At 37.8% G+C, this 144,179-nt stretch overlaps 1 protein-coding gene across 2 annotated transcripts; it reads right to left on the bottom strand.

Moving 5' to 3' along the window:
- Positions 1 to 45,778: 45,778 nt before the first annotated feature.
- LOC128863210 (ATP-binding cassette sub-family C member Sur) lies at positions 45,779 to 136,438 on the bottom strand. 2 transcript variants are annotated; one of them, XM_054102248.1, is made up of 23 exons: positions 135,946 to 136,438; positions 133,666 to 133,885; positions 107,113 to 107,381; positions 106,753 to 106,928; positions 106,440 to 106,658; positions 102,814 to 103,894; positions 97,973 to 98,076; positions 89,466 to 89,603; positions 86,044 to 86,206; positions 84,961 to 85,927; positions 68,259 to 68,520; positions 62,393 to 62,530; positions 58,591 to 58,724; positions 57,791 to 58,184; positions 52,572 to 53,466; positions 51,170 to 51,978; positions 50,890 to 51,047; positions 50,637 to 50,832; positions 48,796 to 49,240; positions 47,296 to 47,423; positions 46,946 to 47,237; positions 46,682 to 46,878; positions 45,779 to 46,570 (listed from the first exon to the last, which is right to left on the bottom strand). In XM_054102248.1, the coding sequence occupies exons 2-23, from the start codon at positions 133,821 to 133,823 to the stop codon at positions 46,364 to 46,366; spliced, it is 7,530 nt and encodes a 2,509-aa protein (XP_053958223.1). In that variant the 5' UTR covers positions 133,824 to 133,885; positions 135,946 to 136,438; the 3' UTR covers positions 45,779 to 46,363. The 2 variants fall into 2 exon arrangements, with proteins under 2 accessions (XP_053958223.1, XP_053958224.1); XM_054102249.1 differs by having other exon boundaries at positions 136,274 to 136,438.
- Positions 136,439 to 144,179: the final 7,741 nt, after the last annotated feature.

Here is a 144,179-nt window from a genome sequence, read left to right as displayed (position 1 = left end):
TTAAAAACTTGATAATTTTTCTTTCAAGTGTCAAATGTTAAATGGAACAGCTTTGGATATTCAAGTAAAACTTTTAAAGAATTCCATTCCCTCCACGAAACTGCATTAAACTCCTTTGACTATGCAACAAAAATAATTACGCGCCTGCCACTTGCATTTACTGAGTTTTCGTTCGCTTTCATTGTGAATTAATTGCACAAATTCAGAAAAATAAGGCGAAATTTCATTTAAATATTTGAATGCCGAATGGCGAATGGTGAATGGCGCGAGAAAAGTTTTAAAGTTTTCGTCGTAGAGGAGGCTCCGAGGTACTTAAGGCAGAGTTACGTAAAGCAGAGGCATGCAAAGCAGATGGTTTGGTTATTCTCAATAATAAAAAGCATCCAAACTGAAAAATGAGCGGAAATATGAATTTTAAGTAAAGCAAAAGTGTGTTTGAAACTCAACCAATGTTTCTTAAATTGCCTGTGATATTTTTCTTCTATAAGGTAGATTTTAAGTACATGAAAAACTGCATTTTTCTGAGCCGTCAAGGCGAATCTATTAAAGATGGTATCGGTAAATCAGCTGATTTGTGTTTTTTTTTTCTCGCCGTGTCCATGTGGCTGTCAGCGGAGAATGAATCAAGGCGAATTCATTTTTTGTTTTCTACTTTTCCAATACTTTGCCGTGACAATCAAACGTACAAAACATTGTTGTTGGTCTATTGCCACCACCTTTAATGAATGAGCCTTGCTGAGCCGTAAATATTTTTTGACATTTTCCGGCATACTTATATGGTTATTAGTATACAAAAGGAACCGAAAATATTGATATTTTAATATTTTCAATGAAAAAAATTATGCAGAATTTAAAAATCGGTTTAATACTAAATTATTTACATGCAGTGTCTTTTAAAAAATATTCTGAAATATTTTCTAAAATAAAATCCTAGATATTTCGTGGGAAAATAATAAAAAAAAAATTTTTTCTGAGAAATATTCCCAAATGGCCTTTGGACTGAACCAGTAGACTTTCGGTGAAAACAAATTTTTTTGTTGTTTTTTTTTAGGATGTTTATCCTAACTAAAGTTATACACATCAGTACGTGATACTTATTTCACATTAAGAGAATGTTAGTTGTTGTTGCTGTAAAAGTGGCTTGGAATTTCTACTGAAATAATCCAAATTAGCGCCTAGCGGCGTTTTGCTACCGCTGTTCTCTTGTGATGTATTGTTCTTGTTGTTGTTTTTTTCATTAATTTGTTGTGGGAAAGGCTTACCGTAAGAACGAAATCTTGTTCTAGCAGAACCTGGATATTCTCATAAATAGTGGAAATTACTATCTTTCACTCCTTCCGCCTGACTGCTTCGGCATATGGGGTTGAAAGGAAGTTTGAGTCTGGATGCATGATCGCCTCGCTTCCAGTCACCTGTAAGGGTTGCAGTGATACGTGAGAAGCTTGGGCGAGAGCATCCTAACAGGTACTTCGCCCTCGGGTTTTTATACGACAGCCATGACTTTCTTGTTGTAGTGAATGTAGTTAATTGATTCCACTTACGGCCAGCTCTGTTTTTTTTGTTTTTTGTTGGTTTGAAATTGAGTTTTTTTTTAATATTGTCGTATATTTGCTTATAAATTAAATTCACCATTTTCGGTGAAAACCTGAAAAACTTCAAAAATATAAAAACAAAATGTTTAGAGCTCTGCTAACAAACTGTTAGCTCTGTTAGAGCTTTACTAACAAAATATAAGTTATAACTGAAGTTATTAACATCCAAATGTTCGCTTATTTCATATGGAGTATGGCTATGTTCCACTACTAATACATCGACTTGAGAAATGTTCCATAATTTCCTTACATGTTTTTTTTTACACCATTTTTTTCGAATATATGACGACCGCCATAGCCGAATGGGATGGTGCGTGATTACCATTCGGAATTCACAGAGAGGTCGTTGGTTCGAATCTCGGTGAAAGCAAAATTAATAAAAACATTTTTCTAATAGCGGTCGCCCCTCGGCAGGCAATGGCAAACCTCCGAGTGTATTTCTGCCATGAAAAAGCTTCTCATAAAAATATCTGCCGTTCGGAGTCGACTTGAAACTGTAGGTCCCTCCATTTGTGGAACAACATCAACACGCACACCACAAATAGGAGGAGGAGCTCGGCCAAACACCTAACAGAAGTGTACGCGCCAATTATTTATTTTATATGACGGCTTATTTTCTCAATAAAAATCCTAAAGCATTTATGTGAAAATTATAAAATTATATTTTATTATTTGAAAAAGTCGAGAGAAGAAGCACCAAGAGATGTGATAACTCCTAAAACACTCAGGCTAAAAAGCCCATTGTATTCAAAGCTCTGGAAAATAGAACAGGTCATAAGATAGTCAAGGAAGAAAGGAAAGAAGTTACAGAAAGAAAAAGATACGATAGAATAAAGACATAGAGGTAGCTAGACCCGTGAAAATTGTCCAGATTCTTTGGTAAATCTAAAAAATATCCCCCAGTTTGAGAAAACGAATTTTACTTATTCTCATGACATCCGAGCACAAAATTCGTAGCCTTGCTCTAGCAAATGTGGGACACTCACAGAGAAAATGCCCATTGCTATCTGCCTCCTCTAAGGAAGACAGGCAAATCAGGTGTTCAAAGACACCAATGGTGGTCATATACTGACCCCGTGGATTGTGTCCTGTAATAATAATGACTTTTGCACTTTTCCTGCAGAACTGATACCGATTATTGACTCTGGTTCCTGTGAAGTAACCGCTGATCCACAGACCGCCAGTGCATCGGCAATTTCATTCCCTTGAACATCGCAGTGTCCAAGCACAAGCTTTTTCCGCCTTGAAACAGATTTAATCTTTTTCTTACATTCTTGAACAATCTTTAAGGTTTAATTTGCCTTCTGCAGAGCTTTTGGTACAGTCTAATTATCACTCAAGACTTCAATCTGTTTCCCGCTCCATGTCCTCTCAAAAATTTCCGGTTGCAAAACAGTTGACATTCCTTACTTATTACTATCGTTCAAGTTTTGTTTCCCTTGCTCACTCCTCTCAGGAGCATAGGGCCTCGACAAGACTCAGTCTTCCGTTGGTTTCGTTAATCTGTTTTGCTTTCTGGCAGGGTAGGTGAATAGCCCGCCGCAACCAGTCCTAAGTAGTGGAAATGCCCACCTGTCGTTGCTTCGGAACAACGCCTTCTACCTGTTTAGCGCGCCATCTGTGTTTCGCATTTTTCTATCAGAAAGATCACACAGATGATAGAGGACTTCGCTAAATTGTGGTGTGTCTGCGCTATTGCCCGCTTCCTCTTGCTGGCACCACTGATGCAATGTGTAACTGTGTCTTTTTCTTTGTTTTTTTGCTGGGACTAAAATTGGCCTCATGTGAAATAGTGCGTTTTGGGTGTTTCTTTAAAAGCGTGTAAAACGGAAACGAAAAAAGATGTTTTATTTTTGCTTCATTTAGTTTATTTCTTGATTTAATGTTAAAAAATAATAATTTTTTTTAGCCTTACGAAGTGCGTTCAAAGAGTTGTCAGCCTTCAAAAAGGGTCTTCACTGGACAATAGACCCACATATAGCCGGTTCTATTAAACCGATTTTGATAAAATAAAATTTAAATGACGTAGAATAGATGTCGTTATCGTGTGAACTACGATGATTTGGAAAAAAAATGTTTAGTGTTTTTTTCGGACCTTTAAAGTCAAAAAAAGGGGTTTTTCATTGAGCGTCTGCCATTTTGTCAATGTTTTTTTACAGATTGGCATTTACACGATAACGACATTTATACTGGACAAGAACTTTTTTGTCTTTTTGATTTCAGGCTCCTGTGAGTCCCGGAATCCGTGTCGCCAACAACATTTTTTTGTGGAAGACCATTTTTTAAGGCTGACAACTTTTTGAACGAATCTCGTATGGCCAAAAACGTGCGTGTAGCGTAGTACACATAACAGAAGTGAGACTTTCAAGGCAGGCAAAGAAAGAGGGAGAGACCCGAGAGAGAATGAGAGAGAGAGAGAAAGAATATAGATCTAAATAAATTCCTAACATTTGCAGAGAATACAAATAGACAAAATTTACAAAAAACAGAGAAGGGTCGACCGGTGTAGGTAAATGCCGAACACAAACCGTGGCAACAACGCGCACTACTCCGAGCGTTTCTCACCCGCACAAACACAGCGATTTTCAAAAACTGTCGCACTGTTACATATCAACGTTTTTCAACCTCGACATTACTAGGCCAACAATTTAAAAGCAGGTAAATTCATTGTCTTATTAAGGAGTCAGCTCGGCTATCGACACTCGTCGCCACTTAATTTCGGCAATCAAATGAAGACAGATTCCCTTTTGAGCCAAATTGACTACTATAGCATTTGCACGTGTTAATGCGTCGAAAAAGTATATTTCATTTTTTTTTTCTCGACTATTCGCTTGTTCAACAATTTCGTTCTCCACTTTCACTGAACGAATACGCTGCCGCACAGACACACGCTCACATTTATCTTAAAATGAAATGACAAAAATACACGCGAACTGCTTGTTGACATTTCGTCCAGACGTGCCCCGCAGCGGAAGAAGCTGCACAACCAGACGCGAGGTGCACCAAAGGAAGCTGCAAAGAGCGAAATAACTGAGAAGTAGAAGAGGCAACCAGCGGTGGGTAGAAGTTGAACGGTAGAAAGCAGTAGATAAAAAAAGTTAAAAAATCGCGAGGGGTACTATGCCAAACACACATACGTATATGTACATATATTCACAGCAATATGGAGCGTTGGGAGAAATAAATAAAACGAATAACAACAATAACTGTAAGCGCACAAAAGTACAAATATGAGTATAAATAAATAAACCCGCTCATACTCACATTTTTATAGTCGCTGTTACGTTGTCGTTTCGCTTTTGAGACGAAAACTTTGTTGCTTCCGCTTTTCACAAGTTGGTTAGTAGGTCCTTGACAGTAACATATGTGTTTCGCGCGCGTACACACACACACACACACACACTCCCTCATACATAAAAGCACATCAATGCACACGCGCTTGCCAGCGAGCAAATTCACTTTTTCTCATTTTACGCCGCAAAACTTACACCGACGACAACGCCAACGACGACGGCGACGACGACGACCGAAGCCACGATTTACTTTGCTCACTCGACACGTTAATGAAACTTTTCCGTTTTCGCGACGAATGATACCTTGTCAACTGTTAGGCCTGCTAAATGAAACAAAGCAAATAGCAAACATGGAAAACGCAAACAGGCAAACAATTTGCCAGCTGGTTTAGATGTGGTTGTGGGCGTATTTGCGGGCCTATTTCAACGAATTCATTTAAACTTTACCAATTTGCGATGCACACATTCACTCATTCACATGAGTATGCTAGTTTAATTTTTTTTCTTCTTTTCTTTTTGTTGTTTCCCTTTTTTTGTTTTACTCAAATGTTACTTGCGCTTTGCGTTTGTGTTAGTGTCACATTTACTTTGCACTTTCCACTTTTGAGCAACTTTTCACAGCATGCTCGGCTTTTTAGCTAGTGTTTGCCGTGGTATGCCCCACACACGCACACAATTCACACCCACAGACGCCCAAGTATGTAATTTATTGTGCCTACGTTTTGATCCTATTCAGCAACGCACTTAAATTGCTGTTTGTCTTGCTTACTTTTTGACGTTGCTCTGTTTTGGTTCTTTTTGTTGTTTGCTGTTTCTTCTTTACACTTGAATTGTGTTTTAATAATCTCTTATTTTAACAGGCACCACAATAATTTTGTTATTAATGTGCCAAACTTTTTAACACTCGCCCCAACGCATACACTTTGCCCACTTAACTTTTACTTTTGCAGCCCTAATTTGTTTAACAGCACATGTTTTTGCATATTGCTGGGCGCGTGCATTATAATTATGGACTTGGAAAATCACACAAACACCGGTCATTTGTTGCCCATTTAATTACAGTGCCACTTTATGTTGGTTTGCTTTTTGATTTTAAACATTTAACTGGTAACGCGGAAATGCTTGCTTAATGTGGGGCGGCCACAATTTAATTTATGCGGAAAGTTCGGCCACTTTACATTGAATTTAATGCAGTTTTTACACTCGATATTAGCACTTTTTTTTATTGTATTTAGAACTGTTGCACAATTTTTGTTTAAACGTTTTTTAAGTTCGCCTGCTTAAGCCTGTTGATATGCAATAAATGTTGGCGCTCGGCGCTGTAAAGAGAAGTAGAAGAGTCTAATTAATTTGATATGAAATAACTTAGCTGCAAAGTATTTGAACACATACATACATACTACATACATATATACAAAATATAAAATTTCTTTTAAAGCGCATTTTTTTAACACTTTTACTTTGCTTGAAAGTTTATTCCTTGGAGCTGGTTTGAGCGTAAAGCTGTTTGATCCAGTGTGCTCAAACTAACTTGGCAATAAACAAAAAATAAATTATAAAAAAATGGAAGTCAAGACACAGATTTACAAGAAACTCATAATGAAAAAAAAAACAATTTTTATAGCGTTGCCACCTAATTTTTATTTTAAAGACAAGATTTTCAAAGTATTAAGACGTAGATATCAAAACAAAAGTGCTCAAGAAAGGTTTTATAAAACAAATTTTTGCTTGGCGTTGCCACCTAATTTGTATTGCACAGATTCTGTTGAATAAATCAATAAAATGTATGTAGTTATACACTGAAAGGTTTTATAAAGAAAAATTAAAGCACTTAAGAAAGCTTTCATTAAACAGATTTTTGCTTGGCGTTGCCACCTAATTTGTATTGCACAGATTCTGTTGAATAAAACAATAAGATGTTCATATGTAGTTATAAAACGAAAAGTTTAATAAAGAAAAATTAATAAAAACATATTATTATTTTTATATAACGTTGCCACCTAATTTTGATTGCAAAAAAAGAAATAAATGAGAAAAGTTGTTTACGTATTATGATGTGTGTAAATATGTAGGTATCCAGCCCAATCAAGAAAATTTCAATTCCAAAATATTTTGGAACGGTGTTGCCACCTATTTATTAAAAAATGGAAAAGTATTAATATATATGTGCGTACATAGATTTCAAAACAAAAGTGCTTAAGAAAACTTTAATAAACAAGATATTTGCTTGGCGTTGCCACCTAATTTTTATTTTAAAGATAAGATTTTCAAAGTATTAAGACGTTGATGTCAAAACAAAAATGCTTAAGAAAGGTTTTCTAAATCAGACTTTTGCTTGGCGTTGCCACCTAATTTATAATGCACAGATTCTGTTGAATAAATCAATAAAATATATGTAGTTATACACAGAAAGGTTTTATAAAGAAAAATTAAAGCACTTAAGAAAGCTTTCATAAGCAGATTTTTGCTTGGCGTTGCCACCTAAATTGAATTGAATAAATTCTGTTAAATAATTCCATCAAATGTATGTAGTTATACACTAAAAGGTTTTATAAAGAAAAGTTAATAAAAAATTATTCTTGTTATTATATGACGATGCCACCTAATTTTGATTGCAAAAAAAGAAATTAAAGAGAAAACTTTTTTACGTATTATGATGTGTGTAAATATATGGGTATCAAGATAAGGCTCTTTAAGAAAACTTCAATTCAAAACTATTTTTGAATAGCGTTACTAAAAAAGGAAAAGTACTATGATATATGTACGCACATAGATTTTAAAACAAAAGTGCTTCAGAAAGCTTTAATAAACAAGATATTTGCTTGGCGTTGCCACCTAATTTTTATTATAAAAACAGAGTTGAATTAAATAATAAAATGTATACATGAAGGTATCAACCGAAAGGTGTTTAAAAAAAATTAATATAATACAAACATATTTTTAAGTGACGTTGCCACAACATTTTTATTGCAAAAATAGAAATTAATGACAAAACCTATTTAATTATTATAAATATATCGCTATAAAAACAAAGCCCTTTAAGAAAACTTGAATTCCAAAATATTTTTGAACGGCGTTGCCACTTATTTCATACAAAACGGTGAAGTATTATTATGTACATACGTACGTACATTTGTTGATATCAAAACCAATGTGGCTTTGATAAAAAAGATGTTTGCTTAGCGTTGCCATCTAGTTTTTATTGCGAACACATATATGAATAAAATAAATATTAAGATATACATAGCATATACATATGAGCCAAAAGGTGTTTAAAAATTTTGAATGAAAACAAGTTTTTGAATAATTTTCTTACAATAATTTAAGTTTTTAAGATATTCACAAAATAAATGTGTACTGATATACAAAACAGCTGAAGGGCCGGAAATATACATAGTCCTAATTTGTACAGCATATCAAAATAAATAAGAAGAAATGAAAGGAAATGAAATGAAAATGAAAATATTATTGAATCAGCTTGCCAGCTAATTTTTATTGGACAAATGGCAAAACTAATGGCAAAATTGAATTATGTATTAGCACTTCGCATAGTGCATAGGCAATGGCAAACCTCCGAGTGTATATCTGCCATGAAAAAGCTCCTCATAAAAATATCTGCCGTTCGGAGTCGTCTTGAAACTGTAGGTCCACCACAAATAGGAAGAGGAGCTCGGCCAAACACCCAAAAAGGGTGTACACGCCAATTATACATACTTCGCATAGGTATCAAAACAAAGTTCCTTAAAAAAATTCAATTACAAAATATTTTTCAATAACGTTGTCACCTTATTTTGAATGGAAAACAGGAATAACACAATTATTAATATAAAAATGGATAAAGTATTAGAATATATGTGGATGGGTGTCAAAGAAGAAGGTGCTTGAAAAATGAAAAATATTTTTAAACGTCTTTAGCACCTTGGTGTATTTAAGATATGTTATATAGGTGTAGCATATTTTCCCTTAGTTCCTAGGTGGCACTCTTTGAACTCAAACTCTCCGTAATTTGATCAGTTCAGCATTATAAATGCGAAGATGAGACAATGTGAAACTTGAACTCAACTTGAGCACAATTTCAGTTGTTCAGTTGCCAACAAAACATCCTTTAAACCTTTGTTGACGAAGCCGTCGCTGAGGACGAGAGGTATTGGAGTGCGCAGTAAAGAAAATAAATACGTTGAACGTTATAAAAACTAAGGCTTTATTTAACACAAGACAAATTTTTCATAAAATCAAAAAATACTACATGGTCCAATAAGTTCATAAGGTGAGGCATAGATGGCGGCGTCAATATCAAGAGCATATGGTATTTAGTGAGAACCGCCCTTTAGGAGCTACTTGTCAAATTTTCATGCCATTTTGCCGATTAGTTTGTGAGTTACAGTCGTTTAAGTGAAGCTACTTTTGGTTTTGCGAAAAAAATGGATTCAAAAGAATTTCGTGTATTGATAAAACACTGTTTTTTAATTAAAAAAAAACACTGTGGAAACACACGAATGGCTACGGAAGTATTATTCGGACTCCGCTCCGTCAATCGGAACCGTTGAACGATAGTTTCGTGAATTTAGATGCGGTCGTACGGGCACTGAGGACGCAGCGCGTTTAGGACGTCCAAATGAAGCAGTTGTTCCAGAAAACATCAAAAAAATCTATCGTATCATTCTGAATGATCGTAAAGTGAAAGTGCGCGAGTTAGCAGAGGCCGTAAGCATATCGAAAGGGTCAGTAGAAATGATTTTGCATGAACATTTGGGTGTGAAAAAACTAGTCGGAAGATAGGTGCCGCGTTTTCTCACAATCAACCAAAAATAACAACGAATAACGGATTCTGAGCATTGTTTGGAGCTGTTTTGCGCAATCCAAGCGAGTTTTTGCATCGATTCATAACAATGGACGAAACATGGATCCACCACTACACGCCACAGTCGAATAAACAGTCGGTAGAGTAGTTGGAAGCCGGCTAAAGCCGACCAAAACATCCAAAGACGCAACAATCGGCTGGAAAGGTCTTGACCAGCATTTTTTGGGATGCTTGCGGTGTAATCTTCATCGACTATCTTGAAAAGAGTAAAGCGGTCACCGGTGAGTATTATGCCAGCTTGTTGGACCGTTTCAATGACGAAACCAAGAAAAAGCAGCCTCATTTAGCAAAGAAATAAGGGTTGTTCCACCAAGGCAATGCACCGGCTCACAAATCAGCGATTGTCATGGCAAAATTGCACGAATTGCACTACGAATTGCTTCCCCATCCACCGTATTCTCCAGATTTGGCCCCCAGCGACTATTGGCTGTTTCCAAACATGAAAAGATGGCTTCAGGGAAAGAGATTTCGATCAAATGAAGAAGTTGAATGCGAAACAGACGTGCATTTTGAAGGACTTTCTATCGATCATTTTTCGAAAGGCATCAAAATGTTAGAAGACCGTTGGGAAAAGTGTATCGCCCTAGAAGGGACGTGGGTTGAAGAATAAAATGAATTTTGGTTGAAAAAATTGTTTTACCCTCGCACCTTATGAACTTATTGGACCATGTAGTAATTATAACCAAACTGCTAGCACTGCCAATGTTGCAACGCCTGAGTGTATTCCTTATTGCACGGATTTAACTTCCATTTGACGAAGTAATGCCGTCTTCTTCCGTCTTATCAGATTCAAAGTAATATTCGTCAGAATTGTCATTATCTAACGCATCCGCTCTAGATCGCTTAGTCACCGTGGGTAGGATAATGAAATATAAAATATATAAAAACCCCTGCTGGTTTCTCTGCCAGTGACACTGAGAGGCTGAATCGAAGAACTGAAATTCGTTCTGACTTTACCGTCGCCTCACATCGTAAGTTTACATTATAAATAATATAAGACTTCATCGCTAATGGTCCCTTATGTCTCCTATTCGTATTTTATCGCTCACAACGACAGACGTCGCTAGCCTTGCAACTACGAACTAATTTGGGTGGCTATATGACGACACTCGTCCCCAAGGGGTTAACTTTTATTTCAGCCTAGCAGCTGCTGAATTAGCATTTGCAAAGACATCGAGTAAATCCAGAATAAACTTACACGTTGACAGTCAAGCAGCGATGAAGGCAATGAGCTCACACGAATGATCATCTTAAAAGTTCTAAAAAGCAAGGAAGCCCTAGCATTAAGAGCTTTTGCGAGCGCAGCATAAGCAACTTGTAGAAAGCTATACTAATTTCGTGTTCTTTGAAGAATTAAAGTTTGTAGGAAACACAAAACTGACTATTGTCTTCATATCCTTATGGCAGCTACGCATTAGCTCCTAAGTATTGATAGCCGCTGTGTGATAGCAATCGCAACGCTATCGCCAATGTTGTTTGTTAAACCAGAAATGGGTTGAGCGTTCAACGCTTAGACAGGCACACAATTGCTTTCACGCACACTAACACATGCGCATATTTATTTAAAAGAGTATACAACGATTCAGTTACCAGTCGAGCCAACCAACCGAGCATTCATCCATTCAGCCATTCAACCATTCAACTATACAACCAGCCAATTTCCCGTCCAACCAACCTTCCAACTGATCAACCACTATAACCAACATCAACAATGCCGGCTGTCATACTCAATCAAGCGACATAAAAGTCGGTCAGGCAACTATGCCACCAACAACAGCAACAACAAATATGCATTAATGTGCAATCAACAGTAGGAATATTCTTATCCCTGCTGCCGCTGCTGCTGCTGGTGCCAAGTGCAGTTGCACACTAACAATTGACGTTGGTATTATACGCCTTTTTGGCTTCGTGGTCACCGGTAGGAGGAGGTAAGCATGCATACACACATACATGTACGAGTAGTGAGTAGGTAAGTACTATCAGTTCAGCATTTGTTGTTGTGGTTATGATTGCATTCCAGCGTTATCGGTTAGTGCGTGAAGCGATCAGGAAAATATAAAAACAAATAAAAATGTATATGGGGAATAATTGGGCCAGTCAAGGCGGCAGGCAACCGAAATGGGGTGTTTATTAAAGTTGCAAATAGTATGTCGCATATGGGTATGCATGACCAGCTATCAGCGGTCAGCTTAAAAACCCACTGCATTCCAAATGGAGAGAAATCAAATGGAAAGAAGGGAGATTCGAATCGAAAGCATAAAACAAACATCGGCGGCGCGCACAGATGAAAGTCAGAACCGCATGCGAGCGCACAAAGAAAATAGGCTTAAAGTCAAACGTTAAAGGATAAAGGGTTAAAATGAACAGATGAACAAATGAACGTACAAACGAACAACCGACCAAACGAGTGCACGGATGAAACAATGAGCCAGAGTGGGCGTCCAAATGAATGAAAGCGAAACCGTTCATGTGTAAACAATAAAGTTCAAGGATGCGCGCTCATACTATTTACGGCTTTGTGTGTGCGTGTATGCTGATGTGCTAATGCCTTCAAAAGCAAGATATATAGGCATATTTGCAGTGCACATACTACATACATTTGTAGGTGTGTGTTGGTGAGTATGAATACATTTGTGCGTGCGTGTCTAGCAGCGCAACAGCTGGCTTCCGTCTGTGTTTCCATGGCCAACAGACCGGCTGGCAGGATTTAGCAGTGAATGCTACACGCAATTCTAGTCGTACTCGCTATAGCTTTGGCAGCAACAACAAAATCCTCTTATAAACAACAAATGTAAATACATGCCAGCTAAAGCAAAGCAAGCAACCAAGTAGCAGCAGACATTTAAGTAGCGCAAATGGCATGAAAGACAAAGCTCCCCTTCAAAATGACTTAGGTCCTCGGTGTATTCTCAGCAGTGAAACAAAAGAATGTTTCACACTTAAGTGAATTGCGTTGCATTCTCTGCGCTTAAACGCACAAATAGTGACCTCACACAAATACGCGACACACACACACACACACATACATATAAGTATTTAGGTACTAAGTACGTCCTCTAAATTCCTTCCTCTTTTGGCTTTGCACATTCTAGACTTTCTTGCCTTTTCTTTCGCTTATGCTTTGTCATGCATTTTCATTAAAGTCTACCAAATGTGCAGAGTAGTAGCACTGCGCAAAGCCTTAAAGTATGCTATTATGAAAGACGAAAGGGGGGGAAAAAACCCAAAGGAAGTTTTGTAGTAGTCGACTGGCATTTTTTTGCATTTGCTTATGTGTGTGAATGGGTGAGGGTGTGTGTGTGTGTGTGCTTAAAGCATACTTTTGGCAGGTGTCTCATCGCCAGAGGCCATGCTAACTACGTTTTCATGTTTTAATTAAGCTAATGTGAAATTGTTGCATGCCAGCACACCTAAAAGTATGCAACAATCTGATGCTCACGCTGAGCTGTGTGTGTTTTTCTACACAAATTCATGAGCTGCACATGCTGACATACATGTGTGCGTAAGGTTTGCATATTTTTTATTTGCTTATTTTTTATTTATACTTTTTTATTTATTTATTTTTTTTATTTCTTTTTTATATATTTTTTATTTGCTTACTTTTTTATTAATATTTTTTTATTTTTTATTTATTTTTTTTAATATTTCTTTCATTTTTGTTTTTTCATGTTTTTTTATGTTTTTCATTTTATGTTTTGGTGAATTATTCGCGATCTTCGGTGCACCAAAAGCAAAATGTTAGCTGCGCTTTTTGCTTTCGCTTTTTCACCTACGCTATCCTATTAAGGCGCTAAGACCTTCAATTTCTACTTTTGCGCGCCTGGTATATTAACAAAATACACCCTTTTCTAGGGTTATGTTCATTAAGGGGGACCAAAAACAATGTATTTTTTTACAGAATAATATTATTTATTTATTAATAATTTATGAAAATATTTGCTACCCGATAGCCAGAAAAATAATATATGTACCTACTTTTTATTTTTATTTATTTTTTTAACATTTATCAAAGCTTTGAAAATTATTCCACCCTCGAAGTCATATGGGATGGTTTTTACCGTAAATTTTATATAAAATACGCTTAATAAAAAAAATGTATTAAATTAAAAAGAAAAAATTATATCATAGGATCCCTTTTTTTAATTTTTGGAGATTTTCACAACTGAATAAATATAATTTTAAAATTGGATGTCTCATTTTATGACGATTGACCAAATTTAGAGACTAACATCAAAACAAAAAAGTCCATCAAATGTATTAAATTAAAAAAAAAATTATATCATAGGATCCCTTTTTTTAAATTTTTGGAGATTTTCACAACTGAATAAATATAATTTTAAAATTGGATGTCTCATTTTATGTCGATTGACCAAATTTAGAGACTAACATCAAAACAAAAAAAGTCCATCCGGCATTACAATTTTAGAGGCTGGCATCGACACAATTTTTTTTAATTTTTTTTTTTTGCCACCCTAATGCAAGCATTACAATTTTAGAGGCTAACATCCAAGCAAAAAAAAAATTTTTTTTTGCCACCCTAATGCGTGCCTATACTTGTATCACAATGTAAACGGAAGCGCCGGCCATCACCGTTATGGGTCAAGTTTACTCACCATATAGTGGCATATGCTATTCATTTGCGCAAATATTTACTGCAGCAAAACATGTAATGGCCTAAAAAATCTATCGGGTATTTTGTTTATTTTGAGTTGTGCACACGAAGGTTGTAAGTTTGTTGTTTTTGAATTTTTCATTTTAATTTTTTGCTGCAAAATGAGCACAAAGCGCACACAAACATACACATCAACATGTGTTGGCCATGAATAATTTATTTGCTTATAAAATTCCCAATGCCATAATAAATTTTAAAACTTGCAGCTTTTTTTTGGTTTTACTTCAAAATAAAACAGGAAAATTTCTACAAAAAAGATTGACTTGGAAATAAATTTATTTCTTACACTTAAAAGCTCATGAATTATTTCAAAGAAAACATCAAATATCTATATTGATATTAGACTGAAGTAATCTATTCGCCAGCTCAGTGTAAAATATTAAACAAATTGCTAGATTAATTGCTTTGATGTCGAAACAAACAGATGTTGCTTTTCCTTTGCTCGTGGTGAGCAGTCGGCTGGATTAAAATTGATTTAAAATAATTTCTGAGTTCATTTCATTTAATTTTAAGTAAAATGTTGTGCTTAGTCTCAGTGCGCATCTTCACAACTTCTTACATTTATTTTTGCATGAGCCGAAAAATATGCAAATGCATTAACAAATAACTGTAAGCAATTACAAGCAAACAAATCACTCTGTATTATTTGGCATCTCTGTGGCATCTTTTAGGCTTACTTTTACTTAAATAATTGATTTTCGAGAACAACGAAGGTTAGAAATAGTGAAATTCTGAATTTCAAAAGAGAATAAGTTTGAATAATTTGAGTTTTAAATTATTATGGCAATGTATGTATATATGCAAGTAGACACACATGCCAACCTCTCGTTGTGTTTAATTGAATCCTGCATTTAAGAATTTACATTTGAATTAGTTTGTATTTATTCTGGAAGGAAATGCTCTCTTATATCAAGAGAGAGAAAACCTTCTACAGGCCCAACATCTAACAGAAGTGTACGCGCAAATTTTTTTTTTTTTTTTCAACTGAGAAAATTGTTTTCTTTAATCTAAGGGTGCTAAACATGAACGAACTCCTGGGTAAACATGAGCGCTGGAATAACAAAAAAAAAAGAAATATTAATTCGGTTCTTTCAATTGAAAGCTCTGAAACTAAGTATCGCAGTTACAGAATTTCCAAATGAGCAATCCACGCTTCGTTCAATTTAGAGTTGTATACAGAGGCAGGAGGGATTACCTGCGATGTCCCTGGCATCTCATCATGCCAGTAAGGCTTCAGAAGACTAAAACCTTGGTGGTTCTCGTTCTTCATAAGATCTTTTTGGTGTGTATCTCTCTAAACCACGTTCCTGCAAGCTGGAAGAAAACCAAGGTGGTCTTGATTCCTAAAGTGGGAAGGAGGAGCCACGTCTTGGTCAAGGAATTCAGACCCATAAGTCTTGCCTCCTTTATTCTCAAGGTATTCGAAAGAGAACACTTGGAAACCAGACTTTCTCCAGCCCAACACACTTACCTGAAAGGGAAATCTACCGAGAGAGCCTTACATGAGGTAGTAGGGACTGTAGAGAAATCTCTGGAGGGAAAACAATTCACTTTGGCGGCCTTTATAGACATAGAGGGCGCCTTTAATAATATTACGGCGGAATCAATTGTCACGGTCCTAAATAGGCTAGGGGTGGAAAGACCTATCTACCTCTGGATCTCTTCCCTGCTTGGTGGTAGGGAAATAAACCCTGTGGCAGGAGGGGCTAGAATCACTAGATTCGTACATAGGGGTACACCGCAGGGCGGCTGTCGCCTCTTCTTTGGCTAGTAGCTATGGATAAAACTTTAGCTCGCTTAAACAGGGGTGGGGTAAAGGTGGTAGTATATGTCGATGACTTGGTCCTAATGGTCTCAGGTCGCTTCCCATCAGTAACTACTGAAATTTTGGAAGTTGCACTGGCTACACTCAGTATATGGGCTGCCAGTTGCGGTCTCAAAGTCAACTCTGACAAATCGGAGTTTTAAGCTTCCAAGACTTAACAACCAGTGTCTTACTCTTTCATCGGAAGTCAAGTATCTTGGTGTAATGCTTGACCCCAAACTCCACTGGAAGCTGCATATAGGAAATCGAGTTAAGAAGGCCAGTATAGCCTTTTGCGCCTGTAAATCTGTGTTCGGCAAAAAATGGGGTCTCAAGCCACGTGTCGTACTTTGGATGTAGAACTTAGTAGTTCTGCCAATTTTGACTTCGGTTACCTAAACAATTTCCAAACTCATTGCGGTGTTCACTGGTCATTGGGTGATTGGTACTCATGCGGAGAAGCGAAGCTCGGAATTCCGTACAACCCCTATTGCAGAAGCTGTGAGGATCCTGCAGAGAAAGACACTGTGGAACACTTTCTATGCAAATGTCCGGCTCTGGCGGCTAGGCGCATGAGATTCCTTAGCGTGCCCTTTGGGGATGGCTTGAAGAAATTCTCCAGTCTAGATCCCTTTTCTCTCCTCCACTACATCAACAACACTGGATGGCTGTAGACGGGTTTTCTCTTCCCTAAATCTTTCTTGGACGATGACAACATCCGATGAAACGACGCGATGAGCTGTATGAGTCTTATGACGACATAGACATAGCGCAGCCAATAAAGATCCAGCGGCTACGTTGGCTGGCTCATGCTGTCCGAATGAATACAACAAACACTCCGGCTTTGAAAGTATTCGATGCGGTACCAGCTAGTGGTAGCAGAGGAAGAGGAAGGCCTCCTCTGCGTTTGGAAGATCAGGTAGAGATGGGCTTGGCTTCACTTGGCGCCGAGAAAGAAACGACTGGCGCCCTTTGTTAAACTCGGCGTAAGCGGTTATCGCGCCAATTAAGAAGAGAAGAAGTAATCTTTTCACAGGGGGTGGTCCACATTATGGTATCAAAACGGCACGTAAGTGCTACTTGTAGTGTACCTGGGGTACTCTTGCCATCTTACCTACCTACCTACCTACTAATAATATTTTTCCACACACAAAGAGTCCGAAAATACCGAAGAATTCTTGAAAATTATATTTATTTTTATAGAGCTTATCAAAAAATGGTCAATCAATTAAAAAAAAACGTATAAAAAAATTAAATATAACTTAGCTACAATGTTTTTGATTTGCATTTAAGCAAATATACAATATGGATAAATTTTAAAATCATTGAAAAAAATTCATACAAATACAAAGTGAAAGATTTTTTTTAACTCCAGTTAGTGCAAAATTAATCACCCTATCAGAAGATTTATAATTTTTGCAAATAGCTTCGTACGTCAATTAGATTTGACACTTGTGAACTAAACAACCATTCCTTACAAACAGACAAGGAGTGGTGCGTATAAAGGTCAAAATATGGATTTCCTACACTCAAAATAATTTTTTTTAATTATTTAGTAGTAAATTTATTCAAAAACGAAATTGCATGATTAATTTTGATCCGCCTTGTATTTTGTTAAACACTTTTAAGTTAATACAAGACTTAATCACTTTTTCAGTCATGACTGAAAATTCAAAAATGAATTGGCAATTTGTATTCACATTACCGAGTAAAGAGTTTTGTCGAGGCCCTATGCTGCCGAGCGGAGATAACAAGGAAAAAAGAAATTCCCATTGCTTATAATTTTTCTTACACAAAAAATAGTGATAAAATCAGCAGTCGTGTTGAAATGGAAAATAGCAAAGAATTTTGTAAAATTATGTTTATATTATCAATTAACCTCCAATAAATTCACAGATTCAAATTTTAGTAACAGCTGTAGACGTAATTCACTCCTGGACGATTAAATCAAATTAATTTTCTAATAAATCAACCCGGACTATTCTACAGTACCTGGGCATTGAATTATGACCGATGGGATTTTTTCTGAAAACTTCAAATATCAGGTAAAATTTTCAATCTGATTTGGGCTTTTCCAAATAAAAAAGGGTATTAAGGGGTTTTTAACCTGTTCTTAGATGTTTTTAAGAATTTCCTGTCAATTGGCCTGCGACGATTAGAAAATTATCAGTTTTTTTGCTTATAAGTGAAAAGTTAAGTGTGCAAGTGTCAGTGCGAATTAATTCGATCTTGTGTGAGGAACATAAAAAAAATAATTGAGTTCGTCTGAAAAGTGAAAGAACTGAATAGTGAATATTCATATATCTAAAATATAACAGCAGTAAGTACAAAATATAGGTACATATCTTTTGAATTTGTCACGTGGATTATCCTTTTTTTAGTTTAACCAGTTTTTTTTAGAAAATGAGCCGAAAGTCGGATTTGACATCGGGACAAAAGCAACAAATTACAGTTCTTTTGAAAGCCAAGAACCTGAACTAAGCAGACATAGCAAGAACCGTTAGAATATCCAAGGCGTCTGTGGTAAATGTTGCCAAAAAGTAGAAAAATACCAACAACGTTTTAGCGGTAACTTCAAACAATCGCCAAAATAGTCGCCGAGAATGCATCACCTCAACCAGGCAGGATCGCACAATCGTCCAAACAGTTCTCTGGAACAGAAATGCTTCAAGTCGGAGGATTTTAAGAGAGGTTCAGGAATCTAGAGTAAATATTTCGAAAAGAACGTTACGACGACGTTTACACGAAAATGGACTTTTTTGCAGACGACCAGGCAAAAAGCCAAAACTGGCACCGTGTATGAGAAATCGGCGGAAACTTTGGGCACAACTTCACAGAGAATTCGACGCGGAATATTGGATGAAAGTAAGTTAAAAAAAAACATTTTTTCCTTTGTCAAATAGCAGTAAGAAGATGTGAATATTCACACTTTTTGTGGTTTTGTTTTTCTTCTTACAGATCATCTTCAGCGATGAATGCCGATTGGAAGCGGTCACAAAAACAGCAAATTAATTTTCTAATAAATCGACCAGAGCTTTTCTGTGGTCAATGGTCTGAAATTTGTGGTGCTAATCATAGTTTTATACCTATTGCTATTGAAGAAAGTATTCCTGTTAACCTTTTCATTATTGTAAATGATTTACAAATATAGTAAATTCATCATTAGATGACTGAAGGCAAGAATGGGTTTCTTAAACCACCTAATAGTAAATGAGAGCTTCTAATAATACACAAATTGTTATATCTTAGTTTGCCAAACTTTTTTCGGCTCATATTTTTGGGTTCATATTTCGCTGTCTAAAAATCTGTCGACATTTTAATATCTAAAATTATTTTCATTAATTAATTATTTTTTCCAAAAGAATTTCCTAAAATTGCTTTTTAGAATAATTACCTAAAAAGTGGATTAAAAAATTATTTTTTTCAGTTATTTTATTTAAATTAAGTTTATTTAGTATATTTAATTATTTTATCCCTTCTATTATTATTAAGTAGAGTATTGTAAAATATTTTTTTATTTATTGAAAAGAGTAATAATTATAAACAATTATTCCACTTAAAGGTAAGAAAAAAAAGGAACAAGCACTGGCAGCTAAGGCCTTCGGCTATATTGTAAAATAATAAGTCCTTTAAAATTGAATAAAAGGTCGGTGGTGAATAATTCCTAGAAGGTTTATCAAGTAGACAGATGCACAATTTGACACGCTAGAACAACGCATTAAAATTATTGAAACTTATTAAAATGATCATAGAAAATGATTTACCTAAGAGCAACGTATCGCAAATTTCATGAATTTTTTGGTGCAAATAATCATCCGAACGAGTCGACAATTCAAAGGTTGGTGAAAAATTTTCAAGAAACTGGTTACATCGAGAATAGAAAAAAGATTTTCAGATAAGAAATTGGATGTTCTGTTCAGTATATTGCTGCTGTAGCGCAAAGTGTTGCTGAACAACCTTCAACTTCGATATTTCGATGTGCTCAGCAATTAAGCATTCCTGAATCGACGGTTTGGCGGTTTTCAGCTGTAGCCCATGGTGGACATTTTCACCTTTAATTATTTATTTATTTTAGTTGTGTATTTGTCTTTGAATGGATACATTCTTACAGACTATGTTAAGCTAATGTACAATAATTTAGTAGTTACTAAGAAAAGAACAATTTAAGATGGTTGACTAAGATGCCATACGGCCAATCAGCACCAGAAGAATTGAAAAACATATTTAAATCTGCATATGCCCTAGGAATTGGAGCATTTACCCTGTAGTTGGTTCTTGAGAAGCCTATTTTAAAGGTTTCATACTGTCGGAGCCTCGTATTGGGTATATTAAACTGAATTTTACTTAATAGGACTATGAATAAGTTCGTGCGGTTTTTTTTCGAAATTTGAAACTTTATTGACGTAAAATGGTTACAAATTTAATATTCAAAATATTGTCCATCGCTTACTACTACTTTTTCCCATCTTTCTGGCAATTCACGGATTCCCTTTGTGAAAAATTCGGTCGGTTTTGCCGCAATCCACGAATCGATCCATTTTTTGACTTCATCGTAATTACGGAAGTGCTGGTCAGCCAGGCCATGTTGCATCGATCGGAAGAGATAGTAATCGGATGGCGCAAGGTCTGGACTATACGGCGGGTGGGGTAGGACATCCCATTTGAGCGTTTCTAAGTATGTTTTGACCACTTGTGCAACATGTGGCCGAGCATTGTCATGTTGCAAAATAACTTTGTCGTGTCTATCGGCGTATTGCGGCCGTTTTTCTCGCAGTGCTCGGCTCAAACGCATCAATTGTCGTCGGTAGACATCCCCCGTAATCGTTTCATTCGGTTTCAGTAGCTCATAATACACAACACCCAGCTGGTCCCACCAGATACACAGCATAACCTTCAGGCCATGAATATTCTGCGCCGACGTCGATGTTGAAGCATGGCCAGGGTATCCATACGTTGCCCGACGTTTTGGATTGTCGTAATGGACCCACTTTTCATCGCCAGTCACAATTCGATGCAAAAACCCCTTTCTTTTGTGCCGTTGAAGCAGTTGTTCGCATGCCATAAAACGGTGTTCAACGTCTCTTGGCTTCAATTCATACGGCACCCAATGGCCTACCTTTCGGATCATTCCCATGGCTTTTAAACGTTTGGAAATGGTTGATTGATCAACTCCCAAAGTTTTTGCAACCTCTTCTTGCGTTTGAGCCGGATCTTGATCGAGCAATTCCTCCAATTCGGTATCCATGAACTTTGGCGGCGCACCCTCGCGTTCTTCGTCTTCCAAGCCAAAATCACCACTTTTAAAGCGTGCAAACCACTTCTGGCACGTTCGCTCAGATAGAGCATGCTCACCATAAACTTCCACCAAGATACGATGACTTTCGGCTGCTTTTTTCTTCATATTAAAATAATGAAGAAGAATTCCCCGCAAAAACACATTATTTGGCACGAAATTCGACATTTTCAAGTGTGGTAAAAATATTGTTGTTTACGCTTCAAATAAAAAACTTATACTGACGTTTGTGCCTTACGACAGTAGCTCTCCAATGAATGTTTGGAAATGTGGATCGATGGAATAATAATCAAGTTACGCCATCTGTTGTAAAACCGCAACGAACTTATTCATAGTCCTATTAAAAGGGAAGGACAATCAATAGATCCAGAAATGATACGAATAATAATAAATGAGCACGATAGAATAGATCGTCTGCTATCAAGTGGTTTTAAGTCAATCAATAAACATCGAGAGCGGTCCGATGGTACAGGTTCAGAAAAGTTTAAAGATCGGAGGGCAAAACGAAGAAAAACTTTCTAAACACTCTCAATCCGATTAGACAGACCTATGGTCTCCAAATAACAGCGGCATGCTCTAATCTTGATCTAACAAAAGCACAATACAATGTTCTGAGAGTGTGTGGGTTAGTAAATGCAGAAAAATTTCGGCGTACGGATGCTAGCATCGCATAGAGTCAGCTTAGAGTCGAAAATAACGCCTAAGTAAACCAGCACTACTATACGAAATATGCAAAGTATTATTTGATTTAGCATATTTTACGTGAAAGCATTTGCTTATATTTAGTGACAAACGGTTTAAATAGCACCAGTTCCAGATATTGTGCAAGTCGGTTTGCAACTTTTCAGAGTCACTAACACTGTTAATCACCGCAAATATTTTAAGATCATCAGCAAACAACAAGTGTTCAGCAAAAGAAAAGCATGAACCAATGCTAATAAAGATAATAAAGATAAGGGGTCCTAGAATACTTCCCTGGGGAACACCAGAGGCAGCAATAAATGCACGGGATGTCGTATTATCAACGGCTACAACGCAGTGCCTGTTGAACAAATATGATTTGATCCACGACAAAAACGTGGAGTGTATGCATACCCAATGACGCAAGCTTCGACAAGAGTATTCGGTGCGATACTTTGTCAAACGCTTTAGAGAAGTCTGTATAAATTGTATCAACTTGAGATCTGTTCTAGACAAATTAGTGACAGTGGAGCGACGCGCAACGAAACCATGCTGGTTGGTAAATATTAGACCTTTGACAGTAAAATATAACTTATCATTCACAGTTATCTCAAAAAGTTTTGAGACAGGCGAAAGCTTCGAAATCGGTCTGTAATTGCTAACATCGTTTTTATTTCCACTCTTAAATATAGGCGTCACGGAAGTAAATTTCCAGTTGTCAACAAAGATACCGGAGGACAACGATTTATTAAATATAATTGTAAGAGGCTCAGGGAGACACAAGCAGTTTTTCATCAAGTCAGTTTTCGATGTAGGCTTGAGCTTCATAATACCCTTGACGCCATCAGTAACAGATGCGCACAATGTCCCAAAATTAAGAGGTGAAAAACTATTAGAGGGCAAACTAGAATCGAAGTCTAAGTCGGATTCAAAATTAGAGCAAAAAAAGTCGGCAAATAAATTGGCAGATTCTATGGCAGAATTTGCATATTTACCATTTTAAAAAACATGTTTGGCACCGTTGAGCAAGACCTTTTTTGATTTGATGAATTGCCAAAAGGCCTTCGAATCCGAAATAATATTGTTTTCGAAATTCATAATGTAATTTCTATACAAGAACTTGTTCACACAATTAAATTCCTTTAAATGGCACTGAAATTTTGAGTAATGCATTGGGAATCCAGACCTTTTATACAGTTTGTAAAATTTGTGTTTTAGATTCTTTAGGTGCCTAAGCCGTTTGGTATGCCAAGATGTCTTATATATTTTCTTATGATAAATAGGAATGTGCTTCAAACACAGCTCAGAAACCTTAGTCTTAAAAAAATGAAAACAAGAGGTAACATCACTGTCATGGAAGGATTATCCCAGTCAATACTTAATAAAATTTCGTTAAAAATTGGGAATTCGCATTTACTTGTTAAGAGCCGTATTTTGAATGAAAATAATAAAAGCTGAAAGAATCTACATTTTTACATGTTTTAATTTAAAACAAAATCTAGGCGCCAAAAAAAAAAAAAATTTTCGGAATTTTCAAAAAAAATTGTTTCTGAAAATTTCTAAAAAAATCTTTTTTTTTTTTAAATTTTCCATAAAACAAATATTTTCTAAATTAAAAACAAAAAATTTTCTGAATTTTTTTTAGCTAGTTATTTGTCGTAACCAAAGTGCATCAAGCAGAGTTGGAATATCCTTTTTGACAAGAGATAAATAAACACTTTATTTATTTGTATAAATTAACCCGTTTGGGTTTTGTTTTCTTTGTGCCAGCGGCTTCAAAAGTCACTTGCTGTACATATGTAAATGTATTAGTGCTGTGAAATAGAGGCAAGCAATGCATTCACCCTCAGCTTTATAATTATTTCAACAAGTGTTTGTCATTATTTTTACTTTAACTTTTTTCAAGTCATTACTTTTTTCGTTTTAAAATTGAATTACTTTTCAATTTCAAGATGGAATTGTTTGTTTGAAAGAAACAAATATGTAATAAGAAAAATATCAAGTACATTTTTTTATTTTTTTTATATTTTTCTTTTTATTTTATTTTTTTCTATATATATAAAAGGATACTAATAAGCACTTTTTATTTGATAATTTGTTAATGTCAACAAACATACCAAATAAGCATACAGAACAATTAAATGTCGCACACATATTTCAATTTGTTTAATACACTTTGGTCGTAAAAAGCTCTAGATTTTCGGATATACCAACTACACCCTGTAGCAAAAAACAAATACTGCAGGCACTTTTTAAGAGGTCAAGCACAAGTAGTAAGTCTTAAAATCCACATGACTTTTTTATTTTGTTTTTTAATTAATTTCCCCCCAAAAAAATTTCACTTTACGCGGTTTTGGATTCACTTTCAAATCATTATTTTGAAAAAAAAAAAATCTTCTAGACCGAGTATTGAGTAACTTTATAAAATTTCTTGTATTTTTATTTAAGTGAAAAAACACAATAAGTAGAAATATTAGTGGGTAAAATTTTGATGGGCAAAATTGTAATGGGTATCAAACTCTTTTAAAATCGACCCACTTACTAACTGAGTACCAACTAACTGATTACAACCTAACTGTCTTCTAACTAACTGAATACCAACGAACTGACTAACTAACTAACTAAGTAACTAACTATTTACTCATTTCATAGAGAAACTACGACAAAGAAATTTTATTTCCTTACATAATACCGCTCCATTTTACTGCTTTATCACGAACTCTCTTATATTTTTCATGCGAATAGTGACGGATTCTATCAATGAAAGTAAAGAGATAACAAAGATTTCACTAAAATATAAAATTTTTATAAAAAGATTTAAGGGTTAAAAAATAAAATAAATAATTGGCGCGTACAGTTTGGCCGAGCTCTTTCCCCTATTTGTGGCGTGCGTCTCAGCGTTGTTCCGCAATTGAATTAAAGCGTTAGTAAGAATAAATTGACTAAAAAAAATTAATTTTTTAAAAAGATTTAGAATAAAAGTTAAACTAAAATAAATATAAATATACAAATAAGTATAAAAATTATTATACAAAAAACCAAAATCCTTGAATTTTTCATTGTTTTTTTTTTTTTTTGATTTCATGTTAACTTTCTCAAAAAAATATTTAATAACTTAATTTGCGATTGATATATAAAAATTTTAAATTTTATTGTCTCCAAGCACTCTTCTTGTTATCAGCCTATTTTGACGTAAAATAATGAAAATTTCAAACAATATATAGCATAGTACTAGGCTCCTGAACCACTATTCGATTTTCAGAAAAAGTCTCAAATGGAAAATTATTAACTTTCCTAATTAAGCTTGCAAACGAACTGTTTTATGCCACTACTCAATGTTCATAAAAAAATCTAAAATGGAAAATGATTAATTTTCTCATAAATCAAGCTTAAATTGAGTGAGCTAAATAAATCGAATACAAACTGCTGTACTCAATTTTTGCTTATATGAACTTTGTAGAAATTAATATTCCTCCAGAATTTGTATGTATGCAAACATATTTGTTTCCTCACTTTTTGAATTTTTTTTTTTAGATTTTTAAAAATTTATTATCACTTCTCCATCGAACATACATACAAATGTATCCCTCTGGAATAACTGATTTATGGTACTTAAAAACAAATATTCAACAAAACTTCACTGCGGCAAAAGTGTTGTATGGCACTTTCATATTTATATTTGGCACAGGCTGAGGAGAAACTATTTTCTGCTTGTTCTTATTTCTATAAATGCTTGTTTCTATATATTTACAGCTTTAGAATTTCAAATTAGTGTATAGTAGACACAATTAAATATTTGCGAACTACATTAAACATTTGTGCATTTGGCATTCGTTCAAAAAACTTTTAGCATACTTTCGTGCGCCTATGTAGGCCAAACGGAATCCTAACATACGTGTGCACGCATACGAGTACACAGAACATGCACAAACACGTCTCCATTAAGCACAACAGAGCTGCTATGATATCTTAACACTGACACCCAAAAAATATATTATTGCATACTTTTCAACGTTGATGGTGACTGCTTCGGGGTCATCAGCTTATTTACGCAAGCTGCTAAACACACACATTTTTATTTTTATTTTATTTTTGTCAATTAATGTTGCACGCATTTATTCACTTTTAGTACCACGCACCGAAATGAGTTTCACACTACACACACCCACGCCCTTCAAATGCCGCATATCACGCGCACATACTTCTTCTGTTTGTAATCTCACTTAAGCACCCAATGCAAGGCAATGTTTTAATTGCTACATAAATGTGCACACATCACACGCAACACTCACAGGCTAACAAGTAAGTAAATAGTGTAAAAATTCACGACAACTAGTCCACTGACTTGGGCTCACTTCATGCGTACGCTGTCGTTTTGTCGTGACAATACTTGAATTTCGCCCGAAAGCAGAAAACGCACACTCTGGAAGAGGCTTACGCGTGCAGGCGCGATGCTTTCGCACACTGGTAAAACGGGACGTTTTGCAACCGTACGTCAACGCAGACACGATAGAACTAAACGCAATGCGTGCTAGCAATAGCACCTAAAAGTCGGCAACAAGATTCTTCTGCTGTAATCAAAATCATACGAAACCTATGGACAACGAAAACGGCATTGGTGACGACAACGAAACGAAGAAGTTAAGCTGAGCTGTGTGGCACTAACAGTGGACAGCATCCAACAGGCTACTGTAAAGTAACATGCATGTAGTTCAACAGAGGAGTAGGAGCTGAACAGCAAGTGAGTGGTAGAAACTCGTATGTTTGTTAATAACAGCAACAGTGTGCATAACAGTAGGCTGGAACAGAAGCTGTTAACTTATCTGTTGGGTTGTTAATGGAATATTAACTTTGCAGAAATATTTGATGGTAATGTAGAATAATTTTCGAAAATACAATTTTAAGGTAAAAATCTATAAAATAAATATATATTAAGAAAAAAAAAATTCCCCTCAAAACTTAATGTATGCCTACTCAAAATACTACACCTTTTTCAGCAGTAGTTAAGAGGGGTTTATATATACTTAAGAGTAGTAAATTGTAATTCAGAAAGAGTTAAATATACTTTTAGATAGTAACTTGTAATTCAGAAAGTGTAAAATATGATTCAGAATAGTAAATTATAATACAGAAAGAGTTAAATATACTTCAGAATAGCAAATCATAGTTCAGGAAATGTTAAATATACTTGAGATCAGTAATTTGTACTTTCAAAAACACTAAATATACTTTTACATTACTTTTACATTTTCTGAAGCCCAACTGAATATTCTACAAACGTTTCTTTCCTTTCTGAAGCACATTTATGGAGCTGCAAAGTAGTAAAGTATTGAAGACGATAGATACATTTAAAATTTAATGCACTTCTAAGGAAAAGCTTTAAAAACTTTTATTTGTGTGTGTGATAATGGAAATAACTGCCATAATGGAGAAAGAAACCCATTAACATATCAACACTTACATAAATTTTTGAAAAATATAAGATTTTATACAAATAACCCATAATTGATCGATAGTAGGCTATCGAAAAGAGTAGCAGAGGAACTTGAAAAATTCTGGAAAAGATAACAAGTGTCCAATTTTAGAAGTGTTAACTTTTCCACAATTCCATGTTTTTAATAATTTAGGTTTTTCATCACGCTATAACTGGAATTTGTCGAAAGCTTCTGCTACCTCGACTACACTATCATGGCACACGGTAAGGCTGATGAGATGTCAACTAGGCAGATGAGATGTCAGGCTAACCAAAGCAAAAGCGGCGTTCGGGCGAATGCATAAAATATGGGCGAGTTCGCAAATATCCAGACGCCATAAACTGCGAATCTTCATCTCATGTGCGACGTCGGTATCGTTGCACGGAAGTGAAACAAGGCTGGTCTCTAACATCATCACACAGAGGAAGGAACGAATGAGGAACCCATCCCATGGCAAATCAAACGCAGAAAGTGGGCATGGATAGGGCACATGCTTAGAAAACCACCAGATAGTATCAAGAGCTTGGCAATGGACTGGAACCCGCAAGATAGTGGCCTCTGTCGAAGAATACCTGGAGAAGGTGGATGTTGCGCGGGCTGGCAGATGCCAATATCGCCTGAGGCGGCGCAAAAACAACAGCCCAGAACCGAGTACGATGGAAGAGTCATGTCGAGGTCATCTGCTTCTGAGTGGAGTAAACGAGGAAAACAAATATTTTATTTCCCACACTACCTCTTGAACTTTTCCGAAAAATAAAGTTATCGGCAACTCCTGAGAGGAAATGTTCTTTACTCAATAAGCAAAATGTTTCTAATACTTAATTTTTTTCAAATATTTTATATAAATATTTCAAATATTTCATATTTTTCAAATATTTCATGTTTTTTTGAATATTTCATATTTTTCTAATATTTCATATTTTTCAAGTATTTCATAGTTTTTCAATATTTCATAATTTTTAAATATTTCATTTTTTTCTAATATTGCATATTTTTCAAATATTTCATGATTTCCAAATATTTCATATTTTTTAAGTATTTCATAGTTTTCCAAATATTTCATATTTTTCCAAACCTATATATATAAAAAGAAGTTACATTTCCTTGGTAATCTTATAACTCAAGAACCGCCAAACCGATTGACACAAAAATTTTAGAGTTCTATCTTTGAGGAGGTGGTTTGTGTGAAGTTTGAAAAAAAAAAAAAAAAAAAATCGGTGCAGCCGTTCCTGAGTTATGACATTTTATGTGAGTAATGGTTTCCTCTCATACGAAATGCCTGTATGGGAAAAATAACAACAAATACACAGCCGCTTATGAGCGTTTCTGTTGAACTGTTGTGGTTGTAAGTGTATTATGTTAATATTAATTTTGGACGAAAATATAATAAAAACTGGATCATTCAAGGAACTGGAAAACCATTTTTAACTTTATTTATATATTTTAGCATAATTTATTTAGCGTAAAAAATTGAAATGGAAATTAAAGAATCAAAGTTTAAGTACAAGTTTTTATCGGCTCCTTCACCTTACCTGTATATAGGTAACCACCACAATCAAATTTTAAAAAAAGTACAGAAAAGGCTATTGTGACATCTTTAGAAAGTATGTTGAATGAAAATAATCAACTAATTCAACTGTTTAAACATTTTACGAGTTCTATAAAGAAAACTTAATACGAAAAATTTCTTGCGATATAAAAAAAACATTTTATGTATGGTGGTGCGAAGCCCACTGGGAAATGCTAGTATTTCATATTTTTCCAAATATTTCATATTTTTTTAATATTTCATATTTTTTTAAATAATTCATATTTTTCAATTTTCTATATTTTTCTAATATTTAATATCTTTACAATATTTCATATTTTTCTAATATAATATTTCATATTTTTCAAGTATTTCATATTTTTCTTATTTTATATATTTCAAATAATTCATATTTTTCAATTTTTCATATTTTTCTAATATTTAATATTATTCAATATTTCACATTTTTCAAATATTTCCTATTTTCCCAATATTTCATATTTTTCTAATATATATTTCATATTTTTCCAATATTTCATATTTTTCTAATATTTAAAATTTTTCTATATTTCATATTTCTTTAGTATTTCATATTATTCTAATATTCAGTTACAAGTATAAAAAAAAATAATTTAAACATTCAGAAGAACTCAATGTTAACAAAAACCTTATTCCAGCATTACAGTCCTGTTATTTAACATTTCTCTGCAGCTCAATGCATCAATGAATTGTGGAGCGTAATTTACAGCTCACTTTTGGGCGCTCATTGATGCTTTGCAACTCATCTCTGCTCACAGTATACTACGCTCTCATCTCACACACCCTTTATAAGAGGCATACAGATTCAGCATTGACTGCTGCCACTACTGAGCGCCTTAAAGCATGCCACAAGTTACTGGCTACTTTCCGCATCAATAACTAACACACATTTGTTAATTTCACCAGCTTTTCTTGCTCTGTTTGTAACTTTCCCACGCATAAATACGTGTGCATGTGGGAGATCGTAACGCAAGCTCGATGTCTGTATGTAATTATGTATGCCGCTGTATACTAAATGTTAACCATTGATTTGGTATACTCCACTTATCTACTATCCGCTACTGTAATGATTGTTTTTGCTTTTGCACAAATATTTTGTCTTTGCTGTTGTTGACATGCAGTGTACACTGTGTGACTGGGTCAAATTAAACGTTTGATTTGGCATTTGCCCAGCGCCATACAGCAACGTAAGCGCTACGATAAAGATTAGCAACAATCTATTGGGGTCAATGGCTCGGAGCATGAACACAGCAACTTGGAACACATTTTATGGAAAGTGGCAATACGCACACAAACGAAAGGAGTTCAGATGTTAGCTTCAAGCAATGGGTTAAGCCAACTTTGTCAATAAAAGGTGATTTTTGTATTGAATGCAATAGTACCGGCAGCAAAATAGCTCCAAGCTGAACTTAGAGGGGGAGAAGATGAAATTTGCTAATTAAATTTTATTTCTTAAACTTCTCACTTCAAGAAAACACAAAACAATTTGGGAACTCTAAGAGTAAATGATTTCGAGTGAACTTTTAACATTTACAAAATTTTGCTTCTTCAACTTCTTCACATATCCCTCAAATCGGTCCTTGCAAATACAAAAATCGACAGCATATCAGCATACAAATAAGAAATAATATCTCACTCCCAAATGAGTCGTACTTAGGCGTGATTTTCGCCAAGTAAAGACACACAAACAATCAATTTGCACGTAGCAAGCAAACTTCAGCAAGACGAATGGCAACAGCAAAGATACAAACAAATAATTCGTGTCCAAGTTGAATGTAAATAAACAACCTTCTTTACTCCACATCCTTTGCTTACTGCATTCAAGTGGACTGAAATTCGTCACGCACATGTGCACAACAACAATTAACTTCAATGTATCAAACCAGAGAAATGGGCAATAAAAGATGAATAAAATACAAGCGATAGCAATTCGTTGCGCCAATAAGTGAATAGCCTAAATGAATGAGAAAAGTTAGTGGGAAGCAAGCACGAAAGATTAAGTGAGTGTTTGCCCAAATAAAAGCGAAATGCTTCAAGCAATAATTAGTTGCTCGAGGTGTGCTTGCCATTTTTACATGCGAAATGTACTAAAAGTTGGGAGCAACAAAAACAACAATCAATACAAATTACATAATTGCATTGGCTTAGACGCCTACTTTAGCAATAATTTGGAAAAACATCAATTTAACCAAGCAGTGCAAAACAGTTAAGAGTGAAGTGAGATTTGTTTGTTTACAACGGAAGTACGCAAATGTAATTTATGCAGCTGATTTATAGACGTGGGGTATAAATACCGTGTTTTTTGTTTTTGTATAATACCTTCATGTAATTTTTGGAGTTCAATTGAATGTTCATAGATTTTTATATTCATCAAAATAAACTTTTTTGGGACTATAAAATACGAGGGGGGTTCAATAAGTATCCGTGTTAGAAATGAAGACAGCATTTTTTGAAAACAATTTTATTATTATTTTTCAACATAGTCCCCTTTTTGCATATAAGGGACCAATTTTTACTCTACCAAATATTAACGGGCAAACCCTCTCACTTTCAACCAGTGCAATTCTAGACTCCAAACTAAGCTGGAAATTAAACATTAAAGAATGGGTAAAGAAAGCAGAAATCGCTTTATATGTCTGTAAACGTATGTGAGGAAGAAGAGGGGGTCTTCAAACTAAGCATACTTTACGGCTGTATAAGGCGGTTATACGACCAATTTTATCGAATAGGTCGGTGGCTTGGTGAAAAGCTCTAGAAGAGAGAGAATACAACATGAAATTACTTGGCAAATACAAAGATCAGTCTGTGCAATAACAGTCGGTGCAATCAGACCATGTCCTACGGAGACTCTCAACGCACTGATACAGGTTATCTACATATCAAGAAGATGGCAACCATGAGTGCATTTAGGTTAAATGAAACGGGTCGCTGGAAGTGAAAAACTCATGGCCATGCCATTCTATTACTGCGACAAACCCAGTATACCTCTAAGAGGATTGATTACATCGTCGCGACGGTAACATTCAATAGGAATTTTGCCACTCTCTTTTCATCTAAGGAGGAATGGAATAAGGGATTCTCACTAAACAAGTTCAACACTACAGTCTATACAGATGGTTCTAAAATGGATTGCGGTATTAGATCTGATATATATTCTCATAAACTTAAAATTTAAAAATCTGTGCGTCTCCCTAATGATTGCAGTGCCTTCCAGGCGAGAGTACTGGCAATTGGGGAAGCTTGTAGGCTACTAATCGCAGATTTCTCTTTTAAGGGCAATATTCCTATTCTTTTGGATAGCCAAGTTGCAATCCAGGCACTGGATTCGGCTACAACAACTTCTTAAGTGGTGGAACAAAGTAGATATAACCTTACCACCTTGAGCGAAAACCATAAAGTTACCTTAATCTGAGTCCAGGGGCATCGGAGCATTGAAAGTAATGAAAAATCAAATGAACTGGCAAGAGGAGGATCTGCCATGAATAACGTTCTTGCAGAATCGGTATTCACACCATTAGGTCTAGTCAAGAATACAATTTCCCTAAAATACCTCCGGATCGCGGATTGTAGATGAAGAGACCAGACGAAATGCAAAATTAACAGAACGTTATTGTCCACCTACAACCTTAAGCAATCGTCAACATTGATAAACATGAAACGACGGGACGCCTGGAGACTAACGGCAGTCATAACTGTCTTTTGGTCTGTGGGGGAACAAGCAGCCAAAATGGGCAGCCCTCACAACACACACTGTCACAGTTGTAAACAACCGGAGAAAAAAGAGACAATCTTCCATTTCCTCTGCGAAGGCCCTGCCCTATGGAAGGACAGAATGTTAACCCTGAGCAAACCGCTGTTCGAGAGTCTCGAAGAAATGTCTGGCTTAGATGTCAACAACCTGATAAGGTTCCTGAGCCGCACAAACTGGATATAGTCCGGATGTGGCAACAAAATGGTGCGGTGGGTGCGGCAGCAATTCATAACGCAACTCACTCAGCTTAGCGCCAAAAAATCCGGATGAATGTGCTGGTGCGTTATCGGGGTGAAACAGCATCTTCTTTTTCGCCAAATGCCGCCGTGTCCCCTTCAATTTTTTGTCAAAGCGGTCCAATAACTCACTGTAGTATTACCCAGTGTTAGTTCTTCCTTTTTCTAAAAAATCCATGATGATGACGCCGTTCTCTTCCCAAAAAATCGTCGCCATGTCCTTTCCATCTTATGGGACTGTCTTTTCCTTCTTTGGAGCAGATTCACCTGGAGAAGTTCATTGTTTTGATTGCTGCTTAGTTGCTTGTGTATAATGATGTATCCAGGCTTCCTCAACGGCAACAACTCGATGCAAAAATTCCTTCTGTTCTCGCTTAAATTGCTCCAAACACTGCTTCGAAGTTAAGAGCCGCATCCGCTTGTTGTCTACCGTGAGCCATCGCGGCATCTATTCTATTATTTAAAATATTAATTGCCGTTCCTCTGCTACTTCGCGCACTGTCGTTCGCCGATCAGCGTGAATCATGTCGTGGAATCTTTGAATGATTTCCTCGGTAACCACGTCTGCCTGGCGTTCTGGTCGCTCCTCATCAAAAACGGATGTTCGACCACGTTTAAATTCGTTAAACTAATATTTAAATGTAGTCATACCCTATGATCAAAAAGAACCGGGAAGGTGATGTTGACTGTTTTCTTCGATTGCCAAGGCGTAGTGCACCATGAGTACCTTCCATCGGGCCAAACAATCAATAAAGAATATTATTTAACCGTTTTGAAGTGTTTGAGAGATGCTGTACGTCGCAAACGGCCGGAAATGTGGGCGAACAATTCTTGGATTTTGCATGATGATAACGCGCCATCGCACCGAGCCCAAATTGTGCTAGATTATTTGACCAAACACCAAGTAAATACCATCGTGCAAGCACCGTATTCACCTGATATGGCCCCGTGCGACTTCTTCTTGTTTCCCAAGTTGAGGTTACCACTTCGTGAAAGAAGACTTTAGCGGATAGAGTGGATCAAAGAGAATGCGACGAAGGAGCTGAAGGCCATCCCTTTGTCGGCCTACCAGGAGTGCATGGAGGGCTGGATTAAACGTTGGCACATGTGTGTTGCCGCAGACGGGCCATATTTTGAAGGAGATAAAAAAAATTTGCCTAAAATTTAACTCTGTTTTAGTTTATTTAAACATTCCCGTTACTTTCTGATCATAGGTAGATGGCGAAGCGTCCCCATAGAAAGCATAGAACTTTGTTTTTATCTCCTCTCATTTTTTCTCATCCAAAAACAAATAGCGAATTCTCGAACGATACTGCTCTTTTCCCATCTTAGCGCAAATCACGAAACACGTCTTACTCGAATAGCTGCCAAATCCAAACTAACTTATCAATGAGTCTGAAATTCGTTTTGCCGTCGTTTGATAGATGGCAGCACACGAAGCTAACACTAGCAATAGTTTTGTTTGTAATGAAGTAAATTAAATGTCTGTGACCAGTGTCGACATGCTTTGGTTACATACAAAAATTTAAAATGCAACTTTCGCAAATGTAAATCAAATCAAAAAATTTGATTGGAAAATATTATTCAAAACGTGCGCTGCCATATGCGCTTTTGGTTGCCATGTACAGTTTTATTGGCGAATTAATATTAAAAAAAAAAAGACTTTTTCCACATTTTTTAGAATTCTACTAATTGATAGCTTTTCATTTTTTTCGAGTTTCTATGATCAAATTTTCGAAATGCTTAAGCTTAGATAGAGTGGGCGATCGATAGAAATGCTTTTATGAGAGTTTCTTTAAGAATTTATGTATGCTTTTGGAATGCAATGACTTAGGGAAATTGCATTCTTGACCGCACCTATTGGAGTGAGTACTGGTACTGCAAGAGCGCTATTCATGGCAGATCCCCCTCTTGCCAGTTCATCAGCTTTTTCGTTACCCTCTATGTTCCGGTGTCCCGGGACCCAAATTAAGGTTACTCTATGGTTTTCACTCAAGTTGGTGAGGCTATTCCTACTTTGCTCCACCACTTTAGAGGTTGTTATAGTCGCATCCAGCGCCTGGATTGCAGCTTGGCTATCCGAAAGAATTCAGAGCAGTAATCAAGTATTACTTTGCTGCATCGGAGTGTTATAAGAATGTATCTACATACAGGGTTGGCCATATTAAACTGACCCATTGAGTTGGAAGCGTTGGAAGCGTCAGTCGAAGGAGATTTATACCATGAAACAGTACACCCCAATAGAACGCGCTGAAATTGTTCAGCTGTACATTCAAAATTCCTTCTCGATTGTAAAAACGCAACGTCATCAAATCATTATGAGTGATGAGGCCCATTTCTCCTTGAACGGAACCGTAAATAAGCAAAATTGCCGTTTCTACGCCACTGAAAACCCTCAAATTATTGAAGAGGTACCTCTCCACGACCAAAAAGTTACAGTCTGGTGTGGCATTTGCGCTGATATGGTCATTGGGCCGTTCTTCTTTGAAAATGGTCAACACCAACCATTGACCGTCAATCAAGAGCGTTATCGGGCCATGATAACCGATTTTGTGATGCCGATTGTTCGTGAAAATGGTATGGAGCACTTCTGGTTTCAGCAAGATGGCGCACCACCACACACAGCACGAGCCACCGTCAACTTATTGAAGACTTTGTTCCCTGGCCGTTTGATATCAAAAAGCGGCGATTTTGACTGGCCACCACTATCACCGGATTTGACGCCACCGGACTTTTTTCTTTGGGGCTATTTGAAATCTAAGGTTTACGTCAACAAGCCAAAGACACTAGGCGCACTTAAGGCCAATATCCGACGGGAAATAGCCGCCATATCGGCCGAGACGCTGGCCAAAACTATGGAAAACGCCGAAAAACGGGCACATTACGCTATACGAGCTAAGGGCGACCACTTGCGCGATATCATATTCAAAAAGTGATGTAAACGAATCTCCTTGAACTAAATTAAATGTTTTTCACAATGAAACACAAAAAAATGTTTCTTTTACCATATTTTTTTAATAATCACATGGGTCAGTTTAATATGGCCAACCCTGTATTTAGTGGGATACACGGACGATATAGTGGCGGTCATACCTGCTCGGGACACTGAGGACGCTAGAAGAAAGCTGAACCAAGCCATGATAATGATGCAAATATGGCTTGAGAACCACGGCCTGGAACTCGCCAAACAGAAAACCGAAGTCATCCTTATGACACGAGGTCACATGCCACTCTAGGTCAGCATGCAAATAGGCGACACGTCCTTAGTGACCCAAAAAGTAGTAAAATACTTAGGTATTCAACTTGACTGCAGGTTTACTTTCTGGGCAAACAACACGGCATGCGACTACCAAAGTAGCAAAGGTCACGGGTATGCTAAGTATATCATCAGTGGGCCAACATCGGTGGACCAACACAGAGCAAAAGAAAGCTAATTATGGCGGCCACAAGCTCAATTCTCCTGTACGAAGTACAGCGAAGTATAAGGAATTGGACTAAACTGCAAAGACAAGCGCAAAGCACTGGAGGCTGTGCAACGACCAGCGGTACTCAGAGCTCCCTCAACCTACCGCACTGTCTCAGGCGCTGCAATTTTCGTGATCAACGGTCAAATACCCATAGACCTCACGGTCCGGGAACGAATGGATGCGTGGGACTCCAAGAAGAAACACGTCTTCACTAGTTTCCCAGAACGGAGACGCCAAACCGGTGGCAAAGCCGTTGGAACACTGAACCGAGTGGTAGATAGACGGCGAAACTTATCCAATCAATTGACAAATGGGTACAAAGGAACTTCGGAGAAGTGAATTACTTCTTAACTCAGTTTCTCTCGGGCCACGGATACTTCCGGAGTTACCTATACCGCATGGGCAGGGTAACCGATTCCAAGTGCACATACTGCGATGCGGCGAGCGATGACGCTGAACACACGGTTTTTAGTTGTGCCAGATGGCTCGCGGAAAGAAATGCTCTGAGGGAGCAGATTAGCGACATCGCACCGAGCAACATAATCAAGGAAATGCTCTATCGCGAGGACAGCTGGAACGCGGTAAAGAAATACATCGAGAACGTACTACGGGAAAAAAGATAGACCTCGAACAAAGCGAAGCCGCACAGATAGAGGCACAAGAAGACGAGCCTATAGCATGAAAGGATAGAACTGGTCCTTTATGGATGCCGTTCTGGGCCCTGCCGAAGTAATATAAAGGGTGGTTAAGTTTCAAGGGCCGGTATTGATTTTGAATTAAATACAATTTTTTTAGGAAATTATTGTCATTTCTCTTTATTACGCTCAATTACGTATGGAATAAAATATTGGCCAAATACCCGCCGCCGTTAATGTGCCGAATTATCTCATCCTTTAGCTCTTGAATTGTTGCTGGCTTATCGACGTACACCCTTTCTTTCAAATAACCCCAAAGAAAGAAGTCCAACGGTGTCGTTGACGTTTAGGTGTGGTTCACATTCAACATCAGCCCTTGAAATTTAACCACCCTTTAGAAAGCAGTTCCGGGAAGGGTGTCTCACCAGAAGAAGATGAGGGATCGTTTTAATGGCCACACCACACGCTGCAGTAGACGACGGTCGCTGTAAGGCGAAGGCATTTTGAACCCTACCTCACCCACCGAAAAACAAGCAAAAAAACCTAAGAATGTTCATAATATTGCTCTCTAAAATCTGTTAAGAAACCTGTTTATGCAGAGATTTTAAGATGTGGGACTAAGTCCCGGACTCAACTTAAAAAAACTAGAATATTCTAAAATACTTTTTATGCTTAATAAATTCAGCAGTTTCTTGAATTGGTAAAATAAAATACTTTTAATATATATTTCATTTAATATTTATTATTCTAATTTTTCTTTAAGAATACTCGGTGTGCTCAGGATCTGATGCCTTCATGAAAAAAAAGAATATTGAGGATCCTTTCAAGTTTCGGGTTTTCGGGATCAGTCCCGACTTTCGGCAATAATTCCGGGATACAATTTTTTAAGAGAGTTAGAAAGACTCTACTGATCCGGGAAATCTTTCCTTAATGGCATGTTGCTGCCAGACTGGCGTCACCGACTTTTATGACGACTTGTGAATGCCGCCGCTGTGACGGTATCTACCGCAAAAAGTTAAAAGGTAAAAAATGAGTTACCTCGCATTCGCTTAACCCTGGACTTTCAGCCGGGAGTTTCAGAAAAATGTTATAAATTCTAGAGGAGTTAAAGGTTACGTATAAAATTTACTGACTTATAAACAATATTATTTTATTTTGCATATTGAGTTCTTGTTATGCTGGTCAAAGTTATTCAATTTAGTTCTGTACAATTATGAAATCATTGTCTTTGTTACATTTAAGTTTGCAAAGTGAAATTTCCCAATTCCTATAAATCGCTACAATTCTCCGCTGATACAAATCTTTGAACGATTTCCCATTGAATTTCCATTTGATCAAATATTTATAAGTCACATTCACTTTTAAATATGCATTTGTAACATTGCACAGCCACGTAAAGTGTGGGTGGCGTAGGCACATAAAAGTCTACCTGGCATCTGTGTTTACTTGACTTTCGTGCACGTCAGCGGCAGCAGCGCTGCTAGTAAATCGCGCACTCATAAAGTGGCTCAGTTTGGTTCGTTGTTTGTGTGCATAGTGAGCGGCGATAGTGGGTTGTTAGTGTGCTTTTCTTTGTGTGCTAAGTGAGTGTTTGTGCATTTTATTCAGATTTTCGTACCTTTTGGGAGAGTTTCAACTAATGATCGAACTGCAAGTGTAAAAAGCCAATTTTATTGTATACGAGTAAATATGCATTGCTGTAGCAATTCTCTATACTGCGCACATAAATTTTGAAAGCGAGTATGCCTTGGGTACTCCAATCGACAATTAGCTGTAATTGGAATCTCACTGGCACTCAATTCCGTTACCTTTGTTGAGAAATATTTGTTGAGTATTTGCATTGTACTTTCATTTGACTGTGCAGTAGCAGGACTGTGTGCATGTTTGTTTGCAGTTGTTGCAATTGGAGTATTTAGGGAAAAGTGTTTCTGAGTGTTTTGTGGGGCGAGGGTCGTAAGTGGTTGCCCAATTTCAGCAATGAGGTTCGTTTTGATGGCATTAGGTAACTAGAGTTGCAAGAAATTATTATGATTCGCATAAATATGGAAATATGCAATGGAAAATATGGCAAAAGCAAAGTAAACAAAGTAATATTTGAGGTAAGTTTTTGAGCGCCATAGGCATTAAATTTTTAAAGAAAGGGAATGAATTCAATAAGTTGGTAAATGAATATTTATAAGAAGCAGGTTAAGTAGGGGTTAGTTTGTAATATGCACAAATACATACATACATACACACATACACACAGAACGGATTTAATAAGTTTTACTGATTGCCGGCTTAGATTTAATTGTTTTTATTTGAAAATTGACTGACTGCACCAAAAAGCAACAAGTGCGGACGTAATTAAGTACGAAAGTACATTTCTGTGCGTACTCTGCTAGATGATTAAACAGCTATTTAGCGTTTCATTGAACAATTGCCGGTACTTTTTTGACAGAATGTATATAAATTTTAATTAGCAACGAAAAACTCTTACAATGTACATCCTTCTTACTTTCCATATCTTCCTCCCCTTTACAACTATAAAGCAATTGTTTTAAAAATCCCTGCAAATATGTGTAAAAACTTACGTTCATTGGTCCATTTTTAAGCACAGCGCTTCACAAGATGTTATCTTTATTCGACACTTTCTCTGCTTGTGATTACCATTTTATTATATCCACAAGTATAAGTAAACGCATGAGCTTTCTTGAAAAACTTTGCTTTTATTCATTTATTTTAGTTTCCTTTATAAACACTTTCCCATGAAAAATGTACCAAAATTATGTTATATATCTCATAATTGATGCTCGTCGCATCAAAAACCAAAAAAAATAACAAAAAGCTCTTTTGACTATCAGCAAGCGGGAAATGTGTTTGAGAAGCGAAAAGTTTCCGAAGTTTTTCTTCGCTTAAGCGCTTTTTGCAACTAGTAGAAAATTGCTAAACAAAAAAAACAGACTTGAGGCACTTTATTTACTTTTCACGCATATACTTGGCCGTCGTTTTGCCTCATTCGCGCCAATTTTGGTTTTATGAGCTTTTTGTAGTTATTTTTCCCATTTTAGCATTGAGAGCTTAATAAAGAAAAAACGTCAATTTCTAGTATCGAGACACATACCGATAGAATGCCTTATCTTTGAGGCGTAAATTGTTTGTTTAAAAAAAATTTGAATATGAGCTCGAAAGTAGGGGTGGGATCATCAAAAAGGGTAACAGTATCTGCCCAACGAATTGCGACCGAAAGAATAACACTCTGCAACAACACGGCCTGCAATGGAAGCCCTTGTTTCGCTCCGTGTGTTTCGCTGTTGGAAGAGCTATTGTATTTCAGCGAGCTCTAGAAAATAGTTGGTACGAAAAGTAATTAGGCGACTTACAGAAGCTTACCATTATCGAGACAAGCACGAGGTATTTGAGAGACCACAAGCATACCTTTCTAGTAAAATAAATAGAAGCAAACCAACCTGACCGTAAAAGTTTTGAAAAGTAGGCCTACAAGAACAGCGCACGAAAATTCCCAGGAAGTTCAACAGCTTACGGAAGTTTTCGCGATCGGAGCGAATTCATGTGGCAATAAGAACGACGAACTGAATACTAACTTCCTGAGCCAACTTAAATTATCCAGAGTGTACTTATCCGGAGATAATCACTAAGACTCTGGATAAACTGGGAGTCGGAGCCCCAAACTTATCAGGCTTATCCACAGACTTCTTGGCGATAGAACGGTCATAAAGGTAAGGGGAGGGCACTCCGCAAGGCAGTGTTCTCTCACAATTTCTCTGGGATGTCGTTGTTAATAACTTGATGTAGGAGCTGGTAAGAAGATGCTGCCGGGTTATTGCTTACGCGTATGACGAGGCACTTATTGTAGGAAGGAAGATTGTAGATTACCCTAGCAGAGATATCTAAACACAGTTGTTAGTTGGACGACGAATTGCGGCCTATCGAAATATAACGAGGAAATATATAAAGCACGCAGAGCTCAACTCCCCTCAATAGGGGGTGCTTTCTGACAAGGTGAAATACCTAGATTTAGAAGACTAACATGGAAGGCCAACATTGAAGATGAATGAATAATGAAGGTCAGTCCCCTTATATTGATGCAAGGGCGCATTGACAAAGGATGGAGCTTTTCACCGGAAGTTGTAGTTTGGCTCTATCATACCAATATAACGCAAATTCTGTTGTATGGAGTCGTTGTCTGGTAGAACACACTGCAGAGGATGTTCCGAAAGAACAGGTAACTTCCTTTGAATTTGGCTTGGAACATCCTTACTGTCTCGATTGTGGTTTTCCTTCAGCCTCATATGCATAGCCCCAAAATTCGTCACTTGTTACGATTTCATAGACGTGCTTTGAAGCACCGAGGCTGAATTTCTTCAACATTTCTTTACATCAATCGACACGAGTCCTTTTTTGGCCAATTTTCAAACAAAGCGGTATCCAAAGTGAGCAAATCCTTTTGCTGCCCAAATATTCATGCAATATTGAATGTATGCTGGTCGCACTAATGCCCAAGGATGCCATTATCTCGCGATATGTCACATGACGGTCTTGCGTTATTCGTATCAATTCACGCACAGCGCCGATTGTTTCTGGCCCATTTCTGGACGACCTTCACGAAATTTATCCATACAGGAAATTCTTCCATCAATAGTCGCATTGGAATTCATTGCATCAGCGTTTCACAGTCCCAAAGTGTGGTGCTTGGACGCCAAACGTTGAAGTACAAAGTTTTTAAATGCACTCCAGTCTCGATAATCCACGTTGAAAATGGTAATGAATTCTTCTTCGTCTTGATTGGCGCGATAACCGCTTACGCGATTTTGGCCGAGTTTAACAAAGCGCGCCAGTCGTTTCTTTCTCGTACTAACCGGCGCCAGTTGGACACACCAAGTGAAGTCAAGTCCTTCTCCACCTAATCTTTCCAACGCAGAGGAGGCCTTCCTCTTCCTCTGCTACCACCAGCTGGTGCCGAATCGAGTACTCTCAGAGCCGGAGCGTTTGTCTCCATTCAGACGACATGACCCAGGCAACGTAGCCGCTGGATCTTTATTCCCTGCGCTATATCTATGTCGTCGTAAAGCTCATACAGCTCATTATTCCATCGCCTGCGATATTCGCCGTTGCCAACGTGCAAAGCTCCAAAAATCTTACGCAGAATCTTTCTCTCGAACACTCCAAGCGTCGCTTCATCGAATGTTGTCATCGTCCACGCTTCTGCGCCATATGTTAGGAGGGGCATGATGATAACCTTGTAAAGTGTTAGTTTTGTTCGTCGAGAGAGGACTTTACTGCTCAGTTGCCTACTTAGTCCAAAGTAGCACTTGTTGGCAAGAAAGATTCTGCGTTGGATTTCACGGCTGAATTACCTCATGCAAATTTCCACGAATCAATTCCATCTTTCGTGCGAGATGAATTTTTGAGCTTAAGTTTTTTTTTTTCAAATTTAAAAATACCAAACTTTATTTAATATTTAATATTTAATTACAGCTCATCACACGTAGTGTTGCAAAGGCGCAAAAAAGAAAAGGCAACCCATCTAATGGAGAATACAAACTGATTTGTGGAAAGAGGACAAGTGGGAGGACCACAAGTTCCACATAACGGTACTTTTTAAAAATACAAAATTAAATATTTAATCAATTATTGAAAGAAGTTTACCCAAATTTTGGCAGCATCAAAGGAAGAAATTATTTTTTCTCATTGTTCCAGAAAAAATATTGAATTGCGAAAATTTAAGTCCCTGAAAACTATAAAGAAGTACGAGTATGCAAGAGCTTATCTCAATATGGCCTATTAATAAAATCATAAAAATTTGTTTCTTTTATACTTCCAACAACTTCCCTTCAATGTCAACACCTTCGCACACAAACTAAGCCTTTAAGCAGAAAAATTCTCGCTGCACTCGCTTCAAAACCTACTTGAGCCACTCACTGTAAATGCAGTAGAATACTTCAGTGCAAATGGTGTGTCACATAGCAATTGCAGAGGATTTGCAATCACTAACACGAACCCATACAACAACGTTAACTAATACATCTACGTACAAACACACAAATACAAATAACCTCACATACTTCCAAACACAGGAATTTACCATCAAATGGTCATATATACTTGTGTGCATGCGGCTCCTACGCGTATGTAAGTATGTACACACATATGTCCATTCATGTTGAATGCAGCGCGCATATTGCAAGTGGATGAAACGTGCCATGCGTTGCAGCAGCTGCTACTATTTTACACTGTTGTTTCACAGCTATTCTCCAAACATTATTGTTGTTACTCTTCTTCCGGTACTTGGTGTGGATTTTATATTTTGTGATGATGTTGTTGTAGTTGTTGTTGCTAGTTATTGCTTATGGCTTTCGTTGCCACATGCATGTCAAATACTAAGCCACAAGCTCGCCTACACATGGACGTGTACGTACATACAAATATCCATACATACACATGTGTATATGAGAGCTACCTTGAGCACGCGATTGTTGTAAAAAATTTCCAAAGAAAAAATAAAGATGCTAGAACATTATATCGATTGGCTTTTGGATAGAACAAAAAATACGAAAGGTACTCCTCTACTTTCCAGTCTGATTGGCTTGTAGCTAACTTTCTGCCGCCTCTTTAAAATCAACGACAATTCTGATAGTTCGGATTCCTTTCATTTCATTATATTTAATTTAGCAGGCCACTCACCACCTATAAAGATCGTGGTTTTCTCTCATACACGTGGCTATTAGATAACGCTGTTGATGCTTCTATTAAGCAAGTGCGCATGCGCCAGAGGCCAGCGAGTGTCAGTTGTTTAGGGCAATGGACTATTCTTTCGAGTGCAGTTCTTCTCGCTTCAGTAAAGAAGGCGTTGGTTTCGCCGGAATATGTCAAAATAAAGAGAATAGAAGATCCAAAAACAATTATTGTAAGCTTTCAAACTTTATAAACTGTACGCAGGAAGCTATAATTAAAGGTGCTGTAAGATGTCTAATTTTCACTCTGTATCAGCCACCTGGAACTTCTTACCAAATCCTTGATGTTCTCCTCCTTGATATCCTCTTGAAAAAGCTACTTTTTATTTCAGAGCAAATTCTAAAAAAAAAATACTCAAAAACTAGAAAGTCAAAGTTTTGCTTAAAAGTAAGCAGACAATAGTTTTTTGTGGGCAAAAGTGGGTGTTAAGTTTGTTCATGTTCCAAAAGCCAAAATGATAAGAAAAGATTGGGTAAAATCGTGCGGTACTTCACTGGAACCAGGGTAATAAGTTTGCATACAGGGTTTGATTGAAAAGTAATGAGCCTTATTTTTTTTAAGCAGTTTTATTAAACCTTTTTACTTATACAACTAATATTCTTCAAAATAGGACCCTTGAGCGTCAATACACCGCTGGTAGCGGTCCTTCCACTGCAGAAAACATTTTTTAAACTCATCCGCCGGAATCGCGTTCAATTCGGCTGTCACAGTTTTTTGGATCGCCTCGATGGAGTCGAAAAGCCTCCCCTTCAGTTTTATTTTCAGGCGCGGGAACAAGAAGAAGTCCGAAGGGGACAGGTCTGAGCTGTGAGAGGGTGGGGAAACACCGGAACCCCCATCTTGGCCAATGCTGAGGTGCAGAGGAAGGCGGTATGCGCCGGCGCATTGGCGTGATGAAGGGTCCAATTGTCCTCCCGGCCTTCCTTGAACGACTTGTGCCACCGTTTTACCTAGGCACTGGACAGAGATTGGTCCCCGTAAGCCTCCTTGAGTATCCCAATGGTTTCGGTACTCGTTTTGTTTAGCTTTACGCAAAAATTGATCAAGTATCGTTGCTCCAACGATAGCTGCATTTTCGCCACTGCAAAATCCTAACACATTTTTAAAACAGCTTTCACGCGTGGAGCGATGTTGACTGCACCGCTGTTGCCAGCGAACTGGGACCGGTTTCTAGTGGACGGGAAGGTCCAACGATCATTTTCCCACACCAGCCGATTCGGTTGATCGCTTGGCAGACGCTCCGCGCGGGAAGGCTCATTACTTTTCAATCAAACCCTGTAAAATCACCGTCTTTGAAGCGCCGGAATCAATCTCGGCACGTTGTTTCACTTAAGCAGCATCTCCATAAACTTTTTGTAGCTCTCGATGTCTCAATGCGCTTCAGCCGCCGTTTTTTTTTTTTTGAATGAAAGAGGCAAATCAACACTTCCCGCAAATTACTATTATTCGGCACAAAATCAGACATTTTCACAAAACCAAAAGTATATGATACCAAAACAAAATCACTAATGTGTCGAAGAAGTTCGTTTACCATATGTTTGAGCTTGGTTTATGACGTTTACATTACATTAACACTGCTGGCGGCATCTATTAACAAACAGCGGGAACTTAGTTGCGCACCTAATAAAAAAATTACTGCACCAAAACTTTTTGACTGACTCTATTTCTATTTCTACTATTTCTCTATTTAAAGAAAAGCTTGTACTTTCCCCGCAAATAGTGCACAAGACTTTTATTAAAGCCCAACAAATACTTATTCATTTATATACATTTTTTTCACTTCATCAAAATTAGTTGTAAAATATTGGAGAAAATATTCATGTACGTATAGCAGATATTTACACAAAAGTAAGTACAATAAAAAGGCTTACTTATATAATATATGTATGTAAATTAATAAAAAAGACTAGAAATTAAACATATTCGAACTCTTCATATCGGTTGAAGTAAAATGATTTTAGCCCAAAAAGATGCCTTACTAAATTGGTTCATTCTGTACAGCCACAACCAACGAAGTGCAGCAACAAAATTTACATCTAACATAGGATATTTTTAGGAAGCAAACTTCATATGGCAATTAGAGAAAAAATGTGAGTGAATGTAAAAAAATTCAATATGAAAATAAGTAATTTATAAATTACAATAAAAAATACTGCACAATTTAGCACAATGAGTCGACTCAATATAAATATTTCAAATGCATTTACATATAAAACAGGTCAAGTATATATACATAAGCACCTATACATAGAAATGCTGGCCGATGTGTGTATGTATATGTATAAGTAGTAGACTAAACACTTTAATCTGTCCTTTCCAGCTGTGTTTGATTATTTCCTGCTCTCACTGGCTCAGCAGCAGAGCCATCCAATGGCCGTCCAGAGTGCAGGAGGCTATAGAAAATGCCATCTTTACGTCGCTGCAGCTCAGCTGGCGTATCATCCTCAACAATGCGACCCTGTTCCAAAACAATAATGCGATCGTAGTCGAGAATTGTTGAAAGGCGATGCTGTAAATAGACAAATAACAAAAATAAAAAATTATAAAAATAAAAATAAAAGAAAACATTTAAAAGAAACCCATAATAGCAAGAATAAAAAATCATAAATTTTCCACTCACTGCAATTGTTATTATTGTACGCCCACGAAATGAGCTGTGCACAGCTGAGAGTAGCACCTGTTCAGCGGCGCTGTCCAATGAGCTGGTTGCTTCGTCGAGTATCAAGCAAACAGAGCCACGTAAAATGATGCGCGCCAAGCAGAGTAGCTGACGTTGGCCGGCGCTCAACTGCACGCCTCCATCGCCGACAATGGTATCTATGGATGCATATTAATATAAGACGAGTAAATATTCATCTTTTGAAATACCACTACCACTACTCACCAATGCCTTCCGGCAGCTGATTAACGAAATTCATTAGCCCCACCTTATCCAACGCATCCCACAGCTCGGAAATGGCATAATAATTGGTTGGATTGAGATTTTCCCGTATGCTGAAATTGAAGATATGCACATCTTGCGGTATCATCGATACGCGCATGCGCACCTCATCTGGATGAATTTTTGTTATATCCACATCGTCGATGCAGATGCGCCCCGATGTTGTTTGTAGCACACCCAGCAGGGACATCGCTAAGGAGGATTTGCCACTACCTGTGCGTCCGCAAATACCGATCTAGAGAGCGAAGAAAATTTGTGATCGCCAATTAAGTTTTCTGCTGTGGATCACTCACCCTTTGCCCGTAAGGAATCCTTAGTGTTAAGTTCTTGATTACTTCTTCTTTTTGTCCTTCATAAGATAAGCTTACATTTTCGAAGCTAATGTCACCTTGTCGAGGCCAGGAAATTGGTACGGATTCGTCTGCAAGAAGAATAAAAGCAAATGAAAGAAATTACAAAAAAAAACGTTAAAAGGAGCAAAAAAGTTTGCATATTTCAAAAATAAAGGGTGGTTCAATTGCAAGCAAATTTTTTAAATTCAGTAAAATTAAAAATTAATTTTTTTTGCTATTATGCCTTTTAATGACTCTGGGACGTAGGGGTTCTATCTACAAAAATGAATCATAGCTAAAATTAAGCAGGTTGTGTTACTTTCTACCTAACCGATGCCATGTCCGCTGATTCAATATCTTGAACATTATCATCAATTATTCTACAAATACGCCTGCTGAGCCCAAACACCGTACAGCCCTATGCTTCAAAGGGGTTGGCACAAAGGGTTGGCGAAAATTAGGATTCTGCGCTCGCAGCAGTAAATTCAAGCAAAAGCTTGGCCACCAACCTTAAATTCCCCACCAAATAGTCACTCTCAGTGAATAGAATGGCTACTCGCTCATTTCCTTTAACACAGTCGCCAAGATTAGAAGGGCAATTCGATAAACTCAAGCTGAGAAGCAAAAACGAAGCAGGTAGTCCGCTTGCTTTCACTTGTTGAGTGACTTTGGTTTTGTAAGCAAATGAGATGCTGCCTTGGGCAAAGTCCTTATCGGGCAGGTACGTGAAATGCTTCGTTATTTAAGAAGATGGCAAGTTGCTCCTGAATTGAATGTGATACACTAGTAAGCTGTTGCACAATTTTGGCTTCTCTTTGGAAAAAAATTATTTTTTAAAAATTCGCTTTGCAGAATTTGATTGTGATAGGAAAAGGTAGGAAAAAAGCTGTTAATGTCAAATCAATGAAAATTATATTTGAACCTCCCTGTAGTTTAACTTGACTTACATGCCGCGGCAATGTTTATGTGCGAGTATGTGGCGGAAAAAATATTAGTTTTCCAACACTCTACAGTTTTAGTGGATTTTGATTTATGAGGCGCGCAAGTGTCAAGCTCAAATAAAAAAATTATAATTATATGCGCACAGGCACCTATGCGTATATGCGAGGCCCCAAATGAAAAAGAAACCAACTGTCACTTGATTTATGTTATTTGAATTGGCCTGCTTGTTAAAATGTTAGCATGGGAATAATAAATGTAAATATCAACATAAAAATTATTGTTTTGTAAAGCGATGCTATTTATGTAAATATTAATTACAAATTTTACGCATCGATTATCTATAAATATCATTAAGTTGCTAGAGAAGAAAGGATATTGAAATTATTAATTTATTGATAAGTTAAAAAATAATATCAAAAAAAACTACGCAAACATTTAACTACACATTTAAAACTGGTAAAATTGGAAAAAAATGCTTTATCAAAGTAATAAAATATTTCCAATCCATAACATACTTACAATTACTCATCACTAATGGCACCGATAAGCTCCGTGGTTTGCAAAACTCGACACGCGCCACTTCAAAATTTACACACGAATCTTTGACTGATTTTCCCGCTGATTTTGCTTTTCCTTTCTCATTTGCAGATGTATTGCCATTAGTTATGTCCAACGGTGTTTCTACGTTTTGATCGATTTCTGCATAGTATGCAATGCGTTCCACAGAGCCTACATACATTTCCATATCGGCTAGGAGCTTAACAACCCAATTCAAGTAGATTGGCATCAGCAGTGTATAGTTGATGGCCAGGCCAACGAGCGAGGGTGATGGCGTTAGTGTGTCGGGATTTTGAAAGTTCGTTGCATTGCTGCTGAGTTTTCTACTATAGCGCGCACAACTTATAGAAGCTGCTACCAGAGCGGTTATGATTGCAATGAATACAATAAAGCCGCCAAGAAAGTCCTGCGGGTAGAGTACATGGAGACGAAAGCATTATTTTAGGTAGGTGGAAAATTTTTAGTGCGAGTATCAGACATCAGAGTGTCAGTATCCATAGTAGTATTAGTATAAGTATGAGTATGCAGGATGCCGTAGGTGAATGAATTGGTGCATTAGAGTGAGTTCGGAACCTCGGGCACGAAACACTAAATGAAAGAAAATATTTTTTTCGCAAAATGCAGTAGCAGGCAAGCAATGGTAAAGATTCGAGTATTTCTGCCATAAAAAACCATCTGCCGTGCGTATGAGTATAAGTATAAGTATAAGTATAAGTATAAGTATAAGTATAAGTATAAGTATAAGTATAAGTATAAGTATAAGTATAAGTATAAGTATAAGTATAAGTATAAGTATAAGTATAAGTATAAGTATAAGTATAAGTATAAGTATAAGTATAAGTATAAGTATAAGTATAAGTATAAGTATAAGTATAAGTATAAGTATAAGTATAAGTATAAGTATAAGTATAAGTATAAGTATAAGTATAAGTATAAGTATAAGTATAAGTATAAGTATAAGTATAAGTATAAGTATAAGTATAAGTATAAGTATAAGTATAAGTATAAGTATAAGTATAAGTATAAGTATAAGTATAAGTATAAGTATAAGTATAAGTATAAGTATAAGTATAAGTATAAGTATAAGTATAAGTATAAGTATAAGTATAAGTATAAGTATAAGTATAAGTATAAGTATAAGTATAAGTATAAGTATAAGTATAAGTATAAGTATAAGTATAAGTATAAGTATAAGTATAAGTATAAGTATAAGTATAAGTATAAGTATAAGTATAAGTATAAGTATAAGTATAAGTATAAGTATAAGTATAAGTATAAGTATAAGTATAAGTATAAGTATAAGTATAAGTATAAGTATAAGTATAAGTATAAGTATAAGTATAAGTATAAGTATAAGTATAAGTATAAGTATAAGTATAAGTATAAGTATAAGTATAAGTATAAGTATAAGTATAAGTATAAGTATAAGTATAAGTATAAGTATAACTATAAGTATAAGTATAAGTATAAGTATAAGTATAAGTATAAGTATAAGTATAAGTATAAGTATAAGTATAAGTATAAGTATAAGTATGAGTATAAGTATGAGCAGATATATGAGTGGAGTATTAGTACCAGTACCTGTATCAGTATCGCTATGAGTATGAGTGTGAGAATGGGTATAAATATTACTGTGAGTTATGGATATGAAAATTAGTATGGGTAGAAGTGTGAGTATGATTAAAGTTTGAGTATAAACATGAGTATGAATATGAGTGTGAGCATAAAAATAAGTGTGAGCACGAGCTTAAGTATGGACAACAGCAGCAGCATCAATATAAGCATCAGTAATTAACAATTACCAGCGATATGCCCAGCCAACGATTGCTTGTATTCAATATCGTAAAAGCAATCGTGTTCGCCTCCAAGCGTTTGAAGAGTATTTCGGTAAATCTTGCCTCCTGATTGTAAGCTCTTATCGTCGTAACACCTTGAATGGTCTCCGAGAGATGTGAGATCACCGGCGAACTGGTTGAGTTTTCGATGCGCTGCAATTCTCTATAAGAAAATATTTCTCATTATAATTTCTCTGTTCATTCCAACATACCAACATACCTGGCCGAACATCTATAGAATTTCTGAATGACGTAATAGACAATGCAAATCGGTGCTGTCAACAGCATAAACCAAGGCGTAATACTGACATTAATTAGCACAGCACATAAGCAAAGCAGCGAAAATTGTAGCAGGCGTTGACTGGTGGCGGCAATTTTCTGTGAAAAATAATAAAAATTCGTTTTCATTTTGACCTCGCTTATTAGCTTCCTTCCTGCTTTCGTGCATTTTCCTTAAAGCTTTTACACTGCAATTTTCATTTTCGCTTCTTTTATTTTACCTTATCGATGATGGCCATATCATTGCCGAACCGATTCATGAGCCGTCCAAGTGGAGTCACCTGAAAAAAGTGCAACGGTTTTCGCATAATCGCCAACAGCAATTGGTCGTGTAGATTGCCGCGCGCATTGCAACCGGCCAATTGACCGGCTGGTGTCGATATCACTGCCATTACAATGCAAACGCACGAAATCGCCGAATAAATGTGAAAATAATACGTGACATCCGCGGCGTGACCATTGTCAGTGGCATTATTGTTGTAGATGCTATTGTTGTCACTGGTGTTGTTGTTGTAAACCATGCTGATGGCAGCCAAAGACATTACTGTCACTGATCCTGTTCCTCTTGCTACTGCGGCCCCGGCAGCATCCATTATCGTTGTGTTGGAGCTATGCATTGTCACTGGCAACACAGCCATCGTACTTCTATCAGCTCGTGTCCAGTCTCTGTGAGTGCCGCTACTGTTAATGTTGGCATTACCTGCGCTGCCACCGGTCCAATGCTGCAACCACACATCTGTGTAAACTCGCATGCCTTGCCAAATCAAAGCCGTCAAAAAGAATATCGTCACCATTTGCCAACCGGATGCACGCAGATACAGCAAATAGATATGTGTTGGTATTTTCCCATACTTTCGTTCCGCATCGTAGCCCAGAGACGCGCTGGCAGCAGTCGCACCACGACCCGCTGTTCTTTTAATGCTGCTCCTGTTGCTCTTTATTGTGTGTTTTCGTTTTAGTGGCATGACATCATTACGGTTCATTGCTGTACTTGTCATGTTTTTCAAAGTTTTATAGTCGATGTTGGCATCTGCAGGGGGTGAGAAGTTAAATTTCTTAATATTTATGAAAATTATTACTTTGGAGGCGGCTTTCATATTAAATGAAAAGTCCAATTGTTAATGACAAAAAATCAATGTACATATCGCTCATTTGCTAGAAGAGTATCGTAATCCAAAATGCGAATTATTAAAAAAAAAATAGATTTAAAAATTGCATTTCAATTTTCCATAAGTAAAAATAAGTACACATTTTCTTCGACAGAGACACTGTTAAGAAAGGGAGGGGGATGACGGTACTTAAACTTATTTTTTTTTTAATGATACAATATTAAAGGATCTCAAGAATTTCGAGTCAGAATATCAAGTCGAGTAAAGAAAAATGTACGAAGGCCTGCGTATTTTAGCGTCCGTTGTCCCATGTCGAGTTCCCAAGCTTCGAAAATGTCGATGAAATCACAGCAATAATCGAAGTTAACCCGCATGTTAGTAGTCGTAGCATCGCCCAGCAGCAAAGGATCGACCATAAAAAGTTGAAGGCCATTTGCGCAAAATTTTACGAAAAATAATGAATTTCTTTTTCCCCAAACTAATAATTTGTAATTAATCGAACAATAATTCTCACCTGTCACCTCCTCATTTTCGATGCGTGCAATCCAACTGTCAGCCTCTGAAATCGGTGCATCCATTTCATTTTCAACCGCTTCTGGCGTTGCCACCGCACTCAATTCAATCGAAGGCACCGAGGTGGAAATAGGCGTATGTTGGTTTGATGTGCCCTCTTCCGTAATTCTCCTAATGGAATTTGTGCCGCTTATCGGCCGCGGCTTGCGATGCGCTGCCGAACGACGCATCGACATACGGCGCAAAAATTGCTGAAAACTGCTGCCCACACCAGAGTCTGCCGTTGCTTCAGCATTAATTTTCTGCTGTTGTGTGTTATGTACCAAACAACCAGGTGAAGATTTGTTACGCGCCACCTTCTGGTGACCTTTACTATCACCAGATATTGCACCACCGCCGCCACCGCTCTGGGGCTGCCATGATTGCGTACGCGTGGGCACTACCTCACTGCACACATCGACACCCGTATCCACAGACAGCACACTACTACCACTAATACCGCTCATATAACTGGGTGCACTGCTGCCAAAGCTGTTGGTGAAGATGCTGCGCCGCAGCTCGGCGGATGCTGTCGTCGATGCGCTCGCGCCACTCAGTCGGCTACTACCGGTAGAGATGAGTGAAGCGGGGCGTTGCTGGTCTTGTGTGGAGTTTCGTCTATGACGTTGCGAGCGTCGTCGTCGTCTCAAAATCACATCCTCCGTTTGACATTCATCGATGGGAAGTGGTGCGTCATAGAAAAGGTGGCGTGATCCATAGAGACTGGAGCGTTGACGTGTGAGCGGAATGCGACCGGCAATGGCACCAATAGAGGCGCCCACGGCAGAGGAGTGTATGCTGCCAATGCGATTTATGTACGCGCTGCCGCTGCGACAGCGACTGATCGAGGGAAGGGACTGCAAGGAAGTTAGGAGGTTAATAATTTTTATCGACTTCTGCCATGAAACATCCATACAGATGTTTTAACAAATAACATAATAATAATCTAAAGCCGTAAGAAAAAAATATAACAAAACATACTAAAACAAACTATTTATAGGCGTAATTAAGAAATTTAATCATAGAGAGTTTAGAAGAGGCAAAATCAATCCCAATAGATTTGTAAATAATTTAGAATTCGACTATGACTAGTAAAACTGTCGATCTACCAGAGGTAGAGGCAGCCGGAGGCTTGGAATTATGTCTATAATTGCTAACATCACTCTTCTTCCCGCTTTTAAAAATTTATGCAAGGAAAGCCAATTTCCACTCATCAATAAAATTGCCTCTAGATAATGATCTGTTGAAGATCAACTAGAAAGGATAGGTAAACGAAAAAACAATTTCTAAGAAAAAAAGCCGAAAGACCATTGACATTTGTTTGTGAAGGCTTTTTTAGTTTATCGATATCTTTGGCAACATCATTCGAAGATAAGAAGATAGTGCCAAAGTCAACTGATAAGTTCACGTCGGACTCAAACTCATAATCACTCAGTTTAGTCTAAATAACTTTCGAGGACAAATGCGCCGGTCTAATTTTATTATAGTTAATTTAAAGGAAATGTTTTTATTTTCTCTGTATTTATTTCACTTTATTGGTTTTTAGTAATATTTTAAATGAAATTTTATTAATTTTATCTCGGTCCTATTTTATTTTTATTATTACAATTTTTTTTTTTACTTTACTTTATTTTATGTAATTTTCATTTTTTTTTTACTTAAAGTAAATTATTTTGCTTTCATTTATTTTGTTTTCTTTTATTTTATATTCATAATTTTTTTTAATAATATATATTTTATTTTATTTGGTTTTTTAATTAATTTTTCTCTTTATTGTATTTTATTTTATTTTTTTACATTTTCCTTTATTTTGTTTAGTTTTGCTTTGTTTTAATTTCATTTTATTGTATTTTTTAAAGTTGTGCCATAGCGGCTAAAAAGCCGAGATTTACAAGGTGAAGTCCAAAATAAAAAAGACTGGTATCTTAAAAATGTTTTTGATGGTGCCATCTTTTTTATGAGTTAGTGAATGCTTGGTGACATTCGGTTCAGTAGAAGCGAAGTTATTGCGTCTAAGGTGTCAGTAGGTTTGTGTCATCGGTACCAAAATGAGTTTCGAACAAAGAGCTAATATCAAATTTTGTTTTAAAATCGATAAAACGTTTACCGAAACATTTGAGTTGATGAAAAAGTTTATGGCGATGATTGTCTATCTCGTGCCAGAGTTCATGAGTGGTTTACACGTTTCGGAGATGGTTGTGAGAACATAAATGGCAATGACTGTAGGGGCTGCCCAAAATCAGTAATCACCGAAAACTCCATCGAAATTGTTTGTAAATTTATCAAAAATGAACCGAAATCATCATTGAACTTCATGGAGTTGGAGTTGAATATCTCCAAAACATCGATTTATGCATTTTCAGTGATCATTTGGGATTACGAAAGGTCTGTGCACGTTTCATTCCGCACAAGTTAACTGAGGACCAAAAATAGCTCAGAATTCAACATTTGAAAGACTTCATTAAAGAGGCGAGAAAAGACAAGAACTTCCTTCACAACATTGTTACTGGTGATGAAACGTGGTGTTTCCAACATGAACTTGAAACTAAGCGTCAAAGTGCCGAAAGTGCCAGACGAGCCACCACCCGAAAAATCGACTTTGGAGAAGTCAAAAATTAAGTCGATGCTCATTTGTTTTTACGATTCCAAGGGAATTGTCCACAAGGAGTTCGTGCGATTGGGCCAAACCGTCAATGCAATTTTTCATCTTGGCGTTTTGAAGCGTTTGTTGCATCGCTTTCGTCGAATTCGCCGTGAATACCGCGAAGGAGGAAGCTGCAGCTTATTGCATGATAATTCACCATCTCATCGATCCACTCTTGTGACTGATTTTTTGACTAGAAATCGCATTTTAACCTTCACTCACCCACCGTACTCGACTGATTGGCTTCTACCAATTCGGAAAATAGCATTTGGTCATGAAAGTAAACGTCTTGCGCCGTAGAGGCCATCCAAAAGGCTTGTACCGACTTCCTGAAGGACATTCCGGTGAAAACAATGTATCGAGGCCAGAGGGGACTATTTTGAATAAATAAACTCGAAGTTATCAGAACAAAGCTCCTGTAGTTTCTATTTGAGTTCAGTCTTGTTTATTTTGGACTTCACTTTGTATATTAATCTCGGATAAATTTACCAAGAGATTATTAATGTTAGTGATTCCCATTAATTTGTTTAAAAAATGTCGAGTAGTTGAGTCGGTTTCTATTAATACAGTTTTCTATATTAATTTCAATGTATACAAAAGATTAAAAGATTTTAAATGTTTAATAAGAAATTTTGGTACCAGCCTGGTTGCTGATATTATGAAAGGCGTTATGCTTACGCGCGCGGCTCTGTATATATGTTGCATCTCTATTGACAGCGCGGCATATAAAACCTGTTTAGTAGAATAGACAGACTGCATATATCGGTTAAGCGGCATGGTCACATCTATATTGCCAATCCCTTTTCCTCTCCTACCGTAAATAATGATATCTGGGCGGTTCGCCATGATTGTTTTGCCAGTGTAGATAGTCTTATTCCAGTAAAGTTTTACATTCTTATTTTCAAGCACTTCTTCTGGCTGATACTTGAAATAAAGGTCAGACAATCATATCTCTTTGCAAGTTCCAGATGTATAATTTTGACAACATTATTGAGAAGAGACGTATATTCATCAGCCGGCATAAAGTTGTATCCTACAATCAAATGCCCGATCGTTTCTCCCTTTATACCACACCTTCTGCACTTGTGCTGTATTTGTTCTCTACTTATACTGTTTTGCGGAAAACTTTTGAAGGTATTCCTCTATATTTTATCACCTTTACAAAACTTTCTGTTTCAATAAACAGTTTTCCTTTTCTAGGCCAGACGTTTGAAGCGCTTAGGTCGATGTAATCTGCTTTCAACACAAGGATGTGTGCACCATGTAAAGGTTTTGGCTTCAGTTCTCGAAGCTGCTCAATGGTTTCGAAACTTTCTGGGTTTTGATATTCCTCTGCGCTGAGATTTAGCGGAGTCTAGCTTTCATCTATTTCTCGAAGAGCAGCAATAAAGTGAGACAAGTTTTTTGAAAAAATATTGCCGAAGTTTCAGTTTCCGATCGTAATGCAGCTTGGATATATTTATTGAAACTCTCCCTCCAATTTAACGTGTGGGATACATTCGCTCTACAGCACTCGGTGGATCGGCGCTAGATATTTCGTAAAAGTTGTTCACATTAGCTTCGATTTATTTTATTTTATTTAACTTCATTATATTTCCTTGTCTTTGTTAAATTTCATTTTTTTGCTTTTTTTTTAATTAATTTTATTTTACTTTGTTTCATTTTATTTTATTTTACCTTATTTTATTTTAATTTTTTTATTTTATTTTACTTTATTTATTTATTTACTTAGTTATATGTTTTTTATTTTTTTTCATTACAATTTATTTTATTAAATCTTTTTAATTTTTTTTAACTTTTTTTTAATTTTGTTTCATTTCATTCAATTTTTGTGACTTTATTTAATTTTACCTAATTGTATTTATTTTATTTAGTTAATTTATTCTATTTTATTACATTTCACTATACTTAATTTTTTTGTTACATTTTATTTTGCTTCTTTTCATATTATTTTGTTTTTTAATTTTTTTAATACTTTTTTATTATTATTTTCTTTATTTTAATTTTTTTTAATCCATTTTGGCATTTTTTTATCAATTTATGTACTACATATATATTCAAATTAAAACACAAAACAAAACAAAAAAAAAAAAAAAAAAAACAACAAAAACTTAAAAGTACCGTTTCAAAAACACCACACTTCCTACCCTACGTATCAAATATAAATTCAAGTCAACAATATGCGATTGTTTTAAACCGAAAATTTTCTACGCAAATACTTAACTCAGTATTTTCATGCTTTTGCAGATTTTATACTTAGCATCCGTGAAAAACGGCACCATCGACCTGTAAGCTGAGCCTGAGCTGTCAACACAAAAAATGCTCCTAAAAACAACTCGAAATGCACTAATTAACTCGCCTTTCGTGCAATTTAACTATATTAAAAACTAATTTAAATTATTTCTAATTTTATTCCCTAATAAAAATTTGACAACCCAAAACTAAAAGTGTCTAATGAAAGACTTATGTATTTGAGTACGAAATTACGAAACAAATACCCTTAATAACACTAACTGCACACAATCACACAAACTCACCACAGGCAACAAATCTTCCTCTTCATCCTCATCCTCTTCCTCATCCTCGTCGTCCTCAGCTTCTTCCTCCACAGCATGAACTTCGTCCAACTCAGCGCTGTTGTCATCACCACCAGCAGTAGCCATATCGTCATTGTCAAGAATCGCCCCAAGACCAGTTTCACAATCAGCCATCCGCCCGACTGTATCGCCAATAGGACCAACATCACCGACAACGCCGCCATCATTCAAATTCAAAACAATTTCGCGTGACTCTCTACGAGTTGGTTTTGCTTTCCCTTTTGTTTTTGTTGTCGCAACTTTGCTGGACTTTGTGCGCTGTAGGCCCAATTTCGTAACATTTTGGTATAATTTCCAACGTTCGCGCGCAGTCCTTCCAGCAGCAGCGGCGTTGCTACGCCGAAAATTATGCAAAGAAAACAAGAAGTGTAATGAAGCTGATGTGGACGCAAAATTCATCATCAAAAATGCGCTTTGTACAAAAGTTACAATAGAATTTCTAATTGTGAAGTGATGTGAAGAAGTTTGGAGTATGCGAGTGTACAGATGGAAAAGCATGTATGTTTGTATGTATGTATTTATTTATGTATGTATGTGTGAATGAATGCCTAAATAATTAAGCAAGAAGTTGTTTAAGCGTTAACCAAAATATTTTTGAATATTTTGATATCATTAACTTTTGAAAATCAAAAAAATTAATCAAAACACCCCCACTCGCCAGGCATTCACTCACATGTATAACTATTTGCGTGTGGGTATGAATAAGTACCTACATACATACGTATACTGCTGGCACTCACCTCTCGTCGCTCTCTGTCTGTTTATTGACTTGGGCAATGATTGTTTGCCATTTGGCAACAATATGCGGATATTTCAATTCGATTTCCTTATAGTCGCCTGTGGCTTGCAGTTGGCCATTTTTCATCACAATTAACTGTGAATTGTTGATGAGAGAGCAGCAACAACACAATAGTAGTCAAATGTAAGTAGTCAAAGCAGTAAATGTCGGAAAGTCCATTTAATTTAATTTGAATATGAGAAAAATGAAAAGAATATGGAAAAAGAAGAAATTAGAAGTCAAATTCAAATAGTTTTGTACTATAATAAATATAAATGAAATAAAAACCTACAATAAATAAATTAAATTGCTCAGAAAATATGCACTCAACCAAAATTAGCCAATCAAAGATTATATTAAAGAAATTAAAGGGACAATAACATTACAGCGAGTTCACATTTTGCAATTCTCTCAAAGATGTCAAATGAACTGTAAAGGGTGGGCCATATAGCGTTTGCTTTTGAACCACCTATTTTTTTGGAATGCTAACACAAATTACATGTCAAATGTGTTCATAATTTACTTAAAGGTTTGACATTTACGAAATGGGACGCTATACGCTTGAACAAAATGGGAAATATTGAAAACCTATTTCCAAAGTGGTGAGTCTTCTACTCAAACTGTGAGAAATTTGAAAAAAAAAAATCCAAAAAAAAGATTTGTCAACAAGACAGTTTGTGGATCAATTTGTTAATCGTGTTCGTGAAAGTGGATCGTTAATGGATAAAACAACACGTGAACGTGCTCCTACAGTGCGTACACCCGAAAACATTCCTACTGTAGCCGAAAATGTGCGTGAACATCCAATAACCTCAACTCGTCATCGTTCTCAAGAATTGAACATTTCACGCACTTCTTTGAGGAGAATTTTGCATTAAGACCTCGGTATGAAGGCTTCCAAAGTTCAATTGTAGCAAGAACTGAAGCCTAATGACCATCCAATGTGTTTTCGGTTCGCTCAATGGGCAGAAAATCGTTTGACCGAAGATGAGCATTTTTACCGAAAAATCATATTTTCTGATGAAGCTCATTTTCACATCGGTGGCTGCAACAATAAGTAAAATTGTCGGATTTGGGGCTCAGAAAATCCACACGTTACTGTAGAGAAGAAAATGCATCCACAACGAGTCACTGTTTGGTGCGGTTTTTGGTCTGGCGGCATCATCGGGCCATTTTTTTCTCGAAAATGAGCGAGGAGCCGCGGTTACAGTAAATGGCGAGCGTTACCGTGACATGCTGAACGAGTTGTTTCCAAAAATTGAAGAGGATGACATGGACGACATTTGGATTCAACGCGACGGTGCAACTTGGCACACTGCCAAAGTTACACTCGAACTTTTGGCTACCGTTTTTGAAAACCGAATAATCAGCCGAAATTCCGATATCAATTGGCCGTCTCGGAGCTGTTATTTAAGCCCATTGGACTATTTTTTGTGGGGAGCCGTTAAGGACAAATCCTATGCGAACCATCCAGAGACGATTGATGCTTTAAAACACGAAATCGAAGTAGCCATTCATGAAATTGGTGCCCAAACAATCGAAAATGTGCTTAAAAATTGGGTTCATCAAATGGCTTACTGTAAAGCCAGTCGTGGCAGTCATTTGAACGATACTATTTCTCATTCATAAATGAAAATGTTCAATCTTCAAAATAAAAAAAAAATAGTTTTAGATTATTTCTTTTTTTTATAGCTGATTCAAAAAGCAAATTTTACATGGCCCACCCTATACTATAAAAATTCAGACAGAAATTTTAATTATTTTTAAAGTTATAGCTAAAATAAGAGAGCGCGCCGTAGTGTGTATGAAAGCGTGTGACACGCCAGCAGCAGCTGTTGTCGAAACTTTAAACGCGTTTTTCTCAAAACCATGTTTTCGAAATTTCGGGGAATCACTGACTCAAAACTATTCAACCGATTTGGCTAAAAATTTAACCCGTTATTCTTGACACACATATCGGACCTTTAAAGCATTTAATTTTTTAATAGTAAACTATTTAATTTAAACAATATATGAAGAAAAAAAATTAGATTTAGAGAACTTTTTTCACAAGTCCGCCATTTTTTTTATGTATATTTTAGGTTCGGGACCTAAAGTAAAGTCTACAGAATAATAATCTCTTTGAATTTTTTATTTTAATATAGATGGCTTTGGAAGGCTGTGTGTTTCCCCGAACCCCCGAAAATTCAGGCATTGCGGCATAAAAGAAACTCCTTTCTGTACTATCGAATTCTGATTTGAAGTCGACGAAAGAGGGTGTGTGCCGATTCTCTTTTCATGAGTATTTTCCATAACTTGGCGTATTGCGAATATCAGGACAGTTGTCAATTTTCCAGGTCTAACATTATACACTGATAAGGTCGAATCAGTTGGTTGATGGTGAGCTCCAGTACTTCGCACAATACGCTCGTTACAACCTTGTACGTACTATTTTGAAGACTGTCGGGCAGCCGTAGCCGAATTGTTTAGTACGCGATTACCATTCGGATGATCACAGATTCGAATCTCCGGGTAGGAAGCAACAAAATGATAGAAAAAGTTGTTTCGAATAGCGGTCCCCCCTCGACAGGCAATGGCAAACCGCGGAGTGTACTTTTGCTTTCCTTTTGTCCTTCGGCGTCGGCTTAAAACTGTAGGTCTCTCCATTTGTGGAGCAACGTAGAGACGCACACGAACGCGGTTATTCGGAAAGATTGCAGGATCACGCCTTTTCTGGGTTGGGATTGAATTCCAATCGACAGGCATGCTTTCACCCGACCATATTTTGCATAGAAGCTGATGCTTACACCTTACCAGCTCTTCGTCGCCACGTTTGAATAGCTCAGCCGGTAGTCCGTCGACTTCCGCAACTGTGTTGTTCTTTAGTTGCGTTATCGCTATTCTCACCTCATCATGGCCGGGTAACGGAACGACAGTTCCGTCGGCAACCAATGTGGGATCGGAGTCTTCATATTCTCTTTGACATCCACACTTTTCAGCAAGTGCGAGAAGTGCTGCCTCCACAACTTAAATATTCTCTGGTTGTCAGTCATCACCAAGACGGTGATCGTTGTTCTTCTTAAGATACCGAACTTTCTGGCAGAATTTTGTGGCCTTATTGCACGAAATTTTCAGCCGGCATCTCAGGCTCTTCGCACTTACGTACCTCGGTCCCTAACTTCTTCTTCCTTTCTCAACTCTCGGCAGCGATCCTAAATGGCACGAATTAGGCTCGGCTACAGCGTGGCCCTATAAGCGGAATAGTTTCTTAAGCGGTAGTGTAACATTACTCGTCGTACCAATTGGACTCGGACTCGCCGAAATCGGTCGATTAGCCAGGAAACTTCTTTGTCTCAATTTTGAGCGCGATTGGGCTAAGCATCATAAAATATGGTATAAACTGTTCCCACTTTTCGTCAACTTGTCGCCACAGTGCGGCGGTTGCTTGACGCATATAATGGCATTTAAACTATTTTTCTTGGTTAGGTCACCTTGAAGTGACCTCGAATCAAACGATTACAAAACAATTTATGACAGTTTAATTTGTCACATTTTACTATTTCTGATATGTGAACCTTCATTACTATTTGTGAGATATGGACCTTCAATTGTAATAAATGTGAGCAATCATGTCACAACAATAACTTTTTTTCATTTTATTAGCACACGTAGTTTTTCAGCACATTTCCTGTTTTTTGGTTTTTTTTTTGTAAATTATTTCTAATCCAATGCGCTCTTTTCGTACAAAGCACTGACGGCTTTTTTCATTCCATTTCATCACTTACATAATCCGCATGCTGTGTCAGTTGCAACTGTTGTGTCACCAATATAACGGTTCGCTTCGCCTTGAGCAACATGCGTTGCACGCTCTGCTCAAAAATATGACGTGCCACCTCATTGTCCAGCGAAGAGAAAGGATCATCCTTTGAATGCCAAAAAACAAAGAAAAAAAAAGAAGAAAAGAAATATTAATACGGAATAGTTGTAAATAAAATAAATTTTCACACAAAGAAAGTTCACATAAAAAGAGGTGGAGATTTGTAAACTGGTGGGGGTTTGTAGGTGGGCACAGTGTGCAATGCTCTGTGCCAGTATAAGCTAAGTAGTCGTGAGTTCACATATTTGTATAGCCGGTTGAAGTCAACAATACTGAAAAAAAGAGTCCTGCTGATTGCTCCCATCAAAACTTATCAACGTCAGAATATAAAAATAAAAAATTTAGTACCACCCTCGTAAATTACTTATGTATGTGCATAAATCTTACTTCAAGAAATCTTTTTTATCTTATACTGCATATGTTTGTATGTATGCGTGTCTTTTGAGCATACGCATGATTAGGTTTTCGTTACTTGAGTGCTCCTGGGTACCCATAAAATGTGTTCAAAACAATGCCAACATTGTCAGCAAAAGTGCAAGAAATATATTTACTGTGATTGTGAATTTCTAGATTTTTTTACTGCGGCATGCAAACTTAAGGTGCAAAAAACAAAATTGCGCGATAAAAATTAATGCTTTTGTTTTTCTACCAGAACATTTAATCTTAATGGTAGCGAGTTTCTCTATGCGATATTCAAATCATTGGTTGGTTGGTTGCTTCAATGGTTCCATGGTTGTTTGGGCAAAAAAAGATAAAATCAATATTACTTTTTATTATTTGATTTATTGTATCCACAAAAGAAGAGTAACTCACATTAGCTGGCGGCAGCTGAGCTGGAATCCAACAATTTATGCCAGGTAAAAAATATTACAATTAGAAAAATAATAATTAAGAAATTTACAAAAGATAAAATTGTTAGTGTAAAAAGTTTCAGACTATATGACAGGAATTAAGTAAAGCTTCTTTCTGCATGTCGAGATCCTGGGAATTGAAAAATTCAGCGTTGTCTGCTAATTTTTTAAACACGAATCCATGCGATGAGATGATAATTGGTAGTTGGAACAGCTTCCTCAGCTCCACAGTCAAAATATTTGTACAGTTTTTCTGCCTATGTTTTTTGCATATTCTTGTTAAAGGAAACCGCAAGATCAATTATATAAGCAATCTTATCAGATTTATCAATCAGAAATATGTCGGGCCTACTGACCTATAAAGAGAGGCATTGCATTGTTCGGTCGCAATACAAGAGGAAGGGATCTTCAAGCGCAGTTTGTGGGATATATCTGAAGTACGGTATTTTTTGTTTTTGTCGGGACAACTAGCATGTACAGCACTCAGCCACAATTAAGTCCATTGTACTACACTCGAGTTCCCTTTTTAATTTGCTTTAAATCTACCCGACCTCCGAAGAAATCTAAGTAGATCTTGTGGCGCCAAGGAGCCAAGGTGGTCGCTTCTTACCAAATCAGTGTCAAAGACCTCAAGCCTGATTAGAGCCAAGGCGGAGCAGACACACAGAAAGTGGTCCGCGTTCTCATCCCCCTCTCCAGATGCTGGGCAGAGTGCACCGCCTGAGATGTCTACCTTTTCCATGTACTTCGCCTACAGAAAGTGGCCCCTCAGCAGGCCAACCACTTGTCTGCAGTCCATTCTGCTTAATGAAAGGAGGATTTGCGACAGTCGATCGGACATGAAAGGTAACATCAGTTTAGTCCATCTGCAGCCTCGCTCAGCCTGCCAAGCTCGCTTGTGAGTTGTAGTAACCCATTTGTTAACCGTGGCTTTGATGGCTGCAGAAGAAAGTGGCAGAACGGGCTCTGAGGCCAACTTCCTTGACCCTTCTGGCTAAAGAGTCAGAGATCTCTTTTCCCACGATACCCACGTGTCCCGGGACCTATGTTAGCACTATTATATCTACCGACATAGTTCAGCCTGGATTTACAGGACTCGACTACCCTTGAAGTGGTTGGGGGTATTTCAAGATCAAAGTACGACTCTAGATGGCATAGAGTCTAGGAGCATGAAGAGAATTATTGGATCGAAGTGCATGCCTACTCTGTTTTCCAATGCCGGACAGGGGCCGTACCAGATCCCAGTGTGTTTCAGCCTGCAAATGGCCTTCACGGCCTCTCCTTGGATGAAAGCATCAAGTGGTGGTAAACCAACCAGAGCATCTAATGCCGGGCCTGAAGTAGTCGGAAAAGCTCAGGTGCAACAGATGGCCACAATGCGTTGTAGTCTCGATAAGGTCCTCCTGCCCCCCCACGAGAGGGAGTGTACTCATCCAGACCACTGATTCATAGGTTATAATAAGTCTTATCATAGCCGTGTGGGTCCATAGAAGACCCATAGGAGAAAGACCCCACGTTTTCCCAAAGACACCCTGGCACCGCCAGAAGGCTGTCAGTGCTTTGGATGTCTTTTCTTTCAACGTGTGCTGGATTGTGACTCCTTTTAGCTTAGGCAGAACGAGTCCATCAAGCTTCCTCCTTCTTGTGAAGAGGACAAAGCCAGTCTTGGTTGGGTTTGTCGACACCCCATTAGCTCAGCACCAAGTGTCAATCATATCCAGAGTTTTCTAAACTTTTCTACAGATGTTCATAAGCGAAGGGCCCATTAGCAAACAGGTAACGTAAAGTACATTTTCGAAGCCTTTTGAATTTGTTGGTCTACGTAAGTATGCTAGCAATTATTTTAGTTTCGCAAATCAGGATTAAGCACGGCATTTGTAGCATTAGTCCTTAAAGAAGAGTCCCGAATATAATTATATAAATTTTACTAGATATTTAGAATATATTTTTATGTGTAAAGAGCTTTTGAAACTTTGACCGCTTCTTAACCGGAATTGTGCTCTTAGAATTGGCGAGCAGATTTTTCGTTAATTGCTAAAAGGATCAGTATAAAATTTTCACACAAGCTTGATGAATATGTATATTTCCTAAATCCCAAACGATTCCGGTTAAAAATAAATTCATTATAAAATGCAAAAGTAACCAACCCTTCAGTACGCAGAAAAAATCATTATTTAAACTCAAAAGAGCACTTATAAGAACTCATTAAAAATCAATTCCCTATGTTTGAGACAGTAGAATACATATTTACACAAAGGTCTTTAATCACAGCCATTTAAGATATTTATAATATTAGACAAATCCGACGTCTTTTCACCAAAATACTGCTACCGAAAATTTTTATAAATTGGACAGATGCCTATGACGTTTTGGATGTTTTCAGGGACATTAAATTCGCAAACTGTGCAAGCGTTAAGAAGTACATTCATACATTCTTACATTCTTCTCGCATTTAGGTTAAGAAAACTTCTTCGTAAAAAATTTATTTAATTGCGTGAACTGAAAAATCATCACTGAAATATTTAATATCTTTAAGTGCTAAGTTAGCAAACAATTCGTGTGATTCTGGTTTAACAGCAGAGCCCAAAAAAGTCGAAAGTTTTTTATTATCAAGATAACCTGAAAACGAAGGCAAATAAGGGCGCAGACAAGTACCTAAAATTAAAGGCATTAGGAGGATCTGAGTGTATTTCTGCCTTGAAAAGTTTCTCATAAAAACCAACTGCCGTTCGTAGTCGGCCCAAAACTGTAGGTCCCTCTTTTTGCAGAACAACATCAAGTCGCACACTTCAAATTAAAGGGAGCTCGATCAAACACCTTATGAAGAATGTACCGGGCTGATTGGGTCTGGGCTGAGCCAACACAACCATCATACGTTATTAAAAAATAAAAAAATTAAAAACAGTGTAAAAAATTTTTTTTTAAATATAAAAAAATTAAAAGAAAAAATAAAAAAAAAAAATTTATTTTTATACAGACTCAAAAACAGATCCAAAATTAAAAAAAAACATATAGAAGTAAAAAAAAACAAAAATAGTTATGCACGAACACAACAACCATTTAAAGATTTATTAAAAAATAAAACAAATTAAAAAATATATTGTACAATACAAAAATTCAAATAAAAAATTAAAAAAGAACTTATTTTTATACAGACTCAAAAACAGATCCCAAATTAAAAAAAAAAATTAAAAAAAACAAAAATAGTTATGCGCCAACACAACCAACATACTTTATAAAAAAATAAAAAAAATTTTAAAAATTAAAAAATAAATTAAAAAAAACTTATTTTTATACAGACTCAAAAACAGATTCAAAATTAAAAAAAAAGTTTAAGAATTAAAAAAAAACAAAAATAAATAAAAAAAATATAAAAAAATTAAAATAAAAAATTAAAAAGAAATTAAAAAAAAACTTATATTTATACAGACTCAAAAACAGAGCCAAAATTAAAAAAAAAAATTTAAAAAAAATAGTTATACGCCAACACAACAACCATACTTTATTAAAAAATAAAAAAAATTTAAAAATATAAAAAAATTAAAATAAAAAATTAAAAAAAACTTATTTTTGTACAGACTCAAAAACAGATCAAAAATTAAAAAAAATGTTTTAAAATTGCAAAAACAAAAATTGTTATGCGCCAAAACAACCACCATACTTTATAAATATATAAAAAAAATCTTTAGAAATATGAAAACATGAAAATAAAAAATTACAAAAAAAACGTATTTTTGTACACTCAAAAACAGTGTAATTGAAAAAACAAAACTTTAAAAAAAAGCACAAATAGTTATGCGCCAACATAACCAACATACTTTATAAAAAAATAAAAAAAATTATAAAAATTAAAAAAAAAATAAAATTAAAAATTAAAAAACAAGTAAGAAAAAAACTTATTTTTATACAGACTCAAAGGCAGATTAAATTAAAAAAAAAAAGTTTAAAAATTAAAAAAACGAAAATATGATAGTTATTTTGTATATTTTTGGTATCATTTTTTTCAACATTTTTTGAACTTTTTCGAAGAGAAATTAATAGCATCGATTAATACCGATCTTTAAAAATTTGCATTTTGCACCAAACTTACTGAAATTTGCATATTTCCCTTAGGAGTTCAATGGTAATTTTCGAAATATTGGCGGCACGGGTAAATTTTAAAAATAAGCGAAAAAGGAACAGGAATTTAATGGTAATCTTAATACATACATATGTACATATATACATATGACTGTAAATATCAGAACAACGTGAGATTTGAAACGGAATTAATAGAACTAAATGGAACGGAACAATGTCCTATCCGTTGCTTAAGCAACTCAACCCCAATGAAGAACTTAGACTGAATTTAGAATTTTTCTTAAAATCCACTTATGTTCTAGACAGCAGATAATTTATGAAGTAATCTTACGAAAACTTACTCAAATCTCTTCCAAAATTTCCTTCAAAAAATCTTTTTGTTTCCCAACTGTTAAAATTATGAAATAATATTATGAAAATTTTCCTAAATCTCTGTTCTAGAAACTTACGAATCTCACAGCTGCTAAAATTATGAAATATTATTAGAAAAAGTTTCCCAATTCTCTGCAAAAACTTCCTTAAAAAAATCTTTTAATTTCCCAACTGTTCACATTCGATAAGCAAAATCAGTTCAGGAAAATCAATCTACTTTACGCCAACCCGGAATACAAAACCCACAACATTCACCTGCGCATTTACGCCGCCACCGATACAAAATCGCATGCAATCCATTTAACCGGGCAATCCAATTTAACCCGCTTCCTAGCCGCCTGCACTAAGTGCTACTTTCATAACGGATTGGCCACAGCTCTCACTGCTTAACTGCAATTGCTGCTATTATTGCTGGTTTTGTTTTTTCATTTACTTAATTTAATTTTGTTTTTTTATTTGTTGTGAGCTTACCATTATCACCACATTGGCCGATGAGTAGAGGGCACGAGCAATGGCTACGCGCTGTCGCTGACCTCCCGACAAATTAATGCCACGCTCACCAATCACCGTGAAATCCGCATCCGGCATCAGCTCAATATCCGGTTTCAGTGCACACGCCTCCAATACGAAATCATAACGACGTGGGCGAAATGACTCGCCAAATAAAATATTCTCACGTATATTAGCGTTGAGCAGCCAGGGCTGCTGTGGCACGAAAGCAATGGTAGAAGTTCTGAAAAATTGCAAAACAAAAAAATTTCCTCAAGTCAAACGTATAAAAAAATGGTGTCCAAAAAGCATGAAGTTCAAAAAAAGAATGAGTATAATTCAAATGTGTTGTAAATGCTTAACTTGCAAATAATGAAATTTATGAAAACAAAATGGCATTATTAAAATAAAAGGGCAAAAGTAATTGAAAATGCGCATAAGCCAAGCTGGCACTTTCAATTGAATTTCTTTCACTTAAATTTATTTAAAATTTAATTTCTGTACAAACTCAATGCCAACTGTTATGCTTTGCTGTAGTTGTGCGTTGAAACTGGGTCAGGTGAATATGCGTAGTTAACTCGGTCTTGGTCTTGGTCTGGAATGATATAAATAATTACGCATGTATGAACATGTCGTTGTACATATACTTGTATGTATGTATACATGTGTGTCTACGATATACAGCATACGGTTCTGCAACAATCATCCAAATGAAATACCTTCATTGCGTCAGCCATGGCTGGCGAGACAATAAGGCAAATTTTCATTGTATTCTCAGTCATTTGAATATTATTAGAAACGTTTCTATTTGTTCGAGTTCGAGCACGGCTGATGTCTGCTAACAATGCTTGGCACACTCATATTGTTATGTAAATTTTCTAATAACATTCAATACCCTGGGAAAATGACTCAGGCACATAGAGGCATATTCATATTTGCATACGTACATACATACATATAAACTTAGGTAAGCACATGTGTATGAGTGAATGTCTTCGAATATCACAGGTTTAAACTCAGAAGAATAGAAAATCAGTGCTAACTTATACAAAGCCTTGGACAAAACACGGCAAATGTTTGTATGATAATTGGAATGGTGCTGTCCTCCATGGCGTATGAGTAACTAAAAATTTACCAAGTAGAAATTGTTGGCATTTTTGTAGCTAAAAAGAATCTATGTGATGGAGAGTTGAAATATGTTAGACATTTGATACACGTTCATATGTAATTTAGGTAATTCGTTAGTGTCAACTTCGAACTGCGATTTGCAACATATCAACAGTTTCATGCACATAACTCAGTATGCAGGTAAACTCTCAGTTTCTGTTTTTCGATTTGAATTTGATGTTAATTTATTTGAGTTCAATGGGCTAAATAACAGTTTTACAGATTGCGAAATTAAAAATAAAAACCAAAACAAAAATAATAGTATTTTTTTAAATAATACATTATTATAAAATTTTATAATAATAGGCTTGCGTTCAAGCACAATAGACCAAATGAGACTTCTCATAATGCAAACTAATAACTAAATTAATAATATAAATAATAATGTGTGTTTTCTAGAGCTTGAGAACAAAACACAGTTGCAGTAGGAATCATTTTTTTATTGTAGTCCGGCATATGTCCGTCGCGGTTATGAGTTACATAGCCCCTTCGATCAGTCTAATTCTTGACTACCTTTTCCAATAAATCTGACTCACTATGGCGTCAATGGTGGCTTGAATATTGCAATAAATCGATTGTTGAGCACGCTGTAAGACAAGTTGTTCCGTCTTGTTGGAACCAAATGACATCGATGTTTAGCTGATTAATTTTTGGAAATAAAACTTCCGTCAGCCTATCTCAATAGCGCTCGCCATTCACCGTAACGGCAGCTTCCTCCTCAGTTTGAAATAAGGACCTATTTGCGTTATCATGCGGCATATGGCTCTATGAACTTCACGAACAGATTTGTTTTTGAAGTGAAACTTCTTTACGCGCATCAGAGTATAATTTCAAGGCCGCGATACACGAGCTAGCGTTACGAAAAACCGTCACGAAATGCATAAGCCTAAGGCATACAAGCTATTCTCTTTCTCCGCATTGTGCGGTGCTTCGTAGTCTCCTCACTCTGTAGATACGTATTACAGAGTAAACACAGACAATATACACTAATACTATGCCATATATACATAGGCCTATGTCATATAATGACATCCGGGCGAGGAGACGCAGACGCCTAGACACGTAGAAAACGACATGGATTTGTGTTACACAGTTCACAGGTACTGTTGAGGAAAAACTGCTGTGCCTTACTAAACCCGATTTGACATCACTAATTTGAGTATTTGTAAGTATAATTTTATAATAGTTACATTATTGTATTGGATGACCATAAAAATATTGTTGATTTCCAATTTGGTTACTATTTGTTATTGACTTCAATATGCCAAAAACGCCTGCTGAACGTGCACGAGAATAAAGAGCTCGGAAAAAAATAGTCGAAACAAGAACAACCGCTAGCGCAAGCTGCAGCACAACCCCAACGACAGAAGCCTTCAAGAAATGCAATCTACATAAAGAGCGATAGTCCGGTCCAGAAGGCTGCAAAACTGCAAAACGTTTTGTGACAAGTCCGAACAGAAAACTGTCAAACTTCCTACTAAAACTTAGAGGGAAAGACGTTCGGTTGATGGTCGGTATCATTACAGGACACAACCCATTGGGTCAGCATATGACCACCAGTGGAATCATTCAGGACCCAATGTGCCTGTCATGCTTGGAGGAGGCGGATAGCACTGAGCACTTTCTCTGTGAGTGTCCTGCCTTTGCTAGAGCACGGCTACGAGTATTGGGTTCCGATGTCATGAGAATAAGTAATATTCGTTCTCCAAAACTGGAGGATATTTACCATGCAGATTTGCCAAAGAATCTGGAAAATTCTCACAGGACTATCTCTGTCTCTATTCTTTCCTATCTCTTTCTCTGATACTTTTCTCCTTCCCTCCTTGACTATCTACCCCCTTTCGAGAGCTTTAAATACAATGGGCTCTTTAGCCTGAGTGTTTTAGGAGCCACCAAATCTCCTGGTGCTCCTTGGCTCGACCTTTTCAAATTTCAATTTCAGTAGCCAGCAATGGGCAGTACTTTCAATGATTCACTTGTAACCATTTTTTCAGAATAAAGTTGTATTTTCATCAAAAAAACAGCGGGAACTTACTTGCGCACCTAATAGTTTTGAGAAAAACTCATTTAAAGTTTTGCTATCGATTACCGGAACGCCCGAGTGCCCTTTGTTAATTGTTGAATAACTCGAAAAGTATTTGTCGAATTCACTTCAAATTTTCACACAATATTTTTAAAATATTATACTTTAAGAAAAAGCAAAGAAAATCCAATTTTTTGAAAATTCTGACTACCTCTAACCCCTTATGAAAAAATTAAAATCATTGCTTTTTTTTAGTTAAACCTAAAACTAAACATTAAAATTTTATTATTACTTTTGGAGCCAGACTTTAAGAATTAAGCCATAAACAAAAACTTATAATTACTTTTGAGCAACATAATAAACACCAATCCTAAGTCATTAGTAAATATTATTCAAAGGAATAAAAATCGGAAAACAATATTGTAAGGGTTGTTTTATTTCATTGTAGGTACTCATGATCTTAAGTGTTCAATACGCATTAAATTTCGCACTTAAATCAACGCTACTACGGTTCCTGGTGCACCGCTGCACTTTGCGTTATTTAATTAAAGTTTTCACCCGAACTTGTGCACTACTCTCGCACCGAAAGGAACGCAAGCAGGTTATAAAGCGCTTATGTCTTGTGCGGAAAATTTATATTTGCCACCATTCCCCCAAATATAAGTAGTTGTTGTAGTAAATAGGTGCACGCTTTGTATGCAAACATATAAATTTAGCACATAAACACGAATCTAAGGTATTTCTGCAATATATATTGAAATGTGCACAACTTATCGCGAAAACCATTTATTTCCCTGAGCAGCTACAATACCAAACCCTATTTTTCGCCTGCTACTACTTTTGCAATGCCATGATTTGAATGCAAGCAAAGGTTTGGAATTGTTGTAAATAATATATTTCACATTTCACATAATTGAACATAAATTTAGCTTTATGCACAAATACATACACACCTGCGCACTGGTACCTGTGGTATTTGTGATAATTTTTAATGGAATTTTATGATTTCTGTGCATTCAATTATCGCAATTCAATTTTCAAGTGATATTTAATATATCAGTTCATACGCAGTTTATATCAAATAATAATCATAAATGCGAAACGAAACTCGATTAAAAATTAATGTGAAATATGATAGTAACTTCCTACGATTTGCTTAAGAAAATTTCAATGTAAATCTATGTAGTAATTTTATGGGTATGCATTAGGCCGGGTCGGCTTGTGGAGAGGCAAAAAAATGGCCCATTGCTCTGTGAAAATCATATCATACCAATTTGGGTCGAACTTTTTAGTTTCTTTTCTATAACTCACTTAAATTAATTTTTTCATTTACTTATGTTCTGACTAAATAAATTTCTTAAGATAAAAAATAGATATTATTATAAATAAATAATAAATATTATTATACAATAAATAAATAAAAATAAAGAAAAACCATAGCCATTTAGCTGATTTTTTCATGTAAAGGCCAAAAATGGTGATATTTTTAAATTGGGGGACATCGGAATTCATTTTAGAGGTATGGTTCCCTCGGCAAAGTTTCTTATTTTGATCCCTAGAATACGATTTTCATAGAGCAATGAGCGATTTTTAAATCGACCCGCCCTAGTATACATCCATGTAGGCGGCCGCTGTATTCGAATGGGTTGGTACGTGACTACCTATCGGGAGTGCGTAGGTTCGAGTCTCTATGCATGAAAGTTATTTCTTATAATGGTCGCCTCTCCACAGGCAATAGCAAACCTCCGAGTGTATTTCAGCCATGAAAAGGTGACGCATAAAAAATATCTGCCGTTCGTAGTCGGCTTAAAACTGTAGGTACCTCCACAAGTAAGAGGAGGAGCTCGGCCATACATCCACTCTTTATGGAAACGCCACTATATCGTCGGTATACCGTCCATTCTACTAGTTCCGTTATTTATTTGTGTTATTTCTTTTATTCCATTTTAAATTATCAAAAATTATCAAATATATCAGAATTGGCTTTCAGCCTCTAAAGAGCTCAAATTTTTATCTCCAACACATCTATTCAAATTCCGCATACCCAATTCAAAATCATCTCAATTTATGTAATCCGAGTTAATACCAGCCTTTACACTCGGAAGTTGGAAACAACATAAGCTTAGCCCAGCTGCAGGCTCTCAGTGTCTCCCAGTAAACACTGAGTGAAGTAATTACCCAGCACCTGAGGGAAGACTTTGCCAGTCAAAGGAAGGAGTGCTGTAAGTAATTGCGGCTTAAAAGCAGCTTATTTGGCTAAACGGTCAGATGTCTAACTTTCAAGCGTTGGTGTGAGGCCCAGCACCTAATGTAGAACAAAATGTTTAATGCTTACCCGCATATGTCGATAAGTTGACGGAAAGGGCTTATGAAAACCCCAGTTTTAATGAAAAAACGTATATCTCAAATCTTAATACATTTCAAAACGGTAATTGGCTCCGATGATTGAGAGATGTAAACCCTGTGGTCCATGACGCACTTGAGCAAAGTTAGCACTTGATACGGGTAGGCATACTTGACTTCGTATTGCAAGACAAGCTACCTACTTTCAACTGGGAACTAATATTAAATCAGTCAACTCTGCCACGTCTGTATGTAGGTATACCTCTACCCTCAAGCAAGCTCTGGATAAGGTAAATCTACAAGTCGCGCCGGCCAACACTAGATGAGCCACGGAGCCGACTTGTGAGGCAACTAGACAGACCTAGCCTGAAATGAGAGAGCACAGAACTTGGTCCCTTATGAATACTGACTTTCAGTTAGTACAGTGGTTGGACTCATTAACAAGCACTTCCTAATAGTTACATATGAGAAACGTACGGGGTTTCCCTTTAATGACTTCTGTCGAAGGTGCAGAAACGTGATCGAAGTGGCGAACGCTAAACACTTTCTCTGCCACGGTCCGTCTCTTCCCAGAATGCGACATCGCTGTCTAAGCTGCTACTTCTTTTAGACTTAGTTACACTTAGTATCGACAACCGTCCACAATTTTTCATCGTTTATCCGATAGACAAACTAGTTTCATAGCATCGAGAGTTAAAAAAAAATTTGTGTCCAACAAAGGGGTAATACAATGAGCCTCCAGGCATAAGTCGGCACCTCCACCTCCACCTGATGGAGAGTGGCCACAACTGTAACGTAGCCTACGCTAAGTCAGTAGTGAATCACTCGTAGGTAGGTGAAATGGTTTAAGTGCTGGTCAGCAGTCCTCAAGTAGCACTAAAGCGCCGTTTTGATACCCTCCATCGGGCAGATATCTACATCCATTCAGAGCTGTTGATATAATGGAGAAGATTGATGGGATTTAGGTTGACGCACTGCCCCAGGCAGTCGAAGAAAGGAGCACATAGTGACCTTAATCGTCTAGCTGCCAAACCCGGACATTTATAGAGAAAGTGCTCAACAGTCCCCTTCTCTGAAAGGTCCCCACAGCTTCTGCAACGGGGGTTAAATGGTAACCCTAGCTTTTCAGCGTGTCTGATCGTCAGGGAAACGCAACTACGAGTTTGGCAATTGATTTGCGGGGAGTCCAAAGGACTTTCTGAGTCCTTCGTATATTGTACTCGGGCCAAAGGGTTCTCGAAATAGCACATGAAAAAATGGAGCTCCATCTTTTCTCGGATTTCCTAAGAAATAATTCACGCAGTTCCCCTTTAACAACTGTCAGGGCGATGCCGATGGCCGGTAAGGAGATATCTGCGGCCAATTCAGTGCCCTTCTTAGCAAGCTTATCAGCAATTTCATTTCCCTCTATGTTTCTATGTCCGCACTCGTAATGTTCAAGAATATGGAACATCTCTACGATCTCATCGAATACATAGTTGATGCACCGGAGCATAAATAAGAAAGTAGTAGTAGGCGAAAAAAAAGACCAAACCTGAAACATAAATTGGGGTTTCGAACGGGTTTTATTTTCACTAATTGAGCAGAAGTTAACAGATAGGATAATCTAAAGAGCCTTCGAATCTCCGCTTCAAGATTCCTGTGGGAGCTATAGGGGCAAGAAGAAGGCAGAATTTATTTAAAACGACGAAGAATGCGCTTCAGATTTCTGAGAAACCACTTACTCAAGAACTTTAATTGGTTAAGTACCATCTTAGGGACATAAATGTCAGCCAGATCAATGGGTTTAGCGATAGGTAGCAGATGAACTGCTACTGTAGTATCACAATGGATAGACCATGGTCTAAGTGAGTTGGTTTAAAGACCGGCTGCCACTTCTACCTACCTACCTACGATCTTACTTGATAATCTCAAAATAAGACTAGACTAGTTTGAATATTTTCTGACAAGTAGAAATCACATAAAAGTCATCAACGCTGAGGGGTACGGAAACAATAAATCATCCTCCAAAATAGTCATTTTGAATAGATAGCCATTTTGAATTTTTAAAATCCGAGTTCAACTTGGTAATCAGCTTTTCTTAAGATGAATTTTACACTAACAGAGATGAAATTATTAGCCACAGGCAGAAAGAGGTGGAAAACGCTTACTTGCTACCTACGCACTTTATGGATGCATAAAAGCCTCACAGCCAAGTTTTCGTTCTACTGATGGAACACAATGCCACTTATATAAGTCAAAGCCGCCTCTTTCTTGGTGGTTGTCTGCTTCAGCCGGCGCAGCTCTTGGAAGTACAGGTCTGAACTGAAAGCTTGGCCGTAGAGGCGCAGCAGATCGTGTGACAAAAGCTTAAATTAGGAGTTTTTAGTTACTTTTTGGCAACTCTTGCAGCGCTCCTAGGCTTTGTAAAGAAATTGGCTTTCATTCAAACTTTTTTTATTTCATTTTTGCAAAGTTTTCAACTAAAAAATAAATTAAAATGTTTTCCGAAAATCTTAATGGGTTAAAGGTAGTCAGAATTTTCAAACGAATTTGTTTTTTCTTTTTTGATTTTTCTTAAAGTATAATATCGTATTATTATTTTGTGAGAAAATTTGAAGTAAATGTATTTGTCGGATTTACTTCAAATTTTCACACAATATTTTTAAGACATTATACTTTAAGAAAAAGTTTTGAAAATTCTTTTTTCGAGTTATTTAACAATTAACAAAGGGCTCTCTCGTTCTACATAAATCGATGGCAAAACTTAAAATGCGTTTTTCTATGTTTTTTGAACTGGTGATCACTGTAACTTAAAAATCGCTTGGCAGATTTCTATACAATTTATACTGCTTTTGAAAAACATAAAAAAGTCGTGCCTGATCGAGGGATTTTTTTTCAAAAATTCCGTTTTTTTTAAACAATTAATTTTCGGTTTTTTTACGAAAATCTTAAAAAAATTAATTTAGATTAAATAAAAATATCATTTTTTCGGGCCTCTAACTACCCTTAACCCCTTAAAATTCGACTTATTTCTGAGCTATTTTTCGAGGGTTTTGCAATAACAGGTGTTATTTTGATATTCAAAGGAAAATGCTATTTTTTAAAATAAATGATCGGATGTTTATTTCATTATAAAAAGGAACTTATGCCGTTAATATTGGATAATAACATCAGGCAAATGACCACCACGACCACGCTTACAGGACAATATCCTTTTCATGAAATTTTCCATAACCGAATTGCAAAGTGGCTGCCCTATGTCCTCGATAGCCTCATGAATTCTATCTTTGAGGTTTTGTATCGATCCTGGGCTGTTAGCTTTGACCTTCTCTTTCACGTGGCCCCAAGAAAAGAGTCACAAGGTGTTAAATCACAAGATCTCGGTGGCCAAAAGTGATCACCTCTTCGAGAGATAACACGGTCCGGAAACTTTTTCCGTAAAAGGTCAATGGTTTCGTCGCTTGTGTGGCACGTAGCGCCGTCTTGTTGAAAATAAACGTTGTCCAGATCAATACCATCTACTTCCGGCCATAAAAATCGTCTTTCGATCCCGTTGTTGGAAAACCCTCCTGTTATTGGAAAACCCTTTACCATTTCAATATTTGTATACTAGTGAATGTGTGAGTGAGTGATGTGCATTTTTGTTATAAAAATTACTGGAATGCAACCCAGGAAACCAAAATTGCGCATTAACTTTTCACATTTTCACTCAGCTGGCTTTAAATTTTATCTTTATCGAAGAAAATGTGTAAAATATGACGTATTTTCTCTTTACTGGTATTTGACGCGCGCTGAAACAATACTGAGTCAAATATGTAGTCGGAAAACTTTTGCCAGATTCTTTTCTTAGTACGAAATCGTTCCTTTCTGACGACATTTAGCATAGACTTGTTTTAGATTTTGATTTAAATGCTTATACAAATGTTCCTAGTTCAGTTTATGGCTTGTAACTGCTTGAAAAATAAGTTATTGTATTTTACTTTATTTTATTTTATTGCATTTTATTTAATTTTATTTTATTTTATTTTATTTTATTTTATTTTATTTTAATATATTTTATTTTATTTTATTCTATTTTATTTTATTTTATTTTATTTTATTCTATTTTATTTTATTTTATTTCATTTTTTTAATTTAATTTAATTTTATTTTATTTTATTTTTTTTAATTTTTTTTTTTTTTTTCAAGGAATTACTAAATTGTTTTCAAGAAAAGTACTTCAAAAATGTACACCTTTTCCATTGTTTTAGAATGGCTTAAAATATGTTATATGACATCTAATAATAAGTATACTTTGAAGTAGATTTTAGAGTTAACAATTTTCCCACAAAGGCAACAAATTCTCATTTTCACCAAAAAAGAGCAAAAATTATCAAATAAATACCAAATCAAGTTTTCAAACAACATTTGGGAGAGTGATTTGATCCGAAATTGAATCCAAATGCTTACTAGGTTTTTATTTTATAGTGTTGAAATATTGCCACAATATCAAGTTTACTGTATTTATATGCACGAGTATGATGGCGCGCTCGTTACTCATACGCCCTGTTGTACCACAAAAGTACTCAATATTCGCATTAAATATGATTGTTATTTTTTAAATCACATTATCCCTTCTTCACACACACTTGCCTGCATACACAGATTGACCACTCACCACCTCACCACCAGCCACCGACCCAGCGAGGTTTTTACCATAACGGCACGAATAAGTAATAGGAATATGAGAACGCAATGAAATGCAGCAGTCATTCAACATATTTCTTCGGCCATTTCCATGCACAGCACGTCATTGTAATTTATAACAAATGTTTGTATGTTAATTTTATTGCATTGAGCGCAGTAAAGATTTCAGGCACTAAAAATTTCAGTGAAATGCAGAATGGGTTATAACTAAAGCAAAGATTTTCCACAAAGATGAAAAGATGTAGGATAAGGAAGTAAGTCTTACTGTGATCGGTTGATAAAGTCAGACGGGCTACCAGACAAACGGCCAGTTGATTGGTATGTTGTACTTTTGATATGTGTATACGTGTATGGATATGTGTGTGTGTGTGCATTTCAAGGCAAAAGAAATAGTGCAATAAAGGCGGAAAAAAACGAAAAAAATGAAAGAAATCAATGTTTATGGGACTATGTGAAATGTGCTGCTGCAGCTGATGTGCACAGTGCTGGAAAATATAGTTATTCACAAATGTGCAAATGTGCGAATGTGTATTTCTCTACATACAAATGTAGGTATGTAGGTATGTGCATAATACAAATGCATTTTTTATGTACGCAAATAATAAAAATATCTGAACGTGTGTTTGAGTAGTGTTACATGAATCACAACTGCATTTATATACGAATGTATGAACGTGTGTATGTGGACTTGGCATTCGCGCGTATGCAATAATTTCAATTGCTATTATAAATTGCCACATTGGTGTGAATTTATTATTGTCATGCACGCGCACACACTTGCATACATTTATGGCACTTTTTTTTATTAGTGAAGCTGCATCTGGGCGCAGTAAAATAGTGGAAGTTGAAGTACTGCAATGAAAAGTTGAGATAAAGCTTTAAAGTAAAAATTTAAAATTAGTTGTTGAATTTTATAGAAATTTTTGAACGAACTCAACAAAAAAAAAATTATTGATATTATGTGAAAAATAGGTATATCGGAAATAACGAAAATAAACTTGTTATGATTTGTGCTTTGTTTTTTGTATCGAGGTAAAGATAGATAAAAAATAAAAATAAAAAGTACAAATAAAAATAAAGGAAAACAAAATAAAAAAATAGTAACAAAATGTATACAAAAATAAAAATTAATATATAAATAAAAATAAATATAATAACAAAAATGAAAAAAAAATAAAAATAAAATAATTATATTAGAAATAAAAAAATTTGCCAAAAATAAGCAAAATTGATAAACAAATAGTAATAAAAATAAAAATAATAAAAAAAAAATATATATATATATGAAAACAAAAATCAAAATAAGCAAAAATAATAAACAAATAGTAATAAAAATAAAAATAAAATAACTTGGCAAAAATAAGTAAAAATGAGCAACAAATATTAATAATAATAAATTAGTAATAAAAATAAACAAGAAAAATAAAAAAATATACAAAAATCAAAATAAGCAAATAGTAATAAAACTAAAAATAAAAATAAGAAATAAAAATTTAGTTAAAAATAAGCAAAAATTACAAACAAATATATAATAATAAAAATAAAAATAAAAAGTTGATCCAAAAGTTGATGTTTGCAGATAAGACAAAGGAATTGTTATGATTTGCCTTTTAATATTTAAACAGGGTTTGAAAAAATAAAAACACATGCGGGCTTATAGATAGATAGGTGGGTTAGATGACAAGAGTACCACGGGTACACTCCAAGTAGCACTAGAGCCCCTTGTTGATACCGTAATGTAGACCAGTACCTGCGAAAGATTACAAAACATAAAGGAAAAAAAAACCCATCTACAACCAACCAGTGCTGTTGATGTAGTGAGGGAGGGAAAAGGGATCTAGGCCTAAGAACTGCCTCAGGCTATCCCCAAAAGGCACACTAAGGAAGCGCCAAGCTCCTAAGCGCCAGACCCGGACATATGCAAAAAAAGGGTTCAACAGCCTCTTTCTCTGCCGAATCCCCACGGCTTCTGCAATGGGTGTTGTACGGAAGTCCAAGCTTCTCCGCATGAGTTCCGATTGCCCGCGTTGAGTTTGGAAATTTAATAACGGAGGACCCCCAGCACTTTAAGCATTCCTGCTTCTGTCGTACTGAGGCCAACGTGGTTTTAAAGTAGCGCACGATAAAATAGCACTCCATCTGTCTTGCGCTTTTTTAAGAAAGAAATTGTGCAGTTTCCCTTAAAAAACGTTGAAGGGGGCACCAATGTCTGAGCTGGGGACAAGAGAAACCAGTTGTATCGACCCCTCACTGGCAGGCTCATCGGTAACTTCATTCCCCTCTACATTCCTATGCCCTGGTACCCTGCACGTGCGAGGCCTTTGATCTCCCCTTTACAGGAGTTGACAAGAAGAGAGCTGCAATGCGGCGACGACAGGGGCCTTGATCGCAGCTTGACTATCGGAAAAAATATTTATGTCTCCCTCCCAACAGGGATCTCTAAGCATTTTGCATGCCATAAAGCTAAAAGTATCTACTAGGCTCTAAAGACTTTCGTTCTTTTTCTATCATAGTATTCTCGAGTTCAAATTGTTTTAGGCCAGCTGACGGTTTATTCAATTGGTTAGCATGTCGGACACACATACTTGTATATACAGTGACAGGAAGAGATATATGAACAACACATCAAATATGTGGTATTCTTTAACGCTATAATCAAGCGTTGGACATTTTTACATACCTTTAAAAAAATTGTAATCCAAAATATCGACAGTGACGAACAAAGTTATATGAACACTTTAAAATTGCCGTTTTTAATGTTTTAGTCTTTCAAGTATGCAGGCAACTGTTATTGGGTTTTACATATATTTTAAAGAAATGTTACCAAAATAAATCCAGTAGCGGGCAACGATATATGAACACCTAAAAAGTTACAGTTTTACTGCGTTTTTTTAGGGTTGCAGATAAGTGCTGTGGTTTTTGCATATCTTTAAAAAAATGTTTACCAAAATAAATACAGTAACGGACAGAAATATATGCACACTTCAAAAGTTACGATTTTGCTGTTTTTTTTTGGGAATGGGAGTTATCCATACATCTGTAAAATAAGTGTTAAACCAAAATATATACAGTGCAAAACGAAGAAATATACATACTTAAAATTGCAGTTACAACTGTAGTTTTTTATTAGGAATATAATGTAGTGTTGGGGCTTTTCAACAAATATGTAAACATTTGCTAACAAAAATATAATATGTATAGTGACGGACGAATACATATGAACACTTAAAAAGTGAGAGTCTTACTTTTGAATTTTTTTTAGAGATGTGTTTTTCCCATATATCTACATAAAAATGTTGTATCAAAATATGTACAGTTACGGACAAAAATATGTGAACACTTTAAAAGTTGCAAGTTTTACTGTCGGAAATTTTTATAGAAGCAATGTAGCGTAGCAAGGCTTTGTAAAATGTTTGTTAAAAAAAGCAGGCCGAAATTTGTATACAAATGTTTTTATTATAACATACGATTCAAGTTTTAATTTGAGTATAGGTTGGCTTTTTTCTTATAAAGGGTTTTTCAATAAGGGCGGGTAGATGTTGAAATGGAATAAAACAAGCTGTGTGTGAGTTATTGACAACATTTTTTTTTATTTGAAAGGCGCATATATGCCATTAAGTGTGGAATATGACATCATTCAAATGCCCGCCTCGGCTTCATAAGGTCGAACGGATCCGAGTGGTCCAATTTTCAATGACTCTTCCGCATAGATCCGGCTGAATTTGAGCGATGGCCTGTGTTATGTTCACCTTTAGAGCATCGGTCGATTGTGGTTTATTTGCATAGACCTGAGACTTCAAGAAACCCCACGGGAAAATGTCTAACGCGGTCAAATCGCATGACCTTGGTGGCCAATTCACATCAGCCCTGCGAGAGATAACCTTACCCTCAAATCGTTCATGCAGAATGTCAATCGTGGCGTTTGCTGTGTGGCACGTAGCGCCGTCCTGCTGGAACCACATGTCGTCTAGGTCCATATGGTTCAATATGGGCCATAAGAAATTGGTTATCATCGTTGTGTAGCGCTCGCTGTTGACGGTGACCGCCTCACCAACGTCGTTTTCAAAAAAGTACGGACCAATGACGCCGCCGGTCCAAAATCCACACCAAACGGTAACTTTTTGAGGATGCATTATCACCTGGTGAACCTCGTGTGGATTGGTGTCGTCCCATATATGGCAATTTTGTTTGTTAACACAGCCATTCATCCAAAAATTTCGCCCAAAACTGGGGTTCTCTTCCAAACGATTCGAAGCCCAGTCAGCGAACAAACGGCGTTGTCTATGGTCATCAACTTTGAGCTCCTAGGTCAGTTGGGTCTTGTACGGGCGTAGGCCCAAGTCCCGACGCAAAATTCTCCAAGTTGAAGTTTGCGAAAGGCCAAGTTCTTGTGCACGGCGAGGAATAGACTGCCTCGGGTTCTGCTGTACACTTTCACGGACCGCGGCAATGTTCTCGGCTGATCTTGCGTTCCTTGAACGTACGGGTGTTGGCTGATTGTTTACTGACCCGGTCGTCTTAAATTTGGCCATCAAACGTTGAAGAGTCGACTTTGAAGGGCCACCACGACTACCGAAAAATGGGCGCAATGCGCGCAACGTTTGCGTTAATGAACACTCATTTTGATAATAAATTTTTATCATTTGAAAGTGCTGTTCAATCGTGTAACTTGCCATGATGATTTGGCATAAACAACTGAATAATAAACAAAAGATTTGACAGATGTCACCAAAATAAAATGGCTGCCACAGGGCGCCAAAATCGACCCGCGCCAATTGAAAACCCCTTTAGATTTTAGTGTCACCCTGCACTTCCCAGTCTGATTTACTAAAATAATATTTTTTAATTCCAAGTGGCTCTGGGATCACTTTGGCTATACCTTCTATGTTCCTTTGAGTAACACCTATTTTTTAATAGAAAAATATTTATTACTCTTACCTATTAAATTTTAGTCAAACAAAAAGGAGTCAAATTTCTTTAAATTATTTAGTATTTCTTCTGTAGGTATTGAACAAAAAATGGTGAATACGTAGAAAATCGCTGTTTTTTATTATTATTCAATAAATATTTTTAGGTTTTAGTAAAAAATAAAAAGTGTGATATAAAAAATATATCTAAAAAATCAATTCAGTTTTTTTTTAATTTTTTTTTTTCTTTAATTAAATTTAAAATATTTTTTTTAATTATTTACTTTTTGACATCAAGTGAATATATAAATAAAATTTTACTCAAAATATATTTTTTTCGACTCAGTTATACTTGAAAATTAGAAAAGTATGTATGAATTCAAAAAAGTGAAGAAAAAAAATCGGTAACAAAGTTGAACAAAATTAAATTAATTTTTACTAAACATTATTAGAAGAAGCTGTGGGATCCTGCAAGGAAAGATGCTGTTGAACATTTTCTATGCAAATTTGAGAGATTTGAGATTCCTTAGCGTGCCCTTTGGAGATGGCCTGAAGAAATTCCCCAGTCTTGATCACTTTTCCCTCTTCCACTACATGAACAGCACTGGATGGCTGCAGATGGTTTCTCTTCCCTAAATTTTTCGCAGGTATTGATCTACATTATGGTATCAAAAAGGCACGTAAGTGCTACTTGTAGTGTACCTGGGGTACTCTTGCCGTCTAACCTACTCACCTACTTAAACATTATTAAGCCAAATTCATGGCAGTTTGATCGATGAACCGAGTTTCTAGCCAACTAGCGATAATTTCTTTCCAAATTTGTTGAGGAAACCCAGTATCTTTAAAACCTTTGAGTTAGATGAACTGCTCTACAAATTGACTACTTCAAGTTCACAAAGGCCTGTTGTGATACTCAGGAGAGAAGAATTTTCTAAATTTGACTCCTACTCATCTTTTAATCTAGACAACCTTTTCAGGAGGCTGTATTTAGATATTCCAGATACTATTAAAAATAGTCTTCTGGAAATGAAAGAAACCGTTTTCTTCAGTTCTAGACATGAACGTTCGCTTATTTGAACGCGTTGTACAGAAGTAATTTGTTTTAAAACTATGCAATTATTGTTGTTGTAAAGTTTCACAAAAGAAATGGAGCTCCCTCTTATTTTTCCATTGCACAATATACAAAAAAAAAAACACCTAATTTTCTTGACCGAGTTTTCCAAAATATTTTAGAATTGACAACTTCTGATTTAATAATATTATTTCATAATATCCTAATTTCATAGTATCGTAATTTCTAATATCATAACTTCTAATATCGTAACTTCTAATATCGTAATTTCTAATATCGTTTTTAATATAGTAATTTCTAATATTTTAATTCCATAATATCGTAATTTCCAATATCGTAATTTCTAATATCGTAATTTCCAATATCGTAATTTCTAATATCGTAATTTTTAATATCGTAATTTCTAATATTTTAATTCCATAATATCGTAATTTCCAATATCGTAATTTCTAATATCGTAATTTCTATCTATGCCCAAACTTCACTAAACTAATGAATACTCACTTATTCCAAATGATATCGCCGCGCAGCAGTGGCATCTCCATGAGCAACGCCGACAACAACGATGTCTTTCCACTGCCGTTTTTACCCACCACCATAGTGAGTTTGCCTCGCGGCACAGTCACGTTTCGCACGCTCAGCCGTCGTATTTCCGGCCGTTGTGGATTCCAAGCAAAGCACGCATCACGCACCGATACCGCCATATCGTCTGGCAGTTTCAGCACCAACGAATCACGACTCCATGAATCCATATGTCGTTGAGCTAACTGCTGCGCTGGCGTTAACTGTGCATGCGCCTGCGCCGATCCACTGCCGGGAAACTTTCGTGGTCGTATCACTACATATGGGCTGTTGCGCAGCAAATCGCGTCGCTGTTGACTCAACCTACTGCCCATCGCACTGCCAAGCAAATGCTCTTCACTTTTACGACGCGGCGTAAGCAAATGCTTATCCATGGCTGGCGGGTCGAATGCTATGAGTGGCGACTGCGGCTCTGAGTGCGCCAATGGCGCTGGACTCTCCGGTATGTGCAGTTTCAACGTCAAACGTTCACTTCGTTTATTGTCGCACTGCGCCTGCAATTTTTCACCACCTAAACCTAATCCACTATCACCGCTGCCACTTCCACTTAACAGCGCTGCGTCATTGGTTGCTTTGCCTTGCACTTCGTAGTAGTCCAGTGAGGCATCACTTTTGCTTAGGATGCGTGCCATGTGACGTATACCTTCGAATTGTTTGTGTATTTCATGGGCGCTGAGAAAACGCTCGAGACGTTTAGTCGATACAACGGCGGACAAAATAATAGGTACGGTTATGGGGAATATGAGTAGTGGAACAGTGAGCTGTTGAAATAGCGCCAGAGCGGAGAATAGGCGACTGGCGGTGAACTCCATGGCGTCACCTTCGAACTTTACATATGCGGCGAGTGTGACGTAGCTGATAAGTACGCTTGAAATGTGTGTGAGAATGGCTGGAATGGGGCGAGGGTTGAGAAATAAAGCAAAATTATTTCCAAATGCAGTCCAATCTTCTAATTTTTTGAATAACAAATTATTTAATTATTAGGGAATGAAGCTTTCGACTTACTCATCAATGTCCAGTAAAACGAGTCCCAGCAAAGATACTTCAATTCCTTTTTACGTGTCTTGTCAATACGATGCACAAAAGACTCCGTCCAAACATTGAATTTGATAGCCTTTATGCCCATTAGTACATCATGAATAATCCTGAGACGTTGGTCGGCACATTTCTGAAAATTATTTTCAATTAGTTGACCACAGCAAGGGCTACAGAATTTCAAAGTATATAAGACGAAGTGCTATAATCTTCTTCAAATATTTATAACTGACGCTTACACCCCTTTTAAGTGTTTGGCCGAGCTCCTCCTCCAATTTATGGTGTGCGTCTTGATCCACAAATGGAGGGACCTGCAGTTTCAAGCCGACTCCGATCGGCAGATATTTTTTATGAGGAGCTTTTCAGGGTAAAAATACACTCGGAGGTTTGCCATTGCCTGCCGAGGAGCAACCGCTCTTAGAAAAAACTTGTTTTCATTTTGCTGTTTCACGGAGATTCGGACCTATGGATTCCGAATGGTACTCACGCATCAACCCATTCGGCTCGGGTTACCGCCTAAGACGATCGCTTAAGGTTGCTTTATATAAAATGTGAGTTATCGACTGATTTCTGCCATTTCACGCTCAGACAAGTGGCAGAAACTCAGCATCATGCCTCAGTGGAACGAATTGTGTCGCTTTACGTTTGAGCCACAATTCAAAAAAGAGACACCTGGGTCGATTTAAAGCTTTACCCATGTCCGCCTCGGCCGAGACTATAGCTACCGTTGACGGTAGTGTACCTATGATGTTGGGAATATCTCCTCGGCGTATTTCTGAGATCTCAACAACTCAATCAGTCGCTCTAACCCGAAGGGAATTATATACCTATAATGGAATAATATAGTCTACCTATAAGAATTAAGAAACACAGAAATTTAAACAAATAGCAACTAACTTCAAAGTTTTTGAAGGGACTTATCGATACATAAAGCATCGGAATGGGCTCGTCTAATTTACAAGGATGTAGGGTTCGAAGACGATCCCCCAGAGTAGAACATTCTAATAAGATGAAATACCTGGCCGTAATCGTTGGAAGAAACACGTACATCTTTTGTTGGGGATTAACCGAGCTCCTCCTTCACTGTGTGGTGAGCTTCTTAATGTGTTTCTACGAAGTGGGGAGGCCTACAGTTTTACGTCGCTTCCGAAATGGCAGAAAACCCCTTCTCTATCATTTTGGTGTTTTAAACCCGGGCACCATTGGACGGTAGTCATGCACAAACCCATTGGGATACGGCCCAACATAAAGGAACGATTTGAGAAGGCTTGCCTTGTATGGCTGCAGAAGTGAAATTGGCAAAACATGGAACTCGGTTGAGGGAGTTCAAAGGTCAATTCTAATTGTCATCAATAGGATACTGCGGACGACACCTACTCTAGCTCTTATCACAATACTAAATGTAGCCCCTATAGACATCGAAGCCAAAATTGCAGCTGCTCTTATCACGATTAGGTTGGAAAACACAGGCTACAAGATCGACTTCAGCTCCGAGTACTCCGAGACTCTTCGAAACTTTGAATTCATCTCCGTGGTGATCGATTAGAATCTTCTCAATAAACATCTTCTGGGTCTGGATCAGGTACTGTGATGTGTAGAGGGCACAAAAGACCACGAGGTCGAAGTACAAACCTCGAAGTAATCGAAATCTAATGTAAACCAACACTTTCTCAGAGGAAGTGCAGCATTTGTCGGTAGAAATCAGGATGTGTCGAATTTGGACTGCTTAGTATGTGGAGGAATCTTTTGAAAGTCCAGCTCATGGTAGACTGCCAGACTACTGTAGTGTTGCTGCTATCAAAGAAGCTTATCAATGACTGAGATAATACCGAATTCGTAGGAAACTGGATGGAAAGTTCAGGACAGAAGCAGGCAAAACAATTTACCCATATTTCTAGAGGAGTTCTCCCCACCAGACTCAAATTTTATTTACCAGACCACTGCAGTGTGTTCCAAGCAGAGGTAGCCGCACTCAAAGGCGAAGCGTATTGGCTATTCACATGCGTACTAACAGTCCAGAAAGTGAATATTTACTCCGACAGCCAAGCGGCAATTAAGATCCTCGGTTCAGTGGTGATGCATTCGAAAGTGGTCAGGGAATGTCTGGCTTCACTTTCGATTGCATCCGAATTATTCGACATAAGTCTCATACGAGTTTCTGGTCACAGCGACGTTGCGAGTAACTGTGAGTCGAATAAGCTGGCCAGACAAGGGGCATGTGATTTGATTTCTCCGCGAAGAGAGACGATTGGGATCCACCTGCGGTCTACTGCTGGTACTCAGCAAGTACACAAACTTGTAAGGTCGCTAAATCCCTCTCACCACGCGTGGATCGGGGGCGCTCGAGCGAGCTTCTACGGTTGACAAAATATCAACTCTCGAACTTCGAGGGTTTGCTCACAGGTCACTATCCGCGAGGTGTGCATGATGTACTTTTTGCGTCGGATATATAGAGGATGAGGTGAAATCATCTCAGCACCTTCTCCTTAGGTGCCCTGCTTTCACGGGGCTAAGATTTAAGCATCTTTTCTCTTACTTCTTTGCTACGCTTGCTAATATAGTCGGCCTTGGCATTAAAAATATAATAAACTTCATTAGCAGCAAAAAGCTGATGACGCAACCGCAGCACAGCCATCGGTCTTCCTCCAACTTACTTCTTTCACAATGGTATCACAAAGGGCGAATTCGTTTTCTTCGTCCAAGTGTCCCACTCCTTGCGCAACCATTTTAACCTAACCTTACCTAGAGGAGCGTTGAGTAAAGTCTTAAATTTTGATAGATAGGCCTTACGAATGCTCACTGGGTACTATGCGGGCGATTGTAGCCTTCGTTATCATTTCAGAAAACATTTCATTAGTAAAATCAGGCACCATATCACATTCTCTGCGAATGCGTAGTTCTCGCTTGTCGAAGACTCTGTCGCCTAGGTGATGTGACTCTGACTTCAAACGTCATACGGAACAAAAATAGCGAGAAAGCGATAAAAATCATTAGGCTTCCATTATATGCTTGCGATTAAGCACAATAGAGTCCACCAGAGGTCACTCTTTAGACCAATAAAACTGGTTAACACACGTTTTATGATATTCATATCATCGCCCTGAAATTTCATATACTTTTTTCATAATTCATATAATTTTCAAAATATCTGTGATGCGACATCACTTCAAGCCAGTGAGCCCAGAAAAACCCGTACACCTTCGCGGTAATGCATTAAAACATTCAACAATTTCATTGGAATCGATTGAACATAACAAATTGCAAGAAATGCAATGCCAATTCCAAAAACAAAATATTGCAATAAATTGTTAGAACTGATAAATAAAACGTTTTCATTGAAAACAAAATTCCTAACGTATAAAAATAAAATTAATTCGACATAGTTTTCTTACCGCCACTTTCTCCGTATTAAAAGACATTGCGCGGCCAATCAGAAACTGCAGCGGAGTCATCGTTAAAATACACACAAACGAACCAATAATAGCACTTATACCCAACTTGAGATAGAGAAAATACATAACAACACCAATCTGCAGTAAAGAGAATAAAAAACAGTTAGTATTTCTCAGTAATACTAGGTAATTCATGCAATTGTTGTTTGCATAGCTGCAATGAGCATCACATGAATTTTCTCACAATGAAACGTGAATGCATGCAATTGATAGTATGAAAAAATAGAAAAAATAGGAATAATAGAAAATTAGAAATAATAGAAAATAGAAAAAAGTTAGAAAAGAAGTTCTAAGCTGCCAGGTACAATAAAAACAGTCTTAAAGTTAAGTCAAAGAACACAACAGCAGATGAACGCTCTGAGGGAGCGTCTTGCTGAGTATTCAATAATTTATGCCTACAAAAATAACTTAAAAATTTTGAAAATTCAGGTCTGAAATAGCTTTTTTACCATCAACCCTTTAAAAAGAACAGCTTAAAATAAATTTATAAATTTATAATTTTTAATAGGCTTGCACTGGCTACTTAAAAAAATATTTCAAACTTGTATATCAGCCTATGCAATAGAGTGTTTAAAAAAATTATGATTTGCGTACTAATCAAGCCTCTCAAAAGCTCGTTTTTAAGCATACGCAATGTGTCTATACACATACCAAATAGGAAAAAATCAGCTTGGACAAAACTTGCTTGCAAATTCAGCTTAACCCGTGCGGGTTTTTCTCCTCCGCTAAAATAGTCTTGCCAGTAGAAGAGTCTGTTTCAATTTGTGTGAAATATTTTAAACCCCTAAATGATTTTTAAAGAACTTTCATTAAACCTGTTTTCAGAAAACATGAAAAAGTGTCCATTTAGGTAAATGCAGAAGGTTAAAATTTACAACCAGAAATGTCTCTTTAAATTCTATTATAACATAGAAGTCTAAAGAGAGAAAGAAAAAGGGTGATCAGATGGGAGTTACTTTTTCCAATAGGGTTTTATTGACAGATTATGCGTGACTACTGTCAACCGAAATTCAATATGTTTTCAGTATTCATTGACATTTCATCATGAAAAGACTCACATCTCAACAACGTTTTCGAATCGTACAATTCTACATATTACGAAAATCGACGCTCTGTGAAAAGTGTTCATCGCGCGCTCAACCCAATTATGGTGTACATAACCGTCGTACCAAACGCAGTATTTGGCAAACTCTGGGCAAAATTTAGAATAATTTTATATTATTGGATGATACTTGACCGATTAGTCAACGTACAACCCGTAGTAAAGAGAATATTGCGGCTGTAAACGAGAGTTCTGCCGAAGACTCGGAAGAATCGATTTAGCGCCGATCTCAACAATCCAAGCCTAACTTATGACACTACTTGGGTGATTTAACGCAAAGATCTTGGTTTGAAAGCGCATAAAAACAGCTAGTCCAAGATTTGAAGGTGGCCGATCTTGCAACGCGTCATAATTTCAGTCGTTGGGCTCTTGAAGAACTCGCCGAAGATCCGCATTTTGGAACTCGAATTTTGTTCAGCGATTTTTGGCTTAATGACAACGTCAATAAGCAAAATTGCTATATTTGGCCTGAAGTTCAATCCGAAGCCATTTAAGAACAGCCATTACATCCATTCAAAACAACCAAATCATCGCTCCAACAACAAGTGCTGCTTTGGACGTAATTGAGTACTAAAATCCTCTCTCGACGAACAAAGCTAACACTCTACAAGGCTCTCATTATGCCCGTCCTAACGTACGGCGCAGAAACTTGGACATTGACAACATACGATGAGGCGTCCCCGGGAGTGTTTGAGAGAAAGATTCTGCGTAAGATTTTTGGACCTTTGCACATTGGCGGGGCGTATATCGCAGGCGATGGAACAATGAACTGTATGAGCTTTACGACGACATAGACATAGCGAAGTGAATAAAGGTCCAGCGCCTTCGTTGGCTGGATCATATCGTCCGAATGTGTACAAACGCTCCGGCTCTGAAAGTATTCGATGCGAGACCAGCTGGTGGTAGCAGAGAAGGAGGAAGGCCTCCTCTGCCTTTGAAAGATCAAGTGGAGAAGGACTTGACTGCACTTGGTGTTTCTAACTGGCGCTGGATAGCACGAGAAAGAAACGACTGGCGCACTTTCTTAAACTCGGCCAAAATCGCTTAAGCGGTTCTGCAAGAAGAAGAAGATCTCCGCAACATTTTGTTCCAACATAACGGCGCTCCTCGCCATACAGCCCGTGAAACAATGGATTTACTGCGTCCTCGTTTCGGTGGGCAATTGATCTCTCCTCTCGGGCCATGCTTCACACTATCATGCTTTAGCCGAAAAAAGAAGGAAGCAATTAACTACATGTATTACAACAAAAAAAATATGGCCGTCGTACAAAATCCAAAGGACGAATGATCTGTTAGGATGCTCTAGGCCAAATATCTCACGCATCACTGCAACCCTTAAAGGCCGTTGGAAATTAGGGGATCATGAAGCTAGACTCAACCTACACTTCAATCCTATCTGCAGAAGCTGTCAAGCGGAAGGGGTGAAGGAAAGTCTTTTCCACTACTTATGTGAATGTCCAGGGCTAGCTAGGACACGACTCCGCTCCTTCGGTAAGCCTTTCGTGCAGAAAATTAATAAGATCTCAGACATCGAGATAAAGAATTTGCTGCTATACTTGGACCTCACAAAATGGATCTGACTTAGAACACAAAACAAAAAAAAAATCTTAAACGAAGACGGTGGTAGTAACTGGTGCTGGTCACTAATTAGGATTATTTCAATGGATTTCAACCACTTCAACAACAACAACACCCTTTTTGGGTGTGTGGCCGAGCTCCTCCTCCTATTTGTGGCGTGCGTGTTGATGTTGTTCCACAAATGAAGGGATCTACAGTTTTAAGCCGACTCCGAACGGCAGATATTTTTATGGGGAGCTTTTTCATGGCAGAAATACACTCGGAGCTTCGCCATTGTCTGTCGAGGCGCCACAGATATTAGAAAAAACTATTTATTAACTTTGGTGTTTCACCGAGATTCGAACCTACGTTCTGTCTGAATTACGAATGGAAGTCACGCACCAACCCATTCGACTACGCCGGCCGTAAAGTCCAAATGTTTTGTGGATAAACCAGCTTCGACTGAGGCATTTACTGGAGTTATCCACGAGATACCGACCGAAGTCCTCCAGCGAGTCATTCAAAATTGGTGTTAACGAGTGGCCGAATGCACCACAGTTGCGGTCAACATTTTAAAGGTATTCCCGACTAGAAATTTTGGTAAGGCGGTGATTAGGCGCAAATAAGGCAGACCGCATTCCAAATTTGCGCCTCATAAGGAAGCCAAACTAGGTCCAAGTCCCGAAAGTAACGCAGTTGATTATTCCTGCCTAATTTGGCTTCCTGATTAAGCAGTAGTTCGGAAGCCACACTTGGCGGTGATAACCAAAACCTAATGTTGCCCGAACTTGGCTTTTTGGTAAGGCGGTGGTTTGGAAGCCTCAGTTGGCGGTTCAACGGGTTTAAAACAAATGACCCGATTCTCGGATGTTAAGGCGGAAAAGCGCCACTCTATACCGGTCGTCTGTTGAAGCAAAAAGAATTTTAAGTCCGGCAATGCCGCACATCTCCCTCATTAGGCGCAGGTTCGAAAAACCGAGCTTCGGTAATACTCCGGATGCCCTTCTACAAATCAGTTAGGGATTCCAATTTATGCCTAAGTGAGCACTGCCATAGATTTTCGTGACCACAAACAAATTTGGTATTGTTCTGGCATGCCAATCTTTGCCTTGCCTAACGTGGGCCTGGTAAGGTAATAGAGAGGCGTGCCTCAGTAAGGCCTGCCTAATTCGGGCCTAACTGAATCTTCGACATGCCTCACTGTAATTCTAGTCGGGTTATCTTTAAAAATAAGTGTCATGAATGGTTTTACACAAAAATAATAACAAGTGACCAATCAATTTAAACTTTCCATGTTTTATTTCAATTCGAAACCCGATATCGCTAAATTGATCATCCTTTACAATAAAAAACCTTACTCAGAATTTTGCTGAATTTCAAAGTCCAGCAGAAAAAGTCCCCAAAAGAAGCCACTCGCAAGAATTTTTTTCTACCTCACGTAAGAACATAAAATCATTCAATAAACTATAAATTGTAAAATCTACACGTAAAAAATAGTAAATAAAAAGTATATTGAAACATGAAATGCACCCTTTATTTTCGGCAAAATAAACCTTTTGTTCATGTCAATATTTAAGCGAATTAAGTCTGAGTCAAGCTCAACAATTTTCGTTTTCATTTTCATTACACAAACATTACTTCCAGCAAAGGAAAAAGAAAATTATTTTCACAAAAACTCAATACTTGCAAATATTCTTATTTAATGTGCGTATGTGTGTGTAAACAGTACTTAAAATTAAAGAAAAGTCAAAGTAATGAAACATTTCATTGAATAAAATACCCATAAAAACAGTTAAGCTGACGCATTGAAGGAAATCAAGGAATTACTCGAGCATTGCAGCACAAAATAAACAAATTACGTATGTAGATAACAAACACACACACACACGCACGAATGCATGCATACATAGGTACATATATGCTTATTCGAATTGGAGAGGCAAATAGACGCATGCAAGTATGCACACATATACATATCAGGCGAATATACACACATACATACATACATAAGTACCATAAATCAGGATAACTTGAAGAAATAGCAATTTACATAGCAGTAAAATGAAATAAATTTTAAATTGCAATTGCAAGTTTAATTCATTGCCCAAAAAGAATTTACAGCTGCACTTTCGTGCGTCAATATACTTGTAAGAACACACGCCCATACATACATGCATATAGTTAGTTACTATATAAGTGAATACCCTGCAAAAAATTGTGCGACCCATCACTAAAAGACGTATTCTGCGACTAGTCTCCATGTGGTGTAACTGAGTATCAGTTTGGTAATTTCGACTCACTTCTTCGAAGTGTGAAAGTAAAGAGGCTCAGAAGAAAACGTAAATAGCCACTTCACTCACATAAAACGACAATAAGGTAATGCGAAGACTACAGCTTGAGATGCTGAAGGCGCTGATTCGAGTCGTTTCTCGGGCATGTGAATTTTTCATATCAAATATAAAGTTTTTTTTTTCTTGTTCACTCCTCTCTAGAGTATAGAGCCTCGACAAGACTTTTGTCTTGCATTGGTTTCGTTACTCTATTTGATTTATGACAGGGTAGGTGATTAGCCTGCCGGAAATATAAAGTTACCTTTGCGATATTTGAATTAGCAAAAAAATTAAGGCGCACTAGACCAACAACAATGTTTTGTACCTTTGAGTGTCACGGCAAACTATTGGAAAAGTAGAAAACATAAAATGATTTCGCCTTGTTTTATTCTGTGCTGACAGCCACATGGATACAGCGAAAGAAAATAAACAAATCAGCTGATTTACCAACACCACCTGTAATAGAATATTGAGTAGTCGAAAAAGTCCTTTCGTATTTTGTCAATAGATGTCGTTGGAGTCATCTATCTCCAGTGCTACCAATCACATTGTGTCATGTCATATGGTGTTAGAAAGGTGACATTTTAAGCTTCATTTAACCAAAAAAAAATAAATTCGGAGAAGTTGAAAAAAAGTTATAGCTGTTCAAAAATGAGTGAAAATAATGAAGAAATTCGTAATATTTTGAAATTTTTGTATAAAAAAGGGAAGAATGCCACGCAAGCCACCAATGAAATTTGTGAAGTTTACGAAGACGATGCTGTATCAGTTCGTGTAGCACAACAATGGTTCGCTCGCTTCCGTTCTGGAAATTTCGATGTGAAAAATGCACCTCGCTCCGGTCGACTTATCGTTGAAAAAGTCGATGAAATTATGGAAAAGATTGACCAGGACCGTCACATAAGCTGCCATGACATCGCCAAGGCACTAAACATTCATGCAACAAACGGTTTTGAACCATTTAAAAAAGGCTGGTTACAAAAAGAGGCTCGATGTTTGGGTACCACATGAATTGTCTGTTAAAAATTTAATGGACCGAATTAACATCTACGATTCTTTGCTGACACGAAATGAAATCGAACCATTTCCGCAGCGAATGGTAACAGGAGATGAAAAGTGGATTAAATACGACAATAATGTGCGAAAAAGATCATGGTGCAAGGGTGGTGAAGCTCAACAAATGGTCGCAAAGCCAGGATTGACGCCTCAAAAGGTTATGCTGTGTGGAATTGGAAAGGAATCATCCACTATGAGCTGATCCAGCCTGCTCGAACGATTGATTCTATTCTTTACTGTCAACAACTGATGAGATTGAAGCAAGCAATCGAAAAAAAGGCCAGAACTGATCAGCAGAAAGGGCGTCGTCTTCCATCAGGACAACGCTAGGCCTCACACATCTTTGATGACTCGGCAAAAACTGGGAGAGCTTGGCTGGGAAGTTTTGATGCATCCACCATATAGCCCTAACCTCGGATACAAATGGGTACAATTAGTCTCTTCAAAGAATATGAACCAACAAAAGAAAACAGTTCATTCCATATAAAGATATCAGCAGTAGACATTTCGAACGCACATCCGGGACAAGTCGCATTTTTTACAGGGTAAGTTTAAACATCAGCTTACTCGTACATATAATATAGAGGGTGTTTTTTAGCTGAATGAGAACTATCGATAACTTGAATGACAAAATGTATTGACATTTATGTTCGATAAGGTTTGACAAGTCATCATCAGAAGTTCAACGCTTCCAAATTGCGGAAATTCGAAAAAAAATCTGCTCGCGAAGTTCATAGTAGCTCTCTAAAGCTCTGCAGGATGGTGCTATGCCGTACCCGATGAAGGAAACATCCCAATCCGCACCTCCCCATGGTAATCAGATGGTAACATTTTAAGGATAGTAGGTAGGTGAAGGCAGATGAAATGGTTGAAGTGCTGGTCTGGCACTCCTCAAGTAGCACTGAAGCGCCGTTTTGGTACCATTATGAGACCTCCAACAGGCAGATATCTACAGCCAGCCAGAGAAGATTAATGGGATTTAGGTTGGCACACTGCCCCAGGCTGTCGAAAAACTAGCACTTAGTGACCTTAATCGTTTAGCTGCCAAGCACGCACATTTACAGAGAAAGTGCTCAACAGTCTCCTTCTCTGAAAGGTCCCCACAGCTTCTGCAATGGGGGTTAAATGTTAGCTTTTCGGCGGGTGTGCCGATCGTCCAGTGATCGATAAACAGAGCTACGAGTTTGGAAATTGAATGGAATGGAAAGAACTCTCTAAGTCCTTCATATATTGTACTGGGGCCAAAGGGTTTTCGAAATAGCACATGAAGAAATGGAGCTCCATCTTTTCTGCGCTTTCCTGAGAAATAATTTGTGCAGTCCCCTTTAACAACTTTCAGGGGAATGTCGATTACCGGGTAGGAGGTCTCTGAGGCCAATTCCGTCCCCTTACTGGCAAGCTCATCAGCAATTTCATTTCCCTCTATGTTCCTATGTCCTGCAATCCAGATCAGAGATGTGTTACCTGCACACCCAAGAGATTTGAAGGCAGTGAAGCCACAGGTGCAAGGTTCGATGCAGATTTTCCCCCCGATCCAATCCCGCCTATTTGGAAAGATGGATGGCAAACGCCGAAAAAATCTACTAAAGCATGATCAGGGAGACAATGAAGTATGCATTCGAGTGCTGGGCTGTATCATGTAAACTAGAGCTGAAACCGCACGCGGCAGAAATGCGAATGCTGAGGTGGGTCAGCAGCGTTACACTGTTGGACAAGATTCAACACACCTTTAAGTTGCTCCAATCAGCACTCAGCTCCAGAACAACCATTGACGCAGGTACGGTCATGTAATGAGAAGAGCAGAGAATCACACAGTGAAGCAAGTGTTGCGAATGGAGGTAGCGAAAAAATGGCTAGGCAGACCACCAAAGACCCGGAAAAACACCATTAAATACGACATGCGATTCAGAAACGTCAGCGAAGAGACGACCCAGTACCGCGTGATCTGGGGATTTCGCACAAGAAGAGCCGGCCCGAAATAGGATAAGGCTAGGTTAACAAAGAAGAAGTTCATAGAACGAAGTGTTGAACAAGTCGCAGTCAACTACGTGGACATGTTTGGGTAAGGATCTTGGTTTACGTGACTATAAAATACAGCTTGGGCAAGAATTGAGGTGAAATGGCCATCGTTTGCGTCGTTTTTTTGCTGATTGGGCTCATTGAGATTTATTATTCAGATTAATTGGAAAAAGTAGTCAAAAATCGAACTGATCGCTGATTGAACGGTAGACATATGCTGGATATCAAATTGTATATTATTAAAAAAATTTACAATAGGTATAATAAAAAATTCACTTCAAGAATATTTGTGTTTAGTATTATCATTTTGTATTATCATTTCAAGTTCTCAAGCTCTTAAAAAAACACCCTATACAACTACTTATACATTAGTACATACATACCTTCAGTGGTATTGCCCACACATAGTGCGCTATCCAAAAGAATGACATCACATTCAATGCATCCTCCGACATCAGATTTGTTATGGCGCCCACATCGTTCAAACCTAACGAAGGAATGTCGATTTTTATTTTAGTGTGCGTTGAAAAGGAATTAATTAAGAGGCAATTAAAAGGAGAAATAATCGAGCATATTTTATTAAAATTTGCAGTTTGATGAATAAAAGTATTAGTTTTAATTAAACTTTTAAATCAAAAATGCATAAAAGTATTTACAAAAATCCATGAAACTTATAGAACTTAAATTTCTGGTAGGTTGACTTGTGTTAAGCGAAAAATGGAGATACCTCTACATTTCGACGAGGGCCATGCTAACCAAAAGAAAAAATATATATATTTTTTAGTAGAGTAGTAAGCAGATGCATACTAGCGATGCCTCTTTGGGTTAAAGACGATGCTTCAGCTTATGATCAGGAAACAGTAACATTTTTCTATGCAGGTCAAGTATAGCTAGTAATTTTTTCGCTTTATTTCCACAATGAAATTAACATAACTATTCTATTTAGAATTATCTGATTTATAGCAAATATGCGCCATTTTCTTCGATAATTTTTACTCATTTCAAAGGCAAATTCATAACTCCGCGATTGAAGAAACCCTTGACGCTATTAGTAAAAAACTCGATCATCTACTTAATCAACTTTTTTCTTTGTCAAAACAGACTAGCAAGTACAGCACTCAGGCAATATTAAGTCTATTGTACTGCACACGCGTTCCCTTTTAAATTCTCTTTAAATCTACTCGACCTCCGAAGAAATCTGAGTAGATCTTGTGGTACCAAGGAGCCAAGGTGGTCGCTTCTTAGCACATCAGTGCCAAAAACCTCAGGCTTGATTCGAGCAAAGATCAGGCAGATGCACAGAAAGTGGTCCGTCGTCACATCCTCCTCTCCAGATGCGGGGTAGAGTGCACTGTCTGAAATGCCTACCTTTTCCATGTGCTAAAACTTGCCCCAGTGTTGCCCTGAATGTCCTTTTGCACTTACTTCCCATCGTCTTTTACCTTATTTCCATCGCAGCAGCTCATGGAGGCAATCTCTCAAGGGACATAGTAGCATTTTCGGGCAGTTAACACCGTATTTCTCCGAACATCGAACAGATCTCTTTATTCGCAAACTAAAGTTTGAGGGTCGTGCTAGGGCAATCAAAAAAGCAGGATTGGATCGAGGGGAAAATCTGCATCGAAGCTTGCACCTCTGCCTTCACTGACGGTTCCAAGATGGAATCGGGAGTCGGAGCACTTCTAGTGTTTTTGAAGCAGAAGTCTTTGCGGTCCTGCAGGCATGTAAAATGCTTAGGGAACGCCGGAGCGGGGAAGATATTAACAGTTTCTCCGATATAAAACCTCGATTAAGGCTTTGACGACGCCATGGTGCAGAACGAAATTAGTAAACTCCTGTAAGAAGGCGATCAAATCTCTTGGGTGTACAGGTAACATTTCTCTGATCTGCGTTCCAGGACATAGGAACATAGAGGGGAATGAAATTGCTGATGAGCTTGCCAGGAAAGAGACTGAATTGACCTCAGAGACCTCCTTCCCGGTCATCGGCATCCCCTGACAGTTGTTAAAGGGGAACTGCACAAATTATTTCTCAGGAAAGCGCAGAAACGATGGAGCTCCATTTCTTCAAGCGCTATTTCGAAACCACTTTGGCCCCAGTACAATATCCAAAGGACTCAGAAAGTCCTTTGGACTCCTTGCCATTCTATTTCCAAGCTCGCAGCTATGTTTACGGGTCACTGGATGATCAGCACACACACGGAAAAGCTAGGGTTACCATTTAAACCCCATTGCAGAAACTGTGGGGACCTTTCAGAGAAGGAAACTGTTGAGCACTTTCTCTGTAAATGTCCGGGTTTGGCAACTAGACGGCTAGGGTCACTGACCGCTTCTTTCTTCGACAGCCTGGAGCAGTGCGTCATCCTAAATCCAATCAATCCCCTCCATTATATCAACAGCTCAACAGCACGAAAATAGCTGTTCACTTTATGCAGCAGATACAATATTCCTAAATCAATGAGGAACTGTTCACTTATGTCCAGATATCAGACAAAGATTTCAGCTCCCATCTCATCATCTCACCTTTTGTAGGTCCTAACTTCAGGTTAGCAGATTGTCTTGCCTTTAAATTATTTTCACTTCTTAACGTCAAGCAGGGATCTCTGTAAAAATTTACTCGATGCTATTACTAAGAGTCGGCTTCAATGAACTAAGTGGACCCTGTAGTATTCAATGCTCGCAAGCTGTACACCAAAACAAGAGCGACTGAATGCAATAGTACCTAGAGCTAAAGGAAAGAGGATTTACATATATATTTTGCAACATGTCTCGGCTTCGTCACTTTTTCAAGATCTAAACCGAAAAAGATAGTTCAACTGATAGTTAGTGGGCAATACTAAAGTACCAAAGATAAACAAGTTCGGAGTTTGAATATCCAGCCAGGTAACCACTTATCATATAAACTAGCATTTTGTTACGCTTTCTCCTTCAAACTCTTGGCACGACTTTATTATTATTTTTAAAGCACTTTACCGATAATCAATAGCCGATAAAACTACTTATCATCAGTGAGAGATTGGGGATTTTACTTTTAAAGGTAGCGTAGTGTCGTGTCACTTGTGCGCCAAAGCTATTGTAGACACTCACAGAACTAACGAAGACCCATTGGCTTGCTGTTCTCCGAGTTGACAGCTGATCCACTGAGTGTTGTGCGGTAGACCCAAATTAGCAGCATTTTCACCAAGGAGCTAACTCTCTGTAACCGTACCTGTTAGTCTCTAATATTCCGCAGTTTTTCAATTCCAAAGTCATTAATAGAAGAATGCTTTGACTAATTCTTCAGCACTTTATTTGGTATGTTTCAATGACCGGAAACCCCGACGAATGAGATATCTACTTATTTATTTCAACTTGCAATACCTGACCATTCTGAGATTTGATTTTGGTGATGTGACTGACAGGAGGCAGGTTATTGGAAAACATGCATGGCTTTTGTTCTCCTTTGCAGTAAATTCTTAATACTGTAAAGGTCTCCTTAATACTTAGGGCTTCTACTCAGAAGACGCTTGCAAAGAATGGTATTCAGAACGAAAGAAACGTGTGGTACTTCAGAGAACCCCTCACCTACTGCCCACTTTGAAACCATCTTTGCAGAAAGCCCAAGAGTCCTGAACATAAAACGTGTCTCAATATAATAACACAAAACAAGCAGAAGATTCCTCGAATAAGGAGCTAATGAAAAAACTTGTTGGCAATCAGACTTTGCCCATTGTTGTCATGACAGGGCTAGGTTTAGTTATAGGGTTGACCGTAAGATCTGTTAGATGTTAGACGGAGCTCCTTCTTTTATTTGTGGTGTGAGTCTTAATCTTGCTCCACAAATGGAGGAGCCTACAGTTCTAAGCCATCTCCGAACGGGGAAAGGGTTTTTCATGAGAAGCTTTTTCATGGCAGAAATGCGCTTGGAGTTTTTCCAATGCCTACCGAGGGGCGAGCAATATTAGAAAACACTTGTTCTAACACTTTGCTGCTTTATGCACGGAGACTCGAACCTACTAGAATAAACAGGAAAAGAGACAGTGAAGGGTTATGAAAAGGACGGAACCCACTTACGATTGTGTTAACCGCTTCGTTCCACTGATTAAATTTATCAGGTGAGTGGGACTCGTATCTTAACGCTTTGATATCCGCAGGTCTAACAAAAAAGTGAAAGCCAAGATGCCTAAACTTAACCCGTGCGGTGCGCAGATGCTGAGATGGTTCCACATTATACTTTAAACACCTGCTGCCAAAAATTCTCGAAGTAGTGTCGTGCCCAAAAGGCAGAGTCCGGAGAATACACCCAGGAAGTGAGAGCCTTGAGACTTAGTTGTAATGAGAAATTTCCTCAATCACCTACGAAACACTCGTAGACTGAGTGGTCTCTCGACCGGCAAGTTGGTGTACAGGGCACGAAGCCCATTACAGGCTAGTAGAAAGAAAGAAAACCACAATTTTCTCATTTCGCAGGGAAACCAATTCACTTAGCTCATCAGTTCAGCAATCCCGCAATTCACTTCAGTGATTCTGTGAGCGGCACTTAAAATAACTTCAAAGTATTCACAGGTTGTTAAATTGATATTTAGGCATTTCTCGACTAGTTTCGAGCGCACATCATTGCGTCCAGGCCCTTCATTGCTTCTTGGCTGTCGGATTAAAGCTTTATTTTCCTGGCCAATTAACTTTTGCTTTAATAGCAGATAACTTCACTTGGAATACGCTACGGGGACCCCATTCCCTTGCGCTTGACGGTGAGCTTCTCATATAAGACTATTCACCCAACTCTACCGCTCAACTTCGAGCCACCTCATCGAACTCTGTCTGCAAATATCGAAATCCACTTTCTCTTCCCTGGAGGGAATATGAATGGGGAATGTCCCGCTCTGCCCAGCCTAGGTTTTGTGTTGATCTGAATTCAAAGTTTCAGAGTTATCAGAATGCAGATGCAGCCTTTACAAAAAAACTATCGTCCAATTTTCATAAGTGGGAATTTTCACAAACTTTTCAGTGAGTCTTGGAAGTGCGAGAATACTTCTGATAAGATTAAATCCAATGAGCGCTAAATATTTAAGCCCAGCAAAATGTTACGCATTTCAATGTAAAAATGGTCTTCGTCCTTCTTATATAAAAGTATCTAATTGTGGCCTCTATAGAATTGCAACTTGCATTACAAAAATAATTCATTTATTGGTATTTTTCCAGACACGCTTCATACGTAATGGTCATTCATCCCTTTCAAAACTTACCGCTGATATCCTCTTGTGCCATACCCCTGCTTCCAGCAACACCTGCACTGGCATTACCATGACCACCTGCTTTGCCTTCTTCTGCAGCCACATGGCTATTACCACCATTAGTATCGGATTTCAAATAATTTCCTTTCGTCTCGTCATTACCACCATCACATCCTTCATTATATCCACCATCGCTGCTGGCAGCTGTATGTCCAACACTCGAATTGAGCAACAATGTTTTGCGATAGATTAAACCCTGCAGCGATGTCTTTATTCGGATGCCTGTCATGTTGAGTATATGTGTGGAGGCTTGTGAGAACGCGCCCTGCGCCAATGCGGCCAATAACACTAGCCAAGCGATAGCCCAACCGTTCGACACTAAATCCAACCAATTCGGATAGTAAATTTGCACTTCAGTGCCATTGTAATCGATGCCAACATTCAACATTTGATTCTTATCATTTGCGGTTGTGTTGATGATGCTGCTGAGGCTAGCGCTTAACGGACTGGGCACAGTTATCATTGCGACCTGAGCTGATGGGCTGATGAAGTGCATATTGTGATGATTGTTGTTGTTACTATTAGTGCTGCTATCAATGCTAGTGGTTAAAGCTGCTGACAAGGCTTTTGAAATCCAATTTGTTGCTGCTGTTTGCAGACTAATACGACTGCTGTCATGGAAATTACCAAATCTGCTGCCCCTACTACTACTGCCATTGTTGTTGCTGTGGTCCCTATAGAGATATTGAATACCCCCTGGCGTAATTGATCTATTCCTAACAATTTCAACACTATCATAGCTGTGGTTTCCCACACTCTCCCTCACACTTCGCTGCCAAATCGAATTGTTGATGTTGTCGTTGGAAGTGGCGTTTGTGCTGCTGCTATGGTTGCTGTTGTTATTGTAATGCATCCAACTCGTGTAAGTCGAGTTGTACATGCTTTCGATGTACTGCACAATTTGTTGAATGGCAAGTGGGCCAATTAGTGCGCATAAATCACCGCACAGCTTCAACAGTCCGCCCAACGTAAACATTCGCCAGCTGCTGCGCAAATAGCAAAGCCACAATGATGGTGGGCGATCGCCATTTTTCTAAAAATAAAGAGTTACATAATAATAGGAAATTCATTACTTAAATCAATACCCCGTCAAAAGTCAATAAAATAAAATCAACTTAAATGAGGAATAAAATGTAATAAAATGGGGTAAAATGGAATAATGTGAAATAAAAGATATGAACTACGGAAAATGAAATGAAATGAATGTAAAAAAGTGAGGTGAAATAAAATCCGTTGAAATAAAATAAAACGAATTGAAATGAAATGGAACAAATGAACGAAAAAAATTATACTAAAGCAAATCAGATAAAATAAAATTAATTGCAATAAAATTTAAATGAAATAAAATAAGGTAAAGTAAAATGAAATGAAATAAATTGGAATATAATGAAATGAAAACAAAAATTTAGTGGGATAAAATTAAATGAAATGCAGTGAATGCATAAAATGGAATGGAACTGAATAAAATGAGATGAAATTAAATTAATTTCAATAAAATTTTAATGAGATTAAATAAAGTAAAAAAAACATGAAATGTAGTAAATTGGAATATAAGGAATTGAAAACAAAAATTCCATTTCAATTGGGAGTGGCCAGGACGATTCTTCTGCATATGGTTGAAGCAGCTCACAACGTCCGGGATTAGCCCACGTATCCTCTGAGTAGCTTCCCAGAGTAGCTGATTGTGCGCTGGGTTTGGGACCCGCGACTTAAAAATCCCCCCAATGAATAGATTAAAAAAGCCTAGGATGAGACCTCCCTATACTGATGACGACCTCCCTATACTGATGTCCGGTCCCTTAATGCGGAAGGTGCCTCTGCCCGGCTGATTGATCTTCGTGAGAGTAAAGACAGTGATGCCATTCAAGAGATGCGATGGACGGGACAAGGCAAGCAAAGCGTAGGTCCTTGTGTCGTCTACTACAGCTGCCATGTAAAGGAGCGCAAATTCAGTGTTGGATTTGTTGTGGGAGAGAGACTTCGTCGCCAAGTACTGTCGTTCACTCCGGTGGACAAGCGTCTCGCAACAATCCGCATCAAAGCACGCTTTTTTAACATATCGTTAATTTGCGCCCACGCCCCGGCGGAAGAGAAGGCCGATGCGACCAAAGATTCCTTCTATGAGCGCTTGAAACGTTCCTATGAGCGCTACCCCTGCCACGACATAAAAATCGTGCTTGGCGACTTCAGCGCCAGGGTGGGCAAGGAGGGCATTTTTGGTTTAACAGTCGGAAAATTCAGCCTGTACAACGAAACATCCGGTAACGGACAGAGGCTGATCGACTACGCCGGGGCTCGAAACATGGTAGTCTGCAGCACCAGATTCCAGCATAAAAAGATTGACCAAGCCACCTGGCTGTCCCCTGATCGAAAAACGCGAAACCAGATCGATCATGTTGTGATAGATGGAAGACACGCTTCTAGTGTATTAGATGTACGTACGATCTGAGGACACAACATCGACTCGGATCACTACCTTCTTGCAGCCAAACTGCGCACACGCATCTGTGCAGCAAACAACGTACATGTACCTACACAAAGAATGTTCAACATCGAAAAGCTGTAATCACAACAGACAGCCAGAAGATTCGCCACTCGACTCTCACTCCTGCTCTCAGAGAGTACTGCCCAAAAAACCGGCATGCGTGAACAATGGAGCAACACTTCTCGTTCTCTACGTACCGCCGCCGAAAAAGAAATCGGATCCCGGCGAGCCCGAAAAAACAGTTGGTACGGTTAAAGGACAACAAAGACACGAGCGCCGACGGACTGCCGGCTGAGCTATTCAAACATGGCGCCGAGGAGCTGGTAAGGTGCAGGCATCAGCTCCTATGCAAGATATGGTCGGATGAAAGCATGTCTGCCGTTTGATACCAAACGAGGTTTCAGACAGGGTGACTCGCTGTCGTGTGACTTCTTTAACGTCTCTAAGACTCTACAAGGCTCTCATCATGCCCGTCCTAACGTATGGCGCAGAAGCTTGGACGATGACAACATCCGATGAAGCGACGCTTGGAGTGTTTGAGAGAAAGATGCTGCGAAGATTTTTGGACCCTTGCACGTTGGCAACGGCGAATATCGCAGGCGATGGAACGATGAGTTGTATGAGCTTTACGACGCTATGTCGTAAGAATAAAGATACAACGGATACGCTGTCTGTGTTATGTCGTCCGAATGGATACAAACGCTCCGGCTTTGAAAGTATTCGATGCGGTACCAACTGGTGGTAGCAGAGGAAGAGGAAGGCCTCCTCTGCGTTGAAAAGATCAAGTGGAGAAGGACTTGGCTTCACTTGGTGTGTCCAATTGGCGCCGGTTAGCACGAGAAAGAAACGACTCGGCCAAAACCACGTAAGCGGTTATCGCGTCAATTAAAAAGAAGAATAAGAAAAAGAGGAAATACAGAGTGTAACTGGAATGGAATATTTTCGAACAGAACTAACTGAAAGGGAACAGAATATAGTAAATGGGGGAAAAATGTTAACTATGAAATTTTCTTAATGCAATAATAAACAACTACTGCTAGGTTTAACTGATTTCGTAGCACTTCTAAATCGCATTTGCACTCAATTTACTTACTACTTTAGCTGTTTTATATATCAACAAAAATTGATCGTAGTGCGCACGCGCGCTATCTTCCAGGCGCATTTGACCCAAATCTTCCACTTCTAAAGGTTCTTTGTACCCAAACCATAGCAATGGGGTTAGCCACCAAAAGCAAGCCTTCGAATAGAATGTAGCCAGAGTGTGTTTGTAGCCGATTTTCTCATAATTCTCTAAATAATCGGGGCGAAAACGCTAAGAAAAACAAAAAAAGAACAAAAAAAAAACAATTTTTATTAAAAAACAAAAATTGTAAATTTTTAAAATTAAAAACTGTTTTTATTCCCACCTCTTTGTATATCGTAAAGCCATCAATTGCCGCCATTCCCAGCAGTGCCATGACCGATAAGGTTTCTAGACAAGCTTCCATTTCGTAGATATTTTGAAAATACGAAACCTCGGCGAGTTCATAAGTCCGCACCGAAGAAACAAATAACTCAACAATGCAGCTGAAATAAAGGTAATCTAAAAAAGAGAATAGTAAAGTAAATATTTAATTTATTTTGTATTTCAATTAAAAGGAATGAATGAATACTCAAAAAAGTATGATAATAAAAACAGTTATTTTTAAAATAATGCACTTTTAGCAGCCAACAAATACTTTTGCTTAATCCTTATCACATTTTTCCATTTCTCTTAGTCTACTCACTTGCCGACTTCTTCACCTCCACCACGCGATGATACCACATCAGTATGAGGGTGAGGAAGAGCGCTGCCAAAGCATTCCACAACATGTCGCTGCCAATTATTAGTAGCACATAATTATTCAGCATGGATGTATCACTTGTGGTTTGTTGTTGTTGTTGTGATGGTGATATGGGCAACAACGCACGCGCTAACTCTATTGTGTTCACGGTAAATAACAACAAGGCTACGGCAGCACGAAGATTGTGGTACAACAGCAAGGTGTGGTGGAGCCTAGAAGAAAAAGAGAAAAATAAATGGGCATAAATTTATATTCCAAATGTTATTTACAAATGAAAGCTATTGAAATTTAACAAACCACTTCTGTCACACAGCAACAATCAATGATGTTTTTTTTTTGTTCGAAAATATGTCAAGTTGAGTTCTACGTAAAAGGTGATCAAATTTAAGGTATTTGTTCCAAAAAGAATTTTTTGACAGATCACGCGGGACTGCTGTCAAACAAAATACCGGGCATCCGGTGGAATTTATTGAAAGCTTCTGCTACCTCGGCTGCATCATCATGGCAGATGGTGGAGCAGATGAAGATGTCAACTGCAGGCTAAACAAAGCAAGGGACGTTGCAAAAACAACAGCACAGAACCGTGTACGATGGAAGAGTCTTGTCGAAGCCCTATTCTCCCCAGTGGAGTGAACAAGGAAAAAAAGTAGAGTTTTGTCGCAGACCCGGAGGAATCGATTCGGCGCCGATCTCAGCCACTCAGCCTATCTTGTGACACTACTTGGGTGATTTTACGCAAAGATCTTGGTTTGAAAGCGTATAAAATACAGCTAGTCCAAGATTTTAAGCCAGCCGACCTCCCAATGCGTTATAATTTCAGTCGTTGGGCTCTTGAAGAACTCGCCGAAGATCCGCATTTTGGGACCCGAATTTCGTTCAACAATGAGGCCCATTTTTGGCTCATTAACTACGTCAATAAGCAAAATTGTCATATTTGGCCTAAAGTGTAACCCAAAGTCATTTAAGAACAGCCATTACATACATTGAAAACCACCGTTCCAACAACAACGGCTGCTTTGGACTAAGTAGGCAATTGAGTTGTGAAGTCCTCTCTCGACGAACAAAACTAACACTTTACAAGACTCTCATCATGCCCGTCCCAACGTATGGTGCAGAAGCTTGGATGTTGACAACATCCGATGTGGCGTCCTCTGGAGTGTTTGAGGGAAAGATTCTGCGGAAGATTTTTGGATCTTTGCGCGATAGCGACGGCGAATATCGCAGGCGATGGAACGATGAGTTGTATGAGCTTAACGACGACATAGACTTAGGGCACAGAATAAATATCCAGCGACTTCGTGGGCGGGGTCATGTCGTCCAAATGCATACAAACGCTCTGGCTCTGATGCTGTACCAGCTGGTCGTAGCAGAGGAAAAGGAAGGCGTTCTATGCGTGGGAAAAATCAGGTGGAGAAGGTCTTGGCTTCACTTGGTGTGTCCAATTGGCGCCGGTTAGCACGAGAAAGAAACGACTGGCGCGTTTTGTTAAGCTCTGCCAAAATCGCGTAAGCTGTTATCGCGCCAATCAAGAAGAAGAAAATCTCCACAACATTTGGTCCCAACAAAACGGCACTACTTGTTATTACAGACCGTGAAAAAATAGACTTACTGCGTTGTCGTTTCCGTGAGCAATTTTTACCTCGTCTCGGATCAGTAGATTGGCCACCAAGAACGTGTGGTGTCACACCTTTGGAAATTTATTTGTATGGCTATCTAAAGTCTAAGCGCTTTGCAGATAACCCAACTTCGATTGAGGCATTGAAAGCCAATACTACTGAAGTTCTTCACGAGATAACGATCGAAGTCCTCCAGCGAGTCATTCAAAATTGGTGTTTGCGAGTGGCCGTATACACCACAGTTGCGGTCAACATTTTAAAGGGATTATCTTAAAAAAGTAAATGTCATGAATGAGAAAAGATTGCCCAATCAATTTGAATTTTCGTTGTTATATTTCAATTTAAAAGCCGATACCTCTAAATTGAACACCCTTTAGTTGAAAGTTAATCGTTTCGATATCATGAATGATAGGCCGCAAAAGTGAGATTAGTTTAAAATAATATTTTAAATTGTCTAAGCTATGAGAAAATTCTTTTAAAGAAGCTGTTTTGGACTAAAGAGACTAGTGAGGAATAAAGTCTTCGCTTACCATGGCCGTTTTATTGAATAAGGCAGAAGTTTAAACGGTGAAAGAAACTGAAAAGGCTGCATGCTGAAGACGGGGAGTTTCACCGACTATACAGCGGCTCCGCTGGTTGGATTATATCGTATAAATGCATGAGGAAATACATGGAAGAAATGCGACAAGCCATCAGGGAAAAAAATTATCAAAAACTAACAAAAATTTCGAACCACTTGAAAGTTGCACTTTATTGTGCACCCAAGTTTTTTAAAGTTCTGATTAAAAAGTGTATAACTTTTATAAAAATTTGTAAATTTTTTTTAATTTTATACAGGGTCCGGCACTCGAAGTATAACCAACTTCAGACCGCTCGCACAGCTTCCAAAACGATAAGATTTATTTGACCGAACCTTCATACAAGAATTTGAGTCATCGATTGGCCACCAGGAGGAAACACTCGCCACAGTTAATGGTCTACTGCGACCACTGTAACCGCAGATGGGCTCATCGTGCCTGGTGTCCAGGTAAATGCGAAATATTATCGGTAAAGTATTCTGGAGGTTGCTTTGAAGCCGTGGCCAGACAAATTTTTCGGTGGCAGACCATGGACGTTTCAACAGGACTCGGCAACGTCCCACAAAGCTCGAGTGAACCAAGAATGGCTAGAAAACAACGTTCCGAACTTCATAACGTCCACACAAAGGCTTTAAAATTCACCAGACGCGAATCCGATGCATTATTCTCTTTGAGCCATTTTGGAGAGCAAGGTCCGAACTAAAAGATTCACCACTGCAAAAGGCCATTGTCCTCGAGTGGGCCAAAATACCTGCAAGTCATATTCGGACAACTTGCGACTCGTTTCTGGACCGTCTTAAAGCCATAGTCAAGGCAAAAGGTGGCCATATCGAGCAAAAGTAAATCGATTCTAAATTTTGTATTAGTTTCACACATTTTTTACTTTGAATTGAATAAAAATATATTTTCAAAACTAAATTTATGGCTTTGTAATTACTTACACTTCGAGTGACGGACCCTGTATGAACTTTATAACTTTAGTTTAAATTGTATTTGTTGTCAATTGCACTATATTAAAAAAAAAATTAATGCAATTTTAAAAACCAAAAGCAAGGTATTTAGGACTGCTTAAAACCTCTCTGGGTCCACCAGTAACGAAATGTAATCATTTTTAGTGACCATTCAAAATTTTTTTAGCTCTTATTTCAAAAATATATCAACATAGGTGAAAATTCGGTTGCAATTTTTTATGTTATTCATATTTATTATAAATTTTTTTGTTACTTTTTTTTTTACTTTTTTAACTCCATAATTTCTCTTTAATCAAACTCAAAATCTAAGCCCCCAGAGCAGAGCTCCTCAAATTCATCAGCATCACGAAAATTCAAATAAGTACACAGCCTCATCCATAAAAGTTCATTCATAAAATAGCAAAACGAAGATAAAAAAAAAAAAAAGAAAAACCACATGCATATTCATTCATGTGCCACAAGTGGCATCCACGTACAAATATATGTATGTACTTCTGTATACGAGAGTAAGTTCACTTGCAACCACCCTTGTACCGCGGTCGTCAAGTGCCACTTGGCCTAAGAAACACAAATTGATTTATCGGCCCGACTACACCTTACACCAATTAGTGCACCACAAATAGCACCAACAACAAAAACAAACACAAAAATATTGACTCGCTGTAAGTATATATAATAATAAAATAACAACAGCAATTACAAACATCCTAAATGCACCGCAATCGGAAGGGCAACACGAGTGCAAGCACAAGCAAGTGGATTGTGGCAAGTGCCACATTTGGTGTAGTCATAAGTAGGTGTGCATGTGTGTTCATGCGCGTGTGTAGGCATGCAAGTAATGTGGGATTTGCCAACTTCAATTGCTGCCACACACCTGCCACAATATGATTTTACTTGTGTTAGACAAAATCCCACACAGTATTAGAAGCAGCCCTGCAGGAACACGGCTGCGGAGTGCAATCAAATTTCACAAAATCACTTTTTAAACTAGTGATTTATATTTTTTCAGATAAAATGTATAGCAGATACCCTCCCAGATATTTTGGTTCAAAATGAGTGGTAAAGAGCCAACCAACTTTCCAACAAATTTTGAGTTTTAAGAACATAAATTCTAGTAATCGGATTTCTAAATTAAAATGAAACTGTGTTCACATGTATCTAAATTGATTTTCAAAAAGAATTTTAAAGAACCCTGTTTTAATCAAAAGTTGCTTAAATAAACAGGCAAAAGAGTTCTTCCGGAATTTTTTCGTTAATGCTCCATATCATCCCAAAGAAGGCGAGTTAAAGAGCTACGACGGCCAAATACCGGCCAAAATGTGCTTTCCTCAAAACTGTACGGCTCTAATGCTGCACATGGATCAAAACGTTGTAAGGCTTACTAAATTGAACTACAAAAACTGCCTCTTACGTCACATTGTTGCCGGCGGAGAAACTATCGATGAGTCACTACTAAATATCGACCTGAAAAATGCAATATGCTTTTTCGCTAGTGGAGCATCCCACTGCGACTTCAATTCAGTCATTGTTTCAAAAACTGTTTGAAAAAGCGTCTGACTGATATGGTGACGATATCAATCCACTTTCAAAGTTACGGTTACAGATACCTGATGCATGCAATATTCAACTCGTTGCAACTTTGCTTCGGGCAATGCCTCCCAAGCCGGTTAGGTCGAGGGCGAGCACCGAAGCCAAGAACAATCCACATAACACAATTCCACCGCTAGGCAGAGTACAAAGTGTGTTCAAAAAGTATCGCGAATTTTGAATTTTCGCAGGTTACGAATATTCGAATTTCGATTTTTGTGTGGCGATATGTTGGCACGCATGTCTCTCACTCATGCCGACAAGTTCGGCCATTTTCAATGTTCGTTTAATTGTTGACAGCTGCTTTGCTTGCACGTGTTTCGGCTCGTCTTCTTTTTACCTATTCAAAAAGATGGATCAAAGAACCTGTATCAAATTTTGTGTGAAAAACGAAATTAAGTGCGCGGATGCATTCCGAATGTTGACTGTGTCATAAGGAGAAGCTACTTTGGACCAAAACAACGTTTATCGGTTTTTCAAAATGTTCTCAGAAGGCCGAGAAGATGTGAACGCCGAAGAGCGTGCCGGACGCCCGAGCACTTCAACAACAGACGAAAAAATTGATTAAGTGTAGAAGTTAGAGAAGTTGCTGAGAACCTAGACACATCGATTGGCTCGTGCCATTCGATTCTTATCAATGATTTGGGCATGAGACGGGTCGCCAAAACTGCTAAATTTCGACCAAAAGCAACATGGCATGAACATTGCTAATGAGATGTTGGACTCTGTCCACGACGACCCAAATTTGCTCCAGAGGGTCATAACTGGTGACGAGTCGTGGGTTTATTGTTATGACGTGGAAACCAAAGCTCAATCGCCCCAATGGAAACTGCCGCACGAACCAAGACCGAAAAACGAAAAAAGCGCGCCAAGTTCGGTCGAATGTAAAAGTTTTGCTTACCATTTTCTTCGATTGCAGGGGCGTTGTGCATCATGATTTCTTGCCACAGGGTAAAACGGTTAATAAGGAATAGTATCTGCAAGATATGCGCAATTTGGGCGAAGCAATCCGCCAGAAACATCCGGATTTGTGGAAGAAAAAAATGGGATCTTGCATCACGATAACGCCCCTGCTCACACATCGTTGCTTGTGCGCGACTTTTTGGCCAAAAATACCGCACTAATGATGCCACAGCTACTGTATTTCCCAGATCAGACCCCCTGTTACTTTTTCCTGAAACTGGAGAGGCCCATGAAAGGACAACGCTACGCTACGCTTGACGAGATAAAGACGGCATCGAAGGAAGAGCTGAACAAGATAAAAAAAAATTATTTTTTGAAGTGCTTCGAAGATTGGAAAAAACGTTGGCACAAGTGCATAATATCTCATGGATAAATAACTTTGGAAAAAACACAAAATTCGCGATACTTTTTGAACACACCTCGTATAGCGTCTGCCCGCACAGGGTATGGTGGCAACAGCGGACGTATGTCTGGTCTTAAGCGGCTCGCTATATAAGTGTACATCAATGACATGTCCATAAGCCAAGTAGTAGCTGTATGCTATCAAAGGTAGCAGCTCTACCATTGACCTAAGAAACCTGAAGCCATATTTTCGAAATAAACTAATTACTAAAACCAGACCAGGATCTACGCTCCAATCGGAGTTAAAAAAATTAAATAGATGGTTGTTGTTGTTGTTGTTGTTGTTGTTGTAATAACAGCATCAATGCTTCCCCATAAGTTTTTGTAGTGACAGTCCGTGGCCAGCTTTAAATCCGATTCGTTCCAGAAGCGTACAAAACCAACCTCAACGGTATTGACGATCTATTCCTACCTCCTTAAGGCATTACTATAGTTGGCTATAAAATATTGTACTAGATGCTCAAGTTGCTCTTCAGTGACAATAAAGGCAGAAAGATCCACCTCAAGGACGTCCAAAAACGGCAACAAAATCAGAAGTCGTAGAAGGATTTCGTATTGAAAAATCATCCAGTGATTGAAACAGAATTAGTAGAAGCCTTAGGCATCTCATTGGGCAGTGTAAACAATATTTTGACGGAAGTATTGGGTTTCAGAAAGCTGTGTGCTCAATGGGTGCCGCATTCGCTAATAATGGAACAAAAACAAATTCGATTGGGACTTTCTCAGCAACGCTTAGAGCGTTTTTGAAAGGATAAAGTGGATTTTGTGCGCCGATTCATCACTATAAATGAGACTTGGGTCTATCACTATGATCCTAAATCAAAACATGAGGTTAAAGAGTGGTGTGAACCTGATTCTTCAGCTCCGAAATGAGGTCGTGCCCAGAAATCGGCCAAGAAGGGTTGCGAAAGGAATTTCGTTTGTGCATTACTTGCAAACTGGTAAAGCAAAAAATTCTGAATATCATTGTAAGCTTTTATACCAGCTGAAAGAAAAAAATCATGAAAAAGACCCAGTTTGCGAAAGAAAAAATTCTTTCTCTTCCTAACTAGAAGAGCGTCAAGCGGTGACAAGCCACCAATTCACTATTTGTGTGCAGGCTACATAATTAAATAATAAGCGTCCGTTTTCCTACAGGGAAGTAGCAGCAGTTGAATAAACATACACATGTACTGTTACACGCACAGCGATGCATGTATGAGTATTTGCTCCACTGCATTTACGTGCTTCTACAGTTTCAGCAGAACTCAAATACGCCCGCCTCACCGTGAAGGGAAATGCGCGTGGCTGCAATTACCCATTTTATTGATTTTAATTTTACGATTATTTGGCTAATAAAGGAAGTGATAGCAAAAGTGGTGCTTAAAATGTACATACGAATATTCATGCAAGGGAGTAAATATAAGATTTTTTTTTTGCCTTTGGTTTCCTGGAGCAAACACTCATAAATGTGGAAAACCGTATTGATATGTTCAAATAATGGTTTCCAATTAATCAAATAATATCCCCAAGTGGTAAATCAAAATGCGTCGATCTGGGCATTTAATGGAAAAGAATCATATCATACAATTACGGCATTTCCTGAAACAAACCAGAGGCCAATCTGGTTGCACCCCCAATGAAAGAATTATACAAGCGGGTACACAAACAATCAAAAATCACTTTCGTTTCATATGTAAATACATATGCACACACTTACACATACATGTATACATACGCAGTAAAATTGACAGAGAATGCATTTATGCCTAATTGATACGAATTATGTTTGATTCTGAGTGTGCAAGCAAGCGCATTCAAATAATTAAGTATGAGCGCTTTCCAAAAAGTACCTATGTATACAATGTAGAAGTATCGCATCAATACTTTTCGAATTCCGTATGTACAGGGTCTGGCACTCAAAGTGTGACCAATTAAAAAGGCCATAAATTTAGTTTTGAAAATATATTTTTATTCAATACAAAGCAAAAAATGTGAGAAAATAATACAAAATTTTGAATCAATTTACTTTTGCTCGATGTGACGACCTTTTGCCTTGACTATGGCCTTGAGACAGTCCAGAAACGAATCGCAAGCTGCCGGAATGTGACTTGCAGGTATTTTGGCCCACTCGCGGGCAATGGCTTTTTTCAGCGTCTCGAGACTGGTGAATCTTTTAGTTCGGACCTTCCTCTCCACATTGCCCAAAGAGAATAATCCATCGGATTCGCGTCGGGTGAATTTGAGAGCCATTGTGTGGACGTTATGAAGTTGTGTGGACGTTTAGCCGTTCTTAGTTCATTTGAGCTTTGAGAAACGTTGCTGAGTCTTGCTGAAACGTCTATGGTCTGCCACCGAAATGTTTGTCTGCCCACAGCTTCAAAGCAACCTCCAGAATACTTTCCCGATAATATTTCGCTTTTACCTTGACGCCAAGCCCGATGAAAACGATTGGGGAGCGCCCATCTGCGGTTACAGCCAAACCATTACCTGTGGCGGGTGCTGCCTCCTGGTGGCCAATCGGGGACTCAAATTCTCGTATAAACAGTCAGTCAAATAAACCCTATCGTTTTGTGAGTTAACGAATTTTGAGAAATTTTCTCATCAGAGAAAACAATGTTCGGAAATTGACCGCTTTCGGCCAAGCGAAGCAACTCGCTGTCTCAAGTCTGACTTGTTACTGCTTTGGTGTGAGATCATGCGCCTTTTGGATCTTGTAAGGCTTGACTTTGAGATCATTTTTCAGTATGCGGCGGATGCTGCGGTCAAATATTTTCAGTTCTTTCGCCATTTGATAGGCACTTCGTCGGGGATTTCACTTAAGCTGGGCACAGAGGGAAAACAAATCCCAACAATCGGTTGAAACTCATTTCACCACACATGTGTGGATTTGTTGACGATTTTAGTTTCACGCTATTCGTTGTTGGGTAAACATCGAACTAAAAAATTAATGCTTTTCGGAAGTCATCGATGCATTGTCTGACGACATCTTCTTCAGCCATTCAGAATACAAAGGTCCACTTTTCAGGTAAGTATTTTACTTAATCTTGCAATCAACTCTGTGACAAATTTTAAAATGCATACGGCGAGAACAAATTTGCAGAAAAAAGTTCCGTTATTTTTGACAGAAAAATTTCGAACAGAAAAATGGGTGGTCAAGCTCGCGTGTTGCGAACCAGTACATCCATAAAAGCCGTTTAACAAAGAATCTCCAGAAATGCCCTTAGAAAGCAGAAAATCATGTCCAGGAAAATGAATGCATCGATCATGTCAAGACTAGATCTAAACTGATCTCCACACAAAAGTCTACCATCGCTCAACTGGTCATCTTTTGGCAACTTGCTTGAAGAAAATTACACTCGACAGATGAAACCAGCTTCTTCGGTGGGGCGCGGTCAACAGCCAGGAAAATATTCTTCTCACAATTGAGAAAATTTTCACTGTTGAAGAAGTTTTTAATAAGCAAAACGACAAAATCAATGCTAAAACTTCTAAAGACGCAAAAAATATTATTTCAAGGACTCAGCGTGGTCACCATCCAGCCTCTGAAATTGGTTTGTCCGCAGAAAATTGGCCATCTGGAAGTCCAGATCTGAATCCATTGGACTTCAATTTGTGGTTAGAATTGGAGAGCATGGCCTGTCCAAGACCTCACAGAAATTTGAAGATGCTCAAACAATCTTTAGTTCGAGCAGCGACGAAATGACAGTCCAGAGTATTGTTTACAACTGCGAGGAAGCATTTTGCCGAGAGTAAACGCGAAAAAGGAAGATCCGTAATGGATTTCAAATCCGTAATGAACAAAAAGGTAATATATTTAGTTGGAAAATCACAACCAGCGAATGTTCTTGAGCTCGAGCTCCTTAAAGTAAAGAAAATTTTTCTTTATCCCTCTATTACTCGTTATAAAGGATTATTCTCTTTGGGCCATATTGGAGAGCAAGGTCCAAACTAAAAGATTCACCAGTCTCGAGGCGCTGAAAAAGCCATTGCCCGCGAGTGGGTCAAAATACCTGCAAGTCACATTCGGGCAGCTTGCAATTCGTTTCTGGACCGTCTCAAGGCCATAGTCAAGGCAAAAGGTGGTCATATCGAACAATGATTCTTAAATTTGTATTATTTTCACACATTTTTTAGTTTGAATAGAATAAAAGTAATTTTCCAAACTTTTTAATTGGTTACACTTCGAGTGCCAGACCCTCTATATTTGCATATCCATATATTGCATTTAAATGTAATTCCTGAAGAAATTTCTATTTAGAATATTTCATTCCCCTAGCTCCTACTTTAGTCGATTCTTTCGGCTCTTTTTTAAAAGAATATTTAAAAAAGTTCTTTAAAAGGTCAGTTAGAGAGTTGAAAGGAATGATTTGCAAAAAAATATGTCGCTAAATTTTACTTTAAGTCTCAGAAATTTAAATTTTAATGGAGGCTACTAAACCTGAAAGACTCCTATGATTTCACTAACATGCAAAGTCAACTTAAGGGTTAAATGTATAAATTTCTAAAAAATTCGACTAGAATAAACTGTAAAATTGAAACCTATGACTTAATTGTTTTGAAAGCTTAAATTATTTCCCCTATCTCTTTTCGACTACACAGTACGTGAGCTGAAATGAGCTGTGTAAAAAATGATTTCACTGTAATGCGAACTCCAATAACCCTAAGCTGCGCATATAAATAACATCATACGCAAGTGGAATTACACTTGCCTTCCTTTTTTACTTCCTTCGCTAGCAATTAAGCCAATACGAATTCCATTTACTCCACTTCAATTGATCGGGTTAAGTCAACGAGGATATTTATTATTCTTACAAAAGAAAACTGAAGGAAACAAATAACAGCCATCAAGGCATCGCCATTCATTGTATGTATGTATGTAAGTATGTATAAGTAATAAGCGAATTATGTTGCATTCACTTGTATGCATGCATACATTTCCATTAAGCTTATTTCTTATGTTTTCCCCATGTTTAGATGTATGTGTCCGCGAATGCGCCACTCATGCCTTATGAATGATGTCACAACAAATGGAAATCCCAAGCATACCCAACATATCTACATACATACATACATCTGTGCGCTTAATTTTGTCAAATACACAAGAGTGTGTTTGTTTGTATTATTATGCTTGCGCGTATGTGTATTTAAGGCGCCAACAGCAACAACGAAATAAAAACAAACAGTAATAATGCGAGTAGTGTGAGCAACACAAATGTGTGAAAATTAAAGAGAGCAACAAACTTGAGCACAAGCATTGTCGCTCTCAACAAATCATCATTGTTATCAACAGCATCGGCAACGAAATCATCAGCACTGCTATCAGTTGTATTTCATCATTAACAAGCCGCGTCGGCATCTGTGCAAAGTAGCGATGATCTCTAAAAAAAATTAAATCGCACCGAACTGGTGCGCTGCTAGTGATTTTTGAACCATTACTAGTTCCAAGAATAATGGAACACTAGACAACGCAGATTAAAAGGGAAAAATTTACCCAACGGTGATGTGACGTAATTGCAGATGAGTGTGCGAAAGAATTAAAGCCATGGCATTCGCTTGGTGAATGAATTCTTGAAAACCACAATGCTGGAACCATGATTTAGAGCTCCAGCTTAAGAAGGAAGTGTTGAAATTGTATCTTTTTTAAGCAAAAATAAAGTGTTTGGTTAGTTTAATGTAAGAAAGGAAGAAAATAAAAAAAATAAAAAAATTGCTTACTATTACAAAAACTTTAAATCAAACTATATACATATTACATTACAATTACAGCCGGCAGCTCAACTGCTGATTCTCTTACTGAGAGGCGAGAACGGTACCGCGCTATACGGAACTTTCCGCTCACTTTTAGTCGATTTGTCCCCTTCAAAGTAATCCCCATGAGATATTATGCACTTATGCCAATTATCTTGTTCAGCTCCTCCTTCGATGCCGTCTTTACCTCGTCAATCGTAGCGTAGCGTCGTCCTTTCGTGGGGCTCTTCAGTTTCGAGAACAAGAAAAGGTCACAGGGGGCCAGATATGGGGAATACGGTGACTGTGGCATCATTAGTGTGTTGTTTTTGGCCAAAAAGTCGCGCACAAGCAACGATGTGTGAACAGGGGAATTGTCGTGATGCAAGAGCCAATTTTTGTTTTTCCACAAATCCGTACGTTTCTGGTGGATTGCTTAGCGCAAATTGCGCATAACTTGCAGGTAATATTGCTTATTAACCGTTTTACCCTGTGGTAAGAACTCATGATGCACAACGCCCCTGCAATTGAAAAAAGCGGTAAACAAAAATTTTACATTCGACCGAACTTGGCGCGCTTTTTTCGGTCTTGGTTCGTACGGCAGTTTCCATTGGGGCGATTGAGCTTTGGTTTCCACGTCATAACAATAAACCCACGACTCGTCACCAGTTATGACCCTCTGGAGCAAATTTGGGTCGTCGCGGAGAGAGTCCAACATCTCATTAGCAATGTTCATGCGATGCTGCTTTTCGAAATTGAACAGTTTTGGTACGAATTTTGCGGCAACCCGTCGCATGCCCAAATCATTGATAAAAATCGAATGGCACGAGCCAATCGATATATCTAGGTCGTCAGCAACTTCTCTAACGGTGATTTGATGATTGGCCAACACCATTTTCTTCACTTCATCAATTTATTCGTCTGCTGTTGAAGTACTCGGACGTCCGGCACGCTTTTCGTCGTTCACATCTTCTCGGCCTTCTGAGAACATTTTGTACCACCGATAAACGTTGCTTTGGTCCAAAGTAGCTTCTCCGTATAACACAGTCAACATTCGGAATGCATCCACACACCTAATTTCGTTTTTCGCACAAAATTTGATATAGGTTGAATAGGTAAAAATCGAAGACGAGCAATCAAAGCAGCTATCAACAATTAACTGAACATTCAAAATAGCCGGACTCGTCGGCATGAGTGCGAAACATGAGCACCAACATATCGCCACAAAAAAATCGAAATTCGAATATACGTAACCTGCGAAAATTCAAAATTCGCAATACTTTTAGAACACACCTCGTATATCTTTTATACTTCACAAATAATCGCGGTTCCTTTTTTCTGACACAGACTGTATATATGTATAAGAAATCATCGAGCTTAAGACCCGGCTGCTATAGCTCCTAACAGAAATAGTCTATCAGCTTTATGTTGTAAGCTAATTTTGCATATATAAATAAATAAAAAAATGTATATATTTTTTGGGGGTTTTTTTCTTAAGGACTCCTTAAAGGACTAAAGTTTATTAATTTTGAATAAAGCGCATGATCTACCAACCCAACTTGAACTTGTTTGTTGTTGTAACAGCGTAAAACGTTCGCCATAATTTTTTAGCGAGTGCTGTTGAAGTAACAGTCCTTAGCCGGATGTAAAGCTGAACCGTTCCGAAGAACCTGATGTCGGAGAAAGGGTTCTTATACTGTACAGAAATCATTAGGGATATTGGTCGAAATTGTAATTCGATCTTGGATATTCAAAAAATCTTCAGGAATTTTCATGGCAAACCCTAAGGTTGAAAAACACTTTATTTTGATTAGGTGTCAGTTAAGAGTAAATTGAAGGGGCTGCTTTGCAAAATTCATTTCAAAAATTCACTTTCCAAGCACTATGTTCTGATTTTTAGCTTCAGAAATTTTTTTATTATACTTTCAGAAGCTCCAAATTTATTTTAAGCATAACGACGTTACGGTATTCTTACTAATACATATTGATCAGTCGATTTTTTTGCGATTCATAGCGAGGCAATTTCTATTAATATATATACGAGTAGAACAGACATTTGTTGAGGATGACTAAGTTACGGTTGTGTTAACCGCTCATGCTGCTGATTAAGTTCATCAGGTGGTTAATATCAAGGCTATATCAGCAGGCGTAGCAAAGAAATGTGAGCTAAGGTGCCTAAATTTTAGCCCCACAAGAGCAGGATAGCTAATGAGAAAATGCTGATATGATTCCACCTAATCCTCCATGTAGCTGGCACAATAAGGACTCGAAATGATACCAAGTCTCACAGCATGCATACCTCGTGAACAGTGGCACGCTCGAAATTTGAATGCTGGAAGTTTGTTAACAACAGAAGATCCCTAAAGTGCCTCCGAGCCACACGTAGCCAGAATAATTTCGCAAACTTACAAGTTTTTGTACTTTCCCAATGCTCGCTGAGTTCGAAGCCCACACTTCCAGGAAAAGGCCGTAGGTAGTTAAGGGGATTCCAATCCTCTAATTTCGCGTGAAAACTACATCAGAGCTCCGCTGCCTAGTCGGTTCATCCACCTTGCCTTCCTGCAATGTCGCTGTGGCCCAGGTACCCAGATGAGCCTTTTATCAAAAAATTCGGATGCCATTGAAAGAAAAGTCAGGCATTCCGCGACCAGTTTCGAGTACACCAACATCGAGCCCAGGACTTTGATTGCCACTTGGCTGCCTGGGTAGTAGTTACTTCCGTGATAGTTATTACTCAGGTGAGCAGCTGATCAGCTGCTACTTTAATTTTGACTACCTCTGCTTGGAACAAATTGGTTGTGATCTGGTAACCAGAACTTGATTCTGATGGGGAGCTCTTCGCAGAATAGCCCCCCGCAACCCTTCCATTCAACTTTTTGAACAGGTTTACCAGGCCTTTGCTCGAAATGCTGCAGTCCACCCACGCTTTTCTTAATGGAATGTGAATGGAGATGTAAAGGAGATGGAGGGTTAATGTGGCCTGACAATATTCCACATGAATATTTTTATTATATTCTACACCTTGTTTTTTGATTTCGTTTCTCGTTTCTCTGCTAAGAAGGTATAAACCTTGACCACGCTTAAAAAAATTCTGACGGAAATTTTAAAAATTTGGTGTAGCAGAATTATGCATATACCTATTGGCCCTATTTAACATAAGCCGTTGTCAGAGCCTTGTTTTTTTTCTTTTCATGCTGTGGTGTGTTATTTATAAAACGGAACATCATTTATTTACTCAAGCCATATTAACTTAGGTTAGGTTAGGTTAAGTTGAAGCGCTTGTCGTTTGGGACACACTCAGGCTCATAGTCAATGATGATGCCGCGTGGAAAATTTGTCCTTATCTCTCCTAAAACCAGTGTATATATTGGCTTAGAGCCTGACTCGTTTCTGGATTATCGTTCAAAGTGTTGTCCTTTAAACGAAGCATAAAAGAGCTCAAACGCTGCCGATTCGGCTTATAAGATATTCCATCTGCTCAATTGCTAAACAATTTTTAAACTTTAAATGAGATATTTTTGCAAAATTCTTAACAAATTCAGAGTTTTGATTATCACTTCTATGAGCAAGTTTTTTGCTGCTACTTGACAGGCATGAAATTTTGAGTTATTGAGATCGAAGGCGAGTCTGTTATCTGTTTTGCTGATTGAGTTACACACTCTTGCCCTCCACTGACACTATAAGCATTGTCTACTAGCCGGTGCGTGCTTCAATTTAAAAATTCAGTTAAAAAAATTTCTAACAGGGTCTGTAAGTTATCTTTGGAAGAATAATTGGATGACTAAATGGATCATTCTTTTGACTACTGCAGAGACAACTTCCAGCTGGGTAGTTCACACGCATACTCGTATATTTGCAAAATATCACAGATTAATATCACAGACCACATTTAACGGCAGTGAAATATGATGGCAGTGGGCCGTCTGAGTAAACTCTTATTGTGTCTGTAGCTGACATACCATTTGGCACTTGACAGCTGGGTTGACTCGCGCTCCATATGTTTCATCATAAATGCATTCACACGAATGAGTGTGTGAGTGAGTGGTGGGGTGTTCATGTGAGAAAATTTTGGGGAATACCGTAAGCAAAAAACACATTTTTCACTTTTACTCATTTTTAATTTTCTCTTTGTTCTTGTGCTTTTCAGCTTTGCTCGCGTTTCTTGGAAATTTCGATTCTAGTGAAAATGTGTCATGAAAAATTTGCGGAGGCATTTGGTATTGTTTGGTTAACAGATTTACGGGCAAGCTTTTGTTAAACAAAAACATATGTAGAGATGTATGTACTATGTAGGCATATAAACATTCACAAACAAGCAAGGCAGAAATGTAAAGCAGATACATCCATACATATGTATATATGTGCATATCGCTTAAATTGGGGGTGAAATATGCGTACTTCATTCCATTACGATAATTTCATTCTAACGACTATTTTGGCACGTGTACACATGAATTTGATATAATTCTATATAATTTTGCACAGCATTATTTTACACAGGTACAAGCCACATTGAGCAGGTGATAGCAGTGGAGCAGTTGATTTCAATTTTATTTATTTATTTGTTCTGTAAATTGTCTTATTTTGTTCAAATTTTTCTAATCTTTGTTTTTTTTTGTCATTCTATGGACCAAAAGCAAAACCAAAATACTTTGCTTTTGGTTTTTTGTCTGTGCTACTGCTATTACTACTGTGCCTTGCACAGGTATAATTTTTTTTTTTTTTTTAATTACTGACAAATTTTCAATTTTCTTCTGTAAATTAAAATTTGTAAAACTTTTGCTATAAAGGCACTTAAAGGCTTATTAACCACCTGTCAATTAAACCAGCACAAAATCAAATGTTGTTTTTTTTTATTTAAAAAGAAATTCAAAAAGATTTCAATTCTCGAAATTCCATGAAAATTTCAATTCTCGCACAAATAAAAAACAAAAACAAAAAGTAACTATTTATAACGGGTGATCAGATTGGAAGTACTTTTTCAAGAGGGTTTTTGACAGTTCACGCATCAACTAAATACATAATTTTTTTAAGTATTCATTGACATTTCATCATGGAATAACTTACGCCTCAACAACGTTTACAAATCGTACAATTCTACATATTACGAAAATCGACGCTCTGTGAAAAATGGTCATCGCGCGCTCAAGCCAACTTATGGTGTACATAACCATCCTAGCGAACGCACTATTCGGCAAACCATCGGCAAATGAGCAAATTGAGAATAATTTTATATTATTGGATGATACTTGACCAATTAGACTACGTACAACCCGAAGTAAAGAGAATAAATAATACGGCTGTGAATGAGAGTTCTGCCGTAGACCCGGAAGTATCGATTTGGCGCCGATCTCAACAAGTCAGCCTATCTTATGACACTACTTGAATGATTTTACCCAAAGATCTTGGTTTGAAAGCATATAAAGTACAGATAGTCCAAGATTTGAAGGGGTCTGATCTTCCAAAGCGCCATAATTTCAGTCGTTGGGCTCTTGAAGAGCTCGCCGAAGATCCGCATTTTGGAACTCGGATTTTATTCAGCATGATGATTAAGCCCATTTTTGGCTTAATGGATACGACAATAAGCAAAATTGCCGTATTTGGACTAAAGAGCAACCCAACACCATTCAAGAGCAGCCATTACATCCTTTAAAACCAACCGCTGGTGCGGCGTATGGGCTGGAGGAATCATCGGCCTATCAAAGACAAGACGGGCGCCAATGTAACAGTGAATGGTGAATGGCGAACATTATCGCGCCTTGATAAACGACTTTTCGACGTCGGAATTGAAAGCTCGTGATCTCCAACAAGACGGCCCGTGAAACAATGGATTTACTGCGTTGAGGTTTCGGTGATCAATTTTTATCTCGTCTCGGACGACTGGCTACCAAGATCACAACACATTTGAATTTTTATTTGTAGAGGTATATAAAGTCTTAATGCTTCGTGAATAAACCAGCTCCGATTGAGTCATTGGAAGCCAAAGTTACTGAAGTTATTCACAAGATAGCGGCCGAAGTCCTCCAGCGAGTCATTCCGCACAGATTTTTTTTTTTAATTTTTCTTTATTTATTGAATCTTTCTTGTATAAGAAACTAACAATAAGTTTACAAATCTTATATACTAATATAGAGTAATATGTTTCCTTGCCAGTGCTAAGAAACGAATTATTTGCTCAAATTAATATATTTTTACATACATATATGATTAAATCGGTTGTGAATCTCCAATTCTTCATAGTTGGGAGGTGGAAAGGCCTAGTTTCCAGTCTCCCTTAGAGCTTCCGTTGTCCCTCATGTCGATTGTGAAAATGTTGTTGTTTTTTGTTTTTTTTCGAATGTGATAGATGTGGTTGGAGGAAGTTGTGGACGGACTCTCATGTGAGATGAGATAATTAAGATAGTGCAGACTTGAAGATGTCTCGTTTTTTCAATCGTGTGTGACCTTCATCTAAAAGTAGATTTCGCGCTAGTTTATTGGGATGGTCTTCTAGCTTTTGTAGGTATTTTTTGCTCAACCGTACTATTTCATCGGCTACACGAGGTTTGCAAATATCTCTGTGAATGTTAGCGTTCTTTATATACCATGGAGCTCCCGTGATTATCGGCACAGATGCGGCCAAGATTAGAAAGTAAATGTCCTGAATGGTTCTACTGAAAAATAATATAGATTGCCCAGTCAATTTTCGTTGTTTTATTTCAATTTAAAATTCGATACCTCTAAATTGATCACCCTTAATTGCACGGGTTGTGCTTAATGCACTAAATAATTAAGACAATAAGCGGATAATTAGAACACTGAAGGTTTAGTGATGATGAAGCTCCCTTTTTAACTATCGCTAATAAATTAATGGTAGTGAAAAATACCCAACCCTGATTGCACCTAACTTCAATCAAAATACCGATGAAACTCAGTGATGATTGTTCAAAGAGAACGGCAAATGTCATGAAAGCGATAGACGGAAAGCAATTAAAAATAAATGGCATACGAAATTGATGGTTTGTAAATTTAAATAAAATTTTTCAAAAATAGATTTTTAATAACCACTTCCTTTTAAAATGTATAACACGAAAATGATCGAGACCAAAGCCGAAGCGGCTGGGGTGGGATGAATTTAGTGCCTTAGTTTGTAAGCTGAGTGAGTGACAGCAGGCACAACTAACCGAGATATTTTCGAAAACTAAATTACTGTTAATTTCCCGATTTCACAAGAAAAATTAAAAAAAATGTAAAGTTGTCAAATACTAATTGGGAAGGCTTAAGTGACTATATGCGAACAACAAAGTCGATAACTCAATTTAAAGCTTTATTGTGTCAATATATGTATGTATGTAGGTGGATGACTGAACATACATACATACATACATACTTTTGTACATCCACACCTACCATACCTGATACAACGCTATATGTTTATATTTACGTACATACACATTTTGAAGGAAATTCAAGAAAATTTGACTGTGATCTGGTTTTATTGATTTCTAAACTATCTGCTTCTTATCTTACGCCAATTTCAAATTTCGTTTATTTCTTTTTGATATTTGTCTTAATTTTACCTTCTCATGCATGTTTTCTTTTCGTTTGTTTATAAGAATATTAATCACGTTTGCTAAATTTAAGCACATTGTTTATATTTTATTGTATTTTATTTTTTTTTTTTTTTTTGCACACACACACGCGTATATTTTCATATGCAAAGTTGCCCCACAACTGTCGAGAATTCACTCAGTTCCTCACTCTGTACATTGATCATGATTTTCTCTTTTTCTCTCATTCATTTCCCTGCACGCTGCTCATTTGTTTATAAATTAACGTTTTTGTTGTTTATTTTGTTATGTTTATTACTGAGGAAATTCACTTACTCGGCGTTTTGCGAAATTTCCATCCAAAGAAAACACTCTACCGCACATAAATCGTTTCAATGTATGTGTGTATGTATGTAAATACTTTCGTTAGTAAAGTACGCTGCAGTGAAACACCAAACTAGTCCGAAAAAATATTAGTTTAAAACTAGAAATTCCTAAGGGAAATCGAACTAGTCCGAAAAATACTAAATTTGTACCGATTATAAAACAATTTATTCATGCGTAAGTTATTCATATTAAGTATACAGTTGAATATTTCGTCGCTTCAGCAACAAAAACATATTTAATATTATATTGAAAGACAAAAACATATTACTTATTGTATATCAAATCTTTTACTTTTGACAGCATTTTTCGCTTTTATTTAATCGTTTTCCAAATTGAAAATTGAAATTAGAATATTTATATTATATTTGTATGTACATATCTATTTATTTTTTCTTTCTACTAAAATTACATTATAGGAGACTAATATACAAAATGATAGATAGATAGGTTTGGCCATCCGAAGCGAAATTGTGCGAGTAAATTCGGTTGCCACGTCAACGAAGGGTCGGCAACAGAATTCTGCCCGCTCATTTCATACGTATGAGTGGAGGCTGTGTTGTTTTTTTTCGTATAACACGAACACCAATCACTCCTTCGAAATCGCTGAGAGCCGATTAACGGTCTGTGTAATATTTTAAATTATATTTAAGAAAATGGTTTTTTATTGTGTGTTTATAAATTTATTTTCTTTTCAGTGATTTTTATTTAGTGCTTTTGCTTCATAATTTGACTGGTCCATAAATGTATAGGGTGGGCCATGTAAAATTGAATCGGCTATAAAAAAAAACTAATCAATATTTTTTCAAACTTTTTTTTTTATTTTAAAGATTGAACATTGTCATTTATGAATGAAAAATAATATCGTTCAAATGACTGCCTCGACTGGCTTTACAGTAGGCCATTCGATCAACTGAATTTTTAAGCACATTTTCAATTGTTTGAGCTCCAATCTCATGAATGGCAACTTCGATTTCGTATTTTAAAGCATCAATCGTCTCTGGATGGTTCGCATAGCATTTGTCCTTAACGGCTCCCCACAAAAAATGGTCCAACGGGCTTAAATCACAGCTCCGAGGTGGCCAATTGATATCGGAATTTCGGCTGATTATTCGGTTTTCAAAAACGGTGGCCAAAAGTTCGAGTGTAACTTTGGCAGTGTGACAAGTTGCACCGTCCTGTTGAAACCAAATGTCGTCCAAGTCATCCTCTTCAATTTTTGGAAACAACTCGTTGAGCATGTCACGGTAACGCTCGCCATTTACTGTAAGCCGCGAGCATTTTCGAAAAAAAATGGCCCGATGATGCCGCCAGACCAAAAACCGCACCAAACTGTGACTCGTTGTGGATGCATTTCCTTCTCTACAGTAACGTGTGGATTTTCTGAGCCCTAAATCCGACAATTTTGCTTATTGACGTAGCCACCGATGTGAAAATGAGCTTCATCAGAAAAGAAGAAGAAGACTCACCACTTTGGAAATAGGTTTTCAATATTTCCCAATTTTGTTCAAGCGTATAGCGTCCCATTTCGTAAATGTCAAACCTTTAAGTAAATTATGAACACATTTGACATGTCATTTGTGTTACCATTCTCAAAAAAATAGGTGGTTCAAAAAGCAAACGCTATATGGCCCACCCTGTACTATTTTGAACTAGTATGCGACTGGTAAATTTCCAATCAAAATCTAGCAATTGACATTTCGTAGGACAGTGCCATGCGAGTATACAAAATAATAATTGTTTGTATGGAAAAAACTGACTAGTCAGGCAACATTTCGGTCTGCGGCTAATACTAGTTGTGAGGTAGTTTACAACTAGTCCATTTGACTACAGGATAATGACTACACATTTTTCATTACGAACATGCATACACACATTGATACAAATATGGATTTATTCATTACATGAGAACACATGTACTTGGCTATAGTATTCTTATATGTATCTATGTAAATGCTAAAGTTTTTATTGTTTACTTTAGTCTTAAATTTTTTCTTTTTTTTGTCTTAACAAATGCGTGAATGAATTGCACGCTTTTTATTTTTAATCACGTATTTGTACATATGTACGTTTGTTTATGTAGGTATTGTATACAAATGCTGTGATTATTTTGGAATTTTGTGCAATCAAATTGGCATTTAGTTCAAGTACGCCAGATTTTTTGTAAATAATAAGTAGGCAAGTGCTGCAATTATACATATTTTTAAGTATTCTTAGAAAATCTTAAAAAAAAAATACAAGGTGGCGCGAAAATAATCACTCTATCGGAAGATTTCATAATTCACACTTGTCAACTAAACAGCTGCCGCTCAACTACCGTATTTTTTTATTTCATCAAAAGTTGTTCAAAATTGGAAGATTTATTTTGAGCCACCTTGTACACTGAAAAATATTTTCAAATTTATAACGCACATGTATGTATGTAAGCAGACAGCATGGGATCTCATTTTCACAGTTCATTTTCAAAATTATAACTTCACAACACCCTGTGAATTGCCCAAATAAATGTATAATAAAGATGTACCCACCTTTTGAATATACATATTTTACTTGAACTTTTGAGAAGTTCTCACCGTTAAGATAAGTTCATAAGAGGTCACGCAATGCGCGATATAACGATTTCCTCCTTCTGCACATGACGTCACTGGGCGACGAACGAAGTGTACAGTGCAATGTATGAAACAGACAGAAAATGTGTTGCTCTGTGATTTCGTGACCTTATTGCACGCATTAGCTATGATTTGTTTAAAATAAACTTAAGTTTTGAAATATGGCGACCCTAAAAACGAAATACTTTAGTTACCAGTAGTAATTGGACGGAAGGGTTGGTGGGGGAGTATTCTGCGAGAAGCTCCCCATCAAACTCAAATTCGGGCTTCCGAACAACTGTAGTGTTTTCCAAGCGGAGGTAGCCGCAAATAAGGAAGCAGTGGATTAGATGCTCACTTCGGTAATTACCGTTAAGGAAATAAATATTTACTCCGATATCCAAGCTGCAATTAGGGCCTTGGGCTCGTTATTTGTACGTTCGAGATTGGTCGGGGAATGTCTGGCTTCCCTCTCGATTGCATCCGAATACTTCGATATCAGGCTAATTTGGGTTCCCGATCACAGCGGCATAGAGGGAAACTGCTGGGCTGATGAGCTGGCTAGACAGGGAACTGTAGAGATGGTTTCATCGCAAAATGAGAGGATTGGGGTTCCCTTAAGAGCCTATGGTCTGCTCCTGGAAAGATGGGCTTCGAGTCAACTCAGCGAGCGCTGGGCTAGTGCGCAAACGTGCAAGGTCGCGAGATCCTTCTGGTCACGGGTACATCGGGGACACTCGAGCGAACTCCTAAGGCTAACAAAGCCCCAGCTCTCGAGTTTGATGGGTATCCTTACCGGACATTGTCCGTTAGGTGTCCATGCGGTGAGACTTGGGATTGCCTGAAGTCCGTTCTGCAAAAGCTGTCTTGAGGACGAGGTGAAATCATCTCAACTGCTCTCGTCTGACAAAGATTTGAACATCTGGGCTCTCACTTTTTTGCTACGCCTGCGGATATAGCGGATTTAAATATCACACATGTGGTGAAGTTCATCAGTAGCTTGGTGCGGCTAATTACGAACGTAAATCAGCCAACGTCGGCGTCGTCGTAAGTGCATGGTCATAATCCCCTAATCCCAAGGTTCCTTCTTCCTTCCCTTCTCCTTTTTCCTTTCCCCTGTATGGCATCACAACGGACGAATTTTGAATATTTGTCCACGTGGGCCCCAGGCAAGGGCAGAGATTTAACCTTACCCAACCTAGCCTAGCTACCAGCACGTAAACTTCCAGGTCCATAGAAAGTCACATTTTATTTTGGCAGCTTTGATAAAGGAAACTGAAAGTTTCTCTGATAACGGTCTATTACTTACAGAAAGCATTTCAATTTATATCAACAATTCAGCCAACAGGTGTGGAGGCGGAACGGTGTTTTTCATCAATTAAGGGTCTTTCAAAAAAAACGCCTAGATGTCAGTAGTGGATAATTTCGAGATGGTACCTTTTTCAAGTCATTTTTATGGAAATAATCGTCTGAATGAGTCAACAATTCAAAGGTTGATGAAAAAATTTAAAAAAACTGGATCTGTCGAGGATAGAAAAAGACCAAAAACTGCCGGTTTACTCTATCACTAAATGAGGTGTGGATCGGTGTAAAGTTTTCGGAAATTACGAGTATATTTTCTAGCCGAGATCTTCTTCCAATTTTTAGCGTTCGTCCTGATGTGGTGCTACAAATGAAAGGGATTGCACTTTTATGCCACTTCGGAAAGGCAGATGTTTGTTATCAGAAGCTTCTTCATGGCAAACGTGTAATCAGAGGCTTGGCATTACCTTCCGATAAGTGTCCGCTGTTAGAAAAAATATTTTCTATCGTTTGATGATTCACGTTCACAGCATCAAACTCGGTAGTCACCCACAAGTCCACTCGCCGTTTTGGAGTATAACCTCGCCTTAACCACTGAAAAGTCTCCGTCGGTCAAATTAAGTGAATAATGAATAAATATCACCTCCTACTTTGGTCTTGCCTCGACTAACAAGTACAGCACTCAGACAACATTAAGTCCATTATACTGCACTCGGGTTAATTTTCTTTAAATCTACACAACCTCCGAAGAAATCTGAGTAGATCTTGTGGTGCCAAGGAGCCAAGGTGGTCGCTGCTTAACACATCAGTGCCGAAAACTCAAGCCTGATTCGAGCGAAGGCGTGGCAGACACAGAGAGAGTGGGCCGCCGTCTCACTATCATTTCCTTATCTTTACCCATAGAAAGGGCCCCGTCATCAGCTCAACCAGCCGCCTACAGTCCCCTCTGCTTAGTGACAGGAGGAACTGCGACAGTCGGTCGGACATGACAGGTAACATCAGTTTTGTCCATCTGCAGCCTCTCTCATCCTGCCAAGCTCGCTTGTGGGTTAGAGTAACCCGTTTGCTAACCGTGGCTTTGATGACTGCAGAACAGAGTGGCAGAACGAACTTCGGGCCAAAGAAGTTGGCCTCAGAGCCCATCCTAGCTAAGGAATTAGAGGTATTTTTACCCACAATACCCACATGTCCCGGGACCCATATTAACATGAGGCTACATAGTTCAGCCTGGATTTACAGGACTCGACTACCCTTGAAGTGGTTGGGGGCTGTCTATAGCCATAAGCACAGCTTGGCTGTCACTGCAGACACATATAGATCGGCCTCTCCTTGCAATTATCTTAATTGTGTAGCACTCCGGCAGGCTACGTTAGGAATTCATCTACGAAAAGCCTTCACGAGTGAGGTTGAAGGTATATTGACCAACGAGATTAAGGTGCGTAGATATGCCAGAATGATCTCTTCTGCTACACACTATTTTTTTATTTTTGAACTCAGCCAGAGCAAAGCCTTTTTGAAATAGGTCAACTCTTTTTCGATCTATAGCTCATGGTGTAAGTAAGGGTTATCTCGTGGATAACCTCGTTTTTTCAATTATGCAAATAAAAACGAAAAAAAGGCCAATATCCCCACATAGTTTATCCTAGTAGAATGAATGAAAGCAAAACTAATTCCATCAACAATCTCGACCGACCTTCCCTTAGCACAATACAATTGTTGATAACATCACAGGGCACTGTCTAATGGGAAGACATGGGAAGCGTCTGGAGTTTCCTTCTAATGACTTCTGTCGCAACTGCAGACATTTTAAAAATAGATAGAGTATTCATTTATAATTTTTACAAATTTGGCTTCGCTAGAAAACTAAGTCGTAAACTTAAAAAAATCGAAATCATAAAAAACATGATATTTCAGTAGGTAGTAAAAACAACAATGCATAAAATGTATCTTTCAAGGAATGAGCGGGAATGATGACATGGGACAAGAAAACGTTTCATACTTTCAAGTATAACCATTTAATTCGAAAAGTCCAACTTCAATTTTTTTAAGTGCATTGCATTTAATTGCATCTTAGTATGATTTAAGGGGTTAGGGGTAGTCAAATCTTTCAAAAAATTCGATTTTTTTTTTGCATTTTCTGAAAGTAAAATATCTTAAAAATATTGTGCGAAAATTTAAAGTGAATCCAACGCATACTTTTCGAGTTATTCAACAATTAACAAAGGACGCTCTGGCGCTCCGCAGCGTTCGTATGCTCAAAAAATGGTTGCTGCGTGTATGAAAGTGGCAGAAAAGCACGTTAACGATAGCGTTGGTTGTCGGTTTTTTAGTTTTAGTTAGGTTTAGTTAATTTTGGAAAAAAGTTTCGATCAGGCACAAGATTATCTATAAAACAAACTAATTTCTCTTGTGTGACTGATTTTAAGTGAATATCCAAAGACTTGTGATGATCACCGCAGGGCACTTCTGGAGAAACGGGCACCACATAAACAGCGATAACTTTTACAATTATTATTTATTTTCTTTTTTTGAAATTTTGCTACAGTCAAGTCAAAACATGATGTATTAATGCTATGATTTTATTTTTGTAAAATAAAGCAATTACTAGCCAAAAACAATTATTGAAAATCATCATTTTTTCGTGCCTCTGACTACTCCTAACCTCTTAAAAATTAATGAAATAAGACAGCAACAACCACCGTCACCCACGTAGAAAAAATTTATAGGTATATCCACAAATCACTGAAAACAAGGGCCGAATATAAAATTTCGATTTCATTCACTTTTTTAGTATTTTTTTCTTTCTTCAGAGATTTCAAGAAATGCATTCTATTAAATCCGTGCCGAAAGTTATTGGATATGCTTACCTGTATTTCCATTTCCGCAATACGTGAATACCAATTGCCAACAACATTACGCTAACGACAATACTCAGGCGCCATTTGAAGGCACTAATACTGCAAATATCCGTATTTAAGTTTTGGGAAACTTCACTTATATTATCGCAATTGAGTGTGAGAATCATTTTTATAATATTTGTCGAGTTTTATTTTAGCTTTAAGGGCGAATATTTTATAACTTTTTTCACTTTATTTAAAAAAAAAATTGTAAAAAAATGCAATGAAATAATTCAAAAAATGTATTTTTAGTACACACATACATTTACGTATATTAGGACGGATTAATTTGTATGAAACGATTTTTTTCGACATCCTTCTGAGCAAATTCGGACTGTACTAGGTTATTCAATAAGTTTTGCGGTTTGGTAAGAGATGGCGTTGCTACTAGTCTTATTTATTGTTTATTGTGTTGGTAAGCTCTTCGTATAAACGTCTGTGAAGTTTCACTTCAATCTGTCAATTCGTTCTTTCTTTACAAGCTATTTAGTTTATCGGCGTATAATTTTCTACAATGGAAAAAATCAAGTATCGTCTAGTGATGGAATTTTTATTTTTGGAGGATTTAAAAGCAAAAAAAATGTATGAAAGAATTTTGAAAATGTGCAAAGACTTATCGCCATCAATTAGCACAGTAGAGAGATGGGTTTCTGAATTTAAACGTGGTCGTACAAGCTTTGAAGATGATCCACGTCAATGACGTCTAAAAACAACAACAACACCAGAAATCGTAGGAAAATAAAGGCAAAATCGTATTGGAAAATCATCGAGTGTCTGAAAGAAAATTAGTAGAAGCCCTAGGCATCTTATTGGGAAGTGTAAGGAATATTTTTACTGAAGTATTGGGTTTGAAAAAGCTGTATGCACAATGGATGCCGCATTCGCTAACAGTGAAACAAAATCACATACGAAGGCGGCTTTCCCCGCAACATTTAAACCGTTTGGAAGGATAAATGGAATTTTGTGCGTCGATTCATCACTATAAACGCGACTTGGGTCTATCACAATGATCATAAGTCAAAACAAGAGACTAAAGAGTGGTGTGAACCTGTTTTTCGGCTCCGAAACGAGTTCGATTCCAAAAATCGACCAAAAAGGTTTTAGCATCAGTTTTTTGGGATGCTCAAGGAATTTCGTTTGCAGATTAGTTGCAAACTGGTAATACAATAAATTCTGAATGTTATTGTAAACTTTTAGATGAACTGAAGGGAAAAATTCATGAAAAAATACCTAGTCGAAATGGGAAAAACTTTATTTTTCGTCAGGCCAATGCAGCGGACGCCCATCGGCAGGCAATGGCCAACCTCCGAGCGCATTTATGCCATAAAAAAGCTCCTCCTAAAAATATCTGCCGTTCGGAGTCGGCTTAAAACTGTAGGTCCCTCCATTTGTTGAACAACATCAGGACGCACGCCACAAATAGGAGAAGGAGCTCGGCCAAACACCCAAAAAGGGTGTACGCGCCAATTATATATACATATATATTTGTAATGCATCGTGTCACAAGATGTCTATTAGCAGTGGCAGAAAACCATGAATTAAAGTTGGATTCACAAGATTTGGCCCCTGGCGACTTCCATCTGTTTCCAGACCAAAAAAATGCATGCGCGACAAGCGTTTTTCAGGATATGATGAGGTCACAACAGCTGTGGAAGCGTTGTGGCTGTGGTTGTTGTTGTAGCAGCATTCCCCATATATGTACGGGCGACTGCTGCTGGAGCGACTACAGTGCTTGGCCGGATATAAGTCCGAGCCGTTCCGGTCACGTAGCAAGCGACTGTCCGGTGGAAGCGTATTTTGCAGCCCTTCCAGATTCTCAATTCAAGGATGAAATTCATAAATTATAGTCTCTTTGGAAGAAGTGTATTGATGTTCAGGGAGACTATATTGAATAATAAAGTGTGTTTTAAGCCATAAAATCGTGCTTTTCTTATCGAACCGCCAAACTTATTGAACAACCTAGTACATACACTGTTTGAGTGCCGCACGAAAAATTAACCAAATAACGCTGGATATTGCCACTCTATTTTTTTGTACTATTTCTTAAAACATTTCTAATTTTTCCATGTTCCCCACAAAGTTTGATGATTATCGACAGATGTCTTGAAATATAATAGATTTTATGGTTCCGGTGGAAAAACCGCACTTTTTTTTGATTTTGGTAAGGCACCCTATTGCATATACATATTTATGTATATATGTACTAAAAATAATTTTAAAAATATAAATCTTAAAACTCGTCGAACTGACAGTTGAAAGCACAAATTAAAAAAATCCAAAATCTGAAATCCAAATATTTTTGGCCGTAAATGTACACTTCAACTTTTATATGGCATACGAACAAGTCTATTTACTCCACTGGATGCTGTATTATGTATAATTCTACACAATTTGAAATTTTGCAAATGTTCTAAACGAATATTTTCATATAAAATTCAAAATTCACACACACGAAATACAAAAATACAATTTTTGTTGATTTCCAGACGCGAATGCCGCCCGCTGATCGTTTCCAAATGTATGAATATTAATATAAAATTATACAACCGCACAACAACATTTAAAAATTGAAATTCACCAAACATTTGTTTATTTTGCCCCAATAAACAATAAAATACTACAAATGTGTGTTTTTTTCTAATTTATGACGGCGAAAAAATCAGAGGCAAAAAAACACTTGCGCTAAATTCAAATGAGGTATTCACTAATTTTCTTGACCGAATTTCGCGTGCGTTTCCGCCGATCGACGCGGCACATCTGAACGGCGGCAGCCAAAGTTTCGACGATGCCACACTAGACACTCAATTGAAGGCACATGCGAGTGGCTGAAGATGCTCGCATATGTATGTATGTATGTATTTGTATATATCCCAAAAGCACAGATCTACAACAATAACATTCATCTGTACGAATGCATATGAATATGTAAACTCATTCATTTTATAGAACTTCTACTAACCATGCGTTGGTTTCATTACACAGAAGTCAACAATCAGTCATAAAGCTTTTGTGGCAAGATTATGTTAATCCTCGGATCTTCCAATGTCAGGATCATTTTCTCTTCCACTCATGACATGCGATTGCTAAAGAGCACAAATGCACCTATGTATGTATGTATGTTCACATGTGTATGTAAACATATGGATTGCCGCCAAGAATGACAGCGCATGGATTGCCGCATTTAACATCATTATGAGGTACATATTTACGCTTCAATAGTACTCTCAGGCCCGCACATATGGCATTTACATACTGATACAATTTTCAAAAGTAATCACACGCGTTAACGGGTATTCTTACGAGGATGGTTGGAAGATATCCTGAAAATTAGAACAGATGACTGCGATGACTCAAATCCAGCATTTTGCCTATCAAAAAGCATGTCTCAAAAAAACACACACAAGAGGTCAAACATGGAGCTACCTTTAGTCTTATTTGGGAATTAAAAGACATAGCGCGCAGGCCACAGGTAATAGCTTCATGTTCACACTCAACATTACCAACAGCCTCCACGATCCAAGGATGATGGTCTATGATGATCTATTTAGCTAGCTTTGTAGCTGTGGCGAAAAAGAAAATTGTGAGGGGAACTTTAGCTGGCACGTCACTTGGGGATTCGGCAGCCGATTTCTGCACGATCATTTCACATATATTCACACACTCGTCCAATCAGTCGGTGCTCAGACGGCAACGAACTGTCATTGGTTGATTTTTTTCATATATCACCAACACTTTTTCAGTTTTTTGTAAACACATCTCAAGTGACGTTAGCCCAACTGCTGATTCTGTAAAAATTGCTCAGAGCTCTATAAAAGCGCTCTGTTAAAGAACCAACCTTTGAAATATTTTCACCATGTCCACTATCCACCATCTTGTCTCTCTTACCGTCGTTTGAAGGTCAATCATCCAAAGATGATAGATTCTAGGTTTGCTCGTTAGGTGTGGTGAAAAAAAAATTTTGAAGGGAACTTTGGAACTCTAAGCTAAAGCTAAATTTTGTGAAACACAAAACGAATGACGTCGGCATGTCTGCCAAATTCGGTCGATTATAAATAGAACTCGTTCCTCTGTATTACGGTCGACTCTTTTGTGGGCACTAACTGACAGCCATCCGAAACACACTCCGACAACCATCTACTCATACTGTAAAAACGGAGAATATTAGCACCATCTCACACACGATGACCCGATTTTTCCATGCTAATTTAAGTGTGAATTTTTTAAACTGAGTTTAACTGAAAAGCAGAGATTTACTCGTCCTGAAAACCTTACCCTATTTGGAACATCCAACACTGGTTTACCCGATTTCGGTGCGATCGTACCAACAAAAGTTCCAACCTCGCTGGTGCTGATCGCTAAATTGAGGTCGCCACACCAGAAATTATCGATTAAGTCCGCGTTATGACGGTATTTGGCGATCTGAAAATGAAAATGCGTGAGCTACAGAGTTAGTGCAATATTCAATGAGTGCAGTTTGGCGTAAATATTTACTTATGTGAAAGGTATTCACAAATGAGTGTCTCGTTTGCCCACTATTGACAATCGCAAATGAACGAGTTTTTCACCACACCTTAATTGTTAGCGAAACATGAACCCCAAGGATAAAGGATACACAAGCTCTGCTCTTTAACTATGTAAAAAGAAAATTGTGAGAGGATCTTCGGCTGCCTCGTCACTGGGGAATTCGGTAGCCACATTTTGCACGATCGTTATACAAATATTCCCACACTCGCTCACACACGTATCAACACACTCGTCCAATCAATCGTTGTTCAGACGGCAACGAAGTGTCATTGGTTAATTTTTTTCGTAGACCACCAATAATCTCAGTTTTTTTAAAAACACCTCACAAATTCATCACTGTGTACCGCAGGTCACAGATCACAGTCGAGGTAATCAACTTTTCGTGGCGAAGAGAGCCAAGACTTAAAACAGATTCATAAGTCGGCATGGAAGGCGGTCGGCATCTTATGCTGCTCGCTGGCAACTAATAATCATTAGTAGGAAAAAGAACTATTCAATAATGAATGTTGCTCTTCGATTTGATTTTTGGATACAGTGATTGTCTTGAATAACTCGAGCAAATAGATTTCAATATTTTTCACAGAATCTTACGTTTTCAACCACCTTCTTGACACAGCTCGAGACAATTATTATTCATTAGATCCAATCGGTCGCCGTAGCCGAATGGGCTGGTGCGTGACTACCATTCGGAATTCAGAGCGAACGTAGGTTCGAATCTCGGTGAAACACCAAAATGAAGAAAAAGTTTTTTCTAATAGCGGTCGCCCCTCGGCAGGCAATGACACAGCTCTGAATGTATTTCTGCCATGAAAAAGCTCCTCATAAAAAATATCTGCCGTCCGGAGTCGGCTTGAAACTGTAGGCCCCTCCGTTTGCGGAGCAACATCAAGACGCACGCCACAAATAGGCGGAGGAGCTCGTCCAAACACCCAGAAAAGTTCATAGTTGAATCGTTTTATGCTTAGATTCAGTTATCATTTGACATTTCAGTTGACATTTGTGAACTAGTCTGGAAGATTTTTGAATCATGGACTGAAATAAAGCTGAAATGAAATGAAATGAAAATTATCCCTCATCCAACATGTTTTCTAGATTTAGCCTTCTACGGCAGTGTGCTGTCTTCGAATAGGGAAAAATGGCTCAGCGGTAAGAGATTCTTGTGAAAAATAGGCCAAAAAATTGGCTAAAAGGTGACTATATTCAAAAGTAAAAAGTTTTTATCCTTGCTTACTCAAGCCATGCAGGAAAAGCTTCAAGGTACCGGCCTCAAATATCAACGCTAGAAAAACGAAAGCGCTGCATCGCAATGAGGTCGGTTTGCTACCTTGGCTGCATGATCACCCCTGAAGGCGGCTCTGTGTACTGAAGGATTAGCAAAGTTATTTCATCTTTTGGCATTCTCGCGTCTTTGTGGCAAAATAACAACATCAGCCTTCATAGCAAATTGCGCCTCTATAACACTAATGTCGAATCTGTCCTCCTATCTATATGGTTACACATATATATATGTATATTGTCCTACTGTTCCGCGAGGAAACAAAGGGCCGCGACAAGGTTTCTCCATTTCCCTCTGTCATGCGCCAAACTCTTGATTTCGCTCCAGGTTTGGTTTGTTTTAAATACGTCTGCTTCCCGACTCCTCCTGCAAGTCAGCGCTGGTCTAGGTTTCGCAACCGTATATAAGAACGAACTTGGATATAATTGCACCACATGATTGAGCGGGTAATCTCGAGACGCCTGCATTGCATTTTACGAATTTTTTGACCCCGTACAATATCCAACTTGGACCTGCTAGAAAAAGCAAGCCAGCTTGACATGGCGACTGAAATCCGAAAAAGGAAATGAGAATGGATAGAACATACGGTATTAAGAGGGGATGTCAATCTTATAGGCAGGCCCTGCGTTGGAACCCCTTCCAACAAGTTGGCTGAAGAGTGGGTAGCCCACCTGGAGATGCTCAACAGAAGCTAAAATGAACTCTTCTGATCTTAACGGAACGAACTGGGATATATAGCTTAAAACCGTGTCCGTCGGCGAAGAGGCGTAGTCGACGCCATTTGCTCCAATAGGAGTTAAAGAAAAAAATTAATAAATAATTAAAAATAAATATCCTGAATGTATTATTCTTTATTTCAAATTTCAGGACATGTTGTTCCACCCTCGTACACCTTACTATCTTCTTATCATATGCCATCGTTCTCTCTCGATGTGTGCTATAAAATATCTAAAAGGTATCGTCACTCATTATTTGTCCAAGAGATGCTACCGGCCGGTCTTCTTTGTTGACTCGCCATGCATATATGTATGTATGTATGTATGTGCATATGTACATCATATTTGTACTGTCAAAACGTAATTTCACTTCATTGTTATGCGCGGTAGACATTTGTATTTATGTAAGTATGTATGTATGTATGTATGTGTGTGTATACTCTGTCTTCATATTCTTTGTTAAAAGTAATGCGAATGAAAGTAAGTCTCTTATTGAAACATATAGGATGTTGTTGTTGTTACATATTGCAGCACCACCTTTACCAAACCCAGAGTGTATTAATTGTTGACATAGGCCAACAAAGTGTATCAATATTTCATCGTTTATTAGAGAGATGAAGTTGTTTCGTTCCCACGACATTTAGTTTAACAACAACGAAGTGGTTTCACCACAGTGGGAATTTAAGGGGGAACTTTAAGCTTAAACTAGTGGAACGAGTCCTAAGTGAGCCCTTCTTTACCGCAACGTACCTAAGCCCAGCTCCCAAAAAACAAACCCATCCGAACTCAATCACACGTTGAAACAAAAGACATCCCAAGCACTGACAGCCTTATGGCAGTGCATGAGTGTTTTTGGGAAAACGTGGGGTCTTTCTTCTAGCAAGGTCCTATGGATCTACATGGCTATGATAAGACCTATTATCACCTATACATCAGTGGTCTGTATGAGCACACTCTCTCTCGTGGGAGTCAGGAGGACCTTATCGAGACTACAACACACTGTGACCATCTGTTGCGTCGGAGCTTTTCCGACTACTTCAGGCACGGCATTAGATGCTCTGATTAATCTACCACTACTTGATGTTTTCATCCAAGGATAGGCCTTGAAAGCCATCTGCAGACTGTTCGGCATAGGGCAACAGAGTAGGCATGGACTTCGATCCAACGATCCTCGCCATGCCCCTTGACTCCTCCATGCCATCCAGAGTTGTGCTTGAAAAGAGGTACAATGTGGTGCTTCTAGAGGCTCAACTGTGGTCAAACTCAAAAATGAGCCCGGCAATCACTGTTTTCACATTTTCACGGATGGCTTCAGGACCGAGCTCGGCTCCGTTTCTAGGGTCTACGCGGGACAGAATTGCACTTTGCTCTTGGAATGCATACATCTGTGTCTGCAGCGACAGCTAAGCTCCGCCCATAGCCTTAGACAGCCCGCCAACCACATCAAGGGTCGTCGAGTTCTGTAAATCCAGGCTGAACTATGTCGGTAGATATAATAGCCTGATGCTAACATGGGTCCCGGAAATCGTGGGTATCGCGGGTCACGAGATCTATGACTCTTTAGCCAGAATGGGCTCTGAGGCCAACTTCCTTGGTCCGAAGCCCGTTCTGCCACTCTCTTCTGCAGCCATCAAAGCCACGGTTAGCAAACGGGTTACTCTAACCCACAAGCGAGCTTGGTAGACTGAGAGAGGCTACAGATGGACAAAACTGATGTTATCTGTCATGTGCGACCGACTGTCGCAGTTCCTTCTGTCACTAAGCAAAGGGGACTGTAGGAGGCTGGTTGGACTGATGACGGGTCACTTTCTATGGACAAAGCACAGCACATGGAAAAGGTGGGTATCTCAGTCAGTGCACTCTGCCCAGGATGTGGAGAGGAGGATGAGACGGCGGACCACTTTCTGTGCGTATGCCCCGCCTTCGCTCGAATCAGGCTTGATGTCTTTGGGACTAATGTGTTAAGAAGCGACCACCTTGGCTCCTTGGCGCCACAAGATCTACTAAGACTTCTTCGAAGGTCGAATAGATTTAAATTAAATTAAAAGGGAATCCGAGTGCAGTACTGAGTGCAGTGTCTGAGTGCTGTATTTGCTAGCCTGCCGCGACAAAAAAAAATTTAATTTTCAAACTCAATGGCGCCAACAGTCTCGATCCACCATCTTTCCTCTGGGAGTCAACTCTTAGTCCCTGTTATATGTGGAGCCGAATAAATCAATCAAGCCACGAAAGCTGCAGCCTTCTGTATTCTGTCAACCGTGACTGGTCTTACATACGTTGGCGCTATGCTCTCAATAATAAGCAAATTTTTGTAGAGCTATGCCTTCGTCCAATGCATTGCGGCCATCCAATACAAGTTGTCTCGAGGCTCAAAAAAAAGTTAGACAAAATAGTTGATTATTCTGAACGTCCCTCCTCACCTCACTGGAACAATTCCATGCAGCATGACTGCTCCTAATACTTCTTCTCATGGACCCTGGACCCGAAGTTTATTTCTGCTCCGTTTGCCAAAGACGGATCCACTCAAACTCCACTTGGGTTAGATGTAATCAGTGAAATGGGTGGTGACATTTAAATACATGCTTAGGCCTTAAGACACGTAGGGAGTGGTCTACACTTAGCCACTACAGACTCTACTTCACATAATGCGGTCCTTCACTAGGTCCACAAACGGAACCTCTACGACACCTCAGAGCTCACCTGAGCAACATAACTCCCCCTTCTGTACCTCCGCAACGTCTCCGCAACCCACCGCCATAAATACGGAAGCTAATCGCTGGCTTACCCAGAAGCGTTGGACGTATCGAAGGCTTTCGACTCAGTCAACCACCTAATCTACAAAGACCCTTTTTACCACCTGGATGAAGCAGTTAAAAATGAAAATCGATGATATACCAATACCGACTGCAAACAATCCCACCATTTTTGGATTCACATTCGACAGTTTACTCGCCTTCTCGGCGCATACAAACGCAATCACCACTAACCTGCGAAATCGCAACAACGTCTTCAAGACAAAGAAATGTTGCTGGCGTCATTTAAAGCAATTATCCGGTCGATTCTAAATTCCCCCGCACTCTTCTGGTCACCTGGCAATAGTGATTCGCCTCAGACCTGTCAGAATACTGCGTTCAGAACAGTCGCGGGATGCCTTCTGATGACTCGCCTGTAACATCTCCGTGACGAGGCTTCCATGCTTAAGGACCACAGTAAGATGCATAAAATGAATAGCAAGTAATATCTGCTGGGGTACTACCGTAGAAATCGCTCTACAGGGACTTGCTAAAGGCTAAGCCACTGCCCTGGTGAATCAGAAGACATCTCTTCGAATATACTGACAAGATCTAGGACCAGACGCAACTTTAACTACTTTATTTGCAATTTAGTGGTAGACATTCAACGACATTTATCGGGAGTCTTGTATAAATTTTCTTAACTTCCGTCCACTGAATATCTTCATCGGAGTCCAACCACCACCCATCCCACATGAAGAGCTTCAGTTGCCTCGTGAGACCCACGTAACTTTCGCTCAATTACTTATCCAGAATCGGCCCCGACATACTCAATATAGGTCCGGCATGAGAAGATGCCCCGCACCATACTAACCACCTATTCTCATACCCTCTTAACACCCTTCAACAACAAGTTCAAGCGAGAATAACCAGACGGCGGACCCAGCCATTTGAAGAAGATCTCATTCAATATCAAACTACTCGTAGCGGTCGCTCCCAGGTCTGAACAGGTGATTTGGCATCCTATGTAAAGGTACAAAATCAAATCTAATTTTTTCCTAAAGTTTCTAAAATCTTAATAAATACCATCTTTGATTGAAAATGAGCTTTTTATGATATTATACTATAAAGTTATTATACTATTGATAAAGTTTGGAGAGCAACGCATATAACGAGGCGCACGAAACTGAGAATCTTCGAGTCCAATGTGAAATCTGTCCTCTTGTATGCATGCGA

This window comes from Anastrepha ludens, chromosome 5 (genome assembly GCF_028408465.1).
Source record: "Anastrepha ludens isolate Willacy chromosome 5, idAnaLude1.1, whole genome shotgun sequence".
Taxonomy (NCBI): domain Eukaryota; kingdom Metazoa; phylum Arthropoda; class Insecta; order Diptera; family Tephritidae; genus Anastrepha; species Anastrepha ludens.
Note: the sequence above shows the minus strand (reverse complement) of the source record. Positions and strands in the feature narration are given on the sequence as shown.

Excerpts from the sequence above, each read along its gene's own strand:
- LOC128863210 (XM_054102248.1), bottom strand. The coding sequence starts at position 133,823 with ATGATTCTCACACTCAATTGCGATAATATAAGTGAAGTTTCCCAAAAC. Across the intron at positions 68,521-84,960 it reads GGCGATATCATTTGGAATAA|AACTTCTACCATTGCTTTCG; the intron begins GTGAGTATTCAT and ends GCAATTTTTCAG. Across the intron at positions 47,238-47,295 it reads GGATTCCTTACGGGCAAAGG|ATCGGTATTTGCGGACGCAC; the intron begins GTGAGTGATCCA and ends TTCGCTCTCTAG.